This window comes from Bubalus kerabau, chromosome 1 (genome assembly GCF_029407905.1).
Source record: "Bubalus kerabau isolate K-KA32 ecotype Philippines breed swamp buffalo chromosome 1, PCC_UOA_SB_1v2, whole genome shotgun sequence".
In the NCBI taxonomy this organism is placed as follows: Eukaryota; Metazoa; Chordata; class Mammalia; order Artiodactyla; family Bovidae; genus Bubalus; species Bubalus kerabau.
In genome coordinates, this window is record NC_073624.1 from 67114958 (window position 1) to 67259136 (window position 144179).

Here is a 144179-nt window from a genome sequence, read left to right on the forward strand (position 1 = left end):
TACTGGCTTGATTTAAATTTCAACCACAGAAAAAGGGAGATGATAGAAATTTAAAGCTATTTTCTACTCAGTCAATTAGGCACAGTTCTGAGGCTCATATGATAGTGACAAGTCTTATGATAGATGACACGAGATTATAATGTTAATGACTTAAAAAATAACAAATCTCTATTATGGTTTATAGTTTGCTTTCCCTGAAGTTATATCTATTAGTCCCTGACTGATGTGATTTGTGTGAAATAGTGCACATGAAAATAAAGATTAGAGTTATTTGCTTTTCCTTATCCTTATTATGCAGTGATACATATAGGTATTATTTGGTTATGATTTAAAAAATCATGTTTTTATAATTCCTATTTAAAAATTTTTCTGTAACAGTAAGATTGATAGCTCATTGTTTTTTAAAAATTTGCATTTTAGGATTGTGTATGACAATATCCATCATTAAGTCCTATTGATTTCACTCTGTCTCTTGAACCTGTCCACTACTGTCCATCTTTACTGCCACATTTTCTTGCCTGCGTTACTTCTAAGTCCTCTATTTATTTGAGGGAAAAGCACAGTCATCTACAAGAGTGCCCTCAGTTTCAAGCGCCAGCTGCAAATTCAGAGGTCCCATGGCCATTTCTCACCATGCTTTGGTGTTTTTATCAAGGTGTCATACATAGGTATGGTTGATTTAATCATTGGCATGTGGCTAAATCTCCAGTCTCCCTTCCCTACCTAGAGATTGGGCTAATAGCATGTGTTTTAAAGCTCAGCCCTCTAATCACACAGTTGGTTCTTTCTGGTATGGCCAGCCCCTATTCTCAGTCACCTTAGAGGTCCACGGAATCACTTTGTTAGCATAAACAATGATGTGTGGTCTGATGGACCCACCATGAATACCAAAGACACTCCTATCATCAGGAAATTCTGAAGATTTAGGAGGCCATCTCCTAGAAATTGGGGACAAAAGCCAGCAAAAGTCTTTTATTATTTACTACCTACTTTGGCCTCCTTCTACTCTATTAAGTGTTTATCTGGTACCCTGGAAGGTGGCTCTAAGGGGAATGGAGAAAACAGACCACTAGGAGCTGCAATCTTGAGAGCCGCAAGAAGTTTGGTGCTCTTGACTGAACTTAGCACAAAGAGTATTCCTTGAAGAAGCTGCCTATGCAGAAACCTGGATCCACAAAAATCTTATTGTAGCAGTGGGTTAGCAACAGCTGGCAAAATAGATAGGATCCTTTTTTCAGTAAGACTACTGTATTACAATGAGAAACAATGGAAACAGTGACTTGATTAGATCCAGTTCCCATTCTGCTAGGATGAGGGTGGCAGACTGAACCCCAATTCTCTTGGATGCTATAGGCCCTTGCAGTTCCTGAGCAATTTGGCTGGAATGAAGGAAAATCTGAAGATTATGAATTTCTTACTAATTTCTTACTAAGGTGGGAAACTTGAGCAATTAGTTAGACAAGTAGAAGAGCTGTAACTGAATTTATACCTAAGTCTATGGAATAAGCCACATGAATTCTTTAAAAAAAAGTATTTGTATTTATTTGGTTTTATTTTTGGCCACACAGGGTCTTCACTTTTGCGCACTGGATTCTCATCGCAGTGGCTTTTCTTGCTGCAGAGCATGGGGTCTAGGTTTGTCAGCCTCCGTAGCTGTAGCACATGGGCTCAGTAGCTCTGACACATGGGCTTAGCTGCTCCATGGCATGTGGCATCCTCCCGGAACTGAGATCAAACCTGTGTCCCCTGAATTGGCAGGCAGACTCTCAACCACTGGACCACCAGGGAAGTCTCTACGTTAACTTTTATTTAAGATTTTTTTCATAGTTTTCTACTCGAAACTATGGATATATCTTGAGTCATAGGCCAGTGTCATCCTGTTTTAATAAATTTGGTTTTACAATAAATTGTGATGCCTGCTTGGGATTAAACAGTCCTAGATATCTTTGCTGTAGGTCCCTGAGAAATTTTTGTCAAAGGGCTTGTTCTGACTTGGAGTTGACCTGAGAATGCATGAACCTTGGTTTACTCTCCCTTGAGATTCCATATAAATTTTAGGATGGATTTTTCTATTTCTTAAAAATATATCTTTAGGATTTTGATAGGGACTGCATTGAGTCTGTGGATGGCTTTGGGTAATACTGACATTTTTGTTAAAATTAAGTTTTCCAACATTAAGTTTTCCAATCCATGAAGTTATCACATCCAAAGGATATTTTCATTTATTCATGTCTTCTGTAATTCCTTTCAGCAATATTATGTAGTTTTCATCGTACAAACCTTTTACCTACTTGATCAGTTCCTAAGTATTTTATTTTTTGATAATATTTTAAATGAAATTATTTTTATAATTCCCTTTTTAGATTGGTCACTGTTAGTGTACAGAAATGGCAACCGATTTTTGTGTATTAACTTTATATCCAGCTATTTGCTGAGTTTATTAGTTCTTTCTAAATTTACTTTATTATTTTTAATTTTTTTATTTTTTGGCTGGACCATGCAACATGTGGGATCTTAGTTCTTTGATCAGGGATTGAACCTGCGGCCCTGCAGTGGAAGTGTGGAGTCTTAACCACTGGCTGCCAAGGAAGTCCCTGTTTATTAGTTCTAACAGCTCGCCCCCCCACCCCCCACCCCCAATTTCCTTCTTTATTAAAGTTCTTTTTCAGATGAGAAAACAGAGTCCCAGAGTTAAGCGACTGGTCACCAAAGTCACATGTTCTCTGCTGACTCACCATCTCTGTTGAACTCAAGGGATGTTCAGTTTAGTCCTCTATCTTCTGCGTTGGCAAGGACCTAATAGTAAAGAATTCGCCTGCAACGCAGGAGACCTGAGTTCAATCCCTGGGTCAGGAAGAGTCCATGAAGGAGGGCATGGCAAACCACTCCAGTATTCTTGCCTGGGAAATCCCACAGACAGAGGAACCTGGTGGGCTACAGTCCATGGGGTTGCAAAGAGTCAGACGGAACTGAACGACTAAAACACACTTTCACTACTGAATGCTCTCTGTTGATGTGAGTGTGAGTGTGCTGTGTGCAATCCATATAAATAGAAAAATCTAGGAATATTCCATTAATGATAGAGACTTGTGTAAAATGGCAATTAGATCTTGACATAAAATGCTTGGACAGTTGTCTTTGTTTTTTCTTCATCTTTTCTTATCCCTTTAAATCTTCTGGTTGCATTGTGATGTGAATCTTCACAACTCTATCAATTCTGCCTGTTCATAAGGTAGCATTTCTGTTTTAAAAGGGAGGTAGTGGGTTTCACTGAGAGCATCTATAGCAGCAGTGGAGGTCCTGGACCTATTAGCTAGTGCTCTCCTGGTGGCAAATGAAAGAAACTGAACTTGAACTAGGGAAAGTAGACAAGGGCAGGGCCAGAGTGGGCATTGGGGAAAACTGGCACCAGGGACTTGGGCATTGTAAGGGCTCTCCTGCTCTTCATTGCTTGTCTTGGCTTCTTTGAGCATCACCTTTGAGCATCTGCTCAGACTGGCTTCTCATGTGCCTGGGGCTGCTGTTGCTGTAGTTCCCACCTGGCATATTTACATTTCCAAGATGAGAGGAAAGACTCTTTCCACCTCTCAGGTTTGAAAAAAATCCAGAGTAAAATTCTAATAGGCTTGACTTGGGTCACATGTCTATTCCTGGGCCAATCCCAGTGATAGGGTTGAGACTTTATGATTGGCCCATCTTGGGTCAGGCGCCCTCCTCTTGGGATGTGTTGGAAACACCCACTAGAACCACACGGTTTGAAAAAGTATTAACCTGCAGATGCTGTTCTGGGCATCATTTTAGTACATTTTTTCTTTGAAGCTCTCTTCCCTCTGACTCCTTATATTTATAAAAATGAGATCACAGAGAGAGCCTCTGTTAGGTCCTAATCTCTCTTTAGCGCATGGTTCCTTCTGAACATTCTTAACAAAAGTGAGTTGCCAATGCCTCTTCTGATAAGAAGAGAGGGTGTGCTCAGGGCAGGAGCCCCAGGAGGATAGGGCAGGATGCAGGCTGTCTGTCCCCAGGGAGCAGTACCCATTGAATGTGTTGACTGGCAGGACACAGAAAATGGACTTTTGGGGTATAGTAGAAATCCTGTGATCCTGGGGCGCCGGGAGGGTTCTGTATTTCTGGCTGTTAGTAGATAAGAAAAAAGCTTCTGTGTGCTGAAAACTAGAGCACAGATACAGAGAGATTAGCGCTTTACTGAGTGGGGGAGAGGGGAGGGAGAGGAAGAGAGAGAGAGAGAGAAAGAGGAGAAACAGTGCCTATTTTGAACCCTTGTGCCCACAGCCTTCCACTCTATTATGGTGTGTCTCCCAACTCAGGAGTTTGCCTGGGGGCTTCCCCAGCCAGTTTTCAACTCCACAAGGCAGGAAGAAAACGCTTATTAATCTTTTGGTCTCATTTTTAATTGGCTCAGAAATTTAATCAGAAAATTCCAGATACATGCAATTGTAAAAAAAAAAAAAAAAATCTATTAATTAGCTACCCACAGGCTTGCCTCCTCAAGTTAGGTTTAAATCCTGAGGAGAAAATGACATGGAGCTCTGTTCTGTACCTGCAGGTATAGAAACCACCACCCAAGATGAAAGCATCAGTGCACATCCTGCTTTGGAAGGATTCGGATTTTAGAAAAGAAGAGAGGTGGTGAGGGCTCATTACTGCATCACTGAAGTGGTGAGAATTATAAAGAGCTCCCTTTTCTCTTTCATTTTCTGTGTGCGTTGAGCGCATTCTTCTGGTGGGACAGCAGTGCTCACAAACATTCACTCTGTTAATGACACTTGACATTGCTTGTCACCCGAGAAACAAGGATGCCTAATTCAGAAAATGGGCACAAAGGTGGTAACAGCCCACAGTAGAGACTCTTGCAGGGGCGAAACACTCAAAATGTACTCAGGCTCTGCTGAGCTCAGAAACACATTTCAAATATGCAGGTAAGCCAATTTACCTGACATACGTCACTTTTCTTCTCGCTCATGGCCTTTGGTTTATATACCCTAAAGATAATTCAATCAAGTGTGACCTCTTGCCTCAGGGGTGGTCAGTCCACTGCCAAGGAGCCCACCTATTCTATCATTTCTCTATCTCTGTATGTATCTCTCTCTCCTCATCCAAGGATCTTGCTAAAAGGCAGATCCTGGTTCAGTAGGGCTGGGGTGGGGCCTGAGATTCTGCATTCTGACAAGTTCAGGTGATGCAATGATGCGTGTCACAGGGCCACACTTAGCAATTGAAGGGACTAAGTCACAGAGACAGACAGAAGTAAGAGCCCAGACATTTTTACTGTGGTGTTGGTGTAAAGGTCAGGGAACTTGTGCTGCAGAGGGTCCCCAACAAGCTCTGGTTTTGTCCTCTGAGGTTTGTTTTTATTTTTGTCCTGATTTTCCAATTTTCCTATTTTTTTGTCCTTGGATTCCCCAAGAGATATACCTTTTGAACAGAGCTGCTTTTCTTATGCTAATTTGAGGGAGATTCTGTTCCTTCTTCTCAACCAGATGGGTCAAAAACTAGCATTTAGAGAAGAGCTTGATGTGGGGTCCAAGTCACTGAGCATCGCCTCACCTTGGCCATGGCCTGACACCTTCTCCTGCTGCCCCCTCCTTGTCAGAAGCAGCGAGTCTGTGCCTTTGGGGAGCAAGGCCTTCTTCTGGCCATGTTAACATGTCCATTCTTTTAGTGCCAACTCCTCTAGCTAAGAGATGCAATTTCAAAACAGAAATATTTTTCTAATGCCACAAACTGAAGAAGGCAGAAACTTTAGCTGTCGGATATAAAAACAACCAGAAAATATGATAAATGAATCAGTGGTTAGAATGCTTAAGAGTAGATTTATTTGCAACGTGAATGGCATATTGGTTGTGATTATCCTGTGGCCCACAATGACTTCCTGTTATACAGATGCACACCAAGTAGGAACTAACTTGTGTTCTATTTAACATACTCACAAAGTGGGGGAGAAGTCTAAGAATAAGTGAGTATTAATATGTAACTGCTTAGGTTGTTTTATTGCTTGACCTTGTATGGCATTCACACTCAGTTTGGCTCAGGAAGTGAAAATGAAATGGGCAAATATATTCAGAGACATAGAGAACAATGAAGAGAATAGTTTTTACTCAGCACTTGGCTTGTGGAAGTGAAAGAAATTCAATTCCTTCAGGGTAATATGCAGTCACTCAAGACATACTTAATGAGCACCATTTTTGTGCAAGTCACCATGGTAGGTGAAGTAAGGGCTCAAAGTGAGCAAAATGCTGTTCCTTCCCTAGAAGCTCTTACAATAAAAACAAAAACAAACAAACAAAAAGACCTAATTAAGAAACAGTCTCTTCTTCTCCCTCCGTGTTCTATTAACTGAGAGCTACATTGGGCCTCCTTTCCTTAAGCCAATGGAATGCATCTCTAATGGTGAAAGCATCAGGCCAATGAGATAAACATTTTTAGAAGACGTTTCCAGTGCTTCTGAGATCTTAGGATGCAGGTGACAATCCACTCTGAAGGGTAACCCTGTGTTCATCCTTCCACAGTCAGAGCACAGTCAGAGCCATTTTTTGCTCAGATAATCACGGCTAAGTTTTTTGGCTAACTGACACCTTCCATACTCCATCAACCCTTACAATTTCCCTGAGAAATTTGTCTTGGTCTCTGCAAGGGGCCACCTGGAGAAGTTACTTCAGGAGCCAAATGGCAAAAATGATGAGTTGGCTGAGCCTTGCTACCTACCAGCCAATCTCCCCACTCAGGGTATTGATTGTAATTAAGGATGCCAGGCCACGGGAGGTATGAGCTGAATTGTATCCCCCTCCCATTCACATATGGAAGTCCCAGGCCTTGTGTGACTGCATTGGATACAGGGCCTGTAAGGAGGTGATTGTTTAAATGAGGGCACAAGGGTGGGACCTTGATCTGATAGAACTGGTGCCATTATAAGAAGATGAAGAGACATCAGAGGTGTCTCTTCACCACTGGAGGACGTGGTAAGAAGGCAGCCATCTGCCACCTGAAGAGAGAGCTCTCTCCAGAACCCAGCCATGCTGGCATCCTTGTCTTGGTCTTTCAGCCTCCAGAATTGTGAGAAAGTATCTGTCTGTCATTTAAGCCACCCAGCCTGTGATATTTTGTGATGATAGCCTGAGCAGACTAATACAATGGGTGATTCAGTGAATGGGAGGCAGGATGAGATGAGCAGGGAGACAACTTAGGTTATTGTGCCAGAGGATGGTGCTGAGGGTTGGTGATCGGGAACTTTTCCAGTGGAGATGAACTTTATTCTTCAGAGTTCAAGACCCACAGCTGTGAACCATGTCTTCACTTCTTATAGATGGGTAGCAAGAGAAACTGCCATTGACAAGATGTAAATTTAATTTTAGGGCTTCCCAGGTGGTGCTAGTAGTAAAGAACCTGCCTGCCAATGCAGGAGGCATAAAGAGAAACGGGTTCGATCCTTGGGTCGGGAAGATTCCTGGAGGAGGGCATGGCAACCCACTCCATATTCTTGCCTGAAGAATCCCATGGACAGAGGAGCCTGGAGGGCTACAGTCCATAGGGTCGCAAAGTGTTGGATAAGACTGAAGAGACTTAGCATACATGCATGCACATTTAATTTTGGGTGTATTGGCAACAACATTATTTTACTCTGAACTTCAAAGAAGATGTATCTCTAATGACACAGATAGAGAAGAAGTGATGTAAAAACAGACCTTTGGCCACAGAACTTAAGGAAGTTAGAGTTTGAATCCTACATATTTCTTAATTTTCGACGGCCCCAATAAACTGCATGTTAAAACTACATCCTCCCAATCCACTTATCTGATCATTAGGGTTTCCATTTCTCAGGAGTTGTTAGGAGGAAAAACAGCTTTATCTCAGTTACTAGGAGATGCACAACCACCAATAATTAGAAAGGAATAAAATCGATGACTAAATGAATGTGCAGTTTACGCTCAAAGGTAACCTTTATTCTTTCCAATTAGGATGTTATTTTTCTGTAGACTTGGTAGGTGCGGCTGTATTATAAATAGATGTGATATTTTGTAGGGTTCTTCTAACTGAAATGTGCATGAGGTCAAATTATAATCAAGGTAATATATATAAGTAATGAGCTGAGCCTACATTCCCAGCCATTTATCCATTTAACGGTAATAAATGAGCAAAGATGAAAAGAATGCTTCCGGACAAACACAGCAAAATAGTTACTTGTGTGGTTGAGCACAGCAGCTTATCTCTTTGTAATGAATGCTTGCCAGTGATAATCAACCTCATTTGTTAATTGTATTCATGATATTAATGAGCTCATTACCATAATAGTCACATCCTGTTCTCCTGTGGTCCGAGTCAGGGGATTCACAAGTTTTGCACACTTTGTTGCTATACTTATGCATCCCAATTATGTACAAATTCAAATGCCATTTGTGTTGACTTTATACAAGGATACCCCTAAATCATTCCTTGCCTGGTTTTAAGAGAGCTTTCTGAGAATTTGGTAGAGATCTTTTCTTCTCAGAAAAATGAGTTTCATCTTTATGATAAAACTTCAAATTTGGTTTATGTTAGTTGGTAAAGATGTTCTTTTCCTCTCTTGAATTCTATTCTCCAGGAAGGCTTAGCCATGAGCCTGGAATCTGGGAGGAGGAGAAGAAAGCGATGATGGCAAGTCCTAGCAAGTGAGGAAAGGGAAGTAAATAAAAATTCACCTCTTCTGGCTTCAGGGATTGTGGAAAGAAAAAAAGGAGGCAGGTGGGAGATGGGTGTGTTGGGTCATTACCTACCAGGATGGAGGGTGATGGTTCATTTTAGTCTTGGGACTCTGGAATGCGACTGGATTATCTCCTCCCAGGCATTTCCTGTATCAAGTTATGTGGTATGGAGGAGATTGAGAAGGGTCCATGTGCCTCCCCCGACCTGATGGGGAAGGGGGCCAAATCGAATGAGAGTCATAGGCCCTGCCTTGGCATCTGGCACGACAAGAGGAAGGCGAGCCCCCTTTGGCCACATAGACCGGCAGCCAGAGGAAGGATGTGGCAGAGCTCATGTGAGTCAACCAGGGAGAACCACCAGGCCATCATGGAACTGCTCAGCTAGGGTCTTCTGCAGGAGACACTAGAACCCTCCAGCGGCTGTCTGCTTCCTGAAGGTTATCAGTTCAGGAACAAGTCCAGGTTGGGCATTTTGAAGCAGGGGACACCGTCTGGAACCAAGGATTCCTCCCCTTCCTTGAACATCATTTTGGTGAAGAGAAGAAGCAAGGACATCTGAACAACTGAATATTTATCCTGTGCATGCTAAGTTGCTTCAGTCGTGTCTGACTTTGTGACCCCATGGACCATAGCCTGCCAGACTCCTTTGTCCATGGGATTCTCCAGGCAAGACTATTGGAGTGGATTGCGATGCCCTTCTACAGGGGATCTTCCCAACCCAGGGATCGAACCTGTGTCTCTTACACAGGTGCAGAACATTTATCCTAAAGACATCAAATTATCAAAGGACTTTGTTCAGATTTGAGTATTGGACTGAGATTATAGGCTGAACTAAAATGTCTCGTTCCCTCTTTCTGCTTAGAAGGGAGATGGGAACTTTTAAGAGAGCTTAATTAAATATAGCAATAACGAAACTTCATTTTCTCAGGATTTATGAAGTTGATGTAAGTCTACTTGGAGCCCTTCTACAGATGAAAATACTATGAGAAGACAACCTGTTTTTGTCCTGCTCCCTCTCTGGGTCCTTTCCAGTTACTTATAATGACTGCTCGGTATAACTATAGCAAAGCTAGCAGCTTTGGAAATGGTTGTAACTGTCCTGTTACCATGAACTAAGCAGTTCAGTGCCTACAAAAGAATGAAATAATGCCATTTGCAGCAACATGAATGAACCTGTGTGCTGTGCTTAGTCTCTCAGTCGTGTCTGACTCTTTGCGACCCCTTGGACTGTAGCCTGCCAGTCTGCTCTGTCCCTGGGGGTTCTCTAGGCAAGAATACTGGAGCAGGTTGCCATGCCCTCCTCCAGAGGATCTTCCCAACCCAGGGATCGAACCCAGGTCTCTTGCATTGCAGGAGGATTCTTTACTGTCTGAACCACCAGGAAAGCTGAAGAATACTGGAGTGGGTAGCCTATCCCTTCTCTAGAAGAACTTCCTGACCCAGGAATTGAACTGGTGTCTCCTGCATTGCAGGCAGATTCTTTACCAGCTGGGCTACCAGGGAAGCCCCATGGATGAATCTAGAGATTATCATACTAAGTGAAGTAAGTTAGACAGAGAAAGGCAAAACCATATGATATCACTCATAAGTGGAATCCAAAAGTGAACTTATTTACAAAAACAGACTCACAGGCATAGTAAACAAACTTATGCTTACCAAATGGGAAAGGAGGTGGGGAAGGATAAATTATGAATTTGGAATTAGCGGATACAAACGACTACATATAAAATAGATAAAACAACAAGGTCCTACTGTGTAGCACAGTGAACTATATACAATATCCTGTAGTAAACCATACTGGAGAAGGAAAAGAATATATAGGTACAACTGAATCACTTTGCTGTATACCAGAAATTAACACAACATTGTAAATCAACTATCCTTCAATAAAAACGGGAAAAAAGAGCATGGGCTCTGAAATTAGATGTCAGTTCAGGTTCCTGCTCTTCTGTGGGATCTTCTGTGGGAATAATTTAATCAACCTCTCTGTGTCCTCTGATAATTAACGGAGACAATACATACAAAGCACTTGGCGCATTGCCTGGCACATAGTAAGTGCTTAAACATACAGAGCTGGTTAGTGGTGGGGCCAGAATTGGAGCCCAGACAATCTGCTCCTGGATATATGGTCTGTTCCTTACAGGATGCTGCCTTTCTCTTACTATTGTGATATTATTATTCTTCCCATGGGAACTCAAACTGGTTGGGGTCTACTTTCTCCTTACTCTCCTCAATTGCAGTAGTTCTATTTTAGCCTGCTTTTGGATTTCCTAAAATATTGAATTTGAGTAAAACTTCTGTGGCTAAAAATATTTGAAAAATGCCAGTATAAAATATTATTCTCTTAGATGACATAGTTGCATTTTAAATTTTTACCAACTTTCCTAACTTTAGTTACTTCTACTGCAACCTACAAAATGTAAGGCTCAGTGAGGGAGATTAAGACTAATCAAGGCTAAACTTCCATGGTTGAAATGTAAGGGCATTGATGGACAAGCCCTTAACTTTGCAGGCACAGAGCACCTTTTCTATCCTTTGCTGTTGGTGTTTAGTTACTAAGTCATGTCCGACTCTTTTGCGACCCCATGGGCTATAGTCCAGGGCTTACCAGGTGGCTCAGTGGGTAAAGAATCCCCCTGCAGTACAGGAGACTCAGGTTTGATCCCTGGGTTGGGAAGATCCCCTGGAGGAGGGTATGGCAACCCATTCCAGTTGGACAGAGGAGCCTGGTGGGCTAGTCTATAGTGTCGCAAAGAGTTGGATATGACTGAAGTGCCTGAGCATGCATGCATGGATTATAGTTCACCAGTCTCGAACATGGGATTTCCTAGGCAAGAATACTGGAGGGGGTTGCCATTTCCTTCCCTATGGAATCTTCTTTACTCAGGGACTGAACCCGAGTCTCCTGCACTGGCAGGGGAATTCTTTATCATTGAGCCACCAGGGAAGCCCTTTCAATCCTTACCCCAATCAAATAAATAAAAGAAATTTCTTATTTCTTATTTATTCATGTAACATGTTCTTTGTAGGAAAACCAGAAACAGAACATTTGCAAAAAATCTATCACTATCATTTTGGCATGTATCTTTCCAGATTTTTTAACTTAAAAAAGTGAAATCATACTATATATGCTGTTTTGAGACTCACTTTTTCATTTAATGTCTCATAACTATCCTCCAAAATCAATACACACAGATCTTCATAATCATTTTAATGTCTTCATGGATTTCAGTTACATAGGTATTCCATTCTTGATTTAATATATGGCATTTTGTGACATTTAGATGGTTTCATTTTTATGCTATTAATTAGGACAATTTAATGATTTACTTTGGCTGTTACTTTTCCATCTCCTTTATTGGCCTTTCCATCTCTAACCAGCCTCTAAATGCTGGTGACCCCAAGGCTTTGTCTTGCTCTTATTTCTTTTTTTTTACATCCTTCCCTTGGGAAGAAAGTGGGATAAGTTTTAGCATAAACTATAATTATTTGGGGACCAGTAAGACACAGGGAATGGAGGTTAAGTAAGAAAATCTGTTTTCAGCCATAACAGTAATAAACAAGTAGAAAGCCAGTATATTTTAGCAAGAATAAATAATTTAAAATTTGGAATTTAAAATATGGACTATAACACATAAAAGTATCCAAATGACTGAAAGTTTGTGAGGAATCCATTGTACCTGGAAATTGGACCAGGCTCCCTCTTCATTTAAAAGTAGAGAACGCACTAAATAGGCTAAAAAAAATTTCCCTTCTACCCTGGCCCTCTGCCTTCTGTTAGTCTTATGTGAAGCTTTTAAGGCATGGTCGGCTGCACAAAGCAACATCTGTCTGACAGACTTCCTTTTGTCCTGGAGCCTGTTACCCTGTTCTCTCTCACTGAGCTTGTTTATCTGAAAGTATGAACAAATTCCAGAGGAAATACAGATGCATTTATTTAACCAGAGGCTTGCTTCTTTTGAATTGCCTGTTCAGATGAAGGAAATGGTCTGGGGCTGGACAGGATGAATGACGATGTCCATTTGGGAGACATGTTGAATGACGGATAAGGTAACAGCTGCAATGGGCATTTGGCAGAATGAGAAATGTTCTAGATTTAACTCCTTCGTGCACATGGCCAATTATCATCGGCACTTTGGCACAGTGAGGTCAGAAAGTTATTTTTCGCCAAAATACTCACGAAGGTCAGAAAATGAACTTTTGGTAGTTGCATTTTTAAGGGCTAGCACAGATGTTTGGTTTTTCCTTTTGAAGGTCACTTTCCGAATTCATAGATTTCTAATTGTGTATATGGCCCAGGATGGGCTTCCCCCATGGCTCAGTGGTAAAGAATCTGCTTACAATGCAGGAGACGCTGGTTCAGTCCTTGGATCAGGGAGGTCCCCTGGAGGAGGGCATGGCAACCCACTCTAGTATTCTTGCCTGGAAAATCCCATGGACAGAGGAGGCTTGTGGACTATAGTCCATAAGGTCGCAAAGAGTGGGACATGACTGAAGAGGCAGAGCATGCACACAGATATGGCCCAGGATATGGATTTCAGTGAAAATCTAAAAAGTACCATTTTAGAAAGACATTTATTGATTTTTTTTCAGTAACTCCAAAGGCTCCTTTCTTCTGCCAGCATTTATTAGGTTGAACATATATAATTGCCAATATTTGACCATTTTGACCTTTGAAAGGCGATTGTATGTAGTTCAATTGAATATATACTAGATTTCAATTCAATTCAACACCTTAACAACTATTTATTAAGTTTTTGCTAAGGCACTATACCATGTGCTGAAGTTACCGTGGTGAACAGAATAGTAATGTGTTTTGTCCTCGCAAAGCTTACATTTTAGACGGGGTGGCTGACAATTACACAGCAGGTTTAATAGGTGAACAAGTTTCAAATTTAAAGCAAGTGAACCTGATCCGTTCTAGAGAGGTCAAAAAAGTCCTCCCACGGGAATGAAAGTTAAGGGAAGGGTGAGTAAGAGGTAGGCGAGTGGGATGGGAATGAAGAGATTTAAGGTAAAGGGGATAATAGGTTGTGGAGGGAAGAGCAGGATACAGGGTGTGTGTATGAGCTGACCAGAACTGAGGGACATTCACTGTGGCTGGAGCAGAGAGTGGAGGGAAGCCGTGTGGAGAGATGATGCTGGAGGAATGGACAACCATGGTAAAGAGAAAAATCTGGTAACTCAGTAAAAGATTAACCTCTTCAATAAGAAACTGTTGGGTAGGGAGTGACAGGATCATAATGGTGCTGTGTAAAAAAGACCACACAAAAAGGACTATTTCCAGTGGAAAACAGACTGAAATCTGGGAAATCACTGAGGAGGTTGTTCCTGGAATCCAGGAGGTAATGGTGGCAGCTTGGACTGGGGTGGTGAGCATGGGGACCAAGTGTGGAAGGTGGAAGACTCTGAGAGCTGTTTGGGAGGCAGACAGGCAGGTCTTGGTTATTGAGGGATGATCGAGAGACGGGCGGGAGGATTGCCCCTCTGTATGAATGTAGGGCCACTTTTGGGACAAAGGATTTTCACTGGCCTCACTTTCACTGGAAGACCCAGTGGGCTGCAGTATCTCAGTTTGCCAGCAGGTGCTGCTCTCTAACATCTTCTGAATCCTAACTTAAAGTTGCCAAGGTTTCAGGCCATGTCATAGCTATTAGTTTTTTTAGCTTTATCAATTCAAAAATGTGAGTGTGGAGTTTATTTAGCTTTGAGGAATACCAGCAGAGCCTTTTTGTTTTTTAACTTAAAACTTGATGATTCAAGTTTCAGCTAATAGTTCAGTCCTGTGGGCATGGCAAGACTTCATTGGATTTTAACTCTGTGCTGTTCTGCTTAGGCATAATCTGGACTTATTTCAGTAAAGACAGGCAAGGGGTGGAGCTGGTCCGTTATCAGCCTTTTGAGATATGTGTGGTATGTGGATGTGGGATCTTAGTTCCTCAACCAGGGATCAAACCTGAGCCCCCTGTAGTGGAAGTGCAGAACCTTAACCACTGGACCACCAGGGAAGTCCCTTGAGGTATATCTATTTATCCTCATCTTACAGATGAAGAACTAGGAAAGGGAGATTACTTAACATGCCCAAGGTCACACAACTACCAAATCAGAGAACTGAGACTTTGTTCTGAATCATACTTTCCCTCCTTTATTGTGTCATCTCTGCTATACCTTACACTCACTGCATGTCATCATGAAAGACACATGATTAGAAGAAAGCTTTTTGATATCCAAAGCGATTTACAGTTAACTATCTTCTAACACATTCATTTAATTAGGTATGGTAGCCATCTTCGGAGAAGGCAATGGCACCCCACTCCGGTACTTTTGCCTGGAAAATCCCATGGATGGAGGAGCCTGGTGGGCTGCAGTCCATGGGGTCGCTACAAGTTGGACACGACTGAGCGACTTCACTTCCACTTTTCACTTTCATGCATTGGAGGAGGAAATGGCAACCCACTCCAGTGTTCTTGCCTGGAGAATCCCAGGGACGGGGAAGCCTGGTGGGCTGCCATCTATAGGGTCGCACAGAGTCGGACACGACTGAAGCGACTTAGCAGCAGCAGCAGCCATCTTATTTGGTAAGATTAGTAGATTTATGTTGATAATAATCTTGATAGATGAGTTAGTAAAAGGATACTATTTCAACTTAAGATATTTGGAAGAGGTTATTTGTATGCTTTAATTGATAAAAAAGACAACTATACGTATAGGACCCTTTTAGGGGCCTTGTTACCCAGAGGAGATGGAACCTCATCCAATGCAGCTTTCAGACAGTGATAATTTGGCCACCAGCAGTAAAGGAGCAGTGCCTATATTTGTCATATAGTGGATATAGGCATCTATATTGCTATAGGGCCACCGAATGGAAGCCTGGAGGAGGAGTCTGCCTTGTTGCCATGGGGGCAAAGGTGATTATTTGAAAGTACTTGCAAGGAAAAACCACCCATACTCATTTGGATGCTATCATGCTTTAGCAAGGAAAGAAAAAGGTGCTGGAGTCATTTGGGCCTCGATCAAAGAGACTCCTTGATCAATCAACTCCTTAAGTAGATTGATAACTATAATAAAGTTCACAAATCAGGATAAGATGATATACTATATCGAGTAAGACAAAAGAGACTTTAAGATAAAGAGTATTTATTATTAGAGATGGAGTGTTGCCACACAATGATAAAGGTTCAGTTTGCCATGGAGATATGAAAATTCTCAGCTGATATACACTAACAACATACTTTAAAATATATAAAGCAAAATTGACAGAAAGGCAAAGAGACAAGAGGTCGAGCTGCCAGGCATATCTGGTAACTGAGTTGGAGATTTTAACCTCTCTTTCCCAGTAATTAATAAATTAAGCAGATAAAAAAATCAAAATTGCGGATTTTAGCAACGTAATTGACAATCTTGGTCTAAAGGACATAGGTAGAATATTGTACCCACAATTTTGTAAAATTTAAAAAACACAAATCTAAAGTTTATGGATTAAAGAAGAAATTATAATAAAAACAATGCTAAACAATAACATAAAGCAAACAATTTGTAAGATGAAGCCAAAACAGTACTGTGAAAAAAAATATAGTCATGAATGCACACATGTTGTAAAAATATAGCAGATAGCATGTAGATATCTGCTATAAAAATATAGTAGATAGAAAACAAAGATATCATAGAAAGAAACTCTGAGAAGAATATTAAAAAAGGAGAGAAGGCACAAAAAAAATATTTGGAAGAAAAAAAGAGACTATCACCACAGATGATGTAGAGATTAAAAAGAAAATTCAAGACTATGATGAAAAACATTTTGCCTATAAATGTTTTAGTTGAAATGAACACATTTTTTGAAAAACACAAATTCTAAAAAGAGTCTTTCTTTCTATAAAAAAATAGAAAACCTAAATGGTCTTATAATGATTTAAGAAATTAAATCAGTAGTTCAACATTGTCCCTGAAAGAAAACACTAGGCCAGATGGCTTCACTGACAAGTTCTACTGAACATTCAAGTAAAATATTATTAATCACATTTAGACTATTTTAGAAATAGAAAAAGAAGGAATATTCTCAACTCATTTAATACACTTGGATATCTTAATATCTCTAATAAGGCCACCTTCCGGCCCATAAGGGGCCCGTATGGTCAGTGACTGAGAGGTGGTGCTGCAGAACTGGTGTTTTGCTTGCTGAGGAGGCATCCTGGGGTTTAGTGCTTGGGTTGTCAAAAGTCTTAGTAGCTGAAGCTGTCATCTATAGGACGAATGTCAACAGGAACTAGAAATCAGGAAGTCCTGTCTTCCCTTCTTTTGCCTTCCAATCTCTCATTGGCAGAATCTAACAAAAAGTTAGCATCTGGGAAATGTAGTATGTATTTATAGGTTCCCAGCCTTGGCATCACAGAGCAGGCTATGAAGGGGTGGATCTGGTGAAGAACTGACACAATATTTAATGATGAACGGTTAAAAGCGTTCTGTTTAAAAGGCAAGAATTATGCTATTACACTTTTGTCCAACTTTGTACTAGATATCTTATCCAAATAACAGGCCAAGAAAAAGAAAATACAGAATTTGAAAGGGCTTAGGGAAATTGTAATTATTTTCAAATGATATGATTGCTTAGCCTCTAAAAACCTATAGAAAATTATTAGAGTTAATAAGAGAATTTTATAAGATTGCTGGTTACAAAACTATTATACAAAAATCATATGTGTTTCTATACATCAACAGCAAATAGTTAAAAAAACAAAGTTTTAATGTCTAACATTTATATTAGCTAACAAAATAAAATGTTCCTAGATATGAACCTCACCAAAGATATGTGGGACTGTTATGGAGAAAATAATAAAAATTTACTGGAAGACATTTAAAAATGAGGAGTCATATTATTTTCAAGAATAGAAGGAATAACATTAAAAAGCAATTTATCCCCAAATTGATCAATTAGGTTCAATAAAATTCCAGTAAAAAACCTAAAAGGAGTTCATGGTGACCTTGAAAAACTTACTCTTAAATTTAAGTTGAGAAGCAAAGAATTAAAAATGGCTAATATATTGCTGAAGAATAATGAGATGGGAAACAGATTCTATTATAAATCTTGTGCAATGTGTAGTATTTCGATAATGTGGAATTGGTGCATGGAGAGATAAACAGGTTAATGAAACAGAAAAGAGAGTCCAGAAATAGACCCATTTGTACATGGAAGGATATATGACATATTTCAGAGCTGTAGTGAAAAATGGAGCATTCAATATAAAGTGTTAGGAAATTGGCTGTCTCTATTGAAAAAAATGGATTACTACTTGTATCATAGACAGAAACCAATTCTAGAAGGATTAAGGACTTAAAATGTTAAAGGTAAACATTTAAAATTTTAGATACAGAGAAGCTGCAGCTTAAATTTCATGCAGGAGCTGATGAAAGGAAAATTATACTGGAGGGAGGTTCCCTTTGAGCAGGGCAGAGGGGAATGTGGGGGTGTGTGGGGTGGGTGGCAGAGACTGATATTTGGGTTTATATGCAAATTCATGCTGCTGCTGCTGCTGCTAAGTCACTTCTGTCGTGTCTGACTCTGTGTGACCCCATAGACGGAAGCCCACCAGGCTCCCCCGTCCCTGGGATTCTCCAGGCAAGAACACTGGAGTGGGTTGCCATTTCCTCCTCCAATGCATGAAAGTGAAAAGTGAAAGTGAAGTCGCTCAGTTGTGTCTGACTCTTAGCGACCCCATGGACTGCAGCCTACCAGGCCCCTCCATCCATGGGATTTTCTAGGCAGGAGTACTGGAGTGGGGGCAAATGCATGAATTCCATATAAATCTATATACCTCTCTCTCTGCGATTTAAAAAACCAACCATAAGAGCCACCTCCTTTTCTCTCGCTTGCTGCCATCCCAAGGGATCTCCCATCCTTTATTACAGCTGAGCAGCCCCATTAAAAGGAAGGATTAGGGACATCACCCCAATTCAGTTTACCCTTGGGAAGTCTTGGTGTGTTCATAAAATCTCAGCTATTTCCTGAGAACTAGGTTTAGTAAACTTTCATATCTACTCTCAAATTCCCAAAGGACATGAAGTATCACACAGAGAAATATTTGTGAAAGAGGTAGTTGTCAACAAAGTCTTGCTGAAAAATTCTTGAACAAAACATACTTAACATATTGAGACTTCTAAAATTAAAATTTAGTTAGCACTGCCCTAAAACACTCACTATTTTTTTTTTTCTGAGAACTGTAGGAGACTTAGGTGGAAGTGATAATTTGTCCAGATAATAAACACTTAAGAACAGGAGTGGTAATCAAAGTTTCTTCTCAACCACATCTTAGGCTAATGGAGCAGAGTGTTTTCTATTTGGGTATTCTTCACTCCTGCACACCTGGAACCACCCAGGCTGATGAAAGAAACCTATCTGGTATTTAGCTTTGCCAAGTGTTTAATATTTCAACTGGAGAGTTGTGGAAACTCACTGGAAGAGGAAGACAAATTTAAATCAGTGTCTAATTCTCAACCTTCCTGCTTTCTTTTCCTCATGGTGACCAGGTGCTCCCTGCAGGCCAGGGCTTTAGGTCATTATTGTGTCTGCTGCTGCTGCTGCTAAGTCGTGTCTGACTCTGTGTGACCCCGTAGACGGCAGCCCATCAGGCTCTGCTGTCCCTGGGATACTCCAGGCATGAACACTGGAGTGGGTTGCCATTTCCTTCTCCAATGCATGAAAGTGAGAAGTGAAAGTGAAGTCGCTCAGTTGTATCTGACTCTTAGCGACCCCATGGACTGCAGCCCACCAGGCTCCTCTGTCCATGGGAGTTTCCAGGCAAGAGGACTGGAGTGGGTCGCCAGTGCCTTCTCCATTATTGTATCTAGTTACCACAATTCAGGGACTGCACCCTCCATACAAAAACACTTAAACACTTAGGAAGATGCCATTAATACACTTCAATAAAAGTATTATACATATAAAATGTGGACTTTTTTTTAAAGTTAACATTAACAAATTATAAGATATTCAATGAGTGTTAAAATGCCTAATCATTTCTTAAATCCAATAGGATTTTTAGTCTTAACAGTTTGTTCAAAGCAGAATCTAAATAAGGCTCATTCATTGAGGCTGGTTGATGTGTCTTTAAGGCTCTTATCCCCAGATTTTCCCCATCTCTGTCTCTGTTGTCTCTCTTTGCAACTTATTTGTTGAAGAAACAAGATCATTTGTTCTGTAGATTTTCCCATTATCTGGATCTTGCTGATTGTACCCCCTTGTGATATCTCTCAGTCTATTTTTCTGCTCTTTATTTTACTACAAATTGGTCATTGGATGGAGATTGGATTACATTCATGGCTGCTTTGGTAAGACTCATTCATGGATGAGTAAACAATCTGGTAAAGAATTCATCTGCAATGCAGGAGACCCTGGTTTGATTCCTGGGTTGGGAAGATCCACTAGAAATGGATAGGCTACCCACTTCAGTATTCTTGGGCTTCCCTGGTGGCTCAGCTCTTAAAGAATCTGCCTGCAATGCAGGAGACCTGGGTTCCATCCCTGGGTTGGGAAGATCCCTTGGAGAAGGGAACAGCTACCCACTCCAGTATTCTGGCCTGGAGAATTCCACGGACTGTATATCCATGAGGTCACAGAGAGCTGGACACGACTGAGTGACTTTCACTCGCTATTCATGGATGGACTTATGCTTCTACTAGGAGATGTATGATACCCAATTATCTCTCTTTTGTGATGTTAACAACCATTGGGGATCCCTGATTAGATTCATTAATTCATTAGGTGGACCCTGGCTTTTATTTTGAAATAATTATAAACTCATCCTATCCTATATAGTCGCTCAGTTGTGTCTGACTCTTTGTGACCCTAGGGTCTGTCCGTAGAATTCTCTGGGCAAAAATACTGGAATGGGCTGCCATTCCCTTCTCCAGTGGATCTTCCCGACCCAGGGATCAAACCCAGTCTCCTGCATTGCAGGCAGATTCTTTACCATCTGAGCCACCGGGGAAGCCCCCTATAAACTCATAGGAAGTTGCAAAAATTGTAAAGAGAGTCACATGTATCCTTCATCCAACTTCCCTTAGCTATTGAAGTAAACATATAACCCTAGTTCAATATCAAAACTGGGAAATTGACACCAGCACAATAATAATACATTTAAAAACTCATCTGATAACATTTTCCCTTTAAAAGTCTAGTGAAAGAATCAAAATGAAAACTGTTCATGATTTGGTTAATTATATGTGTTTCACAGTTTTATTTCAGCTTGAAATATGGGTTTTTCTCTGAAAGTTAATTTATGAACCTAGGTTAAAAATACATCAAAGCTAGCTTTATTTTGGGTTGAAGACAGTTTGGCACTGTCTGATCCTATTCCAGGAGACTTATTTGTAATTCAGTGGTATAAATTTGGATTTGAGGTATCCAGCAAAAAAATGCCAAAGGCCTACTTTCCTTTCGTTAGACACAAAAGAAACAGCTTTTCAGAGGTGAGGTCATCTTCCTTTCCCCTGAAATTCAGGGAATGCACTTATATAATGACTTCATGGAAAAATAGCACAGGCACAGAGGAATGACAGAAACATTTTCTTTAGTGTTTTCTAATTTACAAAAGGCGTTAGTTAGATAAAGCTACACCTTAATTAGGTGTTGCAGCTTAAGAGTCAGTGGAGAACATATCTTGCTTGAAATCTAGATCCCTTCTTTTATGGCAAAAGAAAACTTGGCAGTTTCAACATGTTCACAGTGCTGCTTACAAGAGTTTAAACATCACTTTGTTGGGACATTTCTGAGGACTCTTTCTTTTCTAATTTGGAAGTTTAGAAGTATTCTTTAGATTTATAACTTGCAAAAATTGGGAGAAATTTTAAAGATCACATGGGCTACCTAGTCATGTTATAGATGAAAGACTGAGGCCTGGAGGGGTTAGGTAATTCTCTCACATAGTCAGCCATTGGCTGTGCCAGCGAGGCTATGCCTCTGACAAGCCAGGATGTGGGGCAGGTAAAAAGCAGGTGCAGAGGTACAGAGGGCAAGGAGAGGGTGCTTCCCTCTCCTTGGGGTCCTGCAAGGGCACTCTAAGTTCCAGGAGGACTGGGCTATCCTCTCTTGGCTCACTCTTGTGTCTCTAGGGTTCACTATAGCATTTGACCTAGCAAAAGTACACGTGGCTCTCAGACTCAGAATACATGTCAAGGATAGGATTTGCATGTAGGGATTGATGGGAGACAGGACTGAAAAGCCTGGCAGAAAAAGATCATCACACACTTTGTTCACCATGTTAAAAAGTTTGAACTTTGTGTTGGTGGATGATAGCACTGAAGAATTGTAATATAACATAGTCAAATGACCATTTTAGAAAGGTCATTGGCAGCAATAGAAAGATGAACAGCTAAAGGCTGATGAGACTGGAGCTGAGACACCACAGAGAGCTACTGTGGAAGGAAGGGGGCTATGCTAAGGATCTGAACTAAGGCAGTGACCGGGAGCACCGAGATTACAGAGTTGCATTTGAAAGATGCTCAGTAGGTAGACTTGATCAGATGGGGACTCACTGTAGAGGAGTAAAGACTAACTTCACTGTTTCTGGTGAAGGTAAAGTAGCTGATGGTGTTTGATCTGCCAAGATAGGAAGGCAGGTTTGCTGGGCAAAGATGAGGAGATTGACTCTGGTGATAAGGGATAGAGGTCTGGAGCTCAGGAGAGAAGTGCCAGCCTCTCAAGGAAGAGATAGTATAGTGGAAATCCACGAATTTAACTTAATGCTTTTTTTTTTTTTTTAAAGTATTTTGTCTACACATTATGGATTTCAGTGTGTTTCTGGCCTTAACAAGCAACTCACTCAGTTTGCAGTTCCTTTGTAGCATTGATTAAAATAAAAGTGCTTCCCAGCAAAAGAGACCATAATCAAAAAGAAAAGACAATCTGCAGAATGGGAGAAAATATTTGCAAACCGTGTAACCAACAAGGGCTTAATTTCTAAAATATACAAACAGTTCATACAACTCAACAAAAACAAAACAAATGAATGACCCAATAGAAAAATGAGCAGAAGAACTAAGTAAACATTTCTCCAGAGAAGGCATACAGATGGCCAACAGGCACATGAAAAGATTCTCAACATTGCTAGTTATTGGAGAAATACAAATTGAAACTACAATGAGATACCACCTCACACTGGTCAGAATGGCTATCACTTCAGTTCAGTTCAGTCGCTCAGTTGTGTCTGACTCTTTGTGACCCTATGAATCGCAGCACGCCAGGCCTCCCTGTCCATCACCAACTCCCAGAGTTCACCGAGACTCACGTCCATCGAGTCAGTGATGCCATCCAGCCATCTCATCCTCTGTCGTCCCCTTCTCCTCCTGACCCCGATCCCTCCCAGCATCAGAGTCTTTTCCAATGAGTCAACTCTTCCCATGAGGTGGCCAAAGTACTGGAGTTTCAGCTTTAGCATCATTCCTTCCAAAGAAATCCCAGGGCTGATCTCCTTCAGAATGGACTGGTTGGATCTCCTTGCAGTCCAAGGGACTCGCAAGAGTCTTCTCCAGCACCACAGTTCAAAAGCATCAATTCTTCGGTGCTCAGCCTTCTTCACAGTCCAACTCTCACATCCATACATGAAGTCTAAATAACAAATGCTAGAGAGGATATGAAGAAAAGAGAATTCTTCTATACTGTTGGTGGGAATGTAAATTGATGCAGCCACTATGGAAAACAGTATGGAGGTTCCTCAAAAAACTAAAAATGGAGTTGTCATGTGATCCAGCAATCCCACTCCTGGGTATATATCCAGACAAAACTGTAATTCCAAAAGATACGTACACCCCTATGTTCATAGCAGGACTATTCACAATAGCCAAGTCATGGAAGGAACCTAAATGTTCATTGATTGATAGAGAAAATGTGGTACATATATACAATGGAATGCTACTCAGCCATAAAAAAGAATGAAATCATGCTATTTGCAGCAACATGGATGGAACTAGAGATTATTAAACTAAGTGAAGTAAGTCAGAAAAAACACATATCATATAATATCACTTATATGTGGAATGTAAAATATGACACAAATGAACTTACCTATGAAGTCGAAAGAGACTTACAGACATAGAGATCAGACTTGTGGTTGCCAAGGGGGAGGGGATTGGGGGTGATGGAGTGGGAGTTTGGGGTCAGTAGATACAAACTATTGTATATAAAATGGCTAAACAACAAGGTCTTACTGTATAGCAAGAAAAGTAAAGTGAAAGTGTTAGTCGCTCAGTCATGTCCAACTCTTTGTAACCCCATGAACTGTAGTCCACCAGGCTCCTTTGTCCATGGAATTCTCCAGGCAAGAATACTTGAGTGGGTTGCCATCCCCTTCTCTAGGAGATCTTTCTTACCAGGGATCGAACCCAGGTCTCCCAAATTGCAGGCAGATTCTTTACCGTCTGAGCCACCAGGGAAGCCCATTCAATAGCCCATATAGTATAGGGAACTACATCCAATATCTGGTGATAAACCATAATGAAAAAGATGTAAAAAAAAAAAGAGCATATATATGTATAACTGAATCACTTTGTTGTATAGCAGACAGTAACACAACATTGTCAATCAACTATACTAAAAAAAAAAAAAGAAACCTGCATCTACAATATCTCTCTCTCCTGACACTTTGTCCACACAGGTTTGGAGGAGAGGCTGAGGGCCCAGAGAGGAGAATAAAAGGCAGGACCACTAGGAGTTAACACCTCCAGCCACACACACCACTGGATGAGACCGCAGTGTGGGTGGGGGGTGGTGAATAATCCATCACCTGTCTCCCTCTGGTTCTCATCTCCTTCCTTCCCTGATCTCCTTTATTCTCCCCAAGTCTGTCCTCCAATCTCACATGTTAACCTTGAGGGGAGTTCCGGGAAAACACAATTTTCTCTGTCTCATTACATTTCTACCTTTTTAAAGTTGGTTACCCATTTAATTAAATTCATCCACTTTTACTTCTGTTTCTTACCGTATTACAAGCTTTTTGTGGGGAGGAAGCACAATTAACTCATCGTTTTGGAATCCAGATCCCAGTTTCATTCCTAGTTCAGCTCTTAATAAATGGAATTGAAGTGACACTATTTTATAGTTTCAAGTGTTTATATATATAGTAAAATAAAGAAGTTTCCATAAGAATTATAAAATAAAAGAAACAAGATCCCTACTCTCTTATTTATTTAATACAGAAAATTTTCTTACATTATAAAGAGTGCTCAGAATATAGAAATACTTTCTATAAAAGCTATGTTTTGAACTATATATATATTTTTTAGTATAACTATTCTTTTTTTTTTCTTTCCTCAGTGATCTTTGGATTTGGTAACATCATTGGTTATATACTCATGTTTTAAAAGTAAAGGATGATTTCATCTGAGGCAGATTGAACTTACATGAAAGTGCTTATGTGTGCTGGCAATGTGAGTATAAGAGAATGCATTTACAATGAACATTTCACACAATAAATAAGCTAGTCTCTGAGTTGCCCAGTTAGGAAGGCTGGGGTATGTGGAGATTAATGCTGGGTAGTCTAACATTCTTAATGAAGCTTGTTAACAAGCGAGATAGGACTTTACAAAGGATTTCAATTTTAAAGACATGGCAAGTTCAGTTCAGTCGCTCAGCTGTGTCCAACTCTTTGTGACCCCATGGACTGCAGCATGACAGGCTTCCTTGTCCATCACCAACTCCTGGAGCTTACTCAAATTCATGTCCATCGAGTCAGTGATGCCATCCAACCGTCTCATCCTCTGTCAGCCCCTTCTCCTCCTGCCTTCAATCTTTCCCAGCATCAGGGTCTTTTCCAATGAGTCAGTTCTTTGCATCAGGTGGCCAAAGTACTGGAGTTTCAGCTTCAGCATCAGTCCTTCCAATGAGTGTTCAGGACTGAACCATTCCAACCATTCCTTTAGGATGGACTGGGTGGATCTCCTTGCAGTCCAAGGGACTCTCAAGAATCTTCTCCAACACCACAGTTCAAAAGCATCAATTCTTTGGTGCTCAGCCTTCTTTATAGTCCAACTCTCACATCCATACATGACTACTGGAAAAACCATGGCTTTGACTAGACAGACCTTTGTTGGCAAAGTAATGTCTCTGCTTTTTGATATGCTGTCTAGGTTGGTCATAGCTTTCCTTTCAAGGAGCAAGCATCTTTTAATTTCATGGCTGCAGTCATCATCTGTAGTGATTTTGGAGCCCCTCAAAATAAAGTCTGTCACTGTTTCCATTGTTTCCCCATCTATTTGCCATAAAGTGATGGAATCAGATGCCATGATCTTTGTTTTCTGAATGTTGAGCCTTAAGCCAACTTTTTCATTCTCCATTTTCACTTTCATCAAGAAGCTCTTTAATTCTTCTTCACTTTCTGCCATAAGGGTGGTGTCATCTGCATATCTAAGGTTATTGATATTTCTCCCAGCAATCTTGATTACAGCTTGTGCTTCATCCAGCCTGGCATTTCACATGATGTACTCTGCATATAAGTTAAATAAGCAGGGTGACAATATACAGCCTTGACATACTCCTTTCCCAATTTGGAACCAGTCTGTTGTTCCATGTCCAGTTCTCACTGTTTCTTCTTGACCTTCATACAGATTTCTCAGGAGGAAGGTCAGGTGGTCTGGTATTCCCATGTCTTTAAGAATTTTCCAGTTTAGTGATCCACACAACACAGTCAAAGGCTTTGGCATAGTCAATAAAGCAGAAGTAGATGTTTTTCTGGAACTCTCTTGCTTTTTCAACAATCCAGTGGATGTTGGCAAGTTGATCTCTGGTTCCTCTGGCTTTTCTAAATCCAGCTTGAACATCTGGAAGTTCACGGTTCACATACTGTTGAAGCCTGGCTTGGAGAATTTTGAGCATTACTTTGCTAGCGTGTGAGATGAGTGCAACTGTGTGGTAATTTGAGCCTTCTTTGGCATTGCCTTTCTTTGGGATTGGAATGAAAACTGACCTTTTCCAGTCCTGTGGCCACTGCTGAGTTTTCCAAATTTGCTGGCATATTGAGTGCAGCACTTTCACAGCATCATCTTTCAGGATTTGAAATAGCTCAACTGGAATTCCATCACCTCCATTAGCTTTGTTTGTAGTAATGTTTCCTAAGGCCCACTTGACTTCACAATGCACAAACAAAACATCTCTCTGAGTGATTTTGTTTCCTTCCTAGGAGCCAGAAATTGATTGGATTATAGAGAAAAAAAATTTCTTTTTCCTCCCTTTGAGTGAGAAAAAATTTACAGATCGTCTAGCTCATATTCTTTTTCAATGTTCAGTTTTCTCACTTATGCAGCTTTTAGTTTTTAATGAAAAGTAAAATTTTAAAAAAGCAATCCATAAATTATTGTATGTTCTTAAGAATTTAAGCAATACAGAAGTAAGGACATAGAGCAACAGGAAAAAGTACTTTTATTTTTAATATAACTTAATTTTTTAAAAATTTACTTTTAAAATTGAATATAATTGCTTATATGGAATTTAAATTGGAATATAATTGCTTATCCAGTGGTCCTGTATGGATGTGAGAGTTGGACTATAAAGAAAGCTGAGCACCGAAGAATTGATGCTTTTCAACTGTGGTGTTGGAGAAGACTCTTGAGAGTCCCTTGGACTGCAAGGAGATCCAACCAGTCCATCCTAAAGGAAATCAGTCCCGACTATTCATTGGAAGGACTGATGCCAAAGCTGAAACTCCAATACTTTGGCCACCGGATATGAAGAGCTGACTCATTTGCAAAGACCCTGATGCTGGGAAAGATTGAAGGCAGGAGGAAAAGGGGCAGACAGAGGATGAGATGGTTGAATGGCATCACCAACTCAATGGACATGAGTTTGAGTAGGCTCTGGGAGTTGGTGATGGACAGGGAGGCCTGTCATGCTGCAGTCTACGGGGTCACAAAGAGTCAGACATGACTGAGCAACTGAACTGACTGACTGTCAATTGCTTTATTATGTTGTGTTGGTTTCTGCTGTACAACGATGTGAGACAGCTATAAGTGAGTGAAATCGCTCAGTCGTGTCCGACTCTTTGCGACCCTGTGGACTGTAGCCCGCCAGGCGCCTCTGTCCATGGGATTTTCCAGGCAAGAATACTGGAGTGGGTTGCCATTTCCTTCTCCAGGGGATCTTCTCAACCCAGGGATCAAACCTAGGTCTCCTGCATTGCAGACAGACGCTTTATCCTCTGAGCCACCAGAGACAGCTGTAAGTATACGTGTATTCTCAGATGGTAAAGAATTTGCCTGCAATGCAGGAGACATGGGTTCGATCTCTAGGTCAGGAAGATCCCTTGAAGAAGAGAATGGCAATCCATTCCAATATTCTTGCCTGGAGTATTCGTTGGATAGACCCTGGGGTTGCACAGAGTTGGACAGGACTGAGTGACTAACACCTACCATTCCCTCTTAAGCCTCCCTCCCATTCCACCCCGACCCCAACCCTCTTGGTCATCACAGAGCACCCAGCTGAGCTCCCTTTGTTATACAGAAGCTTCCCAGGAATCATCTATTTTACCATGGTAGTGTATATATGTCAATGCTACTGATAGCTTACAGTGAATGGTGTCTGATTTGTGATCTCCAAAGAAGATTTAGCTTCGGGACCAGGGACCAGACTTGATCACTCAAGAGCTTTTGTGTAGCAGAGTTTTATTAAAGTAAGAAAAGAAACAGAGAAAGCTTCTGACACAGACATCAGAAGGGGGATGGACAGTGCCCCCCTCGCTAGACTTTAGCAAGGGAATTATATACTTTTATAATTGGTTATTACAATAAATCAAAAGAATGTCTCAAGGTTGTAAAGATTTTACCAGACCCACTCCCATAATGTACATTTTAAGATAACAGGATTAGTCAGAAGGGTTTCAGGAAGGAGAAACTGTCCTCAAGCAGGATACATTGTTGTTATATAATCCCTAGTACAGAGTTTAAACTGAGTTGTTTGTTGTGTAATCGTCAGTTCGGGGCTTAAAGAAAAAAACGTTTTATGTGACTAAGACTAAAGAATGTAGAGGAAAAAGATGTTTGTCCTTTCCTCCTCCCTGAGAATTCCAGACCCCTATCTCCTCAAGAACCCCAGGCCCCCCTCTCCTGGGGACCTGAGCTCCCTGGACTTCTTACCGACCTACCTAGGAATTGACTCTCACTACTCTCTCAATTTGCCCCACTCTCTCCTTCCCATGCTGTGTTTACAAGTCCATTCTCTCTGTCTGCATCTCTATTCCTGCCCTGCAAATAGGTTGGTTCTTCTAGATTCCATATATATGTTAATACACGATATTTGTTTTTCAGAAGGTTCTCAGGAAGGTTCTTTTAAATGTATCCTTTTCCTAAACCACCTATTCCTCAGCAGTGATTGCTATGAGAGTTTCATGTGTATTTTTTAGACCCTTTCCTGTGTATTTACATACATATGTATGCACTGTAACTTGAATTTCTTATTTTTTAACATGAGTGAAAATATTACATGTATTGTTTTGCAATTGCCTATTCTTTTTGAATGACCTTAAATTTTTTTCATGTCACTACATATAAATCTACCTTATTCTATCTGAGCTTTGCTCAGTGTTACAAAACGTGTGTGGAAGAAACCATAGTTATACATACTTTGCCAGTAAGCCCTTGATTTTGTCCAGGTAAAGGATGGCATCATCAACTCGATGGACATGAGTTTGAGCAAGCTCCGGGAGTTGGTGATGGACAGGGAGGCCTGGCATGCTGCAATCTATGGGGTCGCAAAGAGTCAGACATGACTGAGCGACTGAACTGAACTGACTGAAAGGGCAAATGTCTCTTGTTCTCAGAGAAGGTAGGCCTTTTCTCCAGCCAGTTGGTCCCCTTTGCCAAGTATGTACTTTCTACCCTTTGTAATAGCTAGAGAGACCATGTGACACAATCTGGACTATGAAATGTGAGGGGAAGTTGGCAGAGAGGTGTCCAGGGAATCTCTATTCCTTGAAAAAAAGCAAAAGCATCACGAGGAGGTTTATCTCTGCCCTGGCCATTCTCACATCCTCCACTTCCTGCTTTGAAGTCAGTTGCAATTTATGGAGCTTGAAACTATCTTGAGGCCCCAAGGCCACAGGCATAAGGCTGAAAAGTCACCATGCCAAGCTTATTATTTCATTTTTCTGTCTAACAAGCCACGTTGAAATCACAGTGGATTACAAGTGTAAACTTTTGTTTCCACACTCAGAGGTATGCGAGCGATCTCTGGCTCTGCTGGGCTCATTTCAGACTGGCTGGGTGTGGCTCCAAGTTGGGTGTTAGGTTCAGGCCTGTTTTATGTATTTCCTCATTTTCCTTGCATCAGTAGCTCTCTAATGTAGTTCTTTTTATGAAGCAACACAGGAGTGCAAGAAGGTGAGTAGAAACACAAGATACTTATGATCTTGGCTTAGAATTGGCATATACACAGTTACTTCCACTCACATTCAACTGGCTAATCAAGGTTGCAAGGCCAAGTCTTACATCAGCCTGTTATAGCACACTGCAAGGTTACGCTGCAGACAAAGAGAGTGAAGAGCTGAGAACATAATCCAGTCAGTACTCAAAGATGGAGGAGTTGAGGGATGAAAAGATGCTGGGTCCTTGATGACAAAGTGGAGCAGCTGAGCAAACAGTGGTATGAGTTTTATGCAGAGCTTGTTATGTGATTAAAGAAAAAACAGAAAAAAGAGTCCCTATTTATTTAAGGCACAATTTCTGCTGGTAGTTGAAGACATTTCAAAATGATAAAATAAATAAACTATTTGTTACTGATGGACATTTAAGTCATTTCCAATTTTCCATTATTACAATGTGACAATGAGCATTTTATATACAACATGACCTAAATATATGTGTATTTCTATCAGATGGGTTCTTAGATACAGAATTGCTGAGCAGAAGAGTATTTACATTTAAAATTTGATAGATAACATCAGATTGTCCTCCACAAGACTTTGTCAGTTCATTTTTCATACCATTACTAATCCTGCTGTTATCACATTAAAAAATGCTTCCAGTTTGATGGGTGAAATATAGTTCTGTTTCATATGCACTGATTAGTGAAATTAAATGTCTTTTCATGTATTTATTGGCCATTTGTATTTCTTATTGTGTGATTTGCACAATACCCTTTGCTCATTTTTCTATTGTGTTTTCATTTTCTCTTAGTAATTGGTAGAAGATTATTCTATTTTGTGCTTTTCATTTTGTCTGTTTTTACACATATGATAGGTATTTTCTGTCACTTATTTGTCTTATCATCTTTAAACATTTTACAATTAAATATCGCAGATACAAAGCAGTATACATGAAACGTGTTTAATCTCCAAAGAATGACAATAGAATAAACTGCCAGGAACCCATGACCCAGTTTGAAAGCTTGTACTCCCTCATTACTCATGAAGTCTTGCATGTGCCCCTTAGGTTCCACCCTCTTTCCTCCACATGCAGAACAATCACAACCCTGAATTTTGAGTTTATCATTCTCTTGTTTTTCCATGTGGTTTTGCTACATAAATCCGTGTCTGCAAATAAGATAGTACTTAGCTTACATGTTTCTGACATATAAATATAATCATATGGTAAGTTTTCTTGGACAACTGCTTACACTCAACATGTTTCTAAGGTTCATCCACTTTTTTTTTCATGTAGCTGTAGCTCATGTCAGCAAAGAATTCCATTACATGAAATGTCATAATTTATCCATTCCTCTAGAAAACAGTGGTGCTCTGAACATTGTTAGTTGGTGCCCATGTGCAAGACCTTCTCAAGGAGTGAAGCTTATCTAGGAGTGAAGTTGATAGGTCCTGCACTGTGTGCACCTTAAGATAAACTATATAAATGTCAAAGTGATTTTTACCAGTTTACCCTCCCTACCAGCAGATATCACTGCTTCTCTTATCCCACATCCTTGCCAACACTTGACAACATTATCTTTAAATTTTTGCAAACCTTGCAAGAGTAAAGTCATAACTTATGGTTCTAAGCCATAACTTATTGCATTTTCCTAATTACTAAAAAACAACAGATTGGTTCCAAATTGGGAAAGGCGTACGTCAAGGCTGTATATTGTCACCCTGCTTATTTAACTTATACGCAGAGTACATCATGAGAAACGCTGGGCTGGATGAAGCACAAGCTGGAATCAAGATTGCCGGGAGAAATATCAATAAGCTCAGATATGCAGATGACACCACCTTTATGGCAGAAAGCAAATAAGAACTAAAGAGCGTTTTGAGGAAAGTGAAAGAGGAGAATGAAAAAGTTGGCTTAAAACTCAACATTCAGTAAACTAAGATCATGGCATCCGGTTCCATCACTTCATGGCAAATAGATGGGGAATCAATGGAAACAGTGAAAGACAGCCGACAGAGGACGAGATGGTTGGATGGCATCACTGACCTGATGGACATGAGTTTGAGTATGCTCTGGGAGTTGGTGATGGACAGGGAGGCCTGTCGTGCTGCAGTCCATGGGGTCGCCAAGAGTCGGACATGACTGAGTGACTGAACTGAACTGATTTGAATTACTAAAGAGATTGGTTTCTTTTCCTGTGCTTGTTGAAAGTTTTTTATCTTCCTCTTCCACAAAACTTCTGTTCATCCTTGCTCATTTTTCTATAGGATTGCTTGTGTTTTCCTTATTTATTTGTATTCATTCCATATATAGTCTAGATCTGAACATTTTGTCATTTTTTCAGATCCTTACTCTGTGCCTTGCCTTTTCACTCTCTTAATGGTATCTTTTGGTAAACAGAATTTCTTAATTTTAACCTACTTAAACTTACCCATCGTTATTGGTAGGAGTGTGCGTGTGTGTTTGTGTACACACATATGTGTACTTTACTAAAGAAATCCTTCCCTTCCCTAATATCATAAAGATAATCTTTGAGATTTTCACCCAAACATTTTACGGTTTTGCCTTTTACATTTAACTTTTTAATCCATATAGAATTGAGTTTTGTGGGTATGGTGAGATTTTTCACCCCCTTTTTAATATGGATAACTAGTTGGGGCAGCATAATCATGGCATCCGGTCCCATCACTTCATGGCAAATAGATGAGGAAACAGAGGAAACAGTGGCTGACTTTATTTTTCTGGGCTCCAAAATCACTGCAGATGGTGATCGCAGCCATGAAATTAGAAGACGCTTAACTCCTTGGAAGGAAAGTTATGACGAACCTAGATAGCATATTAAAAAGCAGAGACATTACTTTGCCAACAAAGGTCTATCTAGTCAAGGCTATGGTTTTTCCAGTAGTCATGTACGGATGTGAGAGTTGGACTATAAAGAAAGCTGAGCACTAAAGAATTGATGCTTTTGAACTGTGGTGATGGAGAAGATTCTTGAGAGTCCCTTGGACTGCAAGGAGATCCAACCAGTCCATCCTAAAGGAGATGAGTCCTGAATATTCATTGGAAGGACTGATGCTGAAGCTGAAACTCCAATACTTTGGCCACCTGATGCGAAGAACTGACTCATCAGAAAAGACCCTGATGTTGGGAAAGATTGAGGGCAGGAGGAGAAGGGGACGACAGAGGATGAAATGCTTGGATGGCATCACCGACTCGATGGATATGGGTTTGGGTGAACTCCGGGAGTTGGTGATGGACAGGGAGGCCTGGCGTGCTGCGGTTCATGGGGTCAAGAGTCGGACACGACTGGACGACTGAACTGAACTGAATCCATTGGAAATCCAGCTTTCTCCCACTGCCCTGTGATTCCACATCTCTGCTATTAATATAAATCACATTCCAAACACATGGGGCTGTTTCTGGGTTTCTATCCTGTCCTAGTGGTGTATTTGTCTTTTCCAATGCAAATACCACAATATATTCATTAACATAGCTTCAAGAATCACTTAAAAAACAACTTCTCCCACCTAGTTCTTCCTCAGGCATACCTTAGGCTTTATGGGATGTTTTCTATTCCATATTCTTTTAGAATTAGCTTGTCAAGACTCAGAAGACTCGCTACAGTTTTGACTGTCTTGAATCCGTAAATTAAGTTGAAGAGAATTGACATCTTTTTAATAATGATTCTCTTTATACATTAACATGGCCTCAATTTATTTAGATATTTTTAATGTCTATTAATAAAAGTTTATAATTTTTTCTTATAAAGATCTTTGGTATGTTTATTTTTAGATTCTTCACATTTTTAAAATGCCATAAATTATATCTTTTTAAAAAACTATGCATTTGAACTCTTTTCTGTTGGTTTAGAAGGACAATTGATTTTATATTCAGATCTCATGTTAAGTTCTACTGTTTATTAAAAAAAATCTGGAATTTTTTTCTGAGGTTTCTGTATAGATAATATATCATACACAAGTAGTTTCTTCCTTTCTAGTACTTAAATTCATTTATTTCATTTTCTTGCCTTACTTCACTGACTTAGATCTCCCATTGCATCTCACTTTATCTTCTTTGCTTTTTAATGATTGTTTCATTATTTTCAACTTCTTTGTCTCTCTGTTCCATATTCTTGCTGACTTCTTCAGGATTATAGTCTATTTCATAAATGCTCTTTCAGTGGGTCTAGCCACACAATAAACTTGTTTACTGAGTTTTAAATTTTAATTATGAGATTTTTAATTTCTAAGGATTCTATTAAAATTTTTTCTGAAGTCTTTCTCTGAATGCAGAACGTTTCTTTATTACAGCAAGATATAAAACAAATAAACATTAAGTGTTCATAACCACACTAGCCATTATTATGACTGATGGTATTATTCAGCTTGCTCAAATTTGGGGGAATAGCTATATAACACTCTTGAAATTCACTGACCATGTGGTGATGTTGAGGGGCACACTGAGGCCCTGTCTCCTGACCTCTGGTACAGCCAGCAGGTCAGCTCACAGTTCCCACATAGAAAGGCAAAGGGTATGGCACAGAGGCAGGGTCAGAGGTGGGTTATGAGAGGAAGATCTTTTGGATTCCAAGCGGACAGGATGATTCTTCTGTTTTCAGGGCTGGTTTTGATTGTGTCAGTCACCTTCGAAGTTGATTATTCCTTGATCTGAATAATCTGAATCCACTTCTTTGTATGTGAAAGTGAAGTCGCTCAGTCATGTCTGACTCTTTGAGACCCCATGGACTGTAGCCTACCAGGCTCCTCCGTCTATGGGATTTTCCAGGCAAGAATACTGGAGTGGGTTGCTATTTCCTTTTCCAGGAGATCTTCCCAACCCAGGGATTGAACCCGGGTCTCCCGCATTGTAGGCAGATGCTTTACCGCCTGAGCCACCAGGGAAGTCCTTTGTATATGGAGCCCCCAAAGCCTCCATGAAATCTGTAAACTGGGCCTTCACCCCCTTCTTTTCTGGTGAAGAGTTCCAGGCTGTCCAAGAAATCTCAGGACCCATGGGAATCCTAGATTTTCACCCTGCTTGGAAGGCATCTCCTTAATGTTTGTGGATCCCTTGATTGATAAACCACAACGCCTTGCAAACACCCTTTCAGAAAACACGTTTGAGTGTCAGCAGGGGAAATTCACCTCTCAGTCTGTAGCACACTTGTGTTAGGAATACTGACAATGAGCCGGTGAGGGTGTGGTCTTTCTTTGGAAGTCACAACAAAGGACATGATAAATCTATCAGTTCAGTTCAGTTCAGTCACTCAGTCGTGTCTGAATCTTTGTGACCCCATTGACTGCAGCACACCAAGCCTCCCTGTCCATCACTGACTCCCAGAGTTCACCCAAACTCACGTCCATTGAGTCGGTGATGCCATCTAACCATCTCATCCTCTGTCAGCCCCTTCTCCTCCTGCCTTCAATCTTTCCCAGCATCAGGGTCTTTTCCGATGAGTCAGTTCTTCGCATCAGGTGGCCAAAGTATTGGAGTTTCAGCTTCAGCATCAGTCCTTCCAATGAATATTCAGGACTCATCTCCTTTAGGATGGACTGGTTGGATCTCCTTGCAGTCCAAGGGACTCTCAAGAGTCTTCTCTAACAACCATAGTTCAAAAGCATCAATTCTTTGGTGCTCAGCTTTTTTTATAGTCCAGTTCTCACATCCATACATGACTACTGGAAAAACTAAAGCTTTGATTAGATGGACATTTGTTGGCAAAGTAATGTGTCTTCTTTTTAATATGCTATCTAGGTTGGTGATAACTTTTCTTCCAGGGAGCAAATGTCTTTTAATTTCATGGCTGCAGTCACCATATGCAGTGATTTTTGGAGCCCCTCAAAATAAAGTCTCTCACTGTTTCTATTGTTTTCCCATCTATTTGCCAAAGCAAAACCAACACTCAGTTGTGGATGTGACTGGTGACGGACGTGAAGTCCGATGCTATAAACAGCAATATTGCATAGGAACCTCTGAAATGTTAGGTACGTGAATCAAGGCAAATTGGAAGTGGTCAAACAGGAGATGGCAAGAATGAACATCGACATTTTAGGAATCAGTGAAATAAAATGGACTGGAATGGGTGAATTTAACTCAGATGACCTTTATATCTACTACTGTAGGCAAAAATCCCTTAGAAGAAATGGAGTGTCCATCATAGTGAACAAAAGAGTTCAAAATGCAGTACTTAGGTCCAATCTCAAAAATGACAGAATGATCTCTGTTCGTTTCCAAAGCAAACCATTCAATATCACAGTAATCCAAGTCTATATCCCAACCAGTAATGCTGAAGAAGCTGAAGTTGAACATTTCTATGAAGACCTACAAGACCTTCTAGAACTAACACCCAAAAAAGATGTCTTTTTCATTATAGGGGACTGGAATGCAAAAGCAGGAAGTCAAAAATACCTGGAGTAACAGGCAAATTTGGCCTTGGAGTACAAAATGAAGCAGGGCAAAGGCTAGTAGAGTTCTGCCAAGAGAACACACTGGTCATAGCAAACACCCTCTTCCAACAACACAAGAGAAGACTCTACACATGGACATCATCAGATGGTCAACACTGAAATCAGATTGATTATGTTCTTTGCAGCCAAAGATGGAGAAGCTCTACACAGTCAGCAAAAACACGGCCGGGAACTGACTGTGGCTCAGATCATGAACTCCTTATTGCCAAATTCAGACTTAAATTGAAGAAAGTAGGGAAAACCACTAGACCATCCAGGTATTCAATCAGGTATCTATCCCTGGTACTTAAGCTCCCCGTGGGGCAGCAGCCACTGCAGACCGGGAGCCTGGGGGATGGCTGACTGCGGGTAAGGTGGCCCTGCCCCTTCCTGTCCCTCTTTTCCTGCCATAGCTCCAGGGACTCCACTTCTTCCTGTGAGTACTGAAGTCTTTTTCTTCTTAGTTGTAGTTTCAACCCTCCCTTTTAAATTTTTAAACAAAAGTAAACATACTTGTAGGTTTCTTCCTATATTTGAAGTTTACAAGTTAATTTATGTCGTCTGCTGTTTCTGCAGCCTTTCACAGTGAGTTAAATGCTTCCCTGGTTTGGGATTTGTGACTCTGATTTCCTATTTTTATCCATGAGAATTTTTCAGGCCTACATTGAAGGTGGGTTCTTTTAGGGTTTTCATTCGTTTCTGCTAGATGTCCGGGGCATTACCAATGTGAGATCACTTTATTCTGAAGTATCTGTTTAAGTTTTCTCACTCCAAGGTATTATTTGTTTGGGCTACAAGGTTTAGAAAGAATCAGCTTGTGTTAAGAATTCTCAAGGGAGATTCACCCCCTCCATGCCTACCCCCAAACTAGTGACAGCATGTAGGGCAGGCAGGCAATTTTATTTGCTGCCTCCTTGAACTGGGGCTGGCTGATTTCTACTTCACTCTGACATTGTGAGTGTGGCCTTTTGTGATTCACGTTATGAAGGGGGGGGAAATCTTTTATAGAGCCTCCCACTTTAGACTGACCCTTATGATCTTTAAGGTCAGAAAATGAAGTTTAAGGACTCTGGGGTTTGGCAAATGCCGTCAGAGTAAATGTCAATTTTGGGGCTCTGCTTCTCTGTGTTTCCCGTTTCTCTTGATTTTTGGGTTTTGAGGACTCTTTGTTTTCTTGATGAGCCCATACTTGCATTAAAAAAAAGATATTTTCAGTATTCCATCCAGAGTTTTTAATTGCTATGGAGTAGCATTCTTGGCAGAGGCAAGCTGGGGTGCTTCCCCTTACGTAGGTTAGCCTTAGGAGACGAGAATTCCTTCCTTCTGGCCCTGGCCCTGAGTTGTTTTCCTTGACAACTTGACAAATCTCAGTGTAACATCTGCATCTCCTCTGTGAACATGCATATGATCTCCTCTGATTATGAACTTTTTTCAATGACTTTTAAGTATTTTTAAAATTTTGCCATATGCCTGAGTGAAATTGACCTTACTCAGAACTACAGCAGAATGTGTAAATGGTTTCTCTTTGGGGCTACTTTAAATATACTGTCTTAAATGGAAATTTCCCAGTGAAACTTGTTTATGAACAGAAATCAGTGTTGAGAAATGATGGCATATGAAACAAAATCTGGAGGAAATGTCTTGCTTATTTCTACTATGAAGAGTAGTACCCTTGATTATAATATAGATTTACCTCTATCTACTTATCTTTTTGCATAGGATGAATATACTCATCATTGTAGAAAGAGATATTCCCCACTTGTTTCAATCCTTGACCTAACCGTTCTGGCAACTGTCTGCCTTCCTGGTTGGACTGGACAGGGACTGAGAAGAATAAGAGAGTTTGAAGGGCTTTCAAATGTCTTGAAAGATCTTAGGAATAATAATGTCATGTGGGAGGACTGAACTCAGTTCTCAGGTCCAGTGCTGGGGAATGATGATGACGCGTGGTTACCCTAGACCTGAATGTGATGAACAGGGATGTAGCAGCTTAGATCTATCTCAGTAGACATTTCAGAAAGTTTCTTTCCTTTTTTTTTTTCAGATTTAAAAGCCAAAACGATATAAATTGGGGAAATTTTCTCCCTCAAGAACAGACCAAGCCTATTGTAAATGGTGGATTATATCTAAGCAATTTGTTTAATATTGTCATTATTTATATAACAGTTGTGACTTGCAAGATCTTCCATCTTCATTGCTGCATGTGGGATCTTTTAGTTGCAGAAAGCAGGATCTAGTTTCCTGACCAGGGATTGAACTCAGTCCCCTGGCATTGGGAGCTTGGAGTCTTTGGCGATTAGACCAGCAGAGAAGTCCTGGCTCCTATTAATTCTCAATGTAAATTATTGAGGTTGCTTCAGGTTGTGTATGTGAATGCATATATAACAAGTCTGCTACCTAGGAACCTTCAAGTTGCGAACTTTCAAAGGTGGGAAATGTGCATCTGGTTTCAGCAAGGAACCAGAACCTATGCCATCAATGTCAGGCATGAGTGAAATTGAAGCTTGCCTTCCATCTCCTACTGCTGATGATCCTTTGGCTCTACCATCTCCCACTTCCTCTCCCTCCTCTAGTCAGTAACTCTTCTTGTCTGTTCACTTGATGCCAACTCCTGTACTACTGTTGTACTGTATTATTATGCTTTTCAAGGTATTGTACTGAAAGATTAAGCCAATTTGCTTTATTTTTTTTTAATGTATTATTTGTGTGAAAAGTATTATGAACCTATTACAGTACAGTACTATATACCCAGTTGTGTAGTTGGGTACCTAGGCTACCTTTGTTGGACTTGTCAGTCAACTGAACAAATGGAACATGGTATCAGAATGGAATGCATTTGTATGGAGGGGACTTTCTGTATTAGATATGCATGTGTGTGTGTGTTGCTTTGGGATGGTATCCATTCCGCCCTCCTATATTTCTATCTTAATCTCTATTACAACCAGCAAGACAGATCACCCGGAACCAGTTTCCATTAGTCTTCCTCTGATTCTTTCATTTCATTCAAAAAATATTTGAGTGTCTCCGTGGAGCCCAGTGCTGTGCCATTCAGATTTACTTAGGTCAATAAGTATCGTACAATCTATATTTGCTAGATACTGCCTGGATGAATAACATACCCTCCTTGGACTAAAGAAAATCAGTTTTGTTAGATAGAAAAATGTAAATTTTAGGAAAAGTCATTTGGCAGCTTAGTATTTACACAAAAATATAGGTTCTCTAACTTGCTGCTTGTGAAAACCTTATCGTGTGTAACTAGGAATTCTCTTTAATCCAAATGAACTAGGAAACTGTTACTTGTTTGCATTCTCTTTATTTTACCTCTTTCTGAAACACTGTAAGGTATAATGTCTCCTTTCCTTTTAGTATTTAGCAAATAAGATGTATGATTTCCAGTATACATAAATGACCCATGCCAAAAACAAAGGAATTTTACCTTGTGTCTTATAGTGGGGAATGTTGCAGGTGGTGATATTTTCCAAGATCCTATAAGGATTTGACAGGACACAAAGGAACAATGCCCAGGTATTGATTGGACACCAAACAAAGCTAGTGGAGGTGGTGGTATTCCATCTGAGTTATTTAAAATCCTAAAAGATGATGGTGTTAAAGTGCTGCACTCAATATGCCAGCAAATTTGGAAAACTCAGCAATGGCCACAGGACTGGAATGGGTCAGTTTTCATTCTAATCCCAAAGAAAGGCAATGCCAAAAAAATATTTAAACTATATAATTGCACTCATTTAACATTGTAGCAAGGCAGTGCTCAGAATTCTTCAAGCTGGGCTTCAGCAGTATGTGAACCGAGAACTTGTAGATGTACAAGTTGGATTTAGAAAAGGCAGAGGAACCAGAGGCCAAATTGCCAACATCCTCTGGATCATAGAAAAAGCAAGGAAATTCCAGAAAATCATCTATTTCTGGTTCATTGACAATGCTAAAGCCTTTGACTCTGTGGATTGCAACAAACTGGAAATTTCTTTTCTTTTTTTTTTGAAAGTTCTTAGGACAGAAGAACCCCCACCGACTTGTGTAACAGCTATTGGGGCTCAGCAGATAGCACCTTTGGGACATACTGAGGAGCAGCCTCTCCAGACTCCCTCAATTGTGCCCCTGCCACCCGCCTGTTTGTGGGAGGTTCGAGGAAACAATAAATGAGAGATTGTAAAGGTCCCTCCAGTCATAGGAGCGAGGACCTCTTACCTTAACTGGAGGTCTTCTGGAATCTGAGACTGGGCCGTGTGAGCTTTCTGCTGAGTTCATTTTACGCTGTCCCGGTTTCCAGCACGATGGGCCTTCCCCTGTGCTGGGTTTCTTCACCTTCTGCTTCTAGCGTGGGAGCTTCGCTGAGTTGGAGTCCTGTTGTGCTTGGCCTCTTTCACGTAGAGGTTGTTTCAGCCAGGTTAAACCCGAGTCATGGCACCATAGATGTCACGCGAGTGTATGTTCCTCGGTTCTTTGTCTCGTCACAACAAAGATTTGGAGCGACGGACATTAAAGCCCTCGGTGCATCACAGCTCTTGGGTCTTGGACAAACCGTGCTACAGCTCTTAGGCAAATCAGTGTTACAGCTCTATTTTATTTATAAGATAGCAGGAGAATCCAAGACTCAAAGAGAAGAGAGTGGAGGACTGCGTGGGGAGGGAGAAAGAGAGAGAGAGAGAAAGAGAGAGAGAGAGCGCACATGCACGCGGGAGAGCGAGTCCCTGAAAGTTCTTAAAGAGATGGGACTACCACCTTACCTGCCTCCTGAGAAATCTGTATGCAGGTCAAGTGCAATAGTCAGAACCAGACATGGAACAATGGACTAGTTCCAAATTGGGAAAGGAGTACATCAAGGCTGTATATTGTCACCTTGCTTATTTAACTTATATGCAGAGTACATCATGTGAAATGCCAGGTTGGATGACTCACAAACTAGAATCAAGATTGCCAGAAGAAATATCAACAACCTCAGATATGCAGATGATACCACTCTAATGGTAGAAAGCAAAGAGGAACTAAAGAGTCTCTTGATGAGGGTGAAAGAGGAGAGTGAAAAAGCTGGCTTAAAACTCAACATTCAAAAAATGAAGATCATGACATCCAGTCCCATCATTTCATGGTGAGCAGAAGGGGAAAAGGTGGAAACAGTGGCAGATGTTATTTTTTTGGCTCCAGTGCTGAAGCTCCAATATGCTGGCCACCTGAAGTGAGGAGCCGACTCACTGGAAAAGACCCTGATGCTGGGAAAGATTGAGGGCAGGAGAAGAAGGGGGTAACAGGATGAAATGGCATCACTTACTCAATAGACATGAGTTTGAGCAAACTCTTGGAGATAGTGAAGAACAGGGAAGCCTGGCATGCTGCAGTCTGTGAGGTCACAGAGAGTCAGATATGACTTAGTGCCTGAACAACAGCAATGGGCTGGATAACTTGGATTTGCTTTCAACATAGAAAATTACCATCAATAAAAAATAAGTGGGGAAAAGTAAACTATAAAAAGTTTGTTTTTCTTTTTTTAGGACTGTAGTGTTCTTATTTTCAAAGATGCTTAGAAATGTGAATGAGGCAACATGATACTGCTTGCAAGAGATTTTAAGTTAACCTGCTGGAATGATTGAGATAGAACTATGAGTAGTTTATCACTTGTTTGTTTAAAAAACAGGCTGCTTTTAGATAATAATAGTAGTAGTAATAATAAGTTGTACCACCGAGTGTTTAGTGTGTGCCAGGAATTTTTCTAAGTATGTTGTTAGCTCTAATCTTCATGACAATCTATTATGAAGTGTGTATTATTATAATCTACATTTTACAGATAAGAAAATGGAGGCACAGTAAGGTTCAGTAATTTGTCCAGATCACAACCGTGGTGAGACAAGATTCAAACCCAGAGGATTGACTCTGAAGTCCATGGTTCTAGGCTTTACTATCCCCAGTTTGCCTTTTTTTTTTTCTTTTTGTGAGAGGCCTTTAAGAAACAATTTTTTAAAAAAACTTTGGCTGCACTGGGTCTTGGTTGCGACATGCAGCATTTTTGATCTTTGTTGCGGCACTCATTCTCTTAGTTGTGGCATGTGGGATCTGGTTTCCTGACTAGGGATCAGATCTGGGTTCCCAATGTTGGGAGCTCAGAGTCTTAGTCCCCGGACACCACGCAAGTCCTAGTTTGCCTTTTAATGACAACAGTATGAACATTTGTACTGTCCATCTTGTTTTCCACTCATTCTCCATAATATTTTAAATCTATTAATTAACTTAGAAAATCTTATTTTTTTCTAAAAGATTTTGAAAATGCAACCTAAGACATTGCTCAATATATTAAAAGTTAAGATTAGTGGAGTCCACATTTACAGATTGCAAGATGGGATATTTTTATTGGTGGTGGTTTACATTTTGAAATAGTTATACTGTATGCTGTTCTCAGTGGCTCAGTCGTGTCTGACTCTTTGTGACAGCCTGTAGCCCTCCAGGCTTCTCTGTTCATGGGATTTCCCGGGCAGGAATACTGGGGTGGGTTGCCATTTCCTCCTCCAAGGGATCTTCCTGACCCAGGGATCGAACCCTTGTCTCTTGTGCCTCCTGCATTGGCAGGCAGATTCTTTACCACTGAGCCACCTGGGAAGCCCAGTTATACTGTATGCATATATTTAAAAAAGTATTATTAAAAAAGTAGAGATAGAGAGAGAAAACCTCACATGCACATAAAACTCCACAGTGATGAAATGGACAATTCACAAGAATGCCTACTCTTCTAAGGGAATGGACTATTTTCTTGTAGTCTTTGAATGTTCACACTGATATTTAAAGCAATGTATCCTTATTAACCCCTTCTATTGAATGGTGGTCTACAATTATGCTTCTGTTGTGCTTCTGTCCTCCCTTGGGAAGCAAAAGATGACAGATTCAGCATAAAGCTGGACGTCACTGTATAAGTAAGTAGCCTGACTGCTGTGCACATCAGGATACCTTTCATGATACACAGAGGTAACACAATGGAAATCACAGTTTAGAAATCCAATTTATCTTGCTGTGAATAGAATTGCCTTCAATCCTGATGACAATTAGTTTTGTTCCATAACACTGTGATAGGAATGTGACATTGAAAAACTACTTGCTATCTATGAAAGCTTTCGTCTACCGTGAGTTCATGCCACAGAGGGAAAAATGTTAATTCTACTTAAGTGAGAAAACATAAAAGAGTTTTTCACAAAGAGCGGCCACAAGGTCAGAGTATGACTGCTGAGGTAATGAAGAGAAGGCATCCCTGAAACTTTTAGTTGCTTATACAGTCTATTAAAGTTGCAAAATTCTGCTGATTCTTTTTTCTCAAAACCACTGGGGTTGCAGCTCAGTCACATTATGGATTAAGAGGGGAGTGATGCCAGCCTTTAATGTTTCCTGGTACTGCAGTGAGCCTGCCGCTGATGCTCTTGGCTGGCCTTGGCTTTCCTCTTTGGTTCCAGCATCCTTTTCCTTTTCATCCGACTTTGCTGGTAAGTCTGTTCAGTACTTATGATAATGTTTTGAAAAACCCCAAATTGCACCTTTAGATTTACTGTGAGAATAAAAAGCCCCCTGGTACAGCATACTCTGGGAAAAAAAAAAGCCTGAAATATGGTTAACATTTTTCTACCCATCTGTTGGAAAGCACACATCAAAAGAAAATCTGTAGTTTGATAAGATTGGAATCAGACATCTTGCAGCTCAACGGTGTGTGTGTTTATTGATCACTGCAGGAGTGAAGACAGACCTGGAGCAAGGCAGACTTGAGTGGGAATCCAAGTGCCACCATTTACCAGCCTATTTGGGCAAATATTTCTGAATGAGAATTTCTTCATTGGTAAATGGGGAATAATAGCTATCTCCTGTGGTTACTGTGGAGTTAAACGTTTTGTACATAAAAGTGAAAGTGAAAGTCGTCCAGTCATGTCTGACCCTTTGTGACCCCATGGACAATACAGTCCATGGAATTCTCTAGGCCAGAATACTAGAGTGGGTAGCCTTACCTTTCTCCAGGGGATCTTCCAAATCCAGGGACTGAACCCAGGTCTCCTGTATTGCAGGTGGATTCTTCAGCAGCTGAGTCACAAGGGAAGCCCAAGAATACTAGAGCCTATCCTTTCTCCAGTGGATCTTCCTTACCCAGGAATCCAACCGGAGTCTCCTGCATTGTACCTAGGGCGCTAGTATATGCTAAGTGTTAATTGCTGGCTATTATGAGGCTATGTGACTTAGTTCCCACCTTAAGAAGATTGTTCTGGAAGGAGAGAGAAAGCATGTATGTAAATGCTTCAAAGCAGAGGGATAAAGGTTGTGAAGGAGCCTCAAAATGTCTTGATACTGGTGTTATGGTGAGAGCCTAGTGGCTGGGATAGGCACCAACCTCTTAACTTGTTGCCCTAAACTCTCTTGCTCCCTCCCTTCTACTCTTCATAAAACAGTCATTGTTTCCTTTCTTAAATGCAAATAGGATCACACTTGAAATCCTCCCATGGTTTCACATTCTCTTTGGGAGAAAGTATTCAGTATATGAATGCCTGAATGCCTGCTTAATTCTCCAACTTCATTTCCTTCCCTTTACCTTTCTCATTTCCAAACATATATTTCATGTGCTTGTTTTTTTTTTCAATTGCTTAGTCGTGTCCGACTCTTTGTGACCCCATGAATTTGTAGCACGCCAGGCTTCTCTGTCCTTCACCATCTCCTGGAACTTGCTCAAACTCATGTCCATTGAGTCAGTGATGCCATCCAACCATTTCATCCTCTGTGGTCCCCTTCTCCTCCCGCCTTCAATCTTTCCCAGCATCAGGGTCTTTTTTGATGCATCAGGTGGCCAAAGTATCAGAGCTTCAGCTTCAGCATCAGTCCTTCCAATGAATATTCAGGATTGATTTCCTTTAGAATTGACTGGTTGGATCTCCTTTAGGTCCAAGGGACTCTCAAGAGTCTTCTCCAACACCACAGTTCAAAAGCATCAATTCTTTGGCACTCAGCCTTCTTTTTTTGGTCCAAATCTCACATCCATACATAACTAGTGGAAAAACTATAGCTTTGACTAATGGACCTTGTCAACAGAGTAATGTCTCTGCTTTTTAATATGCTGTCTAGGTTGATCATAGCTTTTCTTCCAAGTAGCAAGTGTCTTTTAATTTCATGGCTGCAGTCATCATCTGTAGTGATTTTGGAGCCTGAAAAAGAAACTCTGTCACTGTTTCCATTCTTTCCCCATCTATTTGCCATGAAGTGGTGAGACTGGATGCTATGATCTTAGTTTTCTGAATGTTGAGCTTTAGGCCAGCTTTTCACTCTCCTCTTTAACTTTCATCAAGAGGCTCTTTAGTTCTTCTTCACTTTCTGCCCTAAGGGTGGTGTCATCTGCATATCTGAGGTTATTAATATTTCTCCCGGCAATCTTGATTCCAGTTCATGCTTCATCCAGCCCAGCATTTCTCATGATGTACTCTGCATATAAGTTAAATAAGTAGGGTGACAATATACAGCCTTGACGTACTCCTTTTCCTATTTGGAACCAGTCTGTTGTTCCATGTCCAGTTTAACAGTTGCTTCCTGACCTGCATACAGATTTCTCAGGAGGCATGAAAGGGGGTCTGGTAGTCCCATCTCTTTCAGAATTTTCCACAGTTTGTTGTGACCCACACAGTCAAAGGCTTTGGCATAGTCAATAAAGCAGAAATAGATGTTTTTCTGGAACTCTCTTGCTTTTTCCATGATCCAATGGATGTTGGCAATTTGATCTCTGGTTCCTCTGCCTTTTCTAAATCCAGCTTGAACATCTGGAAGCTCATGGGTCACATATTGCTGAAGCCTGGCTTGGAGAATTTTGAGCATTACCCTACTAGCATGTGAGATGAGTGAAATTGTGCAGTACTTTGGCATTGCCTTTCTTAGGGCTTGGAATGAAAACTGACTTTTCTAGTCCTGTGGCCACTGCTGAGTTTTCCAAATTTGCTGGCATATTGAGTGCAGCACTTTCACAGCATCATTCTTCAGGATTTGAAATAGCTCCACTGGAATTCCATCACCTCCACTAGCTTTGTTCGTAGTGATGCTTCAAGGCCCACTTGACTTCACATTCCAGGATGTCTGGCTCTAGGTGAATGATCCTACCATCGTGATTATCTGGGTCATAAAACTCTTGTTTGTATAGTTCTTCTGTGTATTCTTGCCATCTCTTCTTAATATCTTCTGCTACTGTTAGTTCCATACCATTTCTGTCCTTTATTGAGCCCGTCTGCATGAAATGTTCCTTTGGTATCTCTAATTTTCTTGAAGTGATCTCTAGTCTTTCCCTTTCTGTTGTTTTCCTCTTTCTTTGCATTGATCACTGAGGAAGGCTTTCTAATTTCTCTTTGCTGTTCTTTGGAACTCTGCATTCAGATGGGTATATCTTTCCTTTTCTCCTTTGCTTCTCTTCTTTTCTCAGCTATTTATAAGGCCTCCCCAGACAACCATTTTGCCTTTTTGCATTTCTTTTTCTTGGGGATGGTCTCAATTCCTGTTTCCTGTACAATGTGATGAACCTCCATCCATAGTTCTTCAGGCACTCTGTCAGATCTAGTCCCTTAAATTTATTTCTCACTTCCACTGTATAATCATAAGGGATTTGATTTAGGTCATACCTGAATGGCCTAGTGGTTTTCCCTACTTTCGTAAATTTCAGTCTGAATTTGGCAATAAGGAGTTTATGGTCTGAGCCACAGTCAGATCCTGGTCTTGTTTTTGCTAACTGTATAGAGCTTCTCCATCTTTGGCTGCAAAAAATATAATCAACCTGATTTTGGTGTTGACCATCTGGTGATGTCCATGTGTAGAGTCTTCTCTTGTGTTGTTGGAATAAGGTGTTTGCTATGATGGGTGCATTCTCTTGGCAAAATTTTATTAGCCTTTGCCCTGCTTCATTCTGTACTCCAAGGCCAAATTGCCTATTACTCCAGGTATTTCTTAACTTCCTACTTTTGCATTCCAGTTCCCTATAATGAAAAGGACATCTTTTTTTGGGGTGTTAATTCTAGAAGGTCTTGTAAGTCTTCATAGAACCGTTCAACTTCAGCTTCTTCATCATTACTGGTTGGGGCATAGTCTTGGATTACTGTGATATTGAATGGTTTACCTTGGAAATGAACAGAGATAATTTTGTCCTTTTTAAGATTGCATCCAAGTACTACATTTCAGACTCTTTTGTGTACTATGATGGCTACTCCATTTTTTCTAACCGATTTTTGTCCACAATAATAGATATAATTGTCATCTGAGTTAAATTCACCCATTCCAGCCCATTTTAGTTTGCTGATTCCTAAAATGTCGATGTTCACTCTTGCCATCTCCTGTTTGATCACTTCCAGTTTGCCTTGATTCATGGACCTAACATTCCAGGTTCCTATGCAATATTGTTCTTTACAGCATCGGAGCTTGCTTCTATCACCAGTCACATCCACAACTGATTGTTGTTCTTACTTTGGATCCATCTCTTTATTCTTTCTGGAGTTATTTCTCCACTGATCTCCAGTCACATATTGGGCACCTACTGACCTGAGGAGTTCATCTTTCAGTGTCCTATCTTTTTGCCTTTTCATACTGTTCATGGGGTCCTCAAGGCAAGAATACTGAAGTGGTTTGCCATTCCCTTTTCCAGTGGGCCACATTTTGTCAGAACTCTCCAACATAACCCATACATCTTGGGTGGCCCTACACGGCATGGCTCATAGTTTCATTGAGTTAGACAAAGCTGTGGTCCATGTGATTAGTTCTTAGGATATATTTCATTAAAAAAGTGACCAAATACTGTGTTTGAAAACCTTTTTAATTATTTATTTTCTTTGTATGGTAAATTATCTTTTGTAATGACTTATACACCACTACTAATGAGTCTTCATTATTCTTAAATTCTAATAGACTTAGTTCCTGGCGGGAGGGGCACTGGAGATTAGAGTTACATTCTAAATCAGTTAGAGCAGCAAAAAAGCAGAGAAAAATCTGTTATGTAAATATGTAGTCACACAACAGATTCAATCTTACTGAGCCTTGTTAGGGAGTGGAGAACAGCAGATGTAGAATTTTCCTGCAAACGTGAATTATTTGACTTCCTGGTTAATATCAGACTCTGCAGCTTTCTTTTTTTTTTATTAGAAATTTATTTATTTTAATTGGAGGCTAATTACTTTGCAATATTGTATTGGTTTTTCCATACATCAACATGAACCTGCCACGGGTGTACACGTGTTCCCCATCCTGAACCCCCCTCCCACCTCCCTCCCCATACCATCCCTCTGGGTCATCCCAGTGCACCAGCCCCGAGCATCCTGTATCATGCATCGAACCTGGACTGGCGATTCATTTCACATATATTAAACATGTTTCAATGCTATTCTCCCAAATCATCCCACCCTCACCCTCTCCCACAGAGTCCAAAAGTGCAGCTTTCTTAATAACATAGCAAACTATGGATAATACCAGGTTTCCTTTCACCTACTTGGTTTCCAGTTTATGTTGGTGTAAGCATGTACTGGATAAAAGGTTGGGAATGCAGTCAGGTTAGAAGCAAGGTAGGCAGTTGTCAGTTCACTAGTGTTGAAAGTGGGGATGAAGAAGATGCTTGCTGATCTTGCTGCTTCAGTGACGTACCCTTTGAGTACCACTAGAGTAGGAACAGTGAGAGAGAAGACAGGCTAATTTTAGGGAAAAAGAGATGGAAAGAAAGGAAGGAGGGGTAGGAAGATAAAACTTACAATAGTTCTTCCCCACTGTACCAGGCACTGGCTAGACAAGTCAAGGAAATGGCAGTATGCTTGCCTGGAGAATCCCATGGACAGAGGAGCCTGGCAGGCTACAGTCCATAGGGTTGCAGAGAGTCGGACACAACTGAGCAACTAACACACTTTCAGAACTCACATCACTTTAACACTATCTCTTTAAAATGTGCTGGAGGGTATGAGTTGCCAATGCCATATTAGCAAAGGGTTTTAGTGTCTTCTTGGGTCTGGTATAACATAGTGATCTTTTGAATTAAACATTTTCTTAGACTAGATGTATACTTTGGGTTGAGGCTAAGATCAAGTCTCTCATTTAGTGTTTTTGAAGAGACATAATTAAGAACATCAGTATTATAATCATTTACATTTTATTTTCCCAAGCCCCTAGCCTAGGGACTGGCACACAATAAGTGCTCACTAAATGTTTGTTAAATGAGTGAGTTGCACAATTACTTTTCAGATCCTTTCAAGCCCAAGATTGAAGGGGGAACTAAAAATACACATGAAAATTTTATCCAGGCAAGCAATAAAAAAAGAGGTATATCGATTGGAAATGCGATAAAGGTTGAAATAAGTGTATGTTCTCTAGCAAAGTGAACGGAAATATCACAAAAATCTGTGGATAATATTGATCTGGCCAAAAAGTTCATTTGGGTTCTCCATAAGATCTGTTGAGAAAACTCAAATGAACTTTTTGCTCACTCCAATATATAAGCTTTCAGTGCCTTGGAAATCATCCAAACCCTTGTTTTGTCACTAAGGAATCTGAGGATCAGACATGACAGTGATGTGTGCAGGCTGCACCCCTGCTTGGGGCAGAAGCAGCTGATCCTGGTTTTCTGATTCCTCCACTCAGGCACATGTTGTTGTTTTTCAGTCGTGTTGGGGGAGTGTGTAATATCCTCGGTTCTGTCTTGTTGCAACAAAAATCTGAAACGACCGATGGACCAGCGTTACAGCTCTCAAATGGACCAGTGTTACAGCTCCGTGTTACAGGTCAGTTTTCTTTAGAAAGTAAAGGAAAATACATCCTCAAGGCATGAGGGCATGCTGACCCAAAAGACCAAAGAGAAGAGAGGCCCCCCAGCTCAATTTTGGCTCCTCTTTTACATGTTTTTTCTTCTCCCCTCTGGGCCTGCCTTATGTAAATTGGGCTAGCCAGGAGGGATGTTTGTTTTACCTAAGGTCCTCACTCTGGTCCTTGAACCTTCCTTTGTTCTATTTTCACAGGCTTTTCCTTTCTTTGTCTTTTAGCCACCGCCATTTTGAACTCCTTTTTCCTATTCTAACTACCTAACAGTTGCTCAGTCGTGTCTACTCATCGCGTCCCCATGGACTATAGCCCGACAGTTTCCTCTATCTATGGGATTTCCCAGGCAAGAATACTGGGATGGGTTGCCATTTCCATCCTCCAGGGGATCTTCCCAACCCAGGGATTGAACCCACATCTCCTTCCTGGTGGGCGGATTCCTTACAACTGAGTCACCTGGGAAGCCCATTCAGGCACCTACTCCACCCTAATGTCCAACCAAGGACAAAGGGGAGAAACTGACTTCCACATTCACTGAATTCCATGTACTTAGTTTGAGAACTCTGGGAGAAATCAGACTGTTTCCTGAGATGAGAATTGAGTGCATAAGTTATGCATTTCATAAAATAAATGAGAAAATTCAGCAGGTCAAAATAAGCCTGTTTCAGTGAAGAATCAGGTACAGAATAGTCTCTCAATAGACCAGATAGACCCTGCAATATTAGAGACGTTTTTGAAACGATGACATAAAATGATTGGGATGTCTGGGAGAGAGTTAGTCTTCCATCCCACCAAGAGATTGAGTAGAATGACTGGTTCTATTTTCAATTACCTTCATTTTCATTATCTGTGTTTGGGATGGACAATTACAATCTTAATTATTTCTGTTCTGGATAAGGTTGGAGGACAAAACTAATGATGTCATCAGAGGAAGCACACAGAGAGTGTTTACCATCCTTGAGATCAGTCAACTGAAAATTTTGCTAGCACATCACTCCTAGGGCGATGAGCTCAGTGGGAGCTGAGAGTAGCAATGAGTTGTGCCAGCTACCCACTGAGGGTGACAGTTTAAAAACAGTGGACTGAAAAATGTCATAAATTTGAAAAACAATGAACTGCCTGGTGTCAGGGTTTAGAGATTGATGGGACTTGTGCCTGGAAAGCCAGAAAGAAGGAGTGTAGAATTTCACACCATTTTTCATTCAAAATGTCCCTTGCAAATGATTCATTAACAGCCATATAGATATATATGTATGTATATGTATGTACACACACATATACATACACACATACATTATTTATATTGTTTTCTCTCTGTGTTTAAAATGCTCAGGAGCTGAAATTTGTTTGAACTGTTCAGTCAAGTGAAATGGTTCCTTTTGCAATATGCAGTTAGTTTTGGTAGCTCAAGCTGCCTTTAACTTTCTTTTCACTTTTTTCCTTTGTCATTAAAGGTGAAGGGCAAGCAGGAGAGAGAGGGTTTGATTTGCTCTGGTGCTCCCCCAGTGGTGCTGCTGTGTGCAGCCTGAAAGGCCCTGCATTGCACAACATAGATGATGGTGTGAATGGTCCCCCCACCCTTCAGAGTGGTGCAGTGGGGCTGCCAGTCTAATGCAGTTGGGGGTGGGGGGGATTTGGAACAATTTAGCCATTGTTGCTTAATGACTTCAAACCTTGTGGTTTCAAACAAAAACTATTATATTTCATGAATTTGGTGGTTCCACTGATCTCAATGGTGTGATCAGCTGGTGGGTAGGCCGGTGGCTGGTGGGCCTAGGATGAACTTGATAGGGACAGGTCATCTGTCTTTCCTGTGTTTGTTACATTCCTCCACTAGGTTAGCTCAGGCTTGTTCTCATGTTCATGATAATATACAAGTATCTTTTTAAGCTTCTGCTCAGTCCAATTGACTGCTTTCTCTCATTCTCCAAAGCAAATCAAATGGCCATGCCCAGGGTCAAAGTGAGAAGACAACTAGCCAAGGGTGTGGATACAGGGAAGCGAGAAACATTGGGACTCAGTGCAATCAGGTCTAACAGTGAGTTAGCAAACAAAAAGTTCAGGAAAGACTATCATAGATGCCAACAGTCATTACTGTTCAAGGCAGTCATGTTTTACTTTGAAGTTTGTATTTATTCATTTATTCATCCATCCAAAATTCATTAGGGGATGATCATGTTTAGACACTGTTCTGGAGGCTGGGACAAACTTTGTATTTAAAATGATTACCTGACAGGACAGGATTTTATTTGCCCCTGCCACCTTTTGTTTCTTTTCTCATCTTAGATATGCGTTTTCTAAATTGAAATAAAGAGATAGAGATTTTGTTAACATAGTAGTAAGTTTGCTCTGGGCTTCCCAGGTGGCTCAGTGGTAAAGAATCCACCTGCCAATGCAGGAGCTGCAGGAGACATGAGTTCCACCCCGGGGTCGAGAAGATCCCCTGGAAGAGGAAATGGCAACCCACTCCAGTATTCTTTCCTGGAGAATCCCATGGACAGAGGAACCTGGTGGGCTTTAGTCCATGGGGTCAAAAAGAGTCAGACAAGTTTTTTCAAGTCAGACAAGATATTGTCAATGTTAATTGAGAAAGATTTGAAGGTCCTGGAGTCTCTTTACACAGGAATATTACCTCTCTTGGGTGGAGCTGGGACTTGGAAGTAGAGGAAGGGGATAGAAAAGGACCAGTGAGTTGAGGTGAGGCAGGGAGAGATGGAACAGGGAAGAAATCCAGAAAGAGAATGTGAAACTTCAGGTGGTTTATCTGAGGTGGAGTAAATTAACTGAAAGATGACTTTATGAGAAAGCAAAGAAGTTTTTGGCATATTCCTCTGGTTTCCATGTGTGTGCATAATTGGCAAGTGCTTTTTTGTAATATGTTGTCTTAATATGATCTCCCAGACCTTGTGGGGATAACTAGGGCATTTCATTATGTGGGAATATTGGAGAGTTCATCATGTAGCTTGCTGGGTTCTTCCCCTTACGTTCCCTGACACCTACTCAGACTTCCCTTCATCCTTATCACATACCAGTCACCATCAACTTTCTTTGGTTTTAGGAGTCTCTCCCTTAACCAGGATCTTGATATGTTAGTTATTTTAATTTTGCCTTCTGTAGAATTCTAGCATTCTCATCTTCTTGATCTTTATTTTTCAACACCATTCCCAAATCCTAGCTTCCAGCAGATTATGTCGACTCTGATTTCATTTATTTGTGGGATATTTAGGGAGCTTCAGATAATACTAGGCAAATAATAACAATTGAGTGCTTACTAAGCACTCAGTGTTACCATTCTAATCACTTTTGCTTGTGTACACTCAACCTTACAACGATGATATGATTATTCTTATTATAGATGAGGGAATGGAAGCACAGAGTGTCAGACAACTTGTTTGAAATAACAGAATTGGCAGAGCTGAATTTGAATCCAAGTGGTCAGGCGCATTTACACTCAATAAATAAGGGCCATTCCTGACTGCAAGGAATGATAATGCCTTCATTTTCTGTTCCTTTCTTCTGTTACCACAACCTCTCATTGCTTCAAACATTTTATGCCTTCATTTATTTTTAAGAAAAGCTCCACTTACATGATGTTTTGGGCTTCTCTGATAGCTCAGTTGGTAAAGAATCTGCCTGCAATGTAGAAAACATTGGTTTGATTCCTAGGTCGGGAAGATGGAGAAGGGATAGGCTGCCCAATCCAGTATTCTTGGGTTTCCCTTATGGCTCAGCTGGTAAATAATCCACCTGCAATGTGGGAGACCTGGGTTCGATCCCTGGGTTGGGAAGATCCCCTGAAGAAGGGAAAGTCTACCCACCCCAGTATTCTGGCCTAGAGAATTCCATGGGTCCCTGGGGTCCCAAAGAGTCGGACATGACTGAGTGACTTTCACTTTCATATGACGTTTTAATTCCTGTCTTTGCCATCTCCTTTCCTGCTGTGCTCATCTCCTTTGAGACCTCACTCTTTTCATTATCTTGGTGTTTACTTCTATCACTTCATCTCTGCTAGTTCCTTCCCCTCAGCCAGCAAATATACTTAGCATTAAAAAACAAACCATCCTCTAACTTGTTACTTTTTTGAATGACAAAATTAAAAAAAATTTGGATGTTTCATAATCCACTTGATGGAATCTGCTCTCCTGGGGTTTCTGAAAATCACATCAAAGCCGACCATCTTCCCCCAGTCATACACCTTGTTCTCTTCTCTGAAGATACTTTCCTATTTCTCTGATTCTGTTTTCATGGCTCATTTTTATTCCTTCTCTTCTCACCTATCTGTGGGCATTTCCCAGTGTTCTGTGCTGTGAGCTTTTAAGCTCATCTTTTTACTTTCTCCCTCAGAGATAGTGTGGTCATATAATTTATTGCCCAAATTGGGACACTGTTGCCTGGCACAGATGCTTAACTGGATGTGATATCAGGGCAGTAGGAACAAACCAGGACTGCAGCCCTTCCCGTCTCTCTCAGTTCCACATTTTCAACCCCTTACTAGTGGTTTCTGTGTCTGTTCAGGGCTTCAGATTCCACATATCCTAAATCACACTCTTCATATTTTTATCTTTCCTTTTCTAACCAACTATTCCTGATGTCTTTACCTTTGCCATCTTGCAGCAACTGAGACTTGAAAGCTTGGGTCATTTCTGAGTGCTCTCCATACACACTGCCAATGACATCAGTGTCTAGGTTTACTGATTTGGCTTTTATAATGTTCTATTTTATTCCTTCCTTTCCATTTTTCAATGCTGCTGTTTTGGTTCAGGCCTTTATCGCTTCAAGCCAGTACTATTTTGGTAGCCTAATCCCAAATGAACTTTTTAAACTGTGCTTTCTCCTGTTATTCCGGAACTCTATGCATATCTAATCCAGGTCCTTTACTGTCTCCTGTACAGAATACTTTGGCTTTCAGTAGTTTGATTATGATGTGTGCGGGTGAGAGTATCTTTGAGTTTATCTCATTTGAAGTTTGTTGAGTTTCTTGGATGTGATTAATGTTTATTTTTTCCTTTATAATTGGCTGTTATTTTTTTTACAAATATTCTTAGCTTACCTTTTCTCTCCATATCTTCTTTATCCATTCATTTGTCAATAGACATTTAGGTTGTTTCCATGTCTGGGCTATTGTGAAGAGTGCTGCTGTGAAGACAGAGATGCATGTATCTTTTTGAATTAGAGTTTTGTCTGGATATATGCCCAAGAATGGGATTGCTGGATCATAGTATAATTCTATTTTCAATTTTCTGAGGAACATCCATTCTGTTTTCCATAGTGACTGCATCAACTTGCATTTTCACCAACTGTGTAGGAGGGGTCCCTTTTCTCCATACCCTCTCTAGCATTTATTATTTATTGAATTTTAAATGATGGTCATTCTGATTCGTGTGAGGTGGTACCTTGTTATAGTTCTGATTTGCGTTTCTCTGATAATTAGCAATGTTGAACATTTTTCACGTGCCTATCGGCTGTCTGGAGAAGGAAATGGCAACCCACTCCAGTGTTCTTGCCTGGAGAATCCCAGAGACGGGGGAGCCTGGTGGGCTGCCGTCTATGGGGTCGCACAGAGTTGGACACGACTGAAGTGACTTAGCAGCATTGGGTGTCTGTATTTCTCCATTAGGAGAAATATCTATTTAGGTCTTCTGCCCATTTTTCAAGTAGCTTGCGTATTGTTTTGAGTTATATGAGCTGTTTGTATATTTTGAAAATTAAGTCCTTATTGGTTATATAGTTTGCAAATACTTTCTCCCATTCTGTAGGCTGTCTTTTCATTTTGTTTATGGTTTCTTTTGCTGTGCAAAAGCTTGTAAGTTTGATTAGGTCCCATTTATATATTTTTGTTTTTATTTCTATTGCCCTGAGAGATTGACTTAAGAAAACACTGGTATGATTTACGTCAGAGAGTGTTTTTCGTATGTTCTTTTCTAGGAATTTTATGATATCATGTCTTTTGTTTAAATACTTAAGTCATTTTGACTTAATTTTTGTGTATGGTAAGAGGATGTGTTTTAACTTTACTGCTTTACATGATATTGTCCAACTTTCCCAACACCCCTTGCTGAAGAGACTTTTTTTCTCATTATATATTTTTGTGTCTTTTGTTGAAAGTTGATAGACTGTAGGTGTGTGGGTTTATTTCTGGCCTCTCTACTCTCTTCCATTGATCCCTGTATCTATTTTTGTGCCAATGTGATGTTTTGATTACTGTAGCTTTGTAGTATTGTCAGACTGGATAACTTCAATTGTTGTATTGTCAGGGTCATGGATTCTTTCCTCTGTATACTCAAATATGCTAAGTGTTCTACTAAATTTTTCATTTCAGTTATTGTATTTTTCAGCTCAATAATTTTTTTTCTTTTTAGCAATTGCTGTCTTTTTATTGATATTCTCTCTTTGGCGAGACATTGTTCTTCTACTCTTCTTTAGTTCTGTAGACAAAAGTTTCTTTAGTTCTTTTAACATCTTTATCTAAGTTAAAGTCTTTGTCTAGTGATTTTGATACACAGCTAATTTAGGAACAGTTGATATTTATTGCCCCTCACATCCTATATGGGCCTTATTCACCTGTTTCTTTGCATGTCTCATAATTTTTTGTTAAAATGGGAACATTTAAAATAATGTAATACAGGAATTCTGGAAGTCAGATTCCACTCCCTACCCATCCTGGATTGGTTATTGCTGTTTGTTTTGGTTGTTGCTGCTGCTGTGGCTTTGTTGCTGTTGTTGTTTCTTTCTTTGTTTTCTGGTTTAGTGACTTTCCTGAACTAATTCTGTAAAGTCTGTATTCTTTGTTGTGTGTGGTCACTGCAGTCTCTGCTCAGTTAGCTTAGTGGTCAGTTAATGATAAGACAGAGATTTCCTTAAATGCTTTGCACTAATAAATCTTGAAGCCTCAGCAAGGGGGTGTGTGTGTATGTGTGTGTGTGTGTTTGTGTGTGTCAGGAAATGTTTTTAATGCCGTGGCAGACAGTTTACAACACTACCTTAGTCTTTATTTCCTGCTTGTCCAGAGCTTCATGGTCAGCCAGAGGTGAGAATTATACCCAGTCCTGCAAAAGACCTTCTAAATATCCAAAAATAAGCCACAACCCTTCACAGTTCCCTCTGGACATCCCATTCTCCAGCTTTTCCTCTTAAGTTTTTGGTTAGCATCTCATTTGTCCCAGCTGTTATTGCTGCCTCAGCGAGTTATTATTAAGCAATTGCTGCTGATTATTTCTGAACAATGACTCAAGGGGAAAAGTCTGTTTTTGATGAATGAGCTCTGAATCAGGGGGAATAAAGATGAACCCTGAAAGTGGGGGTTTTTAGGGATGTGCCAGGTAGGTCAAATAGTGGAATGGGGCTTTTGAACAGCCCCAAATTCATTCTTCCCTTTCTAATGGTTTATATGTTGCTGGTGTTCATGAGTATTGTGATTGCAAGGCTATTGGTTTTGAAGATCATTGCAGAGCTAGGGAGAGATGAATAGGAATAGGGCTAGTTCAACAAAACTCCCTGTTTTTTTATGGAGATTCAGCTACTGTTTTGAATAAACACACCTTGGATTGTCAAAAACTTTGGCTAATTTCTAGAGTTCTGAAAAAGATAATTTTGACAATTTTTGCTAGTATTCTCATTGCTTTTTTATGGGAGAAGTGGATTTTTAGAGTTCCTTACTCTGTCAGTCAGGTTTCCCAGGTAGCTCAGTGATAAAGAATCCACCTGCCAATGCAGGAGATGCGGGTTTGATCCCTGATCCCTGTCAGGAAGATCCTTGCAGCCCACTCCAGTATTCTTGGCTGGGAAATCTCATGAACAGAGGAACCTGGTGGGCTACAGTCCATGGGGTTGGGAGAGGGAGAGGGTGGGATGATTTGGGAGAATGGCATTGAAATACGTATAATATCATATATGGAACGAGTGGCCAGTCCAGGTTCGATGCACGATACTGGATGCTTGGGGCTGGTGCACTGGGACAACCCAGAGGGATGGTATGGGGAGGGAGGAGGGAGGAGGGTTCAGGATGGGGAGCACATGTATACCTGTGGTGGATTCATTTTGATATTTGGCAAAACCAATACAATATTGTAAAGTTTAAAAATAAAATAAAATTTAAAAAAATAAAAATAAAAAATATAGATGATATCTTAAAAAAAAAAGAGATATGATTGAGCACACATGCATGCACTCTGTTATTCAGAAATCAGAATCCTTGCATAAAATGCTTTGAGTTTCAGTTTCCATGAAATGAAATTCTTTTAATCAATTTCTGAATTTCTAAACATTTCCCTGACCATAGCAGCTGAAAGAGATGAAAAAAAAAATTTTTTTTCTACCGTATATTGCTTGTATCACATATGTCATTACCCTGAAACTTTGGGGTTTATACAAATAACTTCCAGAGATCTGGGGTCAGGAGAGTTGGAGAAAGACTAAAGGATCTACATTTTAAGCAAGTCCTAGGGAATTGGGGTGCTCACTAGCTCATAGACCAAATTTTAAGGAACACTGATCTAAATGACATTCTTAGTACTTAACATATATATTTTTTATTTTATTTTGTTTTTTTGCATGTCTGTATCTTCTCTACTAAAATACTCTTTGTATACAGGAACAATGTCCTGCACACTCTGAATCCTCAAAGGATTCAATTTATAGGCGATCTTCTAGAAGTTTGCTGAATGAATCAATAAATAAGAGCATTGTTTACATGGGCAATAAGTTCTTAATTCCACACTAGGACTGACCAAGTAAAACTTCTGGAATTTGTAAACTCATTGGTAAATTGAAAATTGCCAGCAATTGCTTTCTTAATTAAGAAAGCAGTTGATTTTGTAGAGATTTGAATTTAGAAAAATGACTCCAATTGTTTTCACAAATGATTTTTTTATTTTGGACATTGTCATATGCATATATAGAAATTCAATTTGAGTCTTTTTGTATTACCATGTCTCTGCTGCTGCTGCCATGTCTCTAGTTAACATTTTATTTATTTTTTATTTTTATTTTTTTAAGATAATTATGTCCGATTTTATTTATTATTATTTTTTTAAATTTTATTTCATTTTTAAACTTTACAATATTGTATTGGTTTTGCCAAATCTAGTTAACATTTTAAACACATGAAACACAGTTGTAATAACTGTTTTAATGTCTTATCTGTAGTGCTAACATCTGTGTCGATTTTAATTTGCTTTTTGTCCTCATTTTTGGTTGTATTTTTCTGGTTCTTTGCATATCTGGTAATTTTCTGTTTGAATAGAAGACATTGAATTTTACATTGTTATACACTGGATATTTTTGTATAACTATTAATATTCTTGAGCCTTGTTCATGGGAACAATTAACTTACTTGAAAACATTTGTTCTTTTGGGGTCTTGCTTTTAAGGTTATTTTGAGGAGCAGGGCAGCATTTAGTCTTGGGTTAATTATTCCCTCTGGCTACAGTCCATGGGGTTGCAAAAGAGTCAGACATGACTTGGCAACTAAACAATTATTCCCTATTGTCAGTGCAAGTCACTTCTGTGCAAGTCATTCTATTCAGTGCCCCATGAGTCATGAGGTTTTCCAATCTGGATGGTGGGAACAGCTGGGCATTGCTCCCTTTAATCTTTTCAGGTGGTTTCTTCAGCTATCTGGAGTTATGTCTCATACCTCTTCTCTCTGCTACTCTGTCTTATGAATTCTAGCTGTCTTGGTCTTCCCGTACTCCTAGCGCTCTCTCTCTGTCCCAGGTTGTCTACTGGGCTCTGTCATGATCCCCTCTCTGTGTTGTGTCATGGAGCTTTTTCAAGGCAGTAAGCTAGATCAGTTGTATGGTTCACCTCATTTGTTTTCTGTGTTTCAGGAATCATTGTTCTTTGTTGCCTATGTCCTATGCCTTGAAACCTATTATTTCATATACTTGTCCACTTTTTGATTTAGTTGGGAAGGTAAATCTGGTCCTTGCTATCTGGTCTTGGCCAGCAGTGGGAGTCTCTGGGAGTGTTTTAAACACCAACTTACTAGTACTGTGACCAAGCCTGAAGAGCAAGTTACATGTGGTTCCTAAATAGACCTTTTCTTCTCTCAAAAAATATTCCCTTAATTTGTTACTTTTACCATTTGACACCCATGGTTATTACTGATAGCTGTCTTCATCAACTCAATTTACTCTTTAGCAGGGTGCCAATAGAGTGGATTCTACTTTTAATTGGAAAGATAATATTGCACTCATTTTGAGAAGAAGATAATTGCCTTCTTTGAACTGAACATCAGTGTTTCAGTTGTATATAGGTTGTGGGAGTAAAAATCTATTCAGTGTACTGGCCTGACTTTAAAGAGTTCACCTGTTCTTAGATAGTGGGCAGTTATCCACTGGTTTAACCAAACTCCACGTTTGTCTGACTTTGTCTTTCTTGTATATTTCCCTGTGTTTCTGAGAAGATGATAGATATTCTGTGAAAAAAAAGTGGCTTTGTTGCCAGGTGTTTGTGCATCTTGGTGTAAATCAGGTATATTTACCTCAGAGCTTCTCAGAGCCTTGCTATAATGATATACATATGGTTCTCCAGGCAGGTATACAGTAGGAGGCCTTTTCCAAGCTTACTTAACTATCAGACCATATTTTCTTGAAGTATCTCTTGGGGTTGGTGTTCCACAGACTACATGTTAAAAAATGTTGTGTTAGAGGTACATGAAAATGTAGAGTTAAGATTGCTTTCTAGAACATACCACCAGAAGTCTTTCAAGTCAAGACCCAGGAAATTTCCTTTCTTCTTAATTTCCTTTTCTAATTTCCTTCTCTAATCATTTTGCAAGTCCTTGCCATACAGAAATGCTGAATCAAGCACTTGATAAGTACTATGGCAGTTAACGAGAAGTAAGATAAGCTATTAGTTTGGTCTGGGCCTCAGTTTATTCATGTGTGAAGCAAGAAGGTTGGATTATGATTATTAATATCTTTTCTAGCTCTTTAATTCTATAATTCTGTACTTTTTTGATTCAGAAAGCATGATCCCTGATCCCAAGCTGCTGACTGTCTAGTGTGGGATACAAGGCTAATGCACATAATGTAACTGGAAAGCAGTTCAAAATGGTGCATATCTCTGTGTCAGATTGTTTGGTACAGATTAGAGGGGCTATACAAGAGCAGAGAGGGGAAACCAATGAGGCCAGAACACTTCCGTTTTTTCTCGCTACATTAGGCACTCAACAGAGCCCCTAAAACAATGATTTAGCGGGAATGTATTTGGCTATGGAGATATAAAATGCATTTACTATGTCTAAGGACTTTGTTCCATGTCTACTTAAGCTCACTTAATAACAGTGCAGAGGTTAGCTACAGTGTGAGATTAAAGAAAACATCTCTATTGGTATAAGCATTTAATACTCACTAAAAGAGTCATTAGGTCACTAATGTTTTTTACAGAACCTGAAGACTTGAACTAAAAGAAATTCCAGGTCGAAGGCATGAATAGAATCCTAGAATGTTGAAGCTGAAAGAGTCCTGAGGGATCACCAAAGTACAAGGTCAGCAAACTTTTTCTGTATACGGCCAGGTAGTCAGTGTTTTAGCCTTTGCAGGCTGTTAGATAGATCACTGTTGCAATTATTCAACTACACCTTTGAAGTGCAAACACAGCCATAGACAACATGTAAATGATTGGGCGTGGCTGCATTCCAATAAAACTTTATACACAAAAACAAGAAGCTTGTGGGCTCTGGTTGAAGATGAAGACCAGAGTAGTTTGGCATTTGATCAAGATCACAGAAACATGGACTGAATTGTGTTCCCCACCCTCCAATTCATATATTGAAGCCCTAACTGCCAATGTGATTATATTTGGATAGGGGCTACAGAGATGTAATTAAGGTTAAATGAGGTCATAGGCTGGGTCCCTGATATTTAATAAGATTACTGTCCTTGTAAGGAGAGACTCCTGATCTCTTTCTCTCTCCACCATGTGAGGACACAGGGAAAAAAACAGATGTGAAATAATAGAAAAGTTACTTGTCTCTGCCCCTGGTTCCTGGCATCGAGCTCCTAAAATGCCTTGGAATCTAGCTAGGTCATAGAAGTATCTGTTGTTCTAATAAGGCCACTTTTGATGGATTCCTGGGTGAGGGCTGGTCACCAGAAAGACAAAGCCATGACTAGAAGCTTGGAACTTTCAGCCCCATCCCCCATTCTCCATAGAGGGCAGAAGGACTAGAAGTTGAGTTAATAATCAGTCAAGCCTATGTGATGAAACCTCCATAAGTCTCCAAAGTCTTCCCTGGTGGCTCAGATGGTAAAGCATTTGTCTGCAGTGCAGGAGACCTGGGTTCGATCCCTGGGTTGGGAAGATCCCTTGGAGAAGGAAATGGCAACCCACTCCAGTACTCTTGCCTGGAAAATTCCATGGACTGAGGAGCCTGGTGGGCCACAGTCCATGGGGTTGCAAAGAGTCGGATACGACTGAGCGACTTCACTCACTCATGTGATGAAACCTCCATAAAAGCCCCCAAAGTACAGTGTTGATAGAGCTTCCAGTCTGGTGAACAACCCACATGCTGGGAGCATGGCACACCCCAACTTCACAGGGAAAGATACTTCCAGAGTTCACTTATGTATTTCTTCATCTGACAGGTCATTTGTATCCTTTAAAATACCATTTATACTAAATGGGCTGTAGTAAGTAAACTGTTTTTGGAATTCTGTGAGTCACTCTAGCAAATTCTCAAACCTGAAATGGAGGTCGGGAGACACGATTTATAGCCAAGTCAGACAGAGGTGCGGGTAGTAACCCGGGGACCTACTAGTTGCAACTGACATCTGAGGAGGGAGGCAGTCTTATAGGACTGAATCTTCATCCTCTGGGGTTAGTGGTAACTCCAATTAGTGTCAGAATTGAGTTGTAGGACACTCAGCTGAGGTTGGAAAACTGGTCAGGGAAAAAGCCCCAAGTATCTGATATCTGAAGTGTTGAGAACGTGAGGATAGAGGTAAAAACAGTGAATTTCCCCTACAGTGGCCATCTACTGGCCAGGAAGAGAGTTCTTACCAGAGCCTGACCATGCTGGCAACCTGATCTTGAACTTCTAGACTCCAGAACTGTGGGAAAATAAATGTCTGTTGTCTAAACACCTGGTGAATAGTATTTTGTTATGGCAGCCTGAGCTGACTAACACACACAGCAAGGTTGGAGCAGAGGTCTTGGTATTGAGATCTTCTGATAGCATTCCAAGCAGCTTTGGATGGAGAAGAAAGACTATATCAGGTTTGAAAATTAAAGTGATAATTTTTTTTCCATTTCACCTTTATATACTTTGGTCCAGCCTATAAATCAATAGATTAAAGAATTAGATCTTCATTTTGGAAAGCTAAAGTATTGAGTAGGATGTAAAATCTGTTAGGAGATTGAAGAAAGCCTAGATGAAAGTTGGGGATTCAGACCATATTTCTTAACTTTGCCTCCATCTTTTTTAGAGAATTAATCTCTCCCTTCTCTGGCTGCTTCTGTTATTCATGTGCTTCTCACACCTTCTCTGTTACTATCTGTCTGTTTTCATCTCCAAATCTTCTTGAGGGTAGGGTCACATTTAGTTCCTTTACATCACCATAGCCTCTAGCTTGTGCTATGCATAGAATGTGAATGCAATTGCAATCTTGGGTGTTATAACGCATTCATTCAGTCAACATATATTTATTGAACATCTCTTAGGTGCTCAGCTCAATATTAGATGATCATGGTGATGGCTAACTAAGAAGACAACACCCTTATCCTCATGGAGCTCATAGACTTGTAGGAAAGCTTGACTGAATAATGTAATACTTCAATTTAAAATATACTCACAAACTTTGATAAATGATATAAAGGAAAGGTACAATACAGTGAAGCTATACAATAGGGAAACCCCCAAACTGGACAGCTATATGCAAAAGAATCAAACTGTACTACTTTATTACACCAGTAATGTAATAAACTCAAAATGGGTTAGACTTAAAGGTAAGAGCTGAAATCATAAAACTCTAAGAAGAAAACGTGGGCAGTATGCTCTTTGACCTTATCTTAGGAATATTTTCTGGATCTATTTCCTCAGGGAAACAAAATGAGACTATATCTCAGTGAATAGCTTTTGCAAAATGAAGAAAACTATCAACAAAATGAAAAAGTAGCTTACTAATGGGAGAAGATATTTGCAAATGATATATCTAATAAGAGTTAATATCTAAAATATGCCAAGAACTCATACAATTCAACATAAAAAAACAAACAACCTGATTGAAAAATGGGCTGAGGTCTTGGATAGACATTTCCCCAACATCCTTACTAATGGCCAAAAGACACATGAAAAGATGCTTAACATCACTAATTATCAGGGAAATGCAAATAAAAATCACAATGAGATATCACCTCACACTTCTCAGAATCTATCACCCAAAGACAGCAAAAAACAAGTCTTGGTGAGGATGTGGAGAAAAGGGACTGTTTGCATACTGCTGGTGGGAAAGTAAATTGGTATAGCCACTATGGAAAGCAATATGTAGTTTCCTCAAAAAATTAAAAATAGAACTACCATGTGGTAAAGCAATTCCACTTCAGGCTCTTTTTTTTGAAGAAAAGCACTGTTTCAAAAAGATGTGTGCACCCCTAGGTTCATTGCAGCATTGTGTGCAATGGCCAAGATGTAGAAGCAACCTAAGTGTCCACTGATAGATGAATAAAGAAGACATGGTAGGTATATGTAATAGAATATTAACCATAAAGAAGAATGAAATCTTGCTGGCAACCTGGATGGACCTAGAAGGTAGTATCCTAAGTGAGACAGATAGTAAGTAAGACAGAGGAGGACAAATATAGTATGATTTCACAAATATGTGGAGTCTAAAAAATAGAGGAACAAACACAACAAAACAGAAACAGAACAATAGATACAGAGAACAAACAGGTGGTTGCCAGAGGGGGAGAAGGCTAGGTAATTATGTGAGGTAATGAATGCTAGTTAGCTTGATTTGGTGATCATTTCACAATGTACACTTACATGAAACCATCACATTGTACACCTGTGAAATATACAATTTTTGTCAATTATACATCAATGAAGTTGAAAAAAGATTAAACTTTTTTTACAAAAAAAGGAAAGAAATCTTGACATACACTAGGCGAACATAGGTGAACCTTGAAGACGTTATGCTAACTGAAATAGCCTGTCTATAAAATACTGTAAAAAAAAAAACAAAACCCAAACCTCTATGATTAAATCATCTGAAGCACTTAGAGTAGCTAAATTCATAGAGACACAGAGCAGAATGGTGGTTGCTAGGGACTTTGGGGAGGGGAAAATGAAGTTTGTATTTAAGGGGTTTAGAGTTTCAGTTTTGCAAGATAAAAATAATTCTGTGGATGTTCGGTGGTGATGGTTGCACAACGTGAATGTAGTTAATGCAACTGAGTCATAGAAATGGTTGGTATGGTAAATTTTATGTTACATGTATTTTATCACAATTAAAAAAAAAGGTTATACCTAGGACTGAGGAAGCAGGGAGCACCAACAGCCCTAAGATACGGTATGTCCCATGCAATATCTGGGATACACTTATACTGAAAAATGATTTGTTATTTGTCTGTGATCCAGATTTAAATGTCTTGCATATTTTATTTGCAAACTCTGGCAACCCTACCCACGAAGCCACACTTTGCATTTGAACCAGAACTCACTTTGAGTGATGGGAGTTAGCAATAGCATTCTAAGAAATGTCAGACACCAGAGAAGTCTATCTTGCCTATTTTCACTTGTATTACTTCCCTTCATTAGCCAGTTGCTTATACTGAGAATGATGACATAAAAGGAAAGACTAGACAACCTAGAGTTCCTATTCCTTTCAGTCCTTCCTACTCATCAGTTAACCTAAGTTTGCTAGAATGTGTATGTATCAGGAAGTGAAATAAAAACAATTGAATTAGTTTTGTGCAGTGTTTCCACTGTTTTCATAGGAGCTAAATGAATATACAAGCTGTGAGAAAATCAAATAGGGAAATCCAAGAAAGCTTTCCTAAGGAAGCGATGTTTGTGGTGAGATCTTAAAAATCAGTAGGCATTAACCAAGTAAAGCAAAGATATGGGTTGTAAAAATAAGGGCAGAGACCTCGAGATGATTTGAGGAATGGATTGGGGCCAGAGTAGCTGGAGCACACATATACAAATAAGTCTAGAGTGAGTAACGTGGCCTGACCACACCGAACCTTGTAGGCTGGCTCAGTAGGTGTCCTAAGCATATTGAGAAGCTGTTGCAGAACTCTTTGAGCATCTTTAAGACCTTTCAGGCTGCAGTGTATTGCAGGAGAACAAAAGTGACTGTGAGACCAGTTCAGAGATACTTGCTGTATAATGATGACTGAGCTAGAGAGAAGCAGATGGAATTGAGGGTTTTATAAAGACTTGGTGAGGATTAAATAAGAGGTGAGGGTGTGCAGGGGTTAGATAATTCCTAAGTACCTGGCTTTTGAAACTAGAGAAGTGAATTTGTTGGTCCTCGGATGCAGGATGCTATGGGACAGGTGGGTTTCAGAGAAGGACAGGTGGGAGTGGGTTGAGATTGAGCTTGGGGGTACTTGTGGAGGGAGCTGGGAATGTGGTACTTGGCTATATTCTCTCTAGCCACAATTAAAGTTTGTGATATCTTTCAAAAAGTAAAAGGCAAGCACAAGTATTTTAGATTAAAATGAATACGGAAGGACTGATGGGCTTGCCTCTAATTCATGAAGCTACTGCAGGGCTTTGAGCATCTTTAAGACCTTCAGGTACCCTGGAGCTGTGTCCATTAGGAAATCCCAGTGCTGGGGGTGCCTTGAAGTAAAATGGTACAGACCAGAATCATCCTTCCTGTTTTATAGATGAGATGATAGCTTCTTCAGACAGTGGTAGTACAGCTTTGGCATCTTCCCATCCATGTTTAAAATAAAATGTGAGCTTCCTTCTTACAAGATCTTGCATGATTTGGCCTCAGTCTACCTCTCTAATGTTGTCTGGCCCTCCTTTCCCTAGATGCTAGCCAGACTAGCTCCCTGCTTGTTCCTCTCATGAATGAAACTTGCTCTGCCTCAGTCCTTTTGAATTTGGAGTTCTCTTCTAGGTGCACACTTCCCTTGCTCTCTTAATGGCAGCTCCTTCTCTGTATGAGATTTAAGCTTAAATTCCTCCTCCTCAGTGGAGCCTTCCCTGTTCACCCAACCCAAGCTCTTGCCCCTGTAACTTGCTATTTCATTACTGTGCTTGATTTTCCTCACTGATCTCACACTGACTGAAATTGGGCTTAAGTATTTTTCTCATCTATTTCTCCCTATTGAATGAACCCTTGAGAATGGCAGCTGTGGGTCTGTCTTGTTCAGTGCCTTCAAACCAACACTTATCACAGTGTCTGTTGAGCACGGTGGAGATGCTCAATATGCTTCTGTTTAGGGAATGAGTTCTATTAGATATTGGGAAAACACAGGTAAATGTTGAGTAGGAATCTAAACCTTGAGGGCTGCAAATGCCAGATTTTGGAGAAATGTTGGTGCTCTGAAGGATAGGATGTGGGGGACAAGTTCTATGCAGAGATACTAAGGCCAGATAGTTCTGAGAAGTCCTCTAGAAACATTCTTAGCCCTCCCTGGCCTCAGTGATCTGCTGTGTTAACCCAGATCCCATTCCTATTAAAACGGAGCCTCCAGCACCTTGAACACCATGGCTTGAAGGTTACTGTCTGGTAAAGCTGGGTACTGCTGCTGCCAGTATGTAAGTTGCATGTAGAAATAATATCAGCTCCCTCTTTGAGAAAGAAAATGTAAAATCAGAAGCAGGAGTCTCCTTTAAGAAGAAAATAATCTTTAATTAAAGGAAAACTAGTAAACAGTCCACTTGGACCTAAAATTGCTTAGTTTTTGCATGCTATTAAATTAGATTTATGATCTAATAGTGCAAACAAAGGGCCTTGGACAGTTGAACAGTCAACAAAGATGAAAAATTTTGAGAAAAATTAAGATTGATTAATTTCTCTGTTCTTCATCCTGAGGGACAGATGTCTTCATTGGATTTTTCTTCCATGCAATATAAAGAGATAGGCACTGTCTTCTGTCTGATTGTCTTGTTATAAGACAAAGCTGCTATGATTGTAAAGCCTATCATTTTTGTTTGTTTGTTTGTCCTTTTAAAAAAATAATTTATTTTAATTGGAGGCTAATTTTTTAAAATATTGTAGTGGTTTTTGCCATACATTGACATGAATCAGCCATGGGTGTACATGTGTTTCCAATTCTGAACCCCCTTCCCACCTCCCTCCCCATCCCATCTCTCTGGGTCATCCCAGTGCACCAGCCCTGAGCATCCTGTCTCATTAATCGAACCTGGACTGGCGATCTGTTTCACATATGATAATATACATGTTTCAATGCTATTCTCTCAGATCATCCCACTTTCGCCTTCTCCCACAGAGTCCAATAGACTGTTCTATACATCTGTGTCTCTTTTACTGTCTCGCATATAGGGTTATCATTACCATCTTTCTAAATTCCATATATACACGTTAGTATTCTGTATTGGTGTTTTTCTTTCTGGCTTACTTCACTCTGTATAATAGGCTCCAGTTTCATCCACCTCATTAGAACTGATTCAAATGTATTCTTTTTAATGACTGAGTAATATTCCATTGTGTATATGTACCACAGCTTTCTTATCCATTCATGCTGATGAACATCTAGGTTGCTTCCATGTCCTGGCTATTATAAACAATGCTGTGATGAACATTGGGGTACACATGCCTCTTTCAATTCTGGTTTCCTTGGTGTGTATGCCCAGTAGTGGGATTGCTGGGTCATATGGCAGTTCTATTTCCAGTTTTTTAAGGAATCTCCACACTGTTCTCCACAGTGGCTGTACTAGTTTGCATTCCCACCAACAGTATAAGAGGGTTCCCTTTTCTCCACACCCTCTCCAGCATTTATTGTTTGTAGATTTTTGGATAGCAGACATTCTCAACAGTGTGAGATGGTACCTCATTGTGGTTTTGATTTTCATTTCTCTGATAATGAGTGATGTTGAGCATCTTTTCATGTGTTTGTTAGCCATCTGTATGTCTTCTTTGGAGAAATGTCTGTTTAGTTCTTTGGCCCATTTTTTGATTGGGTCATTTCTTTTTCTGGAATTGAGCTGCAGGAGTTGCTTGTATATTTTTGAGATTAATTCTTTGTCAGTAGCTTCGTTTGCTATTATTTTCTCCCATACTGAAGGCTGTCTTTTCATCTTGCTCATAGTTTCCTTCATTGTGCAAAACTTTTAAGTTTAATTAGGTCCCATTTGTTTATTTTTGCTTTTATTTCCTTTGTTCTGGGAGGTGGGTCATAGAGGATCCTGCTGTGATTTATGTTGGAGAGTGCTTTGCCTATGTTCTCCTCTAGGAGTTTTATAGTTTCTGGTCTTCCATTTAGATCTTTAATCCATTTTGAGTTTATTTTTGTGTATGGTGTTAGAAAGTGTTCTAGTTTCATTCTTTTACAAGTGGTTGACCAGTTTTCCCAGCACCACTTGTTTAAAGAGATTACCTTTTCTCCAGTGTATATTCTTGCCTCCTTTGTCAAAGATAAGGTGTCCATAGGTGCGTGGATTTATCTCTGGGCTTGTAAAGCCTATCTTAATCATTGCAGAAAATCATAAGACATGGCCAGATTAGGGAATAATCACAGGTTCGAAATTTTACCCACTTAATTCAGATACAACTGAATCTCAAAAGAACTTTTCAGCAACAATGAACTCCCCAAATGAAGAGGTGGTTCTAATCTGAATCTTAAATAGCATCAGTCAGTGACAGCCTGCTGCTCTTACCCCTAATATCAGCTAGGGTCATCTCCAGGGTCCTACCCCAGATGGAACTTGGAAGGTCACGGCCAATATCTACCTCTCTGATCCTTTACCTTATCTTTTTATATGCTTAAATCCTTATGATTTAAGTCTTATGATTGAGATAGTCTTTAAAAAATACTATTATTTTTTGAACATAAAAGTTACATGCATGTATTATAGAAAATACAGAAAAATATGGGCTTCCTTGGTGGCTCAACAATTAAGAATCTGCCTGCAATGCAGGAGCTTCAGGAGATGCAGTTTTGATCCCTGGGTCAGTAAGATCTCCTGGAGGAAGGCATGGCAACCCACTCTAGTATTTTGCCTGGGGAATCCCATGGACAGAGGGCTACATGGGGTTGCAAATAGCTGGACACGACTGAAGCGACTTAGCATGCATGCACACACAGAAAAATATAAAGGAAATAAAAATCCCTCTATCATATCATCAAGGGGAAAAAGTGAGTATTTTGGGATATTTTTACCAGGGCTAAGTTGTTGTTCTTTTTTTTTTTTTTAGAAAAATTGCCTTATAATGTATTATTTCCCGATTTTTTACTTGCTGTATCATGAACATTTCCCCATGACATAGACTATTTTTTTGTAAAAATGATTTTAATGGTTCTGTAAATATTCCATTGTATAGATTACCATTCTGCAATTTTCAGACAAGTGGATTGTTTCCCGTCTCTCCCCTCTCTCTTTCCCTCCCTCCCTGCTTTCCTTGAATTTTGTAAACCTCAATTCAGCTGTTAATTTTTTTCAAGATTGGCAAATTAAGTTATAAATTTAAGCCATAACTTGATAATCTTTAGTAATATACCATACTTAATTAAAAACCATTTATCTATTAGTAGTCACAGAAAAATGAAAAAAAAAAAAAGTAAAGTTGGGGGAGATATTGAGTAAGTATTACCAAATTCCAAACTTTCTTTTTCAGTGAAGTAATGATTAGTTTTGGGACCAACATTATACAGAAAGCTTTCTTTTCTTTTCTTTTTTTTTTTAGAAAGTTTTCATTGTGGTGCAGACTAGTTTCCATTCAGACTACAAACTGCTTCCTGCTGTCTCTCATAAAGTGGGGTTCATTTACAGAGCCTTTTTTGTCGGCAGCTTCAGATCTGAGTTGCTTTTGGCGTTCATCTCCTTTCCTGCCAGGCAGGGATGCTCTGCACAGTTTCTGCTCCACACCACCGGGTGTGTGATTCTGCTCCTTCTGACACATTATATTCTACACCAAGTTCTGGGAGCCCATGTGATTCTTTGCTTGCTTGTATTCTTTATCCTGCTGCCATTTTGAGTAAGAATCCTTCAAGACCATGAGGAATGCTTTTCTTATGGACATCAAACAGATAGTGGGGCATCTGGACCAAGGCCTGTTCCCTTTCCCCTAACGATGAAATCTTGGATGTGCTTGGTTGAAGCTAGCTTCAGTCGCCTAGCTAAGTGAATTTTTGCCCACTGGATTTATCAGCTAATTCTCATAGAGATGATCTATACTCTTTTATTAATAGTTACATGGATGAGCTGTGGTGGTAGAGAAGGTAGTTGCAGTAACGACAGAGATATATATTTGACTAGAAAATACACCATGAATCCAGTGCAAAGAGGTATGGATTCCAGGTTTAGGATGAAGCTGGGAGAAATTCTCAGGGTTCCCTCCTGAAGAACTTTTCTTCCATGTTCAGGAAGAGGTGATAAAGGATCGGATGTGATAGTCCCTTGGTCTTCTTTACTCCTCTCCCAGGGAGAGCTGCATTCTTCTTGAAAAGGAGCTTAAGTAGCAATGGCAGAAAGTGCCACCTGGGACAAAATAGTGGGAATCGCTGCAGTGAGAGGGCTTCCCTGGTAGCTTAGATGGTAAAGAATCTGCCTGTAACGCAGGAGACCTGGGTTTGATCCCTGAGTCAGGAAGGTACCTGGAGAAGGGAATGGCAACCCACTCCAGTACTCTTGTCTGGAGAATCCCATGAATGGTCAGCCTACAGCACTACAGTCCATGCAGGTCACAAATAGTTAGACAGGACTGCTGGGTGACTAACACTTTCATTTTCACTGCAGTGAGTAGCCTCAGTGCCCTTGTGGTCCATATGGGAGAACTCGTCAGCTGTGGTGCTAAGAAAGTGGCTTCTAATTTTTGTTTATCAGTAATTATTTCATTACTGCTTAGAGTTCATTACTGGGTTAGAGAGTTCTAGAAATATTTGGGAAGATGTAAATGCTCAATTGTTTTTCACATGAAAACTCAGTTTCTTTTCTCTTGCCTTTTCAAAACAGTGTTGGTGAAAATCACACAGTCATCCTGGGAAGCGTCTGGGAGAGTTCAGGCCAGTGGCCAGATTTCACAGAGCCTGTGGGGCTTCCCTGGTGGCTCAGACAGTAAAGAATCTATCTGCAATGCGGGAGACCTGGGTTCAATCCCTGGGTTGGAAAGATCCCCTGGAGGAGGGCATGGTCATCTACTCCAGTATGCTTGCCTGGAGAATCCCCATGGACAGAGGAGCCTGGTGGGGTACAGTCCATGGGGTCACAGAGAGTCGGACAGGACTGAGCGATGAAGCACAGCACACAGTGAGGACAGCACTGGGGTTCTGGCTTTTCAGCATTAGTGGTGACACCATAGGCTGAGGGCTCTGCTTGCAGCCAGACTTTCCCTTTAGAAAACACTGTGCCTCTCTCCGGATTTCAGATTTCACTTCTCAACATTGACACCAGTTCAGGAAGAGGAGGTGTAGTCAGGGTGAAAACATGCTCCTGGGGTTGCCTCAGGAGTGAGAAGGGAGGGCTGTGTGTACGTTTGTAGGTGGTGGCGTCTTTATAGGACTGATTTTGCGTATTGATGGAAGTCCTCGCTGACCACGTTATTATTCATGGCAACAATTTTAGGTAGTTAATAATTTATTACATTTTTTCTCCCGCATTGAATGTAATGGAATGAGAATCTTTATACCAGGGCTATACAAATGTTGTCCTTCTATCTTATGTAATTGAAGGAACTTTTGCCAAAGATAATTGCTATCATTAAATATTGATAGAGCATTTAAAAAAAAGTTTCTACTAGTAAAAATGGAAAGAGCAACTCTGGGAAATATAATCCATGTGCACTGGGCTTTTCCGGAGAAGGCAATGGCACCCCACTCCAGTACTCTTGCCTGGAAAATCACATGGATGGAGGAGCCTGGTGGGCTGCAGTCCATGGGGTTGCTAAGAGTTGGACACGACTGAGCGACTTCACTTTCACTTTTCACTTTCATGCATTGCAGAAGGAGATGGCAACCCACTCCAGTGTTCTTGCCTGGAGAATCCCAGGGATGGGGGAGCCTGGTGGGCTGCTGTCTATGGGGTCGCACAGTCAGACATGATTGAAGCGACTTAGCAGCAGCAGCAACTGGACTTTTCATCATCCAGTGATACTTGGACTTCAAGGAGGAAGAAAATTATTTGGAAGGAGGATGCCTTCTTTGTTTTTTAACAGCAGACCCCCCTCTTCCCCACTCCCCACCCCCTGCTCCCCCAGATGCTAATTATTGCCTAAGATGTGAGAGAAGGGAGGCATTTTACAAGGCAGAATATAAGAAAGAACTGGCACTTTTTTGGGGCTGTTTCTTCTTCTTCTTCTTCTTCTTTTTTTTTTTTTTATAATTTTATTTATTTATTTTTGGCTGTGCTGGGTCTTCATTGCTGCTCAGGCTTTTCTCTAGTTCTGGCAAGCGGGGGCTACTCCCTAGTTGCAGTACATGGGTTTCTCATTGTGGTGGCTTTTCTTGTTGTGGAGCACAAGCTCTAGGGCACTCAGGCTTCAATAATTGTGGTGCATGGGCTCAGTAGTTGTGGCTCCCCGGCTCTGGAGCACAGGCTCTATAGTTGTGGTGCTCAGGTCTAGTTGCTACAGTCCATGGGTCATAAAGAGCTGGACATTACTGAGCGACTAAACACACAGTTGTGAAAAATCTTGGTGTTCACAGGGAGAGGGGAGTCTGAAATGACTGGGGTTTATAGAGGGTTGGGGTGGGGATAGTAATAGCCACCATTGGAGTACCTGCCACATACCAGCATTTGATATGAATGAATCTACTGAGGCATGTGGGATCTTCTTGGATCAGGGATCAAATCTGTGTCTCTTGCATTGGCAGGTAGATTCTTTATCACTGAGCCACCAGGGAAGCCCTTTTATTTATTTTTTAATTGGAGGATAATTGCTTTACAATGTGTGGTACAACAACACGAATTAGTCATAACTATATATATATATCCCTTCCCTCCTAAGCCTTCCTCCCATCCCCTCATCCTAACCCTCTAGGCTAGCACTTTAAAATAGCAAACCAGAGTATGTGACTTCTATAACTGAAAGCACGCTGCCTAGAAAAGAGTGCATAGGGAAAGTGTAGAAGCAAGGCTAACTTGAAGAAGGCAAAGGTCTCTGACATCACTACACAGAATGGGGTCTCAGGCTTGAACAGCTCAAACCATGGTAGGCCCTGGACAGATGAAAGCAAAGGAAATTGTCAGCTGGAAGGGACCTTGTTGAAAGCAAAGGAAATTGTCAGCTGGAAGGGACCTTGTTGACAGCAATAGAAGGAACAGCAGTCAAACCCTGGAATCCTGTCCTGCAGGGCTTTGGCTTGCCTTGAGAAAGGCATATACTCCATCCTTTTTATTCCTGTCCCAGGTTAATCTTGGAATGGTATTCATTTTTATAAGAATAAAATGAATTTACTCATTCACTTTCTCTTTCCAAAAAGGATTTGAAGATGATGGAACGTCAAGGGTGAACTTGAATGGAGGAAAATAACTTATAAATGGGTAACATAGAGACTCAAGAAGGAGACTGCCCCTGGGATGAGAGAGGGGACAGGTTTGCCTTGTTACCATGGCGATGGCATGCTATGGTGGTGGTGGGAAGCTAACACAAGATTGCTCTGTGTGTAGGGGTGGTTCACTATTATCTCCTACCACTGGGTCAGTTTGCAGACACTTTTAAGGCTTTGAAGATTTGGAGGGGATGTGTGTTTCATTTGGGGAAATTTAAAGGTCTTCCTTACATTTAGATGCCCCTGGAACCTCCCAGTCTGGTTTTGAATGTTTCAGTGGATGAATGGCAGAGCTTGTTGGTCTGGCAACACGAACACACACACTTCTTCCTTCCTGATTTCATTAAGTCATCATAGCCCTTGGATCCCAGTGGCTGGCAATCTGGGGATGTCCCCCCATTGGTTTTGTCAGAGCAGCGTTGGGATTTTTTGGGGGGGCATCTTTTACAAAGTTTCAATATTTTCTCAGGTATATCTTGATGAGATAAGACCTAGAAGAAAAAGGAAATCTTATTGGGACTGAAAACATACACACACACAACATTTGAAATAAACTGAGTATTTTAAAATTGGATGGTAGCAAGGGAGAGCTTAGGACTGTGGATAGTAAGCAGAATGTTAAATTCACATGACTCACACAGATGTGCAAAGCAAATGGGATTTCTTTGTTTCCTAAATCTGATGTGATCTTCCTTACCAGACCATACTCAGCTGGGTGGGGGTAGGAAGTGGGAGGTGTGGAAATTAACTTTGTCAGTTTATGCTATCCCTGTTGTTCAGTCGCTCAGTTGTATCCAACTCTTTGCAACCCTATGGACTGTAGCATGCCAGGTTTCCCTGTTCTTCACCATCTCCCAGAGTTTGCTCAAACTCATGTCCATTGAGTCAGTGATGCCATCCAATCATCTCTTCCTCTGTTGACCCCTTCTCCTCCCATCTTCAATCTTTCCCAGCATAAGAGTCTTTTCCAATGAGTCAGTTCTTCACATCAGGTGGCCAAAGTATTGGAGTTTCAGCTTCAGCATCAGTCCTTCCAATGAATATTCAGGACTGATTTCCTTTAGGATGGACTGGTTGGATCTCCTTGCAGTCCAAGGAACTCTCAAGAGTCTTCTCCAACACCACAGTTCAAAATCATCAATTCTTCGATGCTCAGCTTTCTTTATGGTCCAACTCTCACATCTGTGCATGACTACTGGAAAAACCATAGCTTTAACTATACAGGCCTTTGTTGGCAAAGTAACGTCTGCTTTTTAATAAGCCAGAGCTATTCTTCCAAGGAGCAAGTGCCTTTTAATTTCATGGCTACCGTCACAATCTGCAGTGATTTTGGAGCTCAAGAAAATAAAGTCTCACTGTTTCCAATATTTCTCCATCTATTTGCCATGAAGTGATGGGACTGGATGCCATGATCTTAGTTTTCTGAAAAAAATTTTTTTCTTTAGCCAGCTTTTTCACTCTCCTCATTCACCTTCATCAAGAGGCTCTTTAGTTCCTCTTCACTTTCTGCCATAAGGGTGGTGTCATCTGCATATCTGAGGTTACTGTATTTCTCCTGGTAATCTTGATTCCAGCTTGTGCCTCATCCAGCCCAGCATTTCTCATGTTGTACTCTGCATATAAGTTTAATAAGCAGGGTGAACAATATACAGCCTTGATGTACTCCTTTCCCAATTTGGAGCCAGTCCATTGTTCCATGTATAGTTCTAACTGTTGCTTCTTGACCTGCATACAGGTTTCTCAGGAGGCAGGTAAGGTGGTCTGGTATTCCCATCTCTTGAAGAATTTTCCAGTTTTTTGTGATCCACACAGTCACAAAGATATAGGCTATATCTGAACCTTTGGGTTTAAATAGCCTCCCTTGGATGACCAAGTCCCCTTTGGGTAACTATTCAGTCTTTTAGAGGCCTGTCCCTGCTGCCCCTCCTATTCTAAGATGATACTTAGATAGATCAAAGGGTGAGGGACGTGTGACCTCCTGTTAGCAGGGGAGGTGGGAATTTCAGAGCCATGCAGTGTTCTTTGGCTCCTCACTAATCTTCTCTATGCTGTGGCTGCTCCCTCTGTTCCCTGTGCTGATATGGGATATGGGCCCCTCTGGTCATTTGGATGTCAGATCTCCAATATTGAGTTCTTGCTTTTGCCTCTGATCATGAAGTTCTTTCTGCTGCAACTGTTTTATCCTAATTACAGTCCTTCGCAAATCCCTTCTGGTCTCTGAACCCCTGTTCCAGAGCAGGTGGGAGGTCCAAGATCTCTTGGATGCCTTTAAAAAATTTTATTTAAGTGTAGTTGATTTACAATGTTGTGTTAGTATCAGGTGCACAGCAAAGTGATTCAGTTCCATATATATGTGTGTACTCAGTTGCTCAGTGTCTGACTCTCTGTCCATGGAATTTTCCATTTAAGAATACTGGACTGGGTTGCCATTTCATCCTTCATCCTCCAGGGGATCTTCCTGATCCAGGTATTGAACCTGCATTGGCAGGAAGGTTCTTTACTACTGAATCATCTGGGAATAACCCCCCCCCCCCCCCACCGCCACACACACACACACACATATTCTTTTTCAGTTTCTTTTTCATTAGATGTTGTTCCAAGATGCTTAGTACAGTTCCCTGTGCTGTACAGTCAATCCTTGCTTGTTGCACACCTTGCTTAAGTCTTGGGAAGCCAGGAGCACTGCCAGGGCTCCTCTGTCTAGGCTCCTCCCTCTACCAGGCCTGAACTTCATTCCCATGCTACTAGGATGAAACCCTCCCTGTAGCCTCATAGGCTTCCCGAGTTCTGCTCAGGAAAGCACACCAAATCACAGATCCTACCAAAAGCTCTCATGCTTCTCTGTGTCTGTTTGTCTGGATGTTTCTATCATGGCTCCTACTCCTCGGGTCCCACTTCAGAGGGAACAGGGAAGTCATGGGCATTTGAGCTTTCCTCCTTGTATTGCACTGGGATCTGGAAGTGGGAAGCTTTCCGTTTTCTCTTCCTGTGTGGAAGGGCCTTCCTCCATGTCACATTCTGCTACTTCCTGATGTGATGTTGACTCTCCCCTCCCATTGCACCTTCATGCTCCCTGGCATACAAAGTAGCTGTCAGGGAACATAAACCATATATCAGTAAGAATTTCATAAATGTTTTCCCAGTTATGTGAAAGTTAGAAGAAAGTGGGAGCCCCTGTCGTCCTTAAACTGTGGGAGTTTCCTGTCATACCATTTGCTGGAAATGAAAGAGATGTGGCAGCTGATCAAATACTATTTATGGTTTTACTGAAGCTGAAAAGGTGAAAGTGAAAGTCGTTCAGTCGTGTCTGACTCTTTGTGGCCCCATGACTATAAAATCCATGGAAATCTCCAGGCCAGAATACTGGAGTGGGTAGCCTTTCCCTTCTCCAGGGGATCTTCCCAACCCAGGAATCGAAACCAGGTCTCCTGCATTGCAGGCAGATTCTTTTCCAGCTGAGCCACAAGGGAAGCCCAAGAATACTGGAGTAGGTAGCCTATCCCTTCTCCCACGGATCTTCCCAACCCAATAATTGAACTGGGGTCTCCTACATTGCAGGCAGATTCTTTACTAAATGAGCTATGAGGGAAGCCCAATTTAAACATTGAAATCATGAATGTAGGAACTGGAAACTTTTTTCCTCTGCAAATTGAGCATCCACAGTTTTGTGTTAGAAACTACTATTTACACCCCCTGTTTTCAGAAATTAGATGCTGTAAAGTCTTGGGGAAAAATAAAAATGCACTTGGGCTGGCAGTGTTCATGCTTGGTTTTGGCACATTCATGGAGCATTTGCAGGAAATAATTGCAAGTTCACCCAATATGATCTGTGGGTGTGATTCAGACGAGCTCTCAAGAGCATAGAATGCTTTCAGCCATTTATGCAAAGAAACATTATAATAATGATAAAAGGATCCAGTGTGATTGAGGGGAGTGAAGAAGAATTAGGTATTAAGGCACAGGTTTTTATCTTTTTTGGGAATCAAAAGCTGCTGGGTACAGCAGTGGGTTTGAATTTCTATTGAGATGTATTCTTAGGTTTTAAGGATTTGAGTTGTGTTAGTTTTGTTTGCTGAATCTTGGTCATAATAGCATTTCATTTTGTGGGGGAATAGTAGGAGATGGGAACAATGAAGCAGCACAGAAAGGGCTTACTCTTTATAGAAGAAAGGTGGGGGGAGAACAAGATGGCGGAGGAGTAGATGGACATGGAATACATCTCTCTCCATGGATACATCAGGAACACACCTTCAGACACAGAAGTGCATGCAGAACACCAGCTGAGAGCAGACAGGAGTACCTGACCAGTGAAAAAGAATATATAGAACCATGCAAAACTCGGTAGTATGTAGAAACTTAGAGGGTGAAAAACAGGAGCATTAGTAGGAATGGACCTGCCCTCGGTGGGTGGGGGAACTGAAGCAGGGGGTCTGATCCCCACATCGGGGCAATTGTCTGAGTCAGAGGAGAAACATTTAAGGCTGAGAGTGAAACAGCTAATCTGTGGCAGCCTAAATGGAATGAGACTCAGACAGCCCTTGCTGCAGCCATACATACCCCAGACAGGGCCACAGGTCGCCTGGAAGGTGCAGCGATTGGGAGCTGTAGCGTAGGGCTTGTGGAGCAACCCCAGGGTGAGGGCTGCGTTGAAAGTGGAGAGACGGATTGAGGGGAAGTGAGGGAGGAGATTGTGGTGGGAAATGCCTATAGAGGAAAGCTGGGCAGCCATGGAAGCAAGGCAATACTGCTGAGTCATGTGTAGGGGGTGGAGCCATCCCCATAACCTCTCTCTCACCCCATGCCAGCATTGGCAGCTGAACAATAGAGAGGCTGGCCCATCAAATGCCTGACCTACTGAACTACAGAGTAGGACCCCACCCAGGGTGCCCCTTTAAGTGCCTGAAACACCAATCTACAGAGTAGGACTCCGGCTAGGGGGCTTCTCTCTGTGCCTGACATGCCAAAAACAGAGAAGGGTCCCAGGCAAGGGAGCCCTCTAAGTGCCTGAATGGGTGGAGCTATGGAGAAAGACTGGCCAAAGAGGCCTTCTGATCGCTAGCTACAAGAGGCTCGAAAAAAGACTCTGATAGGGCCATAACTCCTGCTGCAGAGGCAGTCCTGTGTCCCTGCACATTTGGCACCACCAGGGTCCCCACAAGCCAAGCAGCAGTGCCACCTTCACTCTCAACTCTCGCTGGGGCAGAGCTGCCACAGGCGAAAATATCTTGCATCTATCTTTGCACACAGGATCGCTTCAGTCATGACCAACTCTTTGTACCCTGAAGACTGTGGCCTTCCAGGCTTCTCTGTCAGGGAGGGGAGTTCTCCAGGCAAGAATACTGGAGCATATTGGTCAATACTGGTTGCCATGCCCTTATAGAGCACTATATTTCCTGCTGTCCTAACTGCCAACTCCCCTGAGTACCTGGTGCTGCCAGAACCCCTGTGACCCAAGCAACTGCACCACCTCCACACCTGGCTCTCACAGGGGCAAACCAAAATCCTCCAAAGAAGCCTCAGGAGCAAACCCCAGTGGACAACCCACATGAAGAGGTGGAAATAAAACCACAATTGAAACCCAGGGGCAGTGTGGCTAAGGAAGAAGACCCAAACTTCCCACCAGTTGTCGGAGGTGTAGATTAAATCCACACAGTCAGCTAGGCAGACTCTGTGTCTATGGAATATATAAAAGGACATTGAAAGCTCCCACAAAAGAAAACACACTAGTTCTGATAGCTGTGAGCATTGGAGGCAAGAACACACAGGAGTAGGACCAGATTGGAATCTGAGCTGCCCCCACAGTAGGTCCAGAGATCAGCACAGTGTCGGAGGGCATCCTAGGGAGGTGAGGAGGACTGTGACACTCAGTGAGGGAAAGGGCTCTGACAGCAGTGACTCAAGAAAACCATTTATTATTCTTATGTTTTGATTGTTCTATAGATCCTTTTGGACTTTTTTCTCTCCCCCTCTGCACACTACCGCCCCCTCCCCCCCCGCCCCCCTGCCTCTGTTGTAGTTGTCGATTTTATTGGCACTATGAAATCTAATTAAGCTTTTGAGCTTTTTTTCTCAGTCACATTTTTTATTGTTATAAACCTCTGCCACTACACTGGGCTTTTCAATTCTGTGGAGGTTTCCTTTTTCTTTTTTTTTCTCTTTTTTTAATTTTAATTTTCTAAACCTATTATATTTTTTCTACATTTATTCCTTTGTTTGCTTTTCTTATTGTTCTTCTCCCATTGCAGTTAATCTTTAATGTATACAAATCTTCTTCATCTACCTTTATTTAACTTTGCATATCTATTCTTTCTTTCCTTTCCTATCAACATATTTGATAGTTTTGTTTTCATTGCTTTATTCGCCACTTGGCACCTTGCTTTAGTTTTGCTTTCCAGTTTGTGCTTTAATTAGTTTTGTACTTAACTGGTAAATATAATTTTGATTTCCTTTGTTTGCCAGGTGAGTCTACTGTACTTTATTTTTGTTGGACTGCTTTGACTTTGCTCATGGGTGTATGTGTAATATGTTCATATTCCATTATTTTAATTATTACTTGCCTGATTTTTTAACTGCCATTTGTCTGGGGTTCATTTTTGGTTTCTCGGTTTTGGATACTTTTTCTAATCTCACTTGATGCCATAACAAACCACCTGTGGAATCTTTATTCCTGACCAGAGATCAAGCCCTTAGCCTTTGGAGTGGGATCACTGACTCCAAGACCCTAGACTACTAGAGAACTACCTGCTGCTGCTGCTAAGTTGCTTCAGTCGTGTCCGACTCTGTGCAACCCCAGAGACAGCCCACCAGGCTCCCCCGTCCCTGGGATTCTCCAGGCAAGAACACTGGAGTGGGCTGCCATTTCCTCCTCCAATGAATGAAAGTGAAAAGTGAAAGTGAAGTCGCTCAGTTGTGTCTGACCCCCAGCGACCCCATGGACTGCAGCCCACCAGGCTCCTCTGTCCATGGGATTGTCCAGGCAAGAGTACTGGACCTAGAGAGTATCAAATAATGAGAACTCACAGGAAGGAAATCACTTGAATACAAGACCCAGCATCACCCAACTACCAGTAGCACCCTGTGCAGGATGCCTCATCTAAACAACAATCAAAAATACAAACCCAATCTTCAGCAGACAGGATTACCACCTCACTCAGCCTTGCCCAACAGGGGAAAAACAAACAAACAAAGAACTCAGCACAAATCTCACCCTATAATAAACTTATACAAGCCACTGGACCAACCTTAGGAAGGCAGAAACCAAAAGGAAGAAAAAAGTCAACATTGAAGCCTGGGAAAAGGAGACCTCAAACACAATAAGTTAAAAAAAAATAATGAAAAGGCAGAGAAATACTACACAAATGAAGGAACAAACTAGAAACACAGAAGTCCAAATAAATGAAGAGGAAATAGGCAAACTACCTGAAAAAGAATTCAGAATAATGATAGTAAAGATGATTAAAAAACCTTGAAAACAAAATGGAGAAAATGCAAGAATCAATTAACAAAGACCTAGCAATTAAAGAACAAACATACAGAGACAAGCAACACAATTTTTGAAATTAAAAATACTCTAGAAGGAATCATTAGTAGAATATCTGAAGCAGAAGAAGGAATCAGTGAACTGGAATATAAAATGGTGGAAACAACTTCTGAAGAGCAGAATAAAGTAAAAAGAATGAAAAGAACTGAGGATAGTCTCAGAAACCTTGGGACATTATCAAACACACCAACATTTGAAGTATAGGGGTCTCAGAAGAAGAAGAGAAAAAGAAAGGGTATGAGAAAAATTTTTAAGAGATTATAGTTGAAAATTTCCCCAACATGGAAAAGGAAATAGCCAATCAAATTCAAGAGGCACAGAGTCCCAAACAGGAAAAACCCAGGGAGAAACATGCCAAGACACATACCAATCAAACTAACAAAGACTAAACACAAAGAAAGAATATCAAAAGCAGCAAGGGAGAAGAAACAAGTAACATACAAGGGAAACCCCATATGCTTAACAGCTGATCTTTCAGCAGAAACTCTGCAGGCCAGAAGGGAATGGCAGGATATATTTAAAGTACTGAAAGAGAAAAATCTACAACCAAGTTTACTGTACCCAGCAAGGATCTCATTCAAAATTGATGGAAAAATAAAAAACTTTTCAGACAAGCAAAAGTTAAGAGAATTCAGTACCACCAAACCAGCTTTACAACAAATGTTAAGTGGGCTTATATAGTCAAGAAATACAAGAGAAGAAAAAGATCTCCAAATGCAACACAAAAAATTAAGAAAATGGCAATAAGAATATACATATCAATAATTACTTTAAATTTAAATGGATTAAATGCTCCAACCAAAAGTCACAGACTGGCTGAATGGATACAAAAACAAGACTAATACATATGCTGTCTACAAGAATCCCACTTCAGAGCTCAAGACACATCTAGACTGAAAAAGGATGGAAAAATATATTCCATGCCAATGGGAAGCAAAAGAAAGCTGGAGTAGCAATCCTCATATCAGACAAATTAGACCTTAAAATAGAGAAGATTACAAGAGATAAGGAAGGACACTACATAATGATCAAGGGATCAATACAAGAAGAAGACATAATAATTGTAAATATATATGTACCCAACATAGGAGCACCTCAATACATAAGAGAAACACTAACAGACATAAAAGGAGAAATTGACAATAACACAATAATAGTAGGAGACTTTAACACCCCACTCACACCAATGGGCAAATCATCAAAACATAAAATTAATAAGGAAACACAAGTTTTAAATGATACATTAGATGAGATGGATCTCATTGATATCTTCAGGACATTCCATCCAAATGCAGAAGAATACATCTTCTTCTCAAGTGCACATGGAACATTCTCCAGGATGGACCACATCTTGGGTCACAAATCAAACCTCAGTAAATGTAAGAAAATTGAAATCATATCAAGCATCTTCTCCAACCACAGCACTATGAGACTAGATATCAATTACAAGATAAAAACTTTAAGAAACAACAAACACATGGAGATTAAACAGCACGTTTCTAAATAACCAACAGGTTACTGAAAAGATCAAAAGGGAAATCAAAAAAATTCTAGGAACAAATGACAATGAAAACATAACTCAAAACCTATGTGATGCAACAAAAGCAGTCCTAAGAGGGAAGTTTATAGCAATACAATCCTACCTCACGAAACAAGAAAAACATCAAATAGACAACCTAACTTTACACCTAAAACAACTGTAAAAAGAAGAACAAAAATCCCCAAAATTAGTATAAGGAAAGAAATCATATAGATCAGAGCATAAATAATTGAAGAAGAAATTAAAGAAACAGAAGTAAAGATTAATAAAACCAAAAGCTGGTTCTTTGGAAGATAAACAACATTGACAATCCTTTAGCCAGACTCATCAAGAAAAAAAGAGAGAAGAATCAAATCAACAAAATTAGAAATGAAAAAGGAGAGGTTACAACAGACAATGCAGAAATACAAAGGATTATAAGAGACTATTATGAACAACTATATGCAGAAATGCAGAAATACAAAGGATTATGAGAGACTATTATGAACAACTATATGGCAATAAAATGGATAACCTGGAAGAAATGGACAGATTCATAGAAAAGTTCAATCTTCCAAGACTGAACCAGGAAGAAATAGAAATTATGAACAACCCAATTACAAGCACTGAAATTGAAGCTGTGGTAAAAAATCTCCCCCAAAATCAAAAGCCCAGGACCAGAAGGCTTCACAGGAGAATTCTATCAAACATTTAGAGATGAGCTAGTGCCTATCCTTCTAAAACTCTTTCGAAAAAACTGCAGAATTGCAGAGGAAGGAACACTTCCCAACTCATTCTACAAGGACACCATCACCTTGATACCAAAACCAAAAACAACACAAAAAAGGAAAACTACAGGCCAATATCACTGATGAACATAGATGCAAAAATCCTCAATAAAATTTTAGCAAGCAGAATTCAGCAACACATCGAAAAGCTCATGCACCTTGATCATGCACCTTTACCTTAACATGGTAAAGGCCATATATGATAAGCCAACAGCAAACATTTTTCTCAATGGTGAAAAACTGAAAGCATTCTCCCTAAGATCAGGAAAAAGACAAGGGTATCCACTTTCACCACTATTATTCAACACAGTTCTGGAAGTCCTGGTTATAGCAATCAGAGAAGAAAAAGAAATAAAAGGGATCCAGATCAGAAAAGAAGTAAAGCTCTCACTGTTTGCAGATGACATGATACTGTACATAGAAAACCCTAAAGGTAGCATTAGAAAATTACTAGAGATAATCAGTGAATTTAGAAAAATTGCAGGATACAAAATAAATACACAATGCAATATATTGCATTTCTATATACTAACAATGAAAATTCAGAAAGAGCAATTAAGGAATCAATCCCATTCACCACTGCAACAAAAAGAATTAAATATCTAGGAATAGACTTACCTAAGGAGACAAAAGAACTGTACACAGAAAATTATAAGACATGAATGAAATAGTTTAAAGTCTAATGCTGTAAAGAACAATGTTGCATAGGAACTTGGAATGTTAGGTCCATGAATAAAGGCAAATTGGAAGTGTTGAAACAGAAGATGGCGGGAGTGAACACCGACATTTTAGGAATCAGAGAACTAAAATGGACTGGAATGGGTGAATTTAACTCAGATGCCCATTATATCTACTACTGTGGGCAAGAATCCCTTAGAAGAAATGGAGTGACCATCATAGTCAACAAAAGAGTCTGAAATGCAGTACTTGGATGCAGTCTCAAAAACGACAGAATGATCTCTGTTCGTTTCCAAGGAAAACCATTCAATATCACAGTAATTCAAGTCTATGCCCCGACCAGTAATGTTGAAGAAGCTGAAGTTGAACGTTTCTATGAAGACCTACAAAACCTTCTAGAAGTAACACTCCAAAAGATGTCCTTTTCATTATAGGGGACTGGAAAGCAAAAGTAGGAAGTCAAGAAACACCTGGAGTAACAGGCAAATTTGGCGTTGGAGTACAGAATGAAGCAGGGCAAAAGCTATTCTGCCAAGAGAACTCACTGGTCATAGCAAACACTCTCTTCCACAACACAAGAGAAGACTCTACACATGGACATCACCAGATGGTCAACACCAAAATCAGATTGATTATATTCTTTGCAGCCAAAGATGGAGAAGTTCTATACAGTCAGCAAAAACAAGACCAGGAGCCGACTGTGGCTCAGATCATGAACTCCTTATTGTCAGATTCAGACTTAAATTGAAGAAAGTAGGGAAAACCATTAGGCCATTCAGGTATGACCTAAATCAAATCCCTTATGATTATACAGTGGAAGTGACAAATAGATTCAAGGGATTAGATCTGATACACAGAGTGCCTGAAGAACTATGGGTGGAGGTTTGTCACATTGTACAGGAGTCAGGGATCAAGGCCATCCCCATGGAAAATAAATGGAAAAATCCCAAATGGTTGTCTGAGGAGGCCTTACAAATAGGTGTGAATAGAATAGAAGTGAAAGGCAAAGGAGAAAAGGAAAGATATACCCATTTGAATGCAGAGTTCCAAAGAATAGCCAGGAGAGATAAGAAAGCCTTTCTCAGTGATCAAAGCAAAGAAATAGAAAGTAAACAATAGAATGGGAAAGACGAGGTCTTTTCAAGAAAATAGAGATAACGAGGGACTATTTCATGCAAAGATGGGAAGGACAGAAATGGTATGGACCTAACAGAAGCAGAAGATATTAAGAAGATATTAACAAGAATACACAGAAGAACTATTCAAAAAAGATCTCAATGACCCAGATAATCACAATGGTGTGATCACTCACTTAGAGCCAGACATCCTGGAATGCAAAGTCCAGTGGGTGTTAGGAAGCATCACTATGAACAAAGCTAGTGGAAGTGATGGAATTCCAGTTGAGCTATTTCAAATCCTAAAAGATGATGCTGTGAAAGTGCTGAACTCAATATGCCAGCAAATTTGGAAATCTTGGCAGTGGCCACAGGAATGGAAAAGGTCAGTTTTCATTCCAATCCCAAAGAAAGTCTATGCCAAAGAATGCCCAAATTACTGCACAATTGCACTCCTCTCATACGCTAGTAAAGCAATACTCAAAATTCTCCAAGCTAGGCTTTAATAGTATGTGAACTGTGAACTTCCAGATGTTCAAGCTAGATTTAGAAAAGGCAGAGGAGCCAGAGATCAAATTGCCAACATCCACTGGATCATAGAAAAAGGAAGAGAGTTCCAGAAAAATATCTATTTCTGCTTTATTGATTATGCCAAAGCCATTGACTGTGTGGACTACAACAAACTCTAGAAAATTCTGAAAGAAATGGGAATACCAGATCACCTGACTTGCCTCTTGAGAAATCTGTATGCAGGTCAGGAAGCAACAGTTAGAACTGGACATGGAACAATGGACTGGGTTCCAAATCGGGAAAGGAGTATGTCAAGGTTGTATATTGTCACCCTGCTTATTTAACTTATTTGCAGAGTACATCATGAGAAACGCTGGGCTGGACGAAGCACAGGCTGGAATCAAGATTGCCGGGAGAAATATCAATAACCTCAGATATGCAGATGACACCACCCTTATGGCAGAAAGTGAAGAAGAACTAAAAAGCCTCTTGATGAAAGTGAAAGAGGAGAGTGAAAAAGCTGGCTTAAAACTCAACATTAAGAAAACTAAGACCATGGCACCTGGTCCCATCACTTTCTGGCAAATAGATGGGGAAACAGTGACAAGCCTTTTTTTTTTTTTGGGGGGGGGCTCCAAAATCACTGCAGATGGTGACTGCAGCCACGAAATTAAAAGACTCTTGGAAGAAAAGTTATGACCAACTTAGCCAGCATATTAAAAAGCAGAGACATTACTTTGCTAACAAATGTCTGTCTAGTCAAAGCTACGGTTTTCCCAGTAGTGATGTATGGATGTGAGAGTTGGACTATATAGAAAGCTGAGTGCTGAAGAATTGATGCTTTTACACTGTGGTGTTGGAGAAGACTCTTGAGAGTCCCTTGGACTGAAAGGAGATCCAACCAGTTCCTCCTAAAGGAAATCAGTCCTGAATGTTCATTGGAAGACTGATGTTCAAGCTGAAACTTCAATACTTTGCCACCTGATGGGAAGGACTGACTCATTTGAAAAGACCCTGATGCTGGGAAATATTGAAGGTGGGAGGAAAAGGTGATGATGGAGGATGAGATGGTTGGATGGCATCACCAACTCAATGGACATGAGTTTGAGTAAATTCCGGGAGTTGGTGATGGATAGGGAGGCCTGGCGTGCTGTAGTCCATGGGGTTGCAAAGAGCTGGACACGACTGAGTGACTGAATTGAACTAATGAAAGAAATCAAAGATGACATAAACAGATGGAGAGATATTCCATGTTTTTGGGTAGGAAGAATCAATATTGTGAAAATGACTACTACCAAACACAATCTACAGATTCATTGTGATCCCTATGAAATTATCCATGACATTTTTCACAGAACTAGATAAAAAAATTTCACAGTTCATATGGAAACACAAAAGACCCCGAATAGCCAAAGCAGTCTTGAGAAAGAAGAATGGAGCTGGAGGAATCAATCTTCCTGACTTCAAATTATGCTACAAAGCTACAATCATCAAGATAGTATGGTACTGGCACAAGAGCAGAAATATAGACCAATGGAACAAGATAGAAAGTCCAGAAATAAACCCATGCACCTATGGGTACCTTTTTTTTGGCTAAAGAGGCAAGAATATACAATGGGGATAAAGGCAGCCTCTTCAATAAATGGTGCTAGGAAAACTCAACAGCTCAGTTCAGTTCATTTCAGTTGCTTAGTCGTGTCCGACTCTTTGCGACCCTATGAATCACAGCATGCCAGGCCTCCCTGTCCATCAGCAACTCCCGGAGTTCACTGAGACTCACATCCATCGAGTCAGTGATGCCATCCAGCCATCTCATCCTCTGTCATCCCCTTCTCCTCCTGCCCCCAATCCCTCCCAGCATCAGAGTCTTTTCCAATGAGTCAGCTCTTCGCATGAGGTGGCCAAAGTACTCGAGTTTCAGCTTTAGCATCATTCCTTCCAAAGAAATCCCAGGGCTGATCTCCTTCTGAATGGACTGGTTGGATCTCCTTGCAGTCCAAGATACTCTCAAGAGTCTTCTCCAACACCACAGTTCAAAAGCATCAATTCTTGGGCGCTCAGCCTTCTTCACAGTCCAACTCTCACATCCATACATGACCACAGGAAAAACCATAGCCTTGGCTAGATAAACCTTTGTTGGCAAAGTAATGTCTCTGCTTTTGAATATGCTATGTAGGTTGGTCATAACTTTCTTTCCAAGGAGTAAGCGTCTTTTAATTTCATGGCTGCAGTCACCATCTGCAGTGATTTTGGAGCCCAAAAAATAAAGTCTGATACTGTTTCCACTGTTTCCCCATCTATTTCCCATGAAGTGATGGGACCGGATTCCATGATCTTCGTTTTCTGAATGTTGAGCTTTAAGCCAACTTTTTCACTCTCCACTTTCACTTTCATCAAGAGGTTTTTTAGTTCCTCTTCACTTTCTGTCATAAGGGTGGGGTCATCTGCATATCTGAGGTTATTGATATTTCTCCTGGCAATCTTGATTCCAGCTTGTGTTTCTTCCAGTCCAGCATTTCTCATGATGTACTCTGCATATAAGTTAAATAAGCAGGGTGACAATATACAGCCTTGACGCACTCCTTTTCCTATTTGGAACCAGTCTGTTGTTCCATGTCTACTCCTAACTGTTGCTTCCTGACCTGCATATAGGTTTCTCAAGAGGCAGGTCAGGTGGTCTGGTATATCAGGTGGACTGGTATTCCCATCTCTTTCAGAATTTCCCACAGTTTATTGTGATCCACACAGTCAAAGGCTTTGGCATAGTCAGTAAAGCAGAAATAGATGTTTTTCTGGAACTCTCTTGCTTTTTCCATGATCCAGCAGATGCTGGCAATTTGATCTCTGGTTCCTTTGCCTTTTCTAAAACCAGCTTTAACATCAGGAAGTTCATGGTTCACATGTTGCTGAAGCCTGGCTTGGAGAATTTTGAGCATTACTTTACTAGCATATGAGATGAGTGCAATTGTGTGGTAGTTTGAGCATTCTTTTACATTGCCTTTCTTTGGGATTGAAATGAAAACTGACCTTTTCCAGTCCTGTGGCCACTGCTGAGTTTTCCAAATTTGCTGGCATATTGAGTGCAGCACTTTCACAGCATCATCTTTCAGGATTTGAAATAGCTCAACTGGAATTCCATCACCTCCACTAGCTTTGTTTGTAGTGATGCTTTCTAAGGCCCACTTGACTTCACATTCCAGGATGTCTGGCTCTAGGTCAGTGATCACACTATCCTGATTATCTGGGTTGTGAAGATCTTTTTTGTACAGTTCTTCTGTGTATTCTTGCCACCTCTTCTTAATATCTTCTGCTTCTTTTAGGTCCATACCATTTCTGTCCTTTATTGAGGCCATCTTTGCATGAAATGTTCCCTTGGTATCTCTAATTTTCTTGAAGAGATCTCTAGTCTTCCCCATTCTGTTGTTTTCCTCTATTTCTTTGCATTGACCTCTGAGGAAGGCTTTCTTATCTCTTCTTGCTCTTCTTTGGAACTCTGCATTCAGATGCTTATATCTTTCCTTTTCTCCTTTGCTTTTCGCTTCTCTTCTTTTCACAGCTATTTGTAAGGCCTCCTCAGACAGCCATTTTGCTTTTTTGCATTTCTTTTCCATGGGGATGGTCTTGATCCCTGTCTCCTGTACAATGTCATGAACCTCCGTCCATAGTTCATCAGGCACTCTATCTATCATATCTAGTCCCTTAAATCTATTTCTCACTTCCACTGTATAATCATAAGGGATTTGATCTAGGTCATACCTGAATGGCCTAGTGGTTTTCCCTACTTTCTTAAATTTCAGTCTGAATTTGGCAATAAGGAGTTTATGGTCTGAGCCACAGTCAGCTCCTGGTCTTGTTTTCGTTGACTATATAGAGCTTCTCCATCTTTGGCTGCAAAGAATATAATCAATCTGATTTTGGTGTTGACCATCTGGTGATGTCCATGTGTAGAGTCCTCTCTTGTGTTGTTGGAGGAGGGTGTTTGTTATGACTAGTGCATTTTCTTGGCAAAACTCTATTAGTCTTTGCCCTGCTTCATTCCATATTCCAAGGCCAAATTTGCCTGTTACTCCAGGTGTTTCTTGACTTCTTACTTTTGCATTCCAGTCCCCTATAATGAAAAGGACATCTTTTTTGGGTGTTAGTTCTAAAAGGTCTTGTAGGTCTTCATAGAACTGTTCAACTTCAGCTTCTTCAGCGTTACTGGTTGGGGCATAGACTTGGATTACTGTGATATTGAATGGTTTGCCTTGGAAATGAACAGATCATTCTGTCGTTTTTGAGATTGCATCCAAGTACTGCATTTCGGACTCTTTTGTTGACCATGATGGCTACTCCATTTTTTCTCAGGGATTCCTGCCCACAGTAGTAGATATAATGGTTATCTGAGTTAAATTCACCCATTCCAGTTCATTTGAGTTCTCTGATTCCTAGAATGTCGACGTTCACTCTTGCCATTTCTTGTTTGACCACTTCCAATTTGCCTTGATTCATGGACCTGACATTCCAGATTCCTATGCAATATTGCTCTTTACAGCATCGGACCTTGCTTCTATCCCCAGTCACATCCACAGCTAGGTATTGTTTTTGCTTTGGCTCCATCCCTTCATTCTTTCTGGCGTTATTTCTCCACTGATCTCCAGTAGCATATTGGGCCCCTACTGACCTGGGGAGTTCCTCTTTCAGTATCCTATCATTTTGCCTTTTCATACTGTTCATGGGGTTCTTAAGGCAAGAATACTGAAGTGGTTTGCCATTCCCTTCTCTAGTGGACCACATTCTGTCAGATCTCTCCACCATGACATGCCCGTCTTGGGTTGCCCCACGGGCATGGCTTAGTTTCATTGAGTTAGACAAGGTTGTGGTCCTATTGTGATTCGATTGGCTAGTTTTCTGCGAGTTTGGTTTCAGTGTGTCTGCCCTCTGATGCCCTTTTGCAACACCTACCGTCTTACTTGTGTTTCTCTTACCTTGGGTGTGGGGTATCTCTTCACGGCTGTTCCAGCAAAGCACAGCTGCTGCTCCTTACCTTGGACGAGGGGTATCTCCTCACCACTGCCCTTCCTGACCTTCAACATGGGATAGCTTCTCTAGGCCCTCCTGCGCCGGCACGGCCACGGCTCCTTGGATGTGGGGTTGGTCCTCCTGGCCGCGGCCCCTGGCCTCGGGCTTGGGGGCGTGGGGTAGCCCCTGGGGGCCGCCGCCCCTGGCCTCAGGCTTGGAGGCGTGGGGTAGCTCCTTCCGGCTGCCGCCCGTGACCTCGGACACGGGGTAACTCCTCTCATCGCCGCCCCTGACCTCAGACTTGGGTATCTCTTCTCAGCCGTTCCTGCACCATTGCGGTCTGGCACTTTAGACCACTGCCCCTGACCTCTGACGTTGGGTAACTCCTCTTGGCCGCCGCCCTTCAGGCATGGGGGTCCTCCCGGCTTCTGCCCCTGACCTCGGACGTGGGGTAGCTCCTCTCGGCCGTGCTTAGTGTGCCGGGTGCAGCTGCCCGCGCTTAGTGCTCTGGGTGAATGAAATTAGAAAACTTCCTAACACCATACACAAAGATAAACTCAACATGGATGAAAGATGTAAATGTAAGAGCAGAAACTATAAAACTCTTAGAGGAAAAGAAAGGCAGAATACTCGGTGACATAAATCAAAGCAAGATCCTCTATGACCCACCTCCTAGAGTAATCGAAATAAAAACAAAAGTAAACAAGTGGGACCTGACTAAACTTAAATGCTTTTGCACAGCAAAGGAAACTATAAGCAAGGTGAAAAGACAACCCTCAGAATGGGAGAAAATAATAGCAAATGAAACAACTTACAAAGGATTAATTTCCAAAATATATAAGCAGCTGATACAACTCAATACCAGAAAAACAAATAATCCAATCAAAAAGTGGGAAAAAGGTCTAAACGGACATTTCTCCAAAGAAGACATACAGATAACTAAGAAACACATGAAAAGATACTCAACATCGCTCATTATTAGAGAAATGCAAATCAAAGCTACAATGAAATTTCACCTCACACCAGTCAGAATGCCCATCATAAAAGTCTACAAACAATAAATGCTGGAGAGGGTGTGGAGAAAAGGGAATGCTCTTGCACTGTTGGTGGGAATGTAAACTGATATAGCCACTATGGAAGAGGGTATGGAGATTCTTTAAAAAACTAGGAATAAAACCACCATATTACCCACCAATCCCACTCCTAGGCATATACCCTGAGGAAACCAAAACTGAAAAAGACACATGTATCCCATTGCTCATTGCAGCACTATTTACAATGGCTAGAACGGGAAAGCAACCTAGATGTCCATTGATAGGTGAATGGATAAAGACGTTGTGGTAGATATACACAATGGAATATTACTCAACTAGAAAAAGGAATACCTTTTAGTCATTTCTAATGAGGTGGATGAACCTAGAACCTATTATACAGAGTGAAGTAAGTCAGAAAGTGAAAGATAAATATCATATTCTAACACATATATCCAGAATCTAGAAAAATGGTACTGAAAAATTTATGTACTGGGCAGCAATGGAGGAACAGACATAGAAAATAAACTTATGGACATGGGGAGAGGGGAGGTGAGGGTGAGATGTATGGAAAGAGCAACATGGAAACTTACATTACCATATGTAAAATAGATAGCCAACAGGAATTTGCTGTATGTCTCAGGAAACTCAAACAGGGGCTCTGTATCAACATAGAGGGGTGGGATGCGAAGGGAGATGGGAGGGAGGTTCAAAAGGGAGGGGATGTGTACCTATGGCTGATTCATGTTGAGGTTTGACAGAAAACAACAAAATTCTGTAAAGCAATTATCCTTCAATTAAAAAAAAATAAAATAAAAAAGGGATTGGCAGTATGGAGGTCCTACCTGGCCTGCAAGATGAGCCACCCTGGCCAGAGAAAGGAATCAGTAGAGTCCCTACAAAGCAAGTCTCACCAGTTAATCCTGAAGAAGGGGAAGGTTTCTTTAGAAAACCACTTCAGAGAAGGGATTAAGCACTTTCTGCAGTGGATTTTTCCCCAGAAAGGCAAAAGACCAGAACAGCCCCACCAAAAAGGCAAGACTGCAGCAGGGACTGCTCAGAGCTGTGGAACTGTCAAAAGAAGTCTGATTACAGACAGCAATGCTATTGAGGCTCAGGCTGTCATGACAGTTGTTGGACAGATCTTAGAAGAGAAGATGGAGCTTCACCATGGACCTTATTCCTCAGTATTAAATGGGTACAAAGCAGAACTCCAGGCCCCATTAGGTCCACCTTACTGCTACCATAGGTTTCTCTCCTATTAAGAACAAAGAGGAGTGATGAGACAAACAGCCTGCCATCAGTGAGCTACTCCCATGGGCCAGAGCGGTCATAAAAATGGTGAGTGGCACAGTCCCAGGGACAGCATGTGGACCTTCCTATGCAGGGAGCCAGGTCCCCCTCCAGGCAGAGCCTGCCAGCATGGATCAAGACTGACAACTGTCACAGGTCATTCCTTCCACTGTCCAAGGCACTGTCTCCTTCAGAAATATGCCTCTTCTCAATCAGAACATGCTTGTCACAGCTTTCCTAGTAGGTAAAGTCTTCTGCAAGAGAAAAATGTATAACAGGCTGATTAAAATATTTTTGTCTCTTATTAGCACATCCTCCATGTGCTAATGGCTTCTTCTTACCACAGATTTTCTTATTTCCTGAAATAAATGTTTTTTTCTTATGGAAAAAAAAAAAGGTGGGAAAAATTTGAGACTTAACTCACACCAAGTGGGGAAGAAAGCATCTTTGTGGGGCCAATCCTGAGATTGCTATGAGTACCCAACCTTGATCTAAACACTGTGAGTGCTGAGTGGAAAGAGGCAAGATGGGACCTTGACCTTGAGACTCACACAAGCTATTCTGGAAGTAGAACATGCTTACATGGAAGGATGGCTTCACAAAACTAAATACAAGTTAACACCAATTAAGGGGTACTCAACTGAAAACAGAAATCGGAAAACCTGAACCTGGAAGACTAGAATCATGTATATAAAACAGCTCTGTGTATGACTAATTATCAAATGAAGAATAAATTAAAGACATAAATACATAGTTCAATTTAACAACAATTATAGCTCGCATCTGTGTTGTACTTGAGAGTTTTCAGTTCTTTTTCACATACTCACTTTCACATTTTTCACTACTTGATTTATTGGCCTGTTTTTCTGGTAGCCAGATATCAAGCACTTATTGGCACTTCATACATTTGTTCACCACCGCTGGAACCATGCCTCACATGTAAGGGGCACTCAATTTTTTCCTAACAACTTACGGCAACAAACATTTATCATCTCACACGACAAAGTGGCCGACTAGCTACTTGCAGGGTGAGCAGGGCAAGAGAGAGCAACAATCATTTGTTGAATGAATCAATCACAGGGTTTAAAGGAAGCTCAGAGATATTCTGGATCCTTCTCCAACTCAGGTAGGTCCCTTTGCTGATCGTGTTTAATTTCCAGTGATGGTGAGCCCAGGGCCTCTCACAGTGGCCCATCCCATTGTCAATAATGAAATCAGCTGCCTCGCTGGACACTGTGTCAGGTGATCTCCCTCCCACACTATGCTCTCTCTTGTCAAATGTCTCTGATTAGATGAAAGCTTTCTTACCTTGAATTGAAATCTGCCTCTTACTGCCTTCCTCTGATTGTATTCATTTTGTTCTCCTGAGTTTTAGATGGAGTGCCCTTCAGAACACTTTGGAGAAAAATTAAGACTTTTGAAAGTGAAAGGAGCTACAAATAATTAAAATGCATAGTTTTCTGAAGTATTTTCTAATTCACGGGTAAATTGTTCTTTCTGCATTTTACATCAACTTCAGTAAAATATTTTCAGGTTCAACTACTGTAACCATTATATAAATTAAAAAATTAGTAAAATTTTACCTGTATATTTAATTTTTATTGGTGGAATGTTGCAACTTATTTGGACATAATTATAAATTATGTTGTATCTTAACCAGTGCTAAGTCATTTCTGCTCCATAGGTTGTACTTACATTTGTTGTTGTTTGTTTGTGCTAAGAAATACATCAGACTTATCAGAAGAACCATTGACACAGCATGTTTAGAACACATGGATTTTATTTTAAAAAATTAATTAATTTATTTTAATTGGAGGCTAATTACTTTACAATATTGTAGTGATTTTTGCCATACATTGACATGAATCAGCCACGGGTGTACATGTGTCCCCCATCCTGAACCCCCCTCCCGCCTTCCTCCCCTTCCCATCCTTCAGTGCTGTCCCAGTGCACAGGCTCTGAGTCCCCTTTCCATGCATCGAACTTGGACTGGGGATCTATTTCACATATAGTAATATACATGTTTCAATGCTATTTTTTCAAATCATCCCACCCTCGCCTTTTCCCACAGAGTCCAAAAGTTTGTTCTTTATATCTGTGTCTCTTTTGCTGTCTCACATATAGGGTCATTGTTACCATCTTTCTAAATTCCATATAATGCATTAATATACTGTATTGGTGTTTTTCTTTCTGACTTACTTCACTGTGTATAATAGGCTCCAGTTTCATCCACCTCATTAGAACTGATTCAAATGCATTCTTTTTAATAGCTGACTAATATTCCATTGTGTATATGTACCACAGCTTTCTTATCCATTTATCTGCTGATGGACATCTAGGTTGCTTCCATGACCTAGCTATTGTAAACAGTGCTATGATGAACATAGGGATACATGTGTCTCTCTCAATTCTGGTTTCCTCGGTGTGTATGCCCAGCAGTGGGATTGCTGGGTCATATGGCAGTTCTATTTCCAGTTTTTTAAGGAATCTCCACACTGTTCTCCACAGTGGCTGTACTAGTTTGCATTCCCACCAACAGTGTAAGAGGGTTCCCTTTTATCTGCACCCTCTCCAGCATTTAGTGTTTGTAGACTTTTTAATAGCAGCCATTCTGACTGGCGTGAGATGGTACATCATAGTGGTTTTGATTTGCATTTCTCTGATAATGAGTGATGCTGAGCATTTTTTCATGTGTTTGTTAGCCATCTGTATGTCTTCTAGAACACATGGATTTTAATCCAGCTTTACTTTTCAGCTGCTCTCCCCATGGGTTCCTTAATTTAGTAAGAATATTGCATTAACCATGATATTGTATTCCAAAAATTATATTTCCACCATAGGAATTTTAATATTCACTGTTGAACTTTTTTATGAGATGGGTAGAAATATTGAAAATATTAGATCTGTTTTTGGAATTAACCGATTATTTTTTCTCTTTGAAACTTCAGTGCTGACACTGATATAAAACTGACAGTTTCTGCTTACAGAGGCAATCCATACAGCTTTCTTTTTATTTTTGGTATCTGCACAGAAACATTTGGAATATAAAATAAGTAAAATGAATTTAGAACAGTCATTTGATCTAGATCAAAATTCGTGCCTCATAGAGTGACATAAAAAAAGACCTTGTGAAACTGAAAGTGTTAAATCTTTATTTTGGGTCACAGTCTTCTGAAAATAACTTTTGAAGTAGAAGCTGATGCTTTTTAGAGGTTCACGTCTTCAGGTTTCTATGTGGTCAGTGATGTTGCTATAGGCCCCATGATGGATGGCAACTCTTAACATTCTTGAAAAATAGAAATTTAGTACTTACTATTTTATGAATAAGCACTTAAAAAATCATTGCTGCCAAAAGATTTGTTACAAAATAAAAAAATTACCAGTTAGACTCCATACAATACATGACAACTACACTGGAGTACGAGTGTTTAGACTACTTTCTGTGTTTCTCTCTATGGCAGAACTGTCCAGAGTCTACTCTAAGTTTCCCACGTTTCCCACTCTGGGAAAGACTAAAGGCAAAAGAAGAAGAGAGTGGTAGAGGATGAGACGGTTAGACAGTGCCACCAACTCAGTGGACATGAATTTGAGCAAACTCTGGGAGATAGTGAAGGATAGAGGAGGCTGGTGTGTTTCAGTCCATGGGGTCACAAAGAGTTGGATCTGACTTAATGACCCAAGAAAAACAACCCATGCTTTGGTAAACTGTGGGGCATGGCCTCTTTGTGCATCTAAGCATCTCAGCGGCCAGTCTTCCAAGCTGCCAGTAGAGGAAGCAATCCTGAATCTGTCTTCCAGAACTGAGATGGGTAGTTTCTCCTGTTTGTGTATGAATATCTTTTATCATTTGGGTAAGAGGGCACACTGTATACTGTTGTTGAAAGGGAAGTGCTGGTTACCTTGCTTCTGGAAAGGGTCAGGAAAAGAGAGATGCATTGTTAATCATCTCTCAGTTGGAAACCATGTGTTAAAGTTAGCTATCTGTTTATTGCATGGGGGTCTTAGACAAAGCTAAAGGAGAATGAAGGCAGAAGCTGGAAGTACAAAGTGGAACTCTACCAAACCCATTCAGAGTTATCTTAATGCAGCTTTAATAAAAATATTTCCAATGGGATGAAGGCTAAACTGGCCCTGGGTCCTCAGACATAAGCCAGTAGCATCCTAGGGACAATGAGAGTTATGTTCATTCTAGTTAAGGGGAAGTGACTGCTTTTCTCCACCATGGCTTGGCCCTTTTCATGTCTGATGTTTCCTTTTTTGCTTCAGTTGACCTTTTTTCTAAGCTAAATGTCCTCAATTCCTTCCTCTGTTCCTCCTATGAAGGGGATCCCTGTATTGTTCTCTCTCTGGGTGAAGGGTAAGACTATTGAATGTCCTTACTTTTACTTCATGTTTGATGAACTGATAAACCACTTGTTCCCACCTATGTGGGTCAGATCCTCTGCTGTGGACATGATGGGCTATGTGGGGTTTTAGGAAAAAAAGAATTCAGGGACAAGACAGGCAGTGCATCTGAGTCTGTCGTAAGCTCTCTAAAAGCCAGCAGAGAGATGATGAGTTGGCTTCTAGCTCATCACAGCGGTGTAGCTCACCTCTATTCTTCTTTTAACTATGGCATTCACATGCTTACTTACACCTGGGAGTTCTCATAAAACTTGAGTGTACAGAACTTGTTACTCTAAATGAGCACTCTTTTTTCATGGTAGAGAAGGAAGAGGAATACATTTTCTTGCAGTCAGAATCGAACTTAGTTCCCAGACCTTGTATACTGCTTATTTTCATAAAACATGCTATATGCTCTTATATTAATAGAATTGCTGGTTGCGCTTTAATTTGGGTGGCTGTTGTATAAACCATCAGGCATGAGGAACATGCTCTCAAGTCTCCTAGATTGCCTTTCCCTGCCTCACCTGTGTTCATTACATTCCTGCCCATGTTGCTCCAGGCAGAGGGTGAGAACTTTGGAGGCAGTATCAGATATCAAGGTAATGAGTGAAAGACTGGACAACTGGACAAGTGAGCAGTCAGAGCAGAAGACTACAGCTGGTGGTGTAACTGATTTCTGACCCACTCTGCATCCATAAAAATGGTGCAGGGTTTAGATTTGCTAATGGAATCACAGAATACTTTTGCTGGTCAGAATCTCTGCAGTCTTGTTTCCAATCTTTTCATTTTATAGAAAGGAAATGAGAAGTTCAGGGAAGTGTCAGTCTTGGAGTAGAATGTGAATCTCTTGACTCTGATCATCACAGTGTCTTCTTAGTCATGGCATAGTAAAAGTTGGGGGACAGAAGAGAAAAGAACAGGGATTTTGGAAAGACCATTGGTCTGGGAGTCAGGAAATTTCTGTTCTAGTACCAGTTCTGTCATCAAACATCTGCATGATTTTAGGAAATTAATTTCCCCCCTTTCAGCATCAGTATCTTTTTTTTTTTTATTAATTGATAAGTTCTACTGTATGGTTGCTTTTTTTCTAGCATTTACTGATGCTTACTATGAGCTAGATTCTGTGCTAAACACATAACTGTATTTAACCTGTAAATGATTTTGAGGTACATTCTGTTATTATATCATTTTACAGATGAAAGATCTGGAAAACAGAGATTAAATAAATTGCTCAAGTTTCCAGAGCTAATAAGTGGGAGAGTTGGACCGTAACTCTAGAGCACACCCAGTGAGTGGAAGATAAATGTGGTGTGTGTGTGTGTGTACACCAGTAAAGGAGTTCCTGTTTCTGCAATATTTACCAGGACACCAAGGAGGATATTCAGTATTAAAGGCTTAGAAACACTGAATTACATCAGAGGAGTAAATATAAAGTATAGGTTTGGGGGTAAATGTGTTGACCACTGGTATCAGTTGTGCAGATTATTGAAAATAAAAGCATTTTCTTATTCAGCGACCAGGCTCAGGCTGCATAGCTCTTAGTTCATAGATCTCAAAGCACTTACCAATCACTCCAGCTTCATAAAATGCCTTTGTTTGCTGTTATTTGCAATCACATTTCCCTGATTGCCTCCTCAAGTTAGAACATTTTTCTCCACTTTCATAAAAAATAGGCTAAATATAATAGGCAATATTATAATAGTCAATTCATCATGAAAGAATTGATTTAAGATCTATTATGGACAGGCAAGCAAAAGTGAAATTTTAATGAAGGCTTTTGAACAACAGTTTTTCCTCTTTGATGCCTCAATAGACTGACAGTTTGTCATTTTTAATAGGGTTTATATTTTGCATTGTCGTTATGCTGGCCATAGCACTGTATATTGCCTCCTATGAGCTGACGTTTCAAATAGAGCTATACTCCAGGTTTCCCACCTCCCAAGGGAAAATGTCTATAGTATTACTTCTTGAAGTGTGTGATTTTTATAAAGCAGTAGTCCTCAAACTTTTTTCTTTATTAAGGAATAGTTTACATGTAGTAAAGGGCGCAGATCTTTAGTTCAACAATTTCTGATAAATATATTCATCGGATTATCATCATTCAAATTGAGATATGAAACATTTTTTAATCTTTGAAAATTCCCATGTGCCCCCTTTAAAACGGGGTGCACAAATCCTCCCACCCAAGACAACCACTGTAGATACACTCTTTTGGTTTATTGTTTGGCTTCATACTAATGGAATAGTCAACATATTGTTTTGAGATTCATCCATGTTGTTGCATGTATTCATAGCTTTCTGCTTTTTATTTGTAATATTCATGTGCTATTATATGAGCATACCACAGTTTGTTTATTTACTTACCTGTTGATAGATATTTGGATTGTTTCCAGTTTTACTACAAATATTCATGTACAACTGTTTGTGTGGACATGCATGTTCATTTCTTTTGGGTATAAACCTCGGAGTGAAATTGCTGGGTGGTAGGGTATGTATGTTGGCTTCCCAGGTTATGCTAGTGGTAAAGAACCCACCTGCTAATATAGGTTAGATGTAAGAGACATGGGTTCCATCCCTGGGTTGGGAAGATCCCCTGGAGGAGGGCACAGCAACCCACTCCAGTATTCTTGCCTGGAGAATCCCATGGACAGAGGAGCCTGGTGGGCTACAGTTCATGGGGTTGCACAGAGTTGGACACAACTGAAGTGACTGAGAAGCAACAGCAGCAGGGTATGTATGTATTTAACTGTCCTCAAACTTTTGCATCCTGGTCCTCCCTACTAAAATTAGTTTGAGAGATTTGCTAATATCATGTATATCTCTCTGGGGTATGATGTTCCTAATATCCAGGATCTGATTTATTTTGAGGGGGGATTAACTTTGAGTCCATTCAGATCATGAAGACATCCTTTTAGCTAGACAGCCAGTTAATTTTTGATTAAGTGCTAGTTAATACATTTATCTGTAACTTGAGTCTAAGATATCTAAGTCCCAAATGCTGGGGATACAAAGACATGTGGTCCCTACTCTGCAAGAGCTCATGGTCAGGTGGGGAAGACAGTCATGTGAACAAAATGCTGCAATGGCTAGTGTATTGGAGAGGCAGTTTTCTCCACCTGTGGAAATCATGAGAAGCTTTACAAAGGGAAGACATTCAAGCCTAGTTCTGAAGGATGTGTAGAGGTTCAGCGGGTGGCAGGGATGTGAGCCATTGCAAGGGCTGGGAACATATAGTTTGACACATGAGGGGAGCTGCACATTCGAATGACTGGTATCAACCTCTGAAGGTGGGCAAAAGTTGGATCATGAGAGATTTTGCAAGCTCTTTGAACTCATGATTAAAGACACAGTGATTTTATCAAATGAAAACAGTATCATAAATTACTGTTGGCTGCCCTGGTAAAGAGAACCCTTTACAAATCCTGACTTTTGATCAACTATCACATCACTTTGGATTACCCAAGGTGTCAAGAAACGTTATGTTCTCTGGCCACACTGTGGACTCAAGCAAAAGGTCTCCTCTTTTGAGATCACTGCTCTCCATAAGGACAATCTTGCCTATGTCTCTTCCTCCAGGAAAGAGACAGTTATCCTCAGCTATCCTCTCATACTCACATCCTGGGTATTAGCCAGGAGTGTGAATAAGGGGGATCAGTCATCCTCAGGAGTGTATGCTTTATCCCTTTCTCCTGCAAGCTAGATCACCAGGTTGCCATGAGGATGACTGAGTTAAAGGGGGTGAATGAAAACTACCACATACACAGGTGTCTGCTTCCCATTGGCTGTAATGTAGTCCATACCCATACTCAACTGCAAGGGAGTCTGGGAAATAGTGTTTATTCCAAGGAGCCAAGTGCTAGCTAAAAGTTGGGAGTCCATATAGAAATCTCTGCCACATATACATTATCTTACCTGATCCTTACAGTGACTCAGTCAGATGGGTGTCCTTGACCCTGTCTTACAAAGGGAGATAAACCTCAAAATGTCACACAGGTGGAGGTGTCAGAACCAGATCCCAGGCTGTCTGATTACTAATACTGTGTCTGTCTCAATATGTTACATCCCATCCCCTGCCCCAAGTTTAGCAAGTACTTCATTCTCAGTAAGTGACAGTTATTTCTATTTCTGCAACCATACATAGTACACTTTAGAACACTGCTATTCTTTGGATTATTATTCACTTCAGTTCAGTTGCTCAGTTGTGTCCTACTCTTTGCAACCCCATGGACTACAGCACGCCAGGCCTCCTGTCCATCACTACCTCTTGGAGCTTGCTCAAACTCATGTCCATAAAGTCAGTGATGCGATCAAACCATCTCATCCTCTGTCATCCCCTTCTCCTACCTTCAATCTCTCCCAGCATCAGGGTCTTTTCAAATGAGTCAATTCTTTGCATCAGGTGGCCAAAGTATTGGAGTTTCAGCTGTAGCATCAGTCCTTTCAATGAATATTCAGTACTGATTTCCTTCAGGATGTACTAGTTGGATCTCCTTGCTGTCCAAGTTGACAAGACAAGAGTCTTCTCCAACACCACAGTTCGAAAGCATGAGTTCTTCAGTGCTCAGCTTTCTTTATAGTACAACTCACACATCCATACATGACTACTGGAAAAACCATAGCTTTGACTAGACGGACTGTTGTTAGCAAAGTAATGTCTCTGCTTTTTAATATGCTGTCTAGGTTGGTCATAACTTTTCTTCCAAGGGAGTTAACTTTTAATTTCATGGCTACAGTCAACATCTGCAGTGATTTTGGAGCCCCCCAAAATAAAGTCTGTCACTGTTTCCAGTTTTTCCCCATCTATTTGCCATGAAGTAATGGGACTGGATGCCATGATCTTAGTTTTCTGAACGTTGAGTTTTAAGCAACTTTTTCACTCTCCTCTTTCACTTTCATCAAGAGGCTCTTTAGTTCTTCTTTGCTTTCTGCCATAAGGGTGGTGTCATCTGCATATCTGAGGTTATTGATATTTCTCCCGGCAATCTTGATTCCAGCTTGTGCTCCATCCAGTCCAGCATTTCTCATGATGTATAAGTTAAATAAGCAGAGTGACAATATATAGCTTTGATGTACTCCTTTCCCAATTTGGAACCAGTCTGCTGTTCCATGTCCAGTTCTAACTGTTGCTTCTTGACCTGCATACAGATTTCTTAGAAGGCAGGTCAGGTGGTCTGGTATATCCATCTCTCTAAGAATTTTTAAGAGTTTGTTGTGATTCACACAGTCAAAGGCTTTGGCATAGTCCATAAAGCAGAAGTAGATGTTTTACTGGAAATCTCTTGCTTTTTCTATGATCCAATGGATGTTGGCAATTTGATCTCTGGCTCCTCTGCCTTTTCTAAATCTAGCTTGAACATCTGGAAGTTCATGGTTCACGTATTGCTGAAGCCTGGCTTGGAGAATTTTGAGCATTAGTTTGCTAGTGTGTGAGGTGAGTGCAATTGTGTGGTAGTATGGGCATTCTTTGGCATACTTTCTTTGGGATTGGAGTGAAAACTGACCTTTTCCAGTCCTGTGGCCACTGCTGAGTTTTCCAAATTTGCTGGCATATTGAGTGCAGCACTTTCACAGCATCATCTTTTAGGATTTGAAATAGCTCAACTGGAATTCCATCACCTCCACTAGTTTTGTTCATAGTGATGCTTCCTAAGGCCCGTTTGACTTCACATTCCAGGATGTCTGGCTCTAGGTGAGTGATCACACCATTGTGATTATCTGGGTCATGAAGATCTTTTTTGTACAGTCCTTCTGTGTATTCTTGCCACCTCTTCTTAATATCTTCAGCTTCTGTTAGGTCCATACCATTTCTGTCCTTTATCGAGCCCATCTTTGCATGAAATGTTCCCTTGGTTTCTCTAATTTTCTTGAAGAGATCTCTAGTCTTTCCCAATTCATCGTTTCCCTCTATTTCTTTGCATTGAACACTGAGGAAGGCGTTCTTATGTCTCCTTGCTATTTTTTGGAACTCTGCATTCAAATGGGCATATCTTTCCTTTTCTCCTTTGCCTTTCGCTTCTCTTCCTTTCACAGCTATTTGTAAGACCTCCTCAGACGACCATTTTGCCTTTTTGCATTTCTGTTTCTTGGGGATGGTCTTGATCACTGCCTCCTGTACAATGTCATGAACCTCCGTCCATAATTCTTCAGGTACTCTGTCTATCAGATCCAGTCCCTTCAATCTATTTGTCATTAGGCCACCTTTTATTACTACTAGCTTTTTCCATTGTGTTCAGGCTGAATTTTCATTGTCAAGCGCATGGATGCATACATGCTCAGTTGCTCAGTTATGTCCAACTCCACAAGGACCGTAGCCCCTCAGGCTCCTGTGTCCATGGGATTTCCCAGGGAAGCATATGGGAATGGTTGCCATTTTCTTGTCCAGGGGAATCTTCCTGACCCAGGGTTTGAATCCACATCTCCTGCATTGGCAGGCAGGTTCTTTACCTTTGAGTCACCAGGGAAACCCTAGGCTGCCTTTTAGTTCCCAGGGTCGCAGTTTTCAGCATCAAGCACCCGTTCTTGTATTTCAGGATGATTTCAGCCCTGTGACAAGACCATTTTCTCTCCCAGGGAAAAGAGTCTACTTAAATATTTGAATTTCTTTTATCTGCATTGCTCTCCAAAGTGAATCAAGTCAATGGTGTATGAAGGGCAATGGATACACTCAATTCTTAATAATTGGATGGGTTTTCTCATTTTGGTCTTGTTAGTCAATTCACTGCAGTACAATTAAATCAGGAGAGAGGGGGCATTCATTTAAATGGCTTCATTCCCAGTCTTTAGAATCTCTCTTCTGCACTAGAACATTGCTGGATGAGAAATTTCCTTTTTTTCTGCCTGACATAGCCAATGTGCAGCAGGTTAATTAGTTTGAATGAGTTCCACTTCTATGGGGCCAGAGGTTATGAGATCATATTAGGAAAAAGGTTCATATAGGTGATTGAATTATTTAATTAATAGGCTGATTAACTCATGTTAATCTGGCTCTAGAGGGGGCTCACAACAATTGAGTGCTTTGTGAACTGCACTATAATCTTATTTTGCTTTTAAAAATCACCCTGTCCTATGCCTGAGAATATACCATAGACACCAAATTAAATATTAATTTTCTGCAATTCAAATGCATTGTCTTTCGCTTGTTAATCTTCCTATAGTCAGTTAGATATTATCTGACTAGAAGAAAGGTCTTGGAGTCTATATATATTTAAAAAGCCCTTTTATTATGGTCATAACATTTTTATTTCCCCTTTAGGTCTTACCAAAGAAAATACAAGTCTAGAGTGTTTTGTACAAAAAGGTACATGAGCATACAAACAGAATGTTTTTTTAATTGAATAATTTATCTCTACAGCCCCAAACACTTTGCCAAGAAGTGTATTTCCAAACCTCAAATAGTAAATCTGCTTCCAAAAGCCTTGGTCCTTGCTTTATCCAGAGTCAGCGGGAGACGTGAAAACAATAGCCTGGTCTCTTGAGGACGTGTAGGCAGTTGGCACCTGGCCCTTGGCACTAGCCTGTCTGCCTTTGAATCTCAGATTTTCTACTTGCCAGCTGTGTCACCCTTGACAGTTTACTTAATTTCTCTGTTTTAGATTACTACCTGTAAATTAGAGCTGCCGGTAATGATACCTAATGTGTAGGCTTTTGAGGATTAAAAATAAACATGCATTATATTTATACAGTGCCTGACACAATAAGTGCTACATAAAGTGTATAGTATAATCATTCAATCTTTTTCTCTAAGACGTGATTTTTATTGGACATGAACATTCATAGGAGACATACAGCATCCCCAGGATAGCCTGAAAGATACACAGCAGCACTGGCCTGTTGAAGTTGCTGACTGGGCCACTTATCTCTCAGGATGGCTCAGGCTCACAGGAGTTGGGGCCAGAGAGGAATTGTCATGAACAAAGGCTTTTGGAGTTGAACAGGTAGGGGTTAAATTTTGGTTCTGCCACTTGTAGAAAAGTTCTTCACCTGTAAAAGATCACTGGGGAGGGATTAAAAAGTCGCAGTATGGAAAGCACTTTTCATAGTACCTGTGTGGTCCATGGTAAGTGCTCAATAAAAGCTAGTTTTTTTAAACTTTAATATTTTATTGAAAATTTTTGTTTTACATTCTTTATTTTTATACAGTTTTAAAGGTTATTTTCCATATACAGTTATTACAAAATATTGGTTATATTTCCTGTGCTGTACAATACATCTTTGAGCCAACCTTATGCCCAATAGTTTGTGCCACCCAGTCCCTAACCCCTATATTGCCATTCCCACTTTCACTGGTACCCACTAGTGTTTTTTCTCTAGCTATGAGTCTGCTTCTTTTTTTGTTTCATTCACTACTTCATTCTATTTTTTTTTTAGATTACACATATAAGTGATATCATACTGTGTTTGTCTTTCTCTGTCTGACTTATTTCACTTGGCGTAATGCTTTCCAAGTCCATTCATGTTGCTGCAGATGACAAAATTTCATTAGTTTTTATGGCTGAGTAGTATTCCATTGTGTATATTTACCACATCTTCTTTATCTATCCATCTGTTAATGGAAAGGTAGGTTGTTTTCATGTCTTGCAATTGTAAATAATGCTGCTATGGACATTGGAATGTATATATCTTTTCAAATTAGTGTTTTTATTTTTTGGGAGATATATACCCAGGAGTGGAATTGCTGGGTCATATGGTAGTTCCATTTTTAGTTTTTTGAGAAACCTCCATACTGTTTTCCACAGTGGCTGCACCAATGTACATTCCCAGCAACAGTGTATAAGGGTTCACTTTTCTTCACATCCTTGCCAACATTTGTTATTTGTAGACTTTTTAACAATAGCTTTTTGACAATAGGTGTGAGAAGATATCTCATTGTCATTTTGATTGACATTTCCTTGATGATTAATGATATTGAGCTAAGAACTCAATAAAAGCTAGTTTTTTTTTCTTTTTCTTCTTCTTCTTCTTTTTTTTTTTTTTTCTCAAAACAATTGTGATTAAGTCCCAGAGGGAGACAATCCAAAAGCTTAAATTAGGGAAGGCCAAAACATTTTCTCCCTTTACATCTTTATTTTTCCTGGGTGTAAGATTAAAAAATGGAATGCAAAAGTAGGAAGTCAAGAGATATCTGGCGTAACAGGCAAGTTTGGCCTTGGAGTACAAAATGAAGCAGGGCAAAGGCTAACAGAGTTTTGCCAAGAGAACACATGGGTCATAGCAAACCTCTTGCGACAACACAAGAGACGACTCTATACATGGACATCACCAGATGGTCAATATGGAAATCATATTGAAAATATATTCTTTGCAGCTGAAGATGGAGAAGCTCTATACAGTTGGCAAAAACAAGACCGGGAGCTGACTGTGGCTCAGATCATGAACCCTTTATTGCCAAATTCAGACTTAAATTGAAGAAAGTAGGAAAAACCATTAGACCATTCAGGTATGACCTAAATCAAATCCCTTACAATTATATAGTGGAAGTGACAAATAGATTCAAGGGATTAGATCTAATAGACAGATTGCTTGAAGAATTATGGACGGAGGTTTGTAACATTGTATAGGAGGCTGTGATTAAAACCATCCCCAAGAAAAAGAAATGCAAAAAGGCAAAATGGTTGTCTGAGGAGGCCTTACAAATAGTTGAGAAAAGAAGAGAAGCAAAAGGCAAAGTTAGAGAAAAGGAAAGCTATAGCTATCTGAATGCAGAGTTCCAAAGAATAGCAAGGAGGGATAAGAAAGCCTTCCCAGTGATCAGTGCAGAGAAATAGAGGAAAACAATAGAATGGGAAAGACTAGAGATCCCTTCAAGAAAATTAGAGATACCAAGGGAACATTTCATGCAAAGATGGGCTCAATAAAGGACAGAAATGGTATGGACCTAACAGAAGCTGAAGATATCAAGAAGAGGTGACAAGAATACACAGAAGAATTGTACAAAAAAGATCTTGATGACCCAGATAACCACAAGGGTGTGACCACTCACGTAGAGCCAGACATCCTGGAGTGGGAAGTCAAGTGGTCCTTAGGAAGCATCACTATGAACAAAACTAGTGGAGGTGATGGAATTCCAGTTGAGCGATTTCAAATCTTAAAAGATGATGCTGTTAAAGTGCTGCACTAAATATGCCAGCAAATTTGGAAAACTCAGCAGTGGCCACAGGACTGGGAAAGGTCGGTTTTCATTCCAATCCCAAAGGAAGTCTGTGCCAAAGAATATTCAAACTACTGAACAATTGCTCTCATTTCACATGCTATCAAAGTAATGCTCAAAATTCTTCAAGCCAGGCTTCAATAGTATGTGAACCGTGAACTTCCAGATGTTCAAGCTTGGTTTAGAAAAGGTAGAGGAAACAGAGATCAAATTGTCAACATCCGTTGAATCATCAAAAAAGCAAGAGAGTTCCAGAAAAACATCTACTTCTGCTTTATTGACTATGCTAAAGCCTTTGATTGTGTGGATCACAACAAACTGTGGAAAATTCTTAAAGAGATGGGAATACCAGATCACCTTACCTGCCTCCTGAGAAATCTGTATGCAGGTCAAGAAGCAACAGTTTTAAGTGAACATGGAACAACAGACTGGTTCCAAATACGAAAAGGAGTATGTCAAGGCTGTATATTGTCACCCTGCTTATTTAACTTATGCGCAGAGTCCGGGCTGCATATAAATTATGCTGGGGTGGATGAAGCACAAGATGGAATCAAGATTGAGGCAGAAATATCGATAACCTCACATATGCAGATGACACCACCTTTATAGCAGAAAGCGAAGAGGAACTAAAGAGCTTCTTGATGAAAGTGAAAGAGGAGAGTGAAAAAGTTGTCTTCAAACTCAGCATTCATAAAACTAAGATCATGGCATCCAGTCCCATCACTTCATGATAAATAGATGGGGAAACAGTGAGATATTCTATTTTGGGAGGCTCCAAAATCACTGAAGATGATGACTGCAGTCATGAAATCAAGATCCTTGCTCCTTGGAAGAAAAACTATGATCAACCTAGACAGCATATAAAAGCAGAGACATTATCTTGCTGACAAAGGTCCATCTAGTCAAAGCCATGGTTTTTCCAGTAGTGATGTATGAATGTGAGAGTTAGACCATAAAGAAAGCTGAAGAGGATGCTTTTGAACTGTGGTATTGGAGGAGACTCTTGAGAGTCCCTTGGACAGCAAGGAGATCCAACCAATCCATCCTAAAAGAAATCAGTCCTGAATATTATTGGAAGGACTGAAACTGAAACTCCAATACTTTGGCCACCTGATGCGAAGAACCGACTCTTTAGAAAAAGACCCTGAATGCTTGGAAAGATTGAAGGCAGAAGGAGAAGGGGATGACAGAGGATGAGATGGTTGGATGGCATCACGGACTTGATGGATATGAATTTGAGCAAGCTCCTGGAGTTGGTGATTGACAGGGAAGTTTGACTTGCTGCAGTCCATGGGGTCTCAAAGAGTCAGTCATGACTGAGTGACTGAAACTGAAGATTAAAAAAATCCTTTGCTGAAAAAATGTCTCCAAATGCTACTGATGTTACCTGCATATTGGCTAGTTAAATTCAGTTGTTCAGGATAGGTGGGAAATCTTTTGATAAATGAGACCACATTACAGCTGAAGTATAAGAACATGAACTTTCCAAATCATAGAACATACCAAAATTTCAGTGTAGGGCTGTGTCTATGTGCATACAATTAAGAACCTACATTCATCTAAATGACCATTTTATGGAATTTTAAAACTCTTCAAGCAGTTGTTTTTCTGCCATATTATTAATGTAAGAGAAGGACAAATTAAACATTTAAATGCAAAAATCACTATTGTTGATAACTTGCCCCCATATTGTATGATACAGTTGTAACTATTACTATGGAGCATAATTATATGAATGGTGTTGAATACAGCTGCTTTAAAGATTTAACAGTCACTGTTTGCTATTAGTCACCTTATAGTTTGGGCTTCCCTTGTAGCTCAGCTGCTAAAAAAATCTGCCTGCAATGCAGGAGACCTGGGTTCAATCCCCGGGTTGGGAAGATCCCCTGAAGAAGGGAAAGACTATCCACTCCAGTATTCTGGCCTGGAGAATTCCATGGACTGTATATTCCATGGGGTGGCAAAGAGCTGGGCATGACTCAGTGACTTCCATTTTCACTTTATATTTTGGATAACATATCACATCAACAAATATTTATTGCATTTTATAAGCAAAGGAGCATGTAAGCTCACAGAGAAACTAAAAGCCATGCTTTAAAAACTTGTCTTAAATAAATGGCTTTTTATTTTAACCCAGTTCTCATAATTACCCAAGAATGAGAGAAATTCTCTCTGATGGGACATGAACTGAAATGTGATGGAGAAAGTAATTGAGTTCCTAAGCCTTTGAACACAGCCATGGCCCTCTCCTCTCTCTTGCTTCTCTGGGTACCATTGATTCCTGTCCTGGAAGATACATCAGCTTCTTGGAGGTACCACCTGTTCACTCTTAATGACTCCATGTGGATTGCTGGTGGTTTGAGACAGACATTAACGGCAAGATTTTGCTCAATCCATCTAGGCTGTTCAATAAATGTCAGCTAATGATCAGACTCCGGCCACCTCATGTGAAGAGTTGACTCATTGGAAAAGACTCTGATACTGGGAGGGACTGGGGGCAGGAGGAGAAGGGGATGACAGAGGATGAGATGGCTGGATGGCATCACTGACTCGATGGATGTGAGTCTCAGTGAACTCCGGGAGTTGGTGATGGACAGGGAGGCCTGGTGTGCTGCAATTCATGGGGTCGCAAAGAGTCAGACACGACTGAGGGACTGAACTGAACTGAATGATCAGAAGACTTTATTAAAGAGTTCCTAGCTTCCAAAATTGACTTCACTGTAAATCTTTTTATATAAAAATATTTGCATAAGAACTATTCAAAATAAAACAGATTAAAATGGTATAGTGAAAAATTAGAAAATTAATGATTAATACAATCACTATATTATACACCTATATACCATATGGTATTATACATCAACTGTACTTCAATAGAAAATAAATTGAAAAAATAGAGTAAAAAAATAGAAAATATTATAAACATGAAAAGGTAAAAAAGACCCAGAATCACAAATTGATTTGTAAATCCTATTAATACCATGGTGTATTGCCGGGGACCAGCCCCGGCTGATCCAGGGTATTCGAAGGAGAGACGGCTAGGCGAGGGTCAGGGAATAACTGCTTAATTACACTTTAATTAAGGATACAAAGAGTAATAGAATAAGGATAGCTCAGTGAAGAAATTCAGTGGAGAAAAGCGGCTGAAATAAGGATAGCTCAGTAGGAAAATTCAGTGGAGAAAAGAAGCTGAGTGGCTTGGTTTACGCGGAAAATCAATATAACCCGTGACACCAGGTTAGCTCTGACCACGGAGGCCGCAGGCGCCCTCTCGAATAGCGGAAGGTGCCCCACCTTAGACACCTTCTCGAGTGGGTCTTAGAAGCCCAGGCAAATAAATGGTCGCAGAGGACATCCACGCTCCAGATGGACGCTCAGCCGGAAGTTAAAGGGAAGAATGACATGGGGAGACCAAGTTTCAGTGAACAAGGCCTGCACTTTATTTTCCAAAGTAGTTTTTATACCTTAAGGTATGCATAGAGGATAATGGGAGAAGGGGTAGAGTCATGCAGCAAGCCAGGCTTTCTTCCTGCAAACTTATCATATGCAAAAGTTCAGGTGATAGACATCATCTTCTGGCCCGGAGGCCTGTTAACATTTAAGAAACTTATCTTTCTCTAAAGGTGATTATTCCAAAGTCAGGCGCCAGCCTTTCAAAAAGCATTGAACAAAGCTGCATTTTACATTTCTATACACCCATTATATCAATCAATACACTGCCAAGGACACAGTAGGTAAGGAGTGTGGAGACTTAGCAGCAAACATTGGCCCAACAAGTGAAAAACCCTTCACCAATACAATTTCTAATCAATCTTTTAACTACTCAAAGGAATCTGTGTTTAGGCAGTTTAGAACATCTCCTGCCTCTCACAATTGGGAGGCTCTGAACAATCACATGTGGCCGGAAAAACCCATTCAGGCAGGCTAGAGGATTTTCAAAGGAGTTTGTAGGTTGAAACACTGTCACATCCAAGAATTATTAACTGGAGCTGTAAGCTAACTCTCTTTTCAGAGAGAGGTAGTGGGGGACAGCCCCCCGTAAAGTCAGAGGTGTAGGTGAAAGCACAAAGCAGAAAGTAGGCAGACTCTGGTTTTGGGGGTAGATGCTCGAGAATTTCCAGGGGGACTCCTGAGGCTCGATCCCGCCTTTGCGTATGCCGAGCCTCCTTCCTCATGACCTTTGTCATGGGCGGAGTTCCTCGCGCTGGCTCCAGGCAGTGATAGAATTCCAGTTGAGCTATTACAGATCCTCACTCAATATGCAATATGCACTCAATATGCAATATGCCGGCTCCCGGCATCTCCCCCTTTTTTATTTCTTAAAACAGCCAGATGCAGCTCAGTCGCGAGCTTCTGAATGTTCTGCCAAAGAATCTGGACAATACAAGGAAGAATGATTATGAGAAGCAAAATTAAAGCACCAGCAGCGATGTATCCAAGGATATTAGACAGAATGTTTTTTCTTGAAATGAAAGTTAGAGAAGGTGTGAAAAAAGTCATTAGCTGCGGTAAAATCCAGTCAAGAGTGTTTCAGGGTCTGTATTTGATTATGAAGTTTCCCTAAGTCCAGGCCAATGTCAGAGCTGTTCCAAACACCTGAGATATGATTTTTGATTTTTTTCCATTCATAATCTGTCTCATTTACCTTTAAAGATGTCACGCATATCCACCGGTAATCAGCGTGGCAAGACAAAGCCATTTTCACTTTTAAAGCCTGTAAATCAGTCCCAATATGCATTATTGCCTCTTCTAAGGCGTCTACTCTCATCTCTAATTTCCTATCTATAGCTTCCTGTGTTGTTAGAGTTAGTGAAACATTTTTAGACATGGTATCAACATATTGGGCAGTATGCACTTGTTGAGTCAATGATATTGCTGCCACAGTAACAGAAGTAATTGCGGTTATTAAAGCTGATATTCCTAAAATAAGTAAGCCCACAAATCGTCGCAATCGCATTAAATCCTGAAGTTGTTGTAATACAGCAAGACTATAGTTATATCAATAAGTGGTTACATTATAAGATAAGGTGGACGTTGTAACACTACAAAGGAGCAAACATTATATTGAGGGTTTAAATAAGATGAGAGGATACATTATTCACAGGTCACTACATTGGGTCCACCAGTTTAAAGTCACATGTACATTAAGTTTTCCAGAATCATTGGTAAAGGGAAAAAACATAAGAAGAGGGTAGACAAGCCAAAACAGAATAAGTAGAATTATTTTCTGGTTGGAGTTCGGGCTGCAGCAGCCCCGTCGGTCCCGCCGGGATCTCGATGTCTATCTTGCCTCCCCTTCTGGTGGGCTCCTCTTTTGCGATCGAAGCAATGGGGGAACTGGATGTCTGGGGGTCTGCAACATGGTGAATCAGCCTGTCTAAATTGAAGAATCTGCATTCTGTGGAAAAATACACGCACATCCTCGACCGCTAGTTAATAATGGGTCAGGACCCTTCCATTGTCCTGAGAGGGCCTTCCATTTGACTAATGGTTTTGCATTTAATTGCTCCAGGCACCAATGACGAAGCATTGCAATAGTTCTGGCTGAAATCAGTATTTGAAATATTTATTACGAAAAGAGCATGTTGCAAGATTTGATGGGGAGAACTATACTTAAACTCCCCTTCTTTTAGTTTTTGAATTTGGATTTTTAATGTTTGATGTGTTTTTTTCACAATGGCTTGTCCCTGTGGGTAATAAGGAATGCCTGTATTATGTTTAATTTGAAACTTTAGACAAAATTCCTGAAAAGACTTAGATGTGTAAGCAGGAGCATTATCAGTTTTCAAAGCTTTTGGCAGGCCCAAATATGAAAAACAAGTAAAGAGATGTTGTATCACATCTTTACCTGCCTCTCTGGTACGAGCAGTTGTAATAATAACGTGATAAAAGGTACCTACAGTTACATGAACAAAGGACAGTTTTTCAAATGAAGAGACATGAGTTACATCTGTCTGCCAGAGTACGTTAGGTTTGAGACCATGAGGATTAACTCCCATAGGTAGATTATTATAAACAGTGGGGCAGTGTAAGCAAGAACGCACAATCTCTCGAGCAGTCTCTTTGGGAATTTGGAATTGATATCTTAAAGCAGTAGCGTATTGATGATGAAGTGAGTGAGAGGCTCTGGCCTCCTCAATCACAGTAGCCACTGTATTTTTGGTTAACAAGTCAGCCAAATCATTAAAGGCATTTAAAGGGCCAGGCAATCCGGAATGAGCCTGAATATGTCCAATGAAAAATATTTTATTTCTTTTCCAAATTTGTTGTTGTAATTTAGTTAACAAATGAAATATGGTAGTTTTATTTTCAGGCAGGACCGCAGTCTTAATGTGTGGAATCAGCCTGACTACATACTGAGAATCAGAGTAAAGATTAAATTCCTCATCTGCAAACATAGCAAAAGCCTCTATGACTGTTGTTATTTCAGCTCTTTTAGCTGAAGTTTTTTGTGTTTTTAAAACTTTTTGGTGATTTTTAGTAACTATGAAGGCTTTACCATTTGTTGACCCATCAGTAAAAATTATTTGAACATTTGGAACAGGAGATTGTTTATATCTGACAGGAAAATTAACTGGATGTCTGGATATAAAATTCAACAAAACATGTGAAGGTAAATGATGCAAAAATTTGACCAAAATAGTTTCCTATAGCAATCTGTCAATTTTCAAACATTAGAAGAGCATCAAATTGTTTTTTATTATATGGAATTACAATTTTTGATGGCTCTTTACCAAATAATTCAATGTTCCGCTTTTTTCTTTTAATATCAAAGTAGCTATCAATCCTGGATAAGAAGCCGCTACTTTTTTAGTTTGAGCGGGAAGATGGACCCACTCTAGGGGGCCGTTTTGCCAGAAAACCAATTTTTTGTCTGGCTTTCCCAATTACACCTATGGGGGTTTTATGGCAAAGGAATTGTCAAGCAGTTGTCAATTTAATTTTTTAATTTTTAAAATTTACATTTTAACAACATGAATTTAAAGATATGTTAATTTAGGTCTAATGTTTAGTTCAGGTCTCTGTATAAATTTAAATAATAAATGTATAACCTCCTTATCTCATTTTAGTATACAGATATACCTAAATGCAAAATGTATTTATATATGTATTTATATATGGCAACAAGTATAAACTTATTGACATATATATAAATCAATATACTTGAATTAATCGTTAGTTCAAGTTGGAGTGCCATTGCCTTCTCCGTATCTTATTATAAGGCCTTTAAAAGGGTACTAGAGAACAGAAAAGCTAGAACTGGAGACCTGCTAATCCAGAGTGTTCCATTTCAGCACTTTTCATTTGAAACAATAGTTTCATTACAAGTTTTCTTAGTTTCCTAGTCACAAAGCTATAGACCTGGATTAGCAGGTCTCCAGTTCTAGCTATTCTGTTCTCTAGTACCCTTTTCTTCACACCACTTTGTTCATGTTGTTTTCCTTACTGCACTGACTCCCAATTAAACATTTTAAGTTTAAATCTAGCTTGCTCTCATGGCATAATAGGAATAGTAACAGTTACCATTTATTATTAGCCACCTGTGTACTAAGCCCCTGGAGAAGGCAATGGCAAGCCACTCCAGTACTCTTGCCTAGAAAATCCCATGGATGGAGGAGCCTGGTGGGTTACAGTCCATGGGGTCGCCAGGAGTCGGTCACGACTGAGTGACTTCACTTTCACTTTTCACTTTCACGCAATGGAGAAGGAAATGGCAACCCACTCCAGTGTTCTTGCCTGGAGAATCCCAGGGATGGCAGAGCCTGGTGGGCTGCTGTCTATGGGGTCGAACAGAGTTGGACACAACTGAAGCAACTTAGCAGCAGCAGCAGCAGCAGCAGTACTAAGCACCATGTTGGGTTTTGTAACATTCCATCCTCACAACTATATGAGGCATGTACCCTCATCTCACAGATTAAAAAATTATGAAATGCAAGGAATTGATTATCTTGTCCAAGATTGCATGTTAAGTGGCAGACTGGGAAAATCAAATTCTCACCTGACATTGAAAGCCTTTGTCCATCCAGACCATACTTTTCCTGCATGTTTCTTAACAGAAGTAGTAACTATAGGTCTATTTACTGTTCCTTAAACTCTCAGTCAGCATTCTGTATACTACCTTTCCACTCCACGCGAGCCAGTTAAGTCCCATCTTCATTTGTTCATCCATTCAATTCATTTGACCTTTATTTCCAGGCCCTGTTCTGGGTGCCACTGTGGATTATTTCCCAACTTCTGTTGACTGCTTCCTGAATGTTAGGTCTTTTTTGTATATGTTGTCTCACCAGCTAAATTCTAACCAACTAGCAGTAGGAAACTTTAGGGAACATTTGAAAAGGATATGACATCTTTGTTATTATAATGGAAGTATATAATGATGGTGATGTATGTTATGATGAGGTGCACCGGCATTAATGCCTAGTGGCCTGGAATTTTAAATACTGTACAGTGTTATGGAATATGTATGAAATAGTCATGCACAGTTGAGCATTGTCTCACTCAAATGACAGTAGTGTCCGCCTCCAGAAACACTGCTGCAAGTGGATCTAAGGGTAAAGATCTTTCTTTTAATAAGCTCTCTGTATCTTTATCAAGCCTGATATCCTACTCATTGAAAGCATTGCTTTTCTGTAATGATGATGTTCTCTTGATTAACCAGAAACTTTAAGTGAGATTTTCAGAGAGATTCATTCATGGAGACATGGAATATGATGAGTTCTAAGGCTGATTTAGATGAAAAAGATTATGTTTGCTGAAGCAAATAGAAAGCTTGTCCCCACCCATATGTGGAAGCTTGAGTCTATAGGGATACTGAAACGCCTTCCTTGACTCATGAAACCCTCCTCTCAAATATTTCTATGTACCTCCTAAAGAAGATGATAGTTCTTCACATCCTAACATAACAATAGTTCAGTTGTTACTGAGATTACGTTTACCTGTTTTCTAGTAAATGTGAGCCAAGGGCACACCCCTTCAATATCCATTGATTTTGAGCAGACTAACAAAATACTTTGATAAATGATATCTGAGAGAAACAATATCCTCATGTGTAGTGGACAGGTGTCATTTTTGTTTGGTTACCCAGTATCTAAACTTCCTTCTCATTCCTGAGGAATCCTTGATCAGGTATGTTCTCGGTGGGAGGTATGATTCCCACCTCACCACTTGTCAGCTGCCAGGACATGAGCACAGATTTGGCCTGGACAATCAGGTACTTTGACCTGGATCTTGGTTCTCAAGTGGGTGACTCAAAGATGAAAGGTCAGCTGGAGTTTATTCCTGGCAGTAGGAAGCTCAGCCTGGTGGTGGTGGCGGCAGTGTTCTGCAGGAGGGCTGGTTGTCGTCTAGGTGGCTGTTCTTGTTTGGAGATGGTCTATCCTGCTTCTTGATCCTCTAGAGCTTCCTGGGGTCTTACTCTGTTCAGGTCGCTATAACCAAATATCATAGACTGGGTGGCTTATAAACAATAGAAACCTTTCTCACAGTTCTGGAAAATGGAAGTCTGAGATCAGGGAGCCAGCAAGTTTGGGCGTGGGCCTGGTTCTGGGTCACAGACTTCTTGTATCCTCACATGGTAGAAGGGGCTAGGGACCTCTGTGGGTCTTTTTTTTTTATAAAAGCATTAATCCAATTCAGGAGGACCCCACCATTATGACCTAATCTCCCTCAAAGCCCCTGCCTCCTAATACCATCATCACATTGGGCATTAGGACTTCAAGATATGAATTTCTGGAGGTGGGGACACAACCATTCAAGTCACAATACTGGATTACTGTGATAGAGATTACCAGATCTTCAATACCTTTTTTCTCTTTTAAGAAAAATACATCCTGCATCCTAAATATTGGTTACAGATTTTTCAAGCTTCCCTTGCAGCTAGATAAAACCAGGTGACTAATTTTGGCCAGTTAGCAGTATGTAGGAGTGATGTGTACAACTTTCAGGTCAAATCTTTAAAAGGAAGCTATTTACCCTTTATTCTGTCCATTTCCTTGGCTGGAGCCTGGGTGTGGTCCTGGTGATGTCACCTGGTAGATGAAGATGATGTCTTAGAGAATGGAAAACCAAGTGGAAGAAGATTGGGTAGAACAGCCTACAGTCTGGTTCCCCTCTCCCCACACAGGAAAGAAACAAATTTTCTGTGTTGGTTAAGTCACTGTTGTTTGGCCTCTGCTAAAGAAGCAAGATCCACATCCTAATTAGTAGAGAGACTATCCATTTTCTGGGCTTTCCTGGTGGCTAAGATGATAGAAAATCCATCTGAAATGCAGGAGACACAGGAAATGTGGGTTTGATCCCTGGGTCAGGAATATCCTCTGGAGAAGGAAATGGCAACCCACTACAGTATTCTTGCATGGAGAATCTCTTGGACAGAGGAGCCTGGAGGGCTAGAGTGCTTGGGGTCACAGAGTCGAACATGACTGAGCAACTTTACTTCACTTTACTCGGTTTCTAAGCCTAGTCCTCCAACCTCCTGTTGTTTTATAGGCCCTCAATACTTTCCAACAAACTCCCTTTTGTTAAGAGTTGTCAAAATCTATTTCTGTTTTTTGCTACTGTTAATAGGAACATTTTAGATAGATACACCTGAAAATGTGGAATTGACTGATCCTGGGGAGTTGAGTGTAGAAGGCAATGGCACCCCACTCCAGTACTCTTGCCTGGAAAATCCCTTGGATGGAGGAGCCTGGTAGGCTGCAGTCCATGTGGTCGCCAGAGTCGGACACGACTGGGCGATTTCACTTTCATTTTTCACTTTCATGCATTGGAGAAGGAAATGGCAACCCACTCCAGTGTTCTTGCCTGGAGAATCCCAGGGATGAGGGAGCCTGGTGGGCTGCTGTCTATGGGGTCGCACAGAGTCGGACACGACTGAAGTGACTTAGCAGCAGCAGCAGGGTAGTTGAGCAGAGAGCATTGAGGTCTTATTATCCAAACCTGGAAAACTATCTGTTCTTACTCTTAGTACTGGAACAGCTGGTTGACCTAAGACCTGCCCTATAATTTGGTTCTTAGATCTTTTACCTACAAAGGCAGAGCATTAAGAAACTTGGTAGAGAAAATTGAGGATGTTGGCGGATTTTGACTCCTTGTAAGCTTTAGTTTAAGGTCTTACTGAAAGGGGTTTGCTTAGCCTGAAGTTGAAAAGAGAGAGAGAGAAAAACCCCACAACTTTTCAGGGAGGCCTTTGATACAGTAGTCTGTAATCCAAAATGGTTTAAGCAGAGTTCAAAATCTCTTTCCCAGGCTAAAGTTAGTGCAAGCAAACACAAGGAAGTAAAAACTCAGTTGCAGATGAGGTCAGAGCTGAGAGAAGCAGGCTCCTCAGACTCCTCCCAGGCACCTCCTGCTGTGCGCTCCCTGTTGGAGAGCACAAGCAGTCATTGCCCTTAGGAGGACGAAGCTGGGAGGGGCCCTTGGAGAGAAGTCTCTCTGTGGAGGCTTCCTTGCACAGTCTGCCTGGAGTTGGCCCAGGGTGAAGGCCCCTAAATTAAGGGCAGATCATTAGATGAAAAAAATTCTTAGTCTTGGACTTAAAAGTCTAGGACATGACAAGATATATGCCTTGGTTACTAGTTTCATTGATTCGTTCAGGGATAAGCACAGGATTCACACCACTGAGAGTTAAGGAGATATTTCTAGAATCTTCTGGAAAGAGAGCTTTCCTGAGGTTCCTTGGGTGGTGCCAGAAAACTGCCCATTGTTCCGAGCTTGAATAAGGAAGCATGGAACCCTGGGAGCTCCCTGTGACTATAAGAGAGCCAGGCCTAGAATAAACTTGACCCTGTGGGAGGCAGAGAAGAGAGATGGAAGGAAATTTCTTTTTCTCATATGGTTGAGTGGTACATCAAGTGTAACCTAAAGTCTCTTTGTCTTTGGACTTTTTAGTTAAGTGAGCTAATAAGTCTACTTTGCTATTTAATCTAGGCTAGATGGAATTTTCTTTCAGTTGCAACAGAAGGTAAAAGTGATATATCTTTTTCTCAGTCATCTGATTTAGTGGGTTGGCCTTTTAACTTTTGAGACTCTGCAGGGTCTATACCAATATTATTGAAACTGGTTTATGACAAGTCTTGCCAAAAAGAGATTCTTGTAAGTGCTGAGTACCTAACAGTATGTCCAACCTTCTCCCAAGAATTCAGTACCATCTTAGTTAAGATCTGTGTGGTCCTTGCAGACATCTCTAAAACCCCAGGCACCTCTCTTCCACCTTTATGGTTATGGTTAGCCCAGTCAACTCTGTCAATAGCATTGCAAGTTTACATGATACCAGGGTCAGAGTACTTCTCAAAGATTTGCTTTCAAACTTGCTACCTGCAAGAGAAGATGGCAAGAACTTTTGTCATCATTTCTTCCAGCCTTTAGTGAAGTCACCATAACAATCCCCATGCTTAATGTTTCTCTTCCTTTGCCTTGGGTAAAATTTGGACCTAACAGTTTGTTCTTGTGTAAATAGTACCAAAACTAGTATGCACCTTTCTTGGAAGACAAAGGTTACATTATTGCACCAAATGGGTTATTTGTTCTTGCAAAATTGCTGTGAAAAATCTTGTTTCAAAAATGGAGCCAGATTTTTCTTTAATGTGGTTAGTTAAGGTCAGTGGGGAACCTGTTCATTTAATAATTCTCAAATGGGGTTTTGACTGATGACTGAGTTTCATCACAGCCAGTCATTTCTGTCCAAAAAGATTACAGGGGCATTGGGTCATTTCCTCTTTTAAGCAGTCACCTGAGGGCCAAACTGCTACATTCACTTGCCAGGGTGAGAGGTCCAAATCTGTGTTCACAGGGAAAAAAGAATCCACCTCATAAACAGGGTTCAGAAAAGAGAAGTAACACCTGAGTGTTGCATGGGATGTCTTTATGTTTGTTTGTTTGAATAGAGAATTAAGAGCAGAATAACTGAAGACTCTTTCTAGGTCTTTTGATCCGTTTTGAGGTTTTCTCCTCACTGCATATTTTTTTTTTTAATTTTATTTTATTTTTAATCTTAACATAACTGTATTAGATTTGCCAAATATCAAAATGAATCCGCCACAGGTATACATGTGTTCCCCATCCTGAACCCTCCTCCCTCCTCCCTCCCCATTCCATCCCTCTGGGTCGTCCCAGTGGGATATCTCCTCACTGCATATTTTTAAAGAACCTAAAATTAAGTCTAACCTAAGGAAGGAAACTTAAGAAGCCCCACCAGGGACTTTGGTGGCTCGGTAGTAAAGAACCCATCTGTCAGTGCAGGAGATGTTAAGAGATGTGGGTTTGAGCCTTGGTTTGGGAAGATATTCTGGAGGAGCACATGGCAACCCATTCCAATATTCTTGCCTGGAGAATCTCATGGGCAGAAGGAGCCTAGCAGACTATGGTCCACAGGGTCTCAAAGAGTTGGATACGACTCGATCGACTTAGCACGCATGTACCCCAAATTGTGGCAATGCCTGGTACACTAGTGAATATCCTCTGGCAGTGGAGGTGATACTCTTTCCTGATCCTAAGAAGTAAGCAATGCACCATGGATGGTCTTTACTTTCTTTCAAGGATCCACAAAGTTAGTGTTTATTCAGTGATTTCAAAATGACCTGATGAGAATCCTCTTTGGAGGAAGTCATTGGGCATGCAGAAAGGAAATGCATTTTGCTTTAACACCCCTTCTTCTGCTCAGAAATGATGATCTGTGCCCTAGGCTATCAAACATCAGTGCACAGAATTATTCTCAAAGGGTTTATGGTTCAAGTGGTAAATCCAGGCATTTGCAAAATGTTGACCCAAGTGAGTCAGCATGGAAAGCTTGATCTTTCAGTTTGATGAAAATGTAATTTTATGGATGTCAAGTTGAAGTTCAAAAGTGACATATCATGTCACGCAGATAAATAGTTTTGCCAAAAGCAATGCCATAATTCATAAGCACTTGTCTGGCCAGTGGTAACTATCTGGCTGATTAAGCGAAATGCTCGCTAATAAATGCAATCTCTATCCCATATTATACATTTAGTCTTTTCTGAATAATAAAAATTGTCCTATTTAAGAACTGAAATTAGTGCTAGAAGTCAACATCTAACACAAAACACATTTGTTTCTTTCATGCTTCTTTTGCAGTTACAAGGATTAATTTTATAACAATACCAAACAATAAATTGTAAGAATCTGATAGTTCTTTCCTTTTTGGCTCCCCAGAGACTGACTGAATAAAAATGCTGGGGGTAAAAAATGTAAATAAATAAATAAATAAAATTGTTATTGTTCTTGAAATGTGTTTAGTGCTGAGGAGGAAAGACCTTTACATTCTGACCCAGGTCGGCTTTCCATCAGATCTTCCATAGTCCCTGACTTCCTGCTCTCAGGCTCTGGAAAACCATGCTCTTTTCTACCATTTTTCAGTTGCTAAGTCGTGTCTCTTTGCAACCCTGTGGACTGAAGTACGCCAGGCTTCCTTGTCTTTCTTTATCTCCCAGAGTTTGCTCAAACTCATGTCCATTGAGTCGGTGATGCCATCCAACAATCTGGTCCTCTGCCACCCGCTTCTTCTCCTGCCCTCAGTCCTTCTCAGCATCAGGGTCTTTTTCAATTGCTGTTGTTCAGTTGCTCAGTTGTGTCTGACTCTTTGTGACCCCATGGACTGCAGCATGCCAGGCTTCTATGCCATTCACCATCTTCTGGAGCTTGCTCAAACTCATGTCCATTGAGTTGGTGATGCCATCCAACCATCTCATCCTCTGTCGCCCCCCTTTCCTCCTGCCTTCAATGGAGCCCTGCAAACTTTGCATGATTGTTATTCCTGGTATGGCCTTCTTACCCCACTCTTTTTATGGAAACTTCTGTTCCTCTCTCAACACTTCATTTAATTTCTGCATTTTGAAAACATCTCTCCCTTGTTAGGTAGAACTATTTTTCTTTTATAACCTGACTACACTGTTACCACTCTCATTATATTAATTTTTTGGATTGAAGTGTGGTTTAGTTATAATATTATATTAGTTTCAGGCCTACAGCATTCAGTATTTTTACCGTTTATACTCCATTTAAAGTTATTACAAGATAATGGCTAGAATTCCCTGTACACTACAATATATCCTTGTTGCTTATTTATTTTATACATAGTAGTTTATATCTCTTAATCCAATATCACTAATGTGTCCCCTGTCATATCTCTTCTCACTGTAGTTTGTTCCTATGCTTGTTTGTTCTCTGTCTGTGAGTCTTCTTGTGTTTTGCCTTATACATTCACTTGTATTATTTTTTAGATTTTACATATAAGTGATATAATACAGTATTTGTCTTTCTCTGTCTGATTTATTTCACTAAGCATAATATGATCTAACCACATCTATTTTATTGCTAAATTTCATTCTTTTTTGTGGTTGAGTAATATTTTTTGGTATATTATTTGGTATATTTTGTACCACATCTTCTCTATCCACTCATCTGTTGATGGACGCTTAGATTTCTTCCATATCTTGGCTGTTGTAAATTGTGCTGCTCTGAACATTAAGGTGCATTTATCTTTCTGAATTAGTGTTTCATTTTTTCCAGAAATATGCCCAGGAGTGGTCTGTCTCTTCTGATGTGTTCTCTGAAGACAGGTTTCAGGTCCTTTATTTTTGTCGTGAATGAACAATTGTGGCTTAAAGAGAATGATGAACAGAAAGAAGGTCATTCTAGGAAACCAAGTTTCTGAGAAGCTACCTCCCTATAGACTCTATTCAAAACTTAACTTGCTCAAAAATCTTCCCCAGGACAACAGCCTGCCTGCTCCCAAATTCAATAGCAATCCTTCCTTTATTTGTCATTCTTTCAACTGTTAGAGACATTCTTTGTATCAGATGATTTTGCTCCTGTACCTATACTACTTTGCCTTTCCTGTGCGTATGCATGAAATCCTTCAGTTGTGTTGGACTCTTTGTGACCCTATGGACCATAGCCCGCCAGGCTCCTCTGTTCATGGGATTTTCCAGGCAAGAATGCTGCAGTGGGTTGCCATTTCCTTTTCCAGGGGATCTTCTCGACCCAGGGATTCAATCTGCATCTCTTAAGTCTCCTGTAGTGGCAGGCAGGTTCTTTCCCACTAGCACCACATGGAAAGCCCACTTTGCATTTTAACCTCATTTAATACTTTTACCTATTTAGGCAGATTCTTTGGCCTCCTTAATAAAATTTTGTCTTCTTAAATGGAACTCACTGTTTTGTACATGTATAAACATATATTTTTACTTTTTATTTATTTATTTATTTTTGGCTGTGCTGGGTCTTCCTTGTTGTGCGTGCGTTTCTCCAGTTGAGCTGAGCGGAGGCTGCTCTAGTTGTGGTGTGTGGGCTTTTCATTGCAGTGGCTTTTCTTATATGGGGACCTCGGGCTCTCGGCGTACAGGCTTTAGTAGTTGTGGTGCCTGGGCTTCGTTGCCCTGCAGCGTATAGAATCTTCCCTTACTAGAGATCAAACCTGTGTCCCTTGCATTGGCAAGTGGATTCTTAATGACTGGACCACCAGGGAAGTCCCAGTTTTGTATATAGTTTATCTAACTCTTCTTTCTCAGGTTATATGTGTTCAATGCCCTGCTGATAGGAGGAACTGAGTACACACTTATTGAAGAAATGAAGTTAAAGAGATTTTCTGGTATATTGAAATCCCAGTTTTGATCGTCTCTCATCTCATTATTCAAAAAGAAATCAAAATGGTAGTCAGTACACCATTACTTTTAAAAAGTTGATTTATATTCAAAAAGTTAGTGTGGTCATTATCTTGAATTTATAAGGAGAGCTGCTCTTTGAATTTCTGTGAAAAGTAAAGGTCAAACTATAAATAATTAAGTGTATTAATATTGGCTATTCCTGTCACTCATGAAACAGAGTGGAAATGTATATATTTTCTGTTGAAAGAGATTTGGATCACAAAGCACTCTTTCTAGACATCTTTGATGAATTGGTAGCAGGGACATTTTTTGAAAAAAAAGATTTGCTGATCTTTTCTTTAAGGATTTCATTTGGCATTTCATTTCTTGATGTGAAACAGGTGAGTTTCTTAATTCCTCAAAGATGTGACCTTTGAAGGTGGGTAGCAGCTGGTGTGAAAAGAAGATGATGTAATGTCATCATCAGGAAAATTCTTTGTTTCTTTGAATTTAGGCAATTTGATATTAATACATTTCTCTGGCACACTAAAAATGCATATCTTATGTTTTAATATCTTTAGCTTTGGTACAAATCTGAGGCTTTCTTATGAAGACAGTAGAGATGCTTCTGGAGCACCAAACCCATGCTGTGGGGGAGGCCACCCAGTGATAACATGTATTTTGTACTTGCCATGTCAGGTATGTTAACTTAGTACTAACAGCAGAGAAAGTCTCACCTCCTTGGCTTAATTCATCTCTTGCATAATTCTTGTTCTCTGACCTTGTTATCAACACTTGGAAGCTCACTGGAAAAAAAAAATACATTTTTGGTAATAGTTCAAATAGATTGTGTGGAAGCATTCCACATCAAGAGAATGTTTCTTTTATATTATCTTTACTGATTATCAGTCACCTGTGCCACAGATCTTCACTGGACCACGAACCTCCTGGCTGGGCCACCCCACTCCAGTACTCTTGCTTAGAAAATCCCATGGATGGAGGAGCCTGTTAGGCTGCAATCCATGGGGTCGCTAAGAGTTGGACACGACTGAGCGACTTCACTTTCACTTTTCACTTTCATGCATTGGAGAAGGAAATGGCAACCCACTCCAGTGTTCTTGCCTGGAGAATCCCAGGGATGGGGGAGCCTGGTGGGCTGCCATCTGTGGGGTCGCACAGAGTCGGACACGACTGAAGTGACTTAGCATAGCATAGCATAGCTGACGATACTTCTATAATTCTGAAACAGATCCAGCTTCTCACCAGTTTCACTGTCCTTCACAAGGATATTATTTAACTTATTACTATTTAATATATTTTATGGTGAATGTGGACATACTAAGGAGGACCATTCTGTCTCAGGTTTTATTCTAGCCAGAGCCTGCACTTCATTTTCAGTTCAAAGAATGTTATGTTTAGGTTGATCCTCAGCGTGTTGATCTTGCCTCTTTCTTATTCCTAAGCAATATTGTGAGGGAGATTTAACTCTTTCCTTTGCCAGTTTTCTCTTCAAACAATGTTCTGCTATTCAGAAAGTACATGTAGATTTTATCCAACAAAGCATTTGATTATGGAGTAGATAAACAAGAAATGGAATTGAAATAGCTCAATTTGTCTTTTTTTGGGGAAGGTGGTCCACTAAAGTTGTTTTAATTCTCTATGTATTGTTTTTCCTGACATATTCCCCTTTTTTTGTGTGCTTTGGTGAGTTGCTGTTTCTCACAAAGTATGAAATCACTCAGATTCATGCCAGCATTCTATTTTGTATTGTTTACTTCATCACCTTGATTAGAGTGTGAATTCAAGGCTCTCTGGGCTGAGTCAACGAGCAGGTCCTTTTAATCAGTTGGGAAACAGTTGTGCTGCTGTGAAATCATTGCCTCTTCCCATTTGTAGGTCTCTCCCAGTCTTGTCTCTAAATTAAACCTGCTCCAGGTCTTCAGTGAGTTACTGAAAACTGTGTTAACAAAAAGGCAGTCATAAAGCTGACTGCACCTAGTGGGAATAAAATATTACAAATACCTCAAATCTACCTGAGGATAGTGGTAAACTCGCCCACTATCCCTCTCCCCGTCAAAAGAAAAAGTAATGAAATGCAAAGGAAAAACATACATAGGCACCAAAAAGCCAAGTAGAGCTGACACATAAAGGGCGCAAAGGAACTTATTTGTTCAGCTTAATCCCCTTACCAGAAAGTGCCAACTTGGATTGACACCTTAGAGGGCAAGTTTGAAGGGCATGGCTTTTGTCCTTTGAGGGCTTTTAATATGTAAACAGATGTGTAAAAGATTTGCTAGCATTAAATAATGAACAATAATAATAAATAATAGAGGAATACGTATTCATATTTTACAAATAGTAGCTAATGATGGACTAATGCCATTTAACATCTATAGCATAAAATTGCTTTAGAAATATTTCTCTATGGTTTTAGAATTCTGTTTGTTAGCTTTAACCAGAACATAATTAGAAATTCATCTTGCCAACTGTTTCATGGGGTTTATATCTGGCTTTACTGTATTTAACATATGCCCATGTAACACCTATCATGTTCCAGGCTATTCTTAGCCCATTAGAGTAGTAACTCATTTAATCCTCATAACAGCCCTAGAGGTAGGTACCAGTATTTTTTCTTTTTCCATACATAGGGCGATTGGGACACAAAGCAGTAATGTGTCCAAGGTTATTCATCTCATGAAGGGCAGAGCCAAAATTGACTGCAGACACTTGCGCTCAGGAGGCCAACACTCAGTCGCTACTCTTTACTACCTCTCTACGTTCAAAGGCATTTCCCAAAAATGAATTCCAAAGTTGCTGCGAGCATTGCCAACATCAGTGTTAATGACATTATATATGTTATTGATATTGATGACAATGACTTAAGTTTGTGGCCTCCCAAAAAGACTACACTGATTTTGCTGTGAAAAATCCATTTTATTCCTATCTAGATATAGCTTATATTCCTATCTGGATATAGCTTATATTTGAATTCAATCTATTATATAAAGTATTTGAGATATTGACCTTTTCAGTTGTTAATGTTAAATACAGGCCAAATAAAATTCTTGTTAATTCAAACACAATTTTGACACATATGCTAATGATAAAAAGAAAAGATTATTATTGGCAATAATTATTGACCTGGGTGCTCACAAGGCCTATGACCAGAGGCAAGACCTTCCATCTCTCCATGTGTAAAATGTGGTTATTGCATAGATAATCTCTAAAGTGTCCTTTACAGAATGAACGCTATACTAGTTTATCATTCTGTGTACAAATATTAATTTGGGAATCAGTGTTCCATACTGTCAACTGTAATGCATAATCTTTAGCTGCTGTGTGCTTTAGAATCTTTACTTATCCCTCTCCATATATGTTTATAATTTATAAACATACACATACACAAACACTCTCCTCTCTCTAACAGCTTCCAGTCATTTTCAGGATGAAGTTGAAGCTCCTTGACTTGGCATACAAGGTCCACCATCATCTACCCTTTGCCCACCTCTCCAGTCTCTTCTCTTGCAGTACCCCCTTCTCTAATGCCCAGCAAACCCATTATTCCATCAAAATGGGTGTTTTGACATGGGTCTCTGCCTTTGAACATTATTCTCTCCCCCTGGAAAAAAGTTTCTACTTTTTTCCCACCCAGTAAACTTTTCTCTCAAGGCCCAGTTAGGTTTTTGGGGAAGCCTTCTTTGAATTCTCCTTTCCTTTCCCCTCCATAGAATGAATCAGGAGCTCATCCTTTGTGTCCCCAATAGAACCCTGTGTACCCTTTTCATGGCACCTGCTGCATTCTATGGAAATCTCTGGCTTTCTTGCTTATCTATTGGGCTGGGATTGGAACAGACAGTGTTTTAGCTGTCTGGTGACTCCAAGTGTTTGGCAAAATGGCAGTCCTCCATGTATGTTAGCTGAATAGAAGAACAAATGAAATATGAAGGTCATCTTTATTTCTACAGGAGGTAATTAGATATATTAGTCAATTGTCTTCAGCATGGGGACTATTAGGGAGGTGGAATTCCTAAAATGGATTCAGTGTTGAGGGAGGGAGAGATAGGCAATGAGAGTGGTGGTGGTGGTGTTGAGTCCTGATATACTTACATAATGAATATAATGTAAAAGAAAACCCAAAGAGTTTAAGGACCAACCCATACATTTTTTTGTTGACTGAAAATTATTGTTCATCTTTTTCAGTCCAAGCATTTGGAGGACACTGACCAAGAGGAATACACATAGTTTCAGTTTTTTAGAAGTTCTCTAACATGGGGAAAATGGTAATATTAGATTGAAACATATCAACATTGGCAGTTTCATCTGTTCAACCTATTTAAGGCAGAGTAAGAGGTAAATGGAAAAGTTCATCCATGGGAGTTCAGGGGAGAATGGAATCTTATTCAACTGGAGGAACCAGAATGGTCTTAAACAGGAGACAGTCTTTGAGATGAGTCTGAACAGGTGGATAGGATGTCAAAGGGAGAGATAGCATCAAAGGGGGCCAGTTCTACAGAAGTGAGACTCACTGGGCATGTTTGGGAAAGAGCAGTCATCCATTTTGGCTGTATCCACAGGGAAGAGAGGAGTTATTAATGAGAGTTTTGAATGCCAGCCCGGTGGCAGCTAACATGGAACCCTTGATGATTTATGAGCACAGGAAAGGTTTGACAGAACTTCATATAGGAAGAATCTGATGTCAGTTGGAGACTGGGTTGGTACACCCTGTCTTATTCCTCTGCTCCTGTCTTCCCCTTTCCTCCCAGCTGGGCACATGGACATGGCACATAGCTGCTGAGCCTCTGACTGGGGATACTGTGCTGGGCTGTGGGCTATAAAGAAGAGAGAAGTCTAATCTCTGTGCTCAAGAGGCTTCAGTGGATGTCTACCAAGTCTGCTTTCTAAACCAGTGCTTTTCTCTGGTTTGTCCTTGATCCAGGTAGGTGAATATTTACATGGTGCTTTGGGGAACTATTTACATACCTAGTGTCTCCCTCATCTTGCGTAACTTGCTGCCAGTGCTCCCGAGGCTTGACAGAGGCAGCATCTCTGGTTCTGAACCCATCCCTGCTGGCTTGGGCATGACACAGACCCACAGGTAACTGATAAAATTGTCAGAGTTCTAAACCAGGGGAGAGATGATCTGTGCTCAGCCCGACTCCACTGCTGACTAAAGCTGTGGCCTGCTGTCAGGCCTTCACCTCACTGAGACTCAATTTCCTCATTCTAAAAGTGGAGATAATATCACTGGCTCTGTCTGCCTTGCTGGGCTGTAGTGGGATAAATGAACTACCTGTCAGTATTCATGTTTAGATTGTTACAAAGTTCTGTGCACTTTTATTAGCTCCTGTATATTTACCACTGGAGAAGATTCTTCTGGATCTTCCGGAACTTACCTGCTGTGTTTATTACCTAAAGAATATTGTTTAATTTTAAGACTTTAAAAAAAAAATTTAGTAAACCAACCAAGAAAGCTTAAATTTACCTCCAGTGTCAGGTGTTCAGACTCAAAAAAGAAAAAAAAATAAAGATTTAAATCAAAACTAGGCCAAAGCTTAGCCCTATAACAGGCTTTAGGATGTTAACAATAAGGCTGCTGCTGCTGCTGCTGCTAAGTCGCTTCAGTCGTATCCGACTCTGTGTGACCCCATAGATGGCAGCCCACCAGGCTCTCCCGTCCCTGCGATTCTCCAGGCAAGAACACTGGAGTGGGTTGCCATTTCCTTCTCCAATGCATGAAAGTGAAAAGTGAAAGTAAAGTTGCTCAGTAGTGCCCGACTCTTAGTGACCCCATGGACTGCAGCCTACCAGGCTCCTGCGTCCATGGGATTTTCCAGGCAAGAGTACTTGAGTGGGTTGCCATTGCCTTCTCTGAGCAATAAGGCTACTGAAGCTATTTTTCCTGCACTGAATTTGCTAAAAGCAATTTCCTGTTTTTAACCCAAGTAGACAGCCCCAGTCCCCCAGGGGTTCATTAGCTTGGTGTTCCACATGCAGTCTCTTTCTTGCTATTTGTCTGCAGCATCAAGGTACAACAGATGGGGGAGGTTTAGCCTCACCTTTATGGTTAATGCTCGCAATCTTATTAAAGGCTAAAAAATACAGGATCAACTCTTTGTATCACTAAAAACTGATTTACCAACATCACATCAAATATTTACCTCGCCCTAAGCTACCAGTAATTACAAGCTGATATTGTTCAGGCTCAAACAAACACAGAATAATGAATTTCTGCTAATTATTAGGCACTGATGAAAAATGTGATTTGCCCACTCCCAGCTCTATCCATGGCACCTCACTCATCTTTGTGCATGAGGGAAAACTTCAATTGATATGAATATATTCAGTGCTGCTGAAAAGCACTTCAGTGGTGTCAACCAGAAGTAATTACCAGCGTGTCTGGGAAAGTGATTAAAATGGCTTAAAATGAAGGTTTTGGTTTGCTATAGTTATTTCTATGCAAATATGCCACATTTTTCAACCGACATGGGTGTCTTAATTAAAAACAGGCTAAAGTTGCAGAATAACAAAAGATTTTTAAATTCCGCCAAACCTCACACTATAAAAAATAATGACTCCAGCCTTAGCTGCAAATGAAAGTAATCTCTCTCCTTGTAGATCTTATTGGGCTTTTAAAAAAGTTTCACTGCAGACTATTACTGAATTGGGTATTTCCTGATGGAATACTCAAATATTTCAGATACTTGACTGAGGCCCCTTGGTTCAAAGACAAGAGATGAGTGTATCTCCTGTCTCTCTGCCCCTTTGGTAAGAGTCAAATAACGCCGTCTTACTTCTAACGTTTCTCCTACAGTTGGCACCAGTAAGGGACCGCCAGAGATGACTGATTTTTTTTTTTTTTAATTCACTTCTAACTTAAAGTGAGAGAGAAAAGAATACAGAAAACTACATTAGGCCCAGATCCCAGACCCCACTTCAAGCCTTCTTTTTCTTCGCATTTTCTGTTTCTCTTAAACTCTCCAATTTAATCAGATGGTTCAAAAAGTGTATCAGGGAACGTTTATAACTCTGTAATTCCTTCAGGCCCAACCTGAGAAATCAAGTATAGACCAGGGTTTTTTAAGGTGGTCACAAACCCAGCAGGTAGAACCTGTCTTTCCTTTCCTTTTCCCCTCTACTTCTTGGAAATTATGTTCTCTGTGGCTGTTTTCTAGGTGGTTCTTCCAGCTCTGTTAACTTGTACAAAGCTATATAAACAGCATTAGTAGTACATCAAAATGCTCTTGGTGACTTAATCCAAGGCAGATAAAAGAATTATTATTATTATTATTTTTTTTTGGAATTGTCATAAGATCAATAAGGAAAATATTTTAGGGCCAGGATTAATCTTTTGAATTTCACTGGAGAGAACTCCTAATGATATCAATTCCATCTTCAGTCTTCTTCTCTTCCCCCTCTGTACACCGTGGCTTCCAAAACCACTTCTTTAGTCCAGACCACTCTTGTGAGGTTCAGACTCTGTTGTCTGCTGGATATTGCCACCTCAGTGTCATCTCATCTAGAACTTCATCTTTTCCTCACCCTGGCCTCCCTTTGGCTGATCACCCACTTACCCATGTCCTGAAATCTTAATCTTGTTCATTGTGCTACCATTCAGCCAGCCTCTAGAGCCAGAAACCTGAGAACCATCCCTAACTATTTAACATTTCCCATCCCTCCAAGTTCTACTGATATTCCTAACCAGCTTTTGGTTCCATCCCCCACGTCCCCGTATTCCCTCCCACCCCCACCCCACCCCCAACTGGTACTGCTTTATGTCTGTGTTTTATCATGTATTTTTTGGGGCTAAAATTATCCTAACTCCTGTCCTTGAATTTCCTCTTCCATCCCTCCCAACACATCTTTCCATCCATTGTCTTTATGTCCCTTGCCTGGAGTCTTCCATGATCGTCCACTGCTTACAGATAAAGACGAAACTTCTAACTATGATGCGGGGGTCATCATATTGTGCCCTCCCCAACCCCAGCATCCTTTCGTTCCTCTAGTATCAGTAGCACCTTTATGATTCTGTCTTTATCATAATGGTGGAGCCTGAGGCAAAAGCAAAATAGTCATACAGATCTTATCTTTATTTTAAATTTTGATATTTTGTTTATCACAGATTTCTTTGCCTGTTCAATTTTAAAATATTGCATTAGAATGTTATTTATCTTGATTACTGAGTTTTGGGGTAACTCCTTAAATTTTGTGCCTGAGGTGGTGAGTGCTTCCCTCATTCTACTCTAGTCTGGGCCCTGGATGGATTCTGGAGCTGATTCTGGAAATTTCCATGTGGAGTCTGAGAATCAAGCCAACCCAGGAGAAGGCTGGGAAGAATCTACAGACGTTGTTTGAACCTTGACTCCAGCTGTGCCTGAAGCCTACACCTGGATCTTTTTTGTTGTTGTTTTTGCTTAAGCTAGTTGGAATTGGGTCCTTTTTCACTTGTGGCAGGAAAGTTCTTGAATGGTAAAGGGGCATATGAGGCTCCTGATGACATGGCCCTTCTTTCACTTCTCCAGCTTCACTGCTCAGTGTTTATGGGAGCATCCTGTCTCAAAGGTCCTGAGTTTGTTCTACCTTTTTGTGCTGTGTATGGAGGAGTCTCCTCTTCTCTGAACCTTTTCTTCCCCATCTGGTCTATCTGGTGAAAACCTACTTGTTCTTTATTACAATGTCTAAATGCCACCACAGATGTGCCTGAGTGAAATCTATGGTTATTTTCTTTGTTCTAGAGCTTTTTTTTCTTTAAAATTTCAAATATATGAAATAACAACTCATCCTGTTACAGTGCTGTTAAATTCCCTACTCAGCCTTTGCAGAGTTAGAAATTTTCATCTGCAAATAATGTCCTATAAAATATAATGCAACTTAATTAAAAACTTGGAGCACTTCAGTGGTAAGTAGTGCCAAATTCTAGATGTCTCTGCAGAGAGGCCCTCAGTGCCTTCTCTCTTTCTCTTAATATACACTGGCGCAATAATGGAAATTTTCTTCTTATAAAATAAACATGATATTTAACAACATAGATGGTAAATACTCAGTTTTCTTTATCTTATCCAGTCTTAAAAGCCTCACAATTATGAAAAGAAAATGAACAAAGGAAATACTTTAGCAGATACTAGACTTTAAGATTTAAGCACCCTCTTCCATGCTACTTTTTTTTTGGTGCATGAATTCACAAACACAGACTATAAGCTCCTTGGGGCTTCCCTGGTGGCTCAATGGTAAAGAATCCGCCTGCAACTGGGGAACCACAGGAAACGTAGGTTTGATCCCTGGATTGAGAAGATCCCCTGGAGGAGGGCTTGGCAACCCATTCCAGTACTCTTGCCTGGAGAATCCCATGGACAGAGGAGCCTGGCGGGCTGCAGTCTACGGAGTTGCAGAGAGTTGGACATGACTGAAGTGACTTAGCATGCACACATAAGCTCCTTGGGACAGCATTTTTCCCTTCGAGTTTTTATTTTACACTGCATGCTCTATAGCTTCCAAACCTATGCTACTTTAGCTGCTGTCTAGGGGAGAAGAGTCACCTCTTCACAAAGGTGGAACCCAAAGTACTATCTCAAGCACAATGAGTCCATCTTCTTTCTCATGGTTCTACATTATGCACTTAGATTTAAGTTATAGGAAAAAAAGTAATGAAAACATAAAAGACAAAAGCAAACCTGACACTTGAAGGTCTTTCCAGTGTCTTCAGAGACTAAAGTTTGAGCACCAAAGCTTCTTCAAATGACGTGCATGCTCAGTCAAGGCCCCTAGTTCCCAGGGGTGGCCCCTCAGAAGTCCTGGGCTGCTCAGTTAAGACTCTCTTGACCCTTGCCTAGAGCCTCTGACCCATCACTGCAGGTAATGAATATGAGGGAAGGCAGATCCATCCAGATCTAATGACAATACAGGGGTAGGGGATTCAGTTCAGTTCAGTCACTCAGTCGTGTCTGACTCTTTGTGACCCCATGGACTGCAGCATGCCAGGCTTCCCTGTCCATCACCAACTTGTGAAGCTTGCTCAAACTCATGTCCATTGAGTTGGTGATGCCACCCAACCATCTCATCCTCTGTCATCTCCTTCTCCTCCTGCCTTCAATCTTTCCCAGCATCAGGGTCTTTTCCACATGAACAGTATGAGAAAAAAAAAAAAAAGAAAAAAAGAGGGGATTAAGAGGTACAAACTGTTCCATATAAGATAAGCTACAGGAATATATTGTGCAACACAGGGAATATCTTATAATTATTATAAATGGAATATAACCTTTAAAAATTTTGAATGATTGTATTGTATAAGATATAATATTGTATATCAGGTATACTTTAATAAAGAAAAAAGATTTAATGATGTTGGAACTGGCTTCCGAAGGGTGAGGTGGGGAGAAGTGACAGCATTTACCCTAGGGAGTATTTTAGAGTAGGCCTCTTCCCATATTAACCTTTATGTTTGCATTTATGAGTCCCCTTTGCCCCTTCCTCTCATGCTGTCTCTTGCACATGTAAAGCGCCCCACTTTCCTCAGAGATGCCCACACCCTCTCTCTTCTGAAGCAATATCCATTAGTGCTAGAGCCCTAGGGACATCTTGCCCACCTAGTAACAGCTCCGTTTAGGATAACAGAAACTCTTGGTTTGTGATCTCCTTTAGGTTAAGAATGCGGATTAATGTTGAGTTTTATAAAGTGTGGATCAATGTTGAATTTTAAAAAACACATTTTTTGCACTTTTTAATTCCATGGTCATGTGGTATTTCCCTTTTAACTGATTAATGTTGTAAATTATACTCACTTATTGGATTTCTTTGGAAGGAATGATGCTAAAGCTGAAACTCCAGTACTTTGGCCACCTCATGTGAAGAGTTGACTCATTGGAAAAGACTCTGATGCTGGGAGGGATTGGGGGCAGGAGGAGAAGGGGATGACAGAGGATGAGATGGCTGGATGGCATCACTGACTCGATGGACATGAGTCTGAGTGAACTCTGGGAGTTGGTGATGGACAGGGAGGCCTGACGTGCTCCAATTCATGGGGTTGCAAAGAGTCAGACACAACTAAGCTACTGATCTGATCTGATATTCTAATATTAAACCATCCTTGTACATTGGAAAAACTCTAAGAAGGGTATAAATTATAATATATAATAGGGGTATATATTGAGAATATTGCTCCGTTGTCTTGTATCTAATGTTATCCATTTTTTGGGTTCCATTTTATGTTGATTGCTCTTTCTTTCTCTAAGATTTAAGATTTTTCTCTTTGTTTTTGGCAGTCTTAAGTTTCAGAGAGACTAAGGTTTTTCTAATTTCTCCCCATTGGAGAAATAACATAACCTTGTGATACTTCAATCTAAGGTCTTTCTTTTTTTTTTAATGTCATGAAATATATCATCATTGTTTTTTCAGATATTTTAAATTGCCTTAAAATTTTTATTTGTGAAATTTCAAATATACACAAAAGTAATAAAAAAGAAATCTTTATTTTTATATTTTTCTTTGTCTAGGATTCCTGTTATCTAGATATTAGCACTTCTCCTGCTAGCCTCCACCCTTGTTAGCCTCTATTTTATATTATCTATTTCTTTGTTGTTTCTTTCTTCTGTTTGGAAGGTTACAATAATCTATTCTTTCTAATCTCTGATTTGTCCCCTGGATGTTTCCATTCTGCCATTTATTTCTTCAACTTACATTCTTTGTATATTTTACATTTCACATTTCTTCTTGGTTTTATCTTTTCTCCCACCCATGAAACAGCTTGCCAGGTCAGAGTTTCACCCTTTGGCCCTCCTTCCCAAGAACTGGCCCTGGGGCTTGTTTGTGGAGAAGCAACTGTCCAGGGATGGTTAGTCCTCACTTACCTTCTTTAGCTCTTCACACAAGCACAGGCTTCCTATCCTGCCCGGGTCTCTCTCTGGAGAACAGCTGGACCAGGAGCGGCGCAGGCATTGTTTGTCCGGGGGCAAGCAGGAAATGGCAACCTACTCCAGTATTCTTGCTTGGGAAATCCCATGGACAGAGGAGCCTAGCAGGCTACAGTCTATGGGGTTACAAAGGAGTCGAACATGACTTAGTGACTGAACAACAGCAACAACAAATGCTGAGGAACATAGGATAAGCAGGGCCCAGACTCCCACAGGTTCGTTCCTAGTCCATCCTCTCTCGCTGTGCAGGTTACCTTCCCCTGCCAAAGCCAGCCTCCCACATAAGCACTTATCAAAGCAGCACTTCACCCCATCCTCACCCCTTGGCTCTCAGGGTTTTCTCCACTTTCTCTCAGGAGATGCTGTTTTTGGAGGCTGGAGCCAGCAGACGTGCTAGTTTAGCACTTTGGTCCATTAGCTGTTCCTTTGCTTTGCCTCAATATCTAACTCCGAACAGACTTCCCCAGAGGTTGGGAAAGGCCACAGGCCGGTTTTTTTTAAAGCTCTTTCTATGTTAAGAGATGAAGAAATAGCAAAATAAGACTCAGAAAATTGGGCTTGATTACAAATATTTAATTTTGATAAATTAATACTTTCAATATAACTCTGACACTGATTATACCTTATACTTAATTTAGGGTTGTTTTTCAGTTGCTAAGTCTTGTCTGACTCTTTGCTACCCCATGGACTGCAGCCCTCCAGGCTTCCCTGTCCTCACTATCTCCCCAGTTTACTCAAACTCATTCCACTGAGTTGGTAATGCTATCCAACCATCTCATCCTCTGTTGCCCCCTTTCTTCCTGACCTCAGTGCTTCCCAGCATCAAGATCTTTTCCAGTGAGTGAGCTCTTCACATTAGGTGGCCAAAGTATTGGAGCTTCAGCTTCAGCATCAGTCCTTCCAATGAATATTCAGAGTTGATTTCCTTTAGGATTGAGTGGTTTGATCTTCTTGAAGTCCAAGGGATACTCAGAGTCTTCTCCAGCACAACAGTTTGAAAGCATCAGTTCTTCAGTGCTCAGCCTTCTTTATGGTCCAACTCTCACATCCGTACATGACTACTGGAAAAACCATCGCTTTGACTATATGGACCTTTGTCAGCAAAGTGATGTCTCTGCTTTTTAATACACTGTCCAGGTTTGTCATAACTCTCTTTTCAAGAAGAAAGCATAACTTTCATGCTGCATTCATCATCTCCAGTGATTTTGGAGCCCCCAAAAATAAAATCTGCCACTATTTCCACTTTCCCCCCTTCTATTTGCCAAAAAGTGCTGGCACTGGATGCCATGATTTTGTTTTTTTCTAGTGTTGAGTTTTAAGCCAGCTTTTCACTCTCCTCTTTAATTTAGAGAGTGCATAACAAATGTAAATTTGGGCCCTTTGGTAGATGTGAAATAGTTCTGTCCTCATCTACGTTTGCCAGGCCTCAGTCTGGTTAGAGTCTGGTTTGGGGCCACGAAATTAGGTCATTTGTCTCTCCATTTTTTCTGAATCTTGGTTGGTAGTATTTTTTTTTTTTTTAAACTTAGGCCACTTTTAAAATTTATTACAGCTCTTTTATCTGGGGGAGTCTGAAGAGTTTCCTGGGGGGACACAAGAAGGCAGTTTGAGATTGAGTCTGCATTTCTGCTGTCAAAGCTCTTCAGTTCCCAGCAAACAATAGCTCCAGACTGAGACTGTTCACTGAGCTGTCTCTTCCTGTAGTGACTTCTTTCTACCTTGTGTTCAGCAACCAGGAAATTATTTCTTCATGGCTTGTGGATCAGAGACCTGGGCTATTGTCAGTCCAGTCTGACAGGTCACTGTCTTTCCCAGGCTAAAGAAGCCTCATGCTAATAAATACCTGACTTGGCCTGACTCAGAGACTCCTCTGGATTTCTGGTGGATACTGAAACTAGGCTGGGGTGAAATGCAGATGCCCAAAGAGGCAAAGTTTACAAAAAGCTAGTAAGGTAAAGAAGGCAATTATGAGACTTGTTTTGCCCATGCATTGCCACTTTGTAATTTCTCAAACCTGTGCTCTACATAGTAAGAAAACTGAGGCCCAGAGAGTTCGTGACAGAGAAAGAGGGAAAACCCATGTGTCAGAACCCAGATCTTAAAAAAAATTGGATTTTTTTCCAATCACATTTTTCTGTGAGCAAGAAAAGATCACTCAAAAGAATTATGTTGGAAGGCCCATCTAATTTTCCCAAATAGATGAAAAAAAGTACAAACTATTCTATAAACCTAAAACTGCTGACTACTAAAATTGCATCTTGTTTATTTGCTGATAAAGAAAATTTACTCAGGAATATTTCAGGGAGAAAAGATTTTTCCTTAGCTCTTAACATTTCTAAACATGCCAAGCATGAAAATTTAATGAGCAGACAACTTTTATATAATTTGTTTTAAATTTCTGCATTTCAACAATGATTTTATACCTGACTTGCATATACATGTCTTTATTCACAAATTTATAGTTTAATCTTAAAGAAACCTCTTCCCTTATATACCTATGGTCTCAGAACTTTACCCTTCCTTCTTCTCCTTTATTAAAGTCCTTATTCTGTTGACATATCTAATGTAATCCAATAGAACAATCTTAAGTTTCATTTGGACAATTTCACAAGGTCTTTGGACTATTCCTCTTGGCCTAATGGGTCTCTAATGGGTCAAGTATCTATCAGATGGTGAGAATGTTTGTGGGTATGAAAAATATGTTAGCATTGATGATGAGTTAGAGACAGGGTTTTTTAGGCAGGGCCTTGGAGCAGGATTTCTCAGTTTTGGAACTATTGACATTTTGAGCCAGATAATTTTTTGTTGGGGAAAGTGAGGGGGGGCTGCTGTGTGCTGTAGGATGTTTAGCGGAATCTCTGCCCTGTACGCAGTGGATTAGTGGATGATAGTAGCTGTCTCTCCACCCTCCAGTTGCGACAAAGGCGCCCACCAAATATACTTGCAGGTGTGTGTGCACAGAAAATCACCCCTGATGGAGAATCACTGCCTTCAAGTATTTTCTTTTTGTATCAAAACAAAACTGGCAGCAGTACTACTTTATTGAGGGCATCCCATGGAAAAGGTGCTGTATTAATATCTCTCTCTCTGTCTGTCTCTATATGTACATACATACACACATATATGTGTGTATGCTTGTGTGTGCATGTATGTGTAATCTCAGTGGTTCCCAAAGTGTAGTTTCCTATTCAGAAAGATCAGCAAATTGTAGGCCTCATCTCCTGAGTCAGAAACTAGGAGTGGAGAATTAAGAGTCTAGTACTCTGGGTTTTAACAATTCTTCTAGGTGATTCTGATGTTTGATTCAGTTTGAAAGTTTGGAAACCCTTGAGACATATATATGTGTGTGTGTGTGTGTGTGTGTGTGTGTATTCTTGTTCCTGTTTAATCTGAGTAGTATTTAGTGTGCCTTATATATGTTGGAACTGAGTTTCAGGGACATTATGTAGTTTGTCCCAGATTACCAGATAGATAACCAACTTGTCCAAGATAACATTGCTAATATCAGAGTTTATATGTAGGGGTGTTTGAGTAGTTCAATAAATGGCATTCTTCTGATCTGTTTGAGTTTTGGTTAAATTAAGAATAAAACAAAGGAATCAAGTGGAGGATCACCTCAATTACTAGTAAAGTTCTGTTTAGAATATATGACTTGGTGTGAGGGCCAAAAAGCCTGATAAATGAATACACAAACCAGAGATAGTGGCTCTTGCAGTCATGGCAGCCTTGGGTCTGGGGAGACCTCTGTGTTTGGGGGATGAGTAGCAGAAAACACAGACTCCTTCAAATATCCCCATTCCCCAAGGAGATGGGACAGAGCTGAGCAGGCACACTTCATTAAATCTCCTCAGATTACCAATCAGAGCCATCACTCCAGTGCCCTGGGGGCAGAGTGGGTCCAAGATTCATACCCTTGAACACCCTTCCTGTGGATGGAATAATTAAGAACAAGGGAGTAATGTCCCCTGGCAGTCACCCTGGTATAGTATAGACTCTTAACATTGGGAAGAAACTGACTCAGTTTCTATTCTCTTCCTATGTTAAATATTTGTCTTTCTTTTTTTGCCAACTGACTTTTTGTGTCAAATATTGTTTAGATTCATAGCAGTAGCTTCAGATTTATAGCAACTAATTCAGGTGTGTGTGTGTATGGTTGTGGTGAGGGTGTGATATTGTCAAAAACACACTGGAAGCATCCTAGGATCTCTGTTTCACCTCTGACTCTGTGCTTTTATTGTAAGTCACTTAAGTTTTTCCCCTTTTTTTCTGGTTCTTTTCATTTATTAATTTTTATTGGAGTATAGTTGCTTTACAATGTTGTGCTACTTTTTTTTTAAAGTCTAGAAATAAAGGGGCAATAGTTATGAGACATCATGCAAAATGCTGGGCTGGAGGAAGCACAAGTTGGAATCAAGATTGCTGGGAGAAATAACAATAACCTCAGATACTCAGATGACACCACCCTTATGGCAGAAAGTGAAGAGGAACTAAAGAGCCTCTTGAAAGTGAAAGAGGAGAGTGAAAAAGCTGGCTTAAAGCTCAACATTCAAAAAACTAAGATTATGGCATCTGATCCCATCACTTCATGGCAAATAGATGGGGAAACAATGGAAACAGTGACACAATTTATTTTCTTGGGCTCCAAAATCACTGGAGATGGTGATTGCAGCCATGAAATTAAAAGACGATTGCTCCTTGGAAGAAAAGCTATGACCAACATAGACAGCAAATTAAAAAGCAGAGACATTATTTTGCCAGCAAAGGTCCATCTAGTCAAAGCTATGGCTTTTCCAGTAGTCATGTATGGATGTGAGAGTTGGACTATAAAGAAAGCTGAGTACTGAATAATTGATGCTTTTGAACTGTGGTGTTGGAGAAGACTCTTGAGAATCCCTTGAACTGCAAGGAGATCAAATCAGTCAATCCTTAAGGAAATCAGTCCTGAATATTCATTGGAAGGACTGATGCTGAAGCTGAAGCTCCAATACTTTAGCCACCTGATGTGAAGAGCTGACTCACTGGAAAAGAGCCTGATGCTGGGAAAGACTGAAGGCAGGAGGAGAAGGGGACAACTGAGGATGGGATGGTTGGATGGCATTTCCGACTCAATGAACATAAGTTTGAGCAAGTTCTGGGAGTTGGTGATGGACAAGGAAGCCTGGCGTGCTGCAGTCCATGGGGTTGCAAAGAGTAGGACATGACTGAGTGACTGAACTGAACCGAGTAATGATACAGCACAGTCTCTTATGAAAATAGAGTTAGACAAATACGAATATTAACATAGCTACCTGTCATACTGTACACCTCTCCATTTCTAAATGGTCACTATGGTAAGAACAATTGTATCAGTAGATGTGTGGTCAGAACTCTAATGATGTGCTTCCTTGCTGATGTAGTGTTTTCCCACAATTTAAGAAAATTCAAGAGAATAAAGCAAACCCATTGCGAGAGAGACCCTGGGGATACCAAGACATATGTGAGCTCAGAGTCCATCCAGGAGACCCCAGGCAGATGTGTCTCAGTATGTTTATAGACGTTTGAAGATGACAGATAAAGGTGTGATGTGGATGGGCCTCCCAGGGGTATGTGGGGTGCTGGTCATGGGGATGTGTCTTCTGGTCTGAACGCCCAGATGATGACAGCAGTTCACAAACTTTGCCACTGAAGTTGCCAATAACCTCATGTGGGAAGAATTAACTATACACATTTTCATCAGTGTGTAAAACTTAGCTGGTACAGAATCCTCCCGAAATGTAGGAGACTCCAGTTCAATTCTTGGGTCAGGAAGACCCACTGGAAATCTACTCCAGTATTCTTGGGCTTCCCAGGTGGCTCAGCTGGTAAAGAATCCACCTGCAGTGTGGGAGACCTGGTTTCAATCCCTGGGTTGGGAAGATCGCCTGGAGAAGGGGAAGGCTACCCACTCCAGTATTCTGGCCTGGAGAATTCCATGGACAGAGGAGCCCAGTAGGCTATAGTCCATAGAGTCGCAAAGAGTTGGACATGACTGAGCGACTTTCACTTTCACTAAGTGACTTAACATCTTGTAATTTTTTAGCAGTAGGCCCTACCACCTATCTCTCTCATGAGGACTGAGAGGTCATCAGGCACTGGTGGCTGACCTGTACTACGTAAAGTGCACTTGGGGTTGACTTAAGCACTTAAGCACCACAATATCAAATTAGTAATTGAGAGTGAGAAAGAACTTCATAGGAACAAGAATGAGCTGTCTGCTTAGGGCTATATGAGCAGGTGATTTTCCCCTATTCCTCAGCAAATCAGTGAGTAGGTCATAATGAAAGGGATTTTGTCAATCTCAGGAAAAATCTAATAAAATCTCTTGGGAGCCTCCCTACCTCTAGGGGCAGCCTTGACTTGGCCCAGGATACTCTGAGTATGCTGGTCAGGGCACCCTGCTCTAGGCCACTGTCTGGTTTGCTTTTTCCATGGTTCTGAATGTTTTCTGTTGCTTCTCTTTCTCTCTGTTTGGGAATTTAGGTATTCCACAGCTTTAACATGATAATGAATTTGACTTTGAGTTCCCCTCAGATCGCTTAATTTGAAGATATTTCTTCAGCCATTATGCCTGGTAACTCCTCCCAGTAAAAGTTCATTTTTTATTCCATATGTCAAAGGGAGATCTTATTTCTCTCATTTCCAAGCTCATGGGAGATGGTTTTCTGTAGTCCTCTAGTATAAATAAGAGATTAATGAACAAAATGTAAATATAATTATATAACTCAATTAATAAAGCCTATATACTGTGAT

The 144179-nt window shown here is 40.4% G+C and overlaps 1 long non-coding RNA gene and 1 pseudogene across 1 annotated transcript; one reads left to right on the forward strand and one right to left on the reverse strand.

The window, feature by feature from the left end:
• Window positions 1–34442: 34442 nt before the first annotated feature.
• On the reverse strand, window positions 34443–37335 carry LOC129648676 (thymidylate synthase-like; annotated as a pseudogene).
• Window positions 37336–50123: 12788 nt separating this feature from the next.
• Window positions 50124–95850, forward strand: LOC129641635 (uncharacterized). Its single transcript, XR_008709369.1, has 3 exons — window positions 50124–50229; window positions 61654–61754; window positions 95747–95850. It is a non-coding gene; the product is annotated as an uncharacterized LOC129641635 (long non-coding RNA).
• The last annotated feature ends 48329 nt before the right edge of the window (window positions 95851–144179 follow it).